We start from the raw sequence: 110786 nt of genomic DNA, 5'->3' as shown, positions 1-110786 counted from the left end.
TGATGTTTATGTCTATCTCTTTGTTCAATTAATGTCAGTGGTATTTGTAATTTACTCAAACGTAAGGCTATTTTCCTGTATTGCAAACGGTTTAATGCAGACTTTTACTTTCTACAAGAAACTCATGCTTGTTCTTCCGCTCTATCTTTTTGGGAAAATCAATGGAGTAACGATATCTGGTTATAATATGGCATATGGTTTACTATATGGTTTATATATGGTTAACTACATGATTCCATATGTGTTATTTCATAGTTTTGATGTCTTCACTATTATTCTACAATGTAGAAAATAGTAAAAATAAAGAAAAACCCTGGAATGAGTAGGTGTCACCTTTTGACTGGTGCTGTACATTTTCTCAACAGGTTATGGTCAATAATATCAAAGTCTGCACTGAAATCAAACAGTACAGCTCCCACAATCTTCTTATCAAATTCTTTCAACCAATCATCAGTCATTTGTGTCAGTGCAGTACATGTTGAGTGCCCTTCTCTATAAGCATGCTGAAAGTACATTGTTAATTTGTTTATGGAGAAGTACAGTGCTTGCAAAAGTATTCACCCCCCTTTTGGCATTTTTCCTATTTTGTTGCCTTACAACCTGGAATTAAAATAGATTTTTTGGGGGGAGGGTTGTGTCATTTGATATACATAACATGCCTACCACTTTGAAGATGCAAAATATTTTTTCTTGTGAAACAAACAAGAAATAACACAAAAAAACAGCGTGCATAACTATTCACCCCCCCAAAGTCAATACTTTGTAGAGCCACCTTTTGCAGCAATTACAGCTGCCTGTCTCTTGGGGTATGTCTCTATAAGCTTGGCACATCTAGCCACTGGGATTTTTGCCCATTCTTCAAGGCAAAACTGCTCCAGCTCCTTCAAGTTGGATGTGTTTTCCGCTGGTGTACAGCAATATTTAAGTCATACCACAGATTCTCATTTGGATTGAGGTCTGGGCTTTGACTAGGCCATTCCAAGACATTTAAATGTTTCCCCTTAAAACACTCGAGTTTTGCTTTAGCAGTATCCTTACGGTCATTGTCCTGCTGGAAAGTGAACCTCCATCCCAGTCTCAAATCTCTGGAAGACTGAAACAGGTTTCCCTCAAGAATGTCCCTGTATTTAGCACCATCCTTCAATTCTGACCAGTTTTCCAGTTCCTGTTGATGAAAAACATCCTCACAGCATGATGCTGCCACCACCATGCTTCACTGTGAGGATGGTGTTCTCGGGATGATGGGAGGTATTGGGTTTGTGCCAGACATAGTATTTTCCTTGATGGCCAAAAAGCACCATTTTCGTCTCATCTGACCAGAGTACCTTCCATATGTTCAGGGAGTCTCCCACATGCCTTTTGGTGAACACCAAACGTGTTTTCTTATTTTTTTTATTTTAGCAATAGCTTTTTTCTGGCCGCTCTTCCGTAAAGCCCAGTTCTGTGGAGTGTACGGCTTAAAGTGGTCCTATGGACAGATACTCCAATCTCCGCTGTGAAGCTTTGCAGCTCCTGTAGGGTTATCTTTGGTCTTTTTATTGCCTCTGATTAATGCCCTCCTTGCCTGGTCTGTGAGTTTTGGTGGGCGGCCCTCTCTTGGCAGGTTTGTTGTGGCGCCATATTCTTTCCGTTTTTTAATAATGGATTTAATGGTGCTCCGTGGGATGTTCAAAGTTTCTGATATGTTTTTATAACCCAATCCTGATCTGTACTTTTCCACAACTTTGTCCCTGACCTGTTTGGAGAGCTCCTTGTTCTTCATGGTGCCGCTTGCTTGGTGGTGCCGCTTGCTTAGTGGTGTTGCAGACTCTGAGGCCTTTCAGAATAGGTGTATATATACTCAGATCATGTGACACTTAGATTGCACACAGGTGGACTTTATTTAACTCATTATGTGACTTCTGAAGGTAATTGGTTGCACCAGATATTATTTAGGTGCTTCATAGCAAAGGGGGTGAATACATATGCATGCACCAATTTTCCATTTTTTATTTTTTTACATTTTTTGATACAAGTATTTTTTTTCATTTCAATTCACCAATTTGGACTATTTTGTGTATGTCCATTACATGAAATCCAAATAAAAATCCATTTAAATTACAGGTTGTAATGCAACAAAATAGGAAAAACACCAAGAGGGATGAATACTTTTGCAAGCGCAACACATTTCCTTTGCATAGAGTTGATCAGGCTTTTGATTGTGGCCTGTGGAATGTTGTCCCACTCCTCTTCAATGGCTGTGCGAAGTTGCTGGATATTGGAACACACTGTTGATCCAGAGCATCCCAAACATTCTCAATGGGAGACATGTTTGGTGAATATGGAGGCTATGGAAGAACTGGGCCATTTTCAGCTTCCAGGAATTGTATACAGATCTTTGCGACATGGGGCCATGCATTATCGCGCTGAAACGTGATGGTGGCAGATGAATCTGTGGCATTGTGTTGTGTTACAAAACTGCACATTTTAGAGTGGCCATTTATTGTCCCGAGCACAAGGTGCACTTGTGTAATGATCATGCTGTTTAATCATTTTCTTGATATTCCAGACAAGTCAGGTAGATGGATTATCTTTGCAAAGGAGAAAACCTCACTAACAGGGATGTAAACAAATTTGTGCACAAAATTGGAGAGAAAAAAGCTTTTTGTGTATATGAAAAATGTCTGGGATCTTTTATTTCAGCGCATGAAACATGGGACCTACACTTTACATGTTGCCTTTATATTTTTGTTCAGTGAAGCTAATTTCCAATTCGATTAATTTATCAAAACACTGAATAGAATAGGAATGGAGTTCTCTGTCTGGTTATAGGCAGACTATCACGTGCGATCTGTACCATAGCCCATAAAGCCCATCTATCTTATTTTAAAAGGACTGAAGACAGAAACAGATTATTTGGTTACATTTCAACATATTTATTAGTATAACCAAAGTGCAGTAACATATATAAATTAAATCAAATTGCCTAGTACACACACCAAATCAAAAGGCTATTTTACAGAAAAATATGGACAGTCAGGTGCATCACAAATTCAGAATCGCTGGACAGCAACATAAAAAACTAAAGCACTGATGATTGGGAATGAGATGAGAATTACTGCTAAGGCTTAATCCATTAATTAAATACTAAACAATCCATATTTTCAAATTAAAATGCCTGATTAACGTGACATCAATAACGCAGCCACATCCCGAGTCCCTGGTGCCGAGACATTCAGAAACGTAAAGGACAGTTTAGAATTTAGTTTAAAAGCTCTGATGAAGTCCAAGAGAACAATAAACACTTTTCAATGAGAAAACAGAAATCCACTTTGGGTAAAACAAATCCAAAGATTTTTATTCTCAAAGATGTAGCCTATACTCGTGATAAGTTTAAGGAGAACAAAAACTACTTAGCCTACATTTGAACAACACTGCAGAAGCTTCACTAATCGGCTCTTCCCAATTAAGTGGCCTAGCTGTTGTTTAGCTACTTGAAGAGACCTAGGGACTATCACTCGCAGCCCAGCTCTTCCAACGCATTGTGGAAAAGTGTGCATCGAATTCTACTAAATGAAGAGCCAAATTAGTATAACATCATGGCATTTAAACCATATTCGATTTTAGAAAATACTGAGAATGTGTCATGTGCGATTGCGTTGTTTCACAGCTATTAGTTGATTTCGGTTTCGCGTCCCCATCTAATTGATCAGCTTTTGTCAAAGCCGAAATAAGTATGACATCCGGGCATTTAAAGTATACTTGATTTTCAAATTGTTTCATAATATTAAACATTATTTTTTCACATACTCACACGGCCTACTATTAAGGGTGCAAGTATGGGTATTTGGACACAACCACCGCCTTTATCATTGGATCAGTACCACTTGAACGGTTTTTGGGGGACAATAATTTCCTCCTCCAGGCTAGATGGTCGTCATATTGTACAATTTGTGTCTCCCCTTTTCATAGGGCTAGATGAGGAGGTTGTGGTTGTGTCCAAATTTCTTCAGCTGAGTAGGCTACTAATTGGTGTCATATTAAAAATGATGTTATGTCTCCAGTCATATAAAGTGTAGTAGAATTGCATGAACTATGTTTATAGAAGGTCTCATTTTTCCTGTGCAAAGACAGAAGAAATGTCTCTGATTAAGCCTACCCTGTCACTACGCACTCAGGCATGCAGTGTTCAGAACTGTCTGTTTAGCTTTTTTAGCCTAAATTATGACTATGCAATCTATTCATCACATGAGGAAAAGTAGCCTATCTTACATTGGTCTGCAAATTTGATGATAGATGCATGCAATCCATTATTATGAAGGTGCAATTTGATGGTAGAAAAACCAAACTTGAAACTCATGGACGTCGACATTTGAAGTCGGCCTTGTTCTGACTTGATAGCGTGTTTTATGCATCTATTTCACGTTGCACTGGTATATGTGCCGTTCCACAAGTAAATGAGTCAATTTATGAGGTTGAGTAGTGGTTGACATTGTATATGCTGTTCCACAGACCTTTAAACCTAATATTCGGGTGATAATACATTTTGTTTCTTTTTGCTGTTCTCCAAACAATTTTTTTTAGTATATATATTGTGAACAAAGGCAGTAAATGAGCTTCAACTTCCAAAAAATTCCATCCCCAGTTACCTGAATGTCTTGTATGGTATTTAAATTGTATTGGCTTTTGAATAGAATTGACATGTTGATTCTTCTTATTAATGTTCATCTCAAAGTCCACTATATTGATGCATTTAGCTGTTGAAATTATAGTTTTTTTCTTCCAGTGGAGACCCCCAGAAACCCCTGCTAGGTTTCCTCCTCTGGCTTTGGGCTAAGCCCCCAATGTCATCAAATCGTTGTAACGCCCCTGCTTTTGACTGTAGGTTACAATAGGTTGACTACCCTGCCATCTAGCGGTCAGGTTCTACAATTACTATTCATCTCATTGTCTGAGCCTCCGAGGCCGACGACATTCCTGCAGTGCGCACGGCAACTGTCCTCTGAGTCCGCTCCCTCCCTCTCTGCCTGGCATCACATAAAACTCACTGCACTAACCAACAATGGTTGAAAAGTTGCATCATTGGGACATCTGCCAAGCTTCCAAGCCTTTAGAAGGCTCATAAAAGCCTGTATAAATTAAGATTATCTCATGTTATGGCTGCATATTATTCTATCCCTTGCAACTCGGACACCATTGACATTTGAGGTTTATATTAGGAATATAAATCTACATCCTTTTTTCCCCTCCAAAATAAAACCACATAGGCCCATGTTATGTCTCAAAATGGCACTAGACCTATTTCCCCTTTGATTTATTGATGATTATCATATCTGCGGCTACTTCTTGTTGAAAAAAATATTTTTGAAAGATCAAATCGATTTTGTAAAATTGGAAAGAAGTAGGCTAATAAACTGTTGTTGTTTTAATGTTCAAGCCATTCGTACATGTTCATTCTAGCGAATGGATTATTGTTATTCTACATTTATTGAATTGTAGTTATGCCATTTCCATTCTCAACGACTGTGGAACAGCTCAGACATTTTTTTGTTACCAAATGGATTGGTATTTGTGGGGATTAAGCTTGAGCCTATAGAGTCAACAGCCTAGTGGGAACCTGCTTTGAACAAACGGGTCTCTTTATAACGATTTTCAAATCTAGAACACATTGGGTTCGCCATGAAAGCATATTTCTAAAAAGCTCTACACCCAAACATTTCATAAACACCTTATCACCGCCCAGCCCCCCCCCCCCCCCCCCCCCCCAAAAAAAAAAGATGGGGGGCGGGGGGATAATTAATGTGCCGAACAATGGAGCAAAATTAAGCATCATCGAGTTATTTTATGCGGTTTCAGTCAAAAGTCGATATCACCTTGACAGTTTGGGGGAGAAAGAAATGCCATTCAACGAAAGTGGCTCGATTATTTAGGCCAATGCAATCCATATTCTAGTTCAACGATTAACAAAGTGTTGAATCCATAAGGGAATTTGCCAAACGTAGGCTAAATGTTCTTTCTCAATCAACGCTAAAGAAGATTAACATTATTAACATTATTAAACAACGTTAAAGAAAACATTGTTTTCTGTTTCTTTGCATCTGTTAATTCTGGTTTTGGATATTAGATTTTTATTGTGTTTGAAGGTGGAAGTCATATTTTTATTCTCAACGCCGACAATATCAGCTACTCTGGTTTAGAACGTAGATATAGGCGGCAGAACATGCGCAGTGGCAGTTTGTGCCATATTGGAATGAGGTCGTGAACGACTAGGCGGAAAGAGACGGCATCTAAAACCGACTTGAAAAACTATTTACTGGTAAGAATCAGATTTTGTGACCAAATACTCACATACAATATTTTGTTTATTAAGATCTTAATATGACATAATGTAATTTGGTGCTGTCTGCGTCTTTTTTCCCGTCTCTAAAAAAGATGACTCTGGCTCGGTCGAGTGCAAGCGCCCGTATTGCTTAGTATAGCCTATCGCTCAAGCCATGACGTTTCAGTAACTTGACTTGGTCACAGGCGTTTTTAGCATGTGCCGAATCAGCCGCATTCTACTGCGGTGTCGTTGGCATCTGAACTGACCTATATGGCATAAACACAGAGAAGCTATGAAATACATGTTCTTTATTGCATTCGGTGTTCTTCTCTTTAGTGCACGTTCCAGTGTGAAAGTTGGATCATCGGCGCTCGTGCGTTCAAATTAATATCCATATTGCGGTAAGTAACCTTCTATCGGAATTCCCACAAATGTTGTTAATGTACTTAATCCATTTATTTAGTTGGATATCGCTCCTATATAATAACGGTTGCACAAGCTTGATGGACGTCTGCGGATGTATTTTATTTTACAAATAGCCTAGCCATTTTTTTTATTGTAATTTTTTTAATTCAATTGTAGTTGATTGAATATGCCTAACAGATAAGGCCTAAATTATGCAAACACATTGATATTTCAACGTAGGCTACTCTAAGCACTAAACTGACAATTTCTCTCCAGGTCCAACTTCCCAGTTATGCAACTTGAGTGATCGCAGCAACATTTTTTCAATTGACCTGCGGCAATAAACTACAACATTGTGAAACATTGACGTGCATCTATAGCCTAAAATGCTACATTGTTTCTTCTGACTTGCCAATGAAATAGCAATGCGAAGTGGGGTTTTTAGCGCAAAACTTTTATATTTACTTCTGCCATTGGTTAATTAAGTTGGAGCTATTTATGGTCAGGCTCTTCTATGGCCATTTACACGAAAAATCCAGTTCAAATAACAGTTTCAACACTGCAACAACACTGGGACAACAACAACAGTGGGACAACAACACTGCCCTCTGACGTGCGAGGGGCTCACGGGCACCCCACTAACATTAGGCCCCTACTTGACATTGGCAACATGCAACCCTGAAATAATACAATCTCTCAAAGAACAAGTAGCCTATGTGAAGGCAAATTGCTGACAAAAAGCATTCATAAACAAATAGGCTAATATTATTGTAATTGTGTTACACTTGATGAAAATACTCCCAATAGTCTAACTTTATTCTTGACATAAACCCTTGTCATCAAGACTTCACTTTCATTTACATTTCTCAAACCCTTGTGTGTTCAATCAATGCATTTCTTCTGCTTGTATTTCCTGCCCATTGATCACCCAGTGACTAAGAGGACTTTATTTAATCAGTGGCATGTTAAAAATATGTTTGTTTTTGTGTATGCATTCTAGTTTCTCTTTCAGGGCGAGTCAGTGTATTTCTGCTGGTCTGTCTTTTGGTGGAGAGAGTCAGACTGGCAGGGAGCCTGGTGGTGTGTGTGGATACTGGGCAGGCCTCTTTCAAACGATAGGGGAAGTTGTTTGTCATCCTGTTCACTTTGGTGATGAACTGAGAGTTTGTTTAACCGAATTAGCTGTGATTTCCCAGAAATATCAGCATAATAAAATAATCTTTCATCAACCCCCTCATCCTTCCCCCTTCTCAGCTTCATTCTAACTTGTCTAAATCATATTAAAATAAACTTGCAGACATTTTCAATCTTTATCAACAACTTTTAGAATAGTTTTTTTGTGTGAACATCAGGTATTAGAATACACCTCATCAGTGAGGCTTGGCTCTTTGCAAATGGCTAAATGGCTCTGCTGCTCTTTTTATCCTCCCTAGTGTGAGACGTGAGTATGACCTCCAGCACAATGAGGCCCTTTACACTGTCTGTGTGTGTCAGAAAATTCAGTCGGGCTTGGTTGGATAGCTCTGTGTGTGTACTCTGAGGGCGGCAGGGTCGTGGGTGAAAGGATGGGCTGATCCTGGGTCGCGGTGTCCGTGCGGTAGTCAGAAGGACCCTGTCTGATGGCTGTCTCTACTTTAATAGAGACATCAGACTTGACAAAGACAGGCCTGACAGCCCTGCTGAATGGAGCAGCAGTGACAGAGCAGCTATCTTCTACATCCTATACACAAACCTCTCAGCTATTGTCATTTCCAATGCTCTCTCATGCCCGGTATATAAATGCCATTTCTCTTTTGTGTTAAATTCTTTAATCTGCTTTGTCACAGACTGGCTATAAGCCTACAGCTCAACTTTGGTTCAAAGTTATCGTGTCTTTAAGAGGCCTCACTCATGCTTTTAGAAACTTAGCTAGAAGGATCATTTGTATTTTCAAAACCTTTACCTAAATGTTCTCCGTTTCACTTCTCTCACACACACTAACTAAACTTTGTTTATGCTTTTATTTGGCAAGCCCCCTCAACTTTCACAAAAATAAATGTAATCACTGGACAAATTACATCTCGTTCACCAGCTGTGCCACTTTTACCAACCACCTACTATTCTTACTTGCTCTCCTGATTTTGGCTGTCAAACACAAATAATAATCCAGCTCTCCTTTCTTCCCCAGAGATTCTAGACTTGGCCTGTGGGAGGAGCTACCATGAGTCACGAGTCACTGGAGTCTGGTGAGTAATTACATGGACCTCCAGCTTTGTTATTGGTGACGAGGGCTTTCTAACATAACAAAATTAACCGAACTGGTGTATGTGTGTGTTGCAGATGAGGACTCTAGTCAGCATGTGTCTGACTTTAACTGGGATGAATATCTGGAGGAAAACGGGACAGTGTCTGTGCCCCACCATGCCTTCAAACACGTAAGTACTGAGACCGCTCACAATCCTCTCATAACCACACACAATACTCACACACTCTTGATCCCACATTCACCTTATAAGATATTTCAATATCCCCCAGGTGGACCAGGGCTTGCAGACAGGACTGACTCCAGGTATGAAGCTGGAGGTGTGTGTGCGTTCAGAGCCTGACCAACCCTACTGGGTGGCCACCATCATCACCACCTGTGGCCAGCTGCTCCTCCTGCGCTATGAGGGTTATCACGATGACCGCCGCGCTGACTTCTGGTGTGACATCATGACGGCGGACCTCCACCCACTGGGCTGGAGCCGGCAGCAGGGCAAGCCCATGAGACCCTCCGAGGGTAAGAGAACTAGGGCTGGGGAGGAAACTCAGTTGGACGGGTGTTGTTTTACAAGTGTTATTACAGTAAAATCTAAAATTTAGTTTTCTAAAAACATTTCTGAGGTTTCTTTCCGTATTCTGTAATCGTGCCTCTCCATCGCCCCCCTCAGGTGTGAGAGAGAAACAGCCAGACTGGGAGGGCGTCCTGGAGAAAGCCCTGGCTGAGAAGTGCAGTGCACCTGCCAACCTGCTGGAAGGGGTAAGGGGGTGCTCAGTTATAAACTGGAACAACTGGGAATGTATGACAGATAAGCAAGGGTTTTGAACTCCTTACGTGAGTTCTTACGTGTGTGTGTGTGTGTGTGTGTGTGTGTGTGTGTGTGTGTGTGTGTGTGTGTGTGTGTGTGTAGCCTCAGCGTCATAAGGATCCAGTGGACCTGATGTCTCCAGGCTGCAGTGTGGAGCTGCAGGACCGTGTTGACCCTGGGCTGGCGTGGGGCGCTGAGGTGGAGGAGAATGTGGGTGGCAGGCTGAGACTACGCCTAGCTGGCACAGAGGGGCTCCCTGAAACACACTCCACCCTCTGGCTCTACTACCTGCACCCCCGTCTCCACCCACCTGGCTGGGCCAAGGAGCATGGCTGCACCCTCAGGCCTCCTTCAGGTAAGCTGATCCTCTTTTCAAAAAGACCTTGGGGAAGTTCAGTTTTAACCTTTTCATGCGTGTTCCACATCTCTAACGGTCGCCCCAACGTTTCTTTTATGTGTGTGATGTCAGAATGCACTCATTGTTCCAAAATGTGATTGTTACACAACAGGACAGTCAACCTGCGCTGTCCTCAAACCAAGGCACACTGCCTGCTAATTATGTATAGGCTATGTTTTAACTTAAAACTTGTTTGAAAATAACTTGAAATTGTTATTTTCTAACAACAGTTTCAATTGAGGTGTGTTCCACCTCCTTGTTAATTCACATAAGAAGTTGCCCATTTCACTGTTGTGGACAATTTTATGTTTGAGGCTTTACTGAGCTGGACACACTTCTCTCTTCGAGGAGATCCCAAGCACTTCCCAAGTGTTTCCCCAGATCAAGTATGCAGACATTTGCAGATCTCCAGTCAGAACACAAACTTTTTTCCCCTGGCATATTATCCAGCTGGCGCCCACATTGCCTTAATTTTTGTTTTCCTTACTAATAAAAACTTTGAACATGTGTGCGTTCCTATCAAAGTAAGTGCCTTATTACGTTATCATTATAGTGTCTTTATTGTGATGTCATTTCTACTGTAGCACACCGTATATACAGTTGAAGTCGGAAGTTTACATACAGTCGTGACCAAAAGTTTTGGGAATGACACAAATATACATTTTCACAAAGTCTGCTGCCTCAGTTTGTATGATGGCAATTTGCATATACTCTAGAATGTTATGAAGAGTGATCAGATGAATTGCAATTAATTGCAAAGTCCCTCTTTGCCATGCAAATGAACTGAATCCCCCAAAAACATTTCCACTGCATTTCAGCCCTGCCACAAATGGACCAGCTGACGTCATTCTGTCGTTAACACAGGTATGAATGTTGACGAGGACCAGGCTGGAGATCACTCTGTCATGCTGATTGAGTTTGAATAACAGACTGGAAGCTTCAAAAGGAGGGTGGTGCTTGGAATCATTGTTCTTCCTCTGTCAACCATGGTTACCTGCAAGGAAACATGTGCCGTCATCATTGCTTTGCACAAAAAGGGCTTCACAGGCAAGGATATTGCTGCCAGTAAGATTGCACCTAAATCAACCATTTATTGGATCATCAAGAACTTCAAGGAGAGCGGTTCAATTTATGTGAAGAAGGCTTCAGGGCGCCCAAGAAAGTCCAGCAAGCACCAGGACCGTCTCCTAAAGTTTATTCAGCTAAGGGAACAGGGCTGCACCAGTACAGAGCTTGCTCATGAATGGCAGCAGGCAGGTGAGTGAGGTGAAGACTTTTGGAGGATGGCCTGGTGTCAAGAAGGGCAGCAAAGAAGCCAGTTCTCTCCAGGAAAAACATCTGGGACAGACTGATATTCTGCAAAAGGTACAGGGATTGGACTGCTGAGGACTGGGGTAAAGTTATTTTCTCTGATGAATCCCCTTTCCGATTGTTTGGGGCATCCGGAAAAAAAGCTTGTCCGGAGAAGACAAGGTGAGCGCTACCATCAGTCCTGTGTCATGCCAACAGTAAAGCATCCTGAGACCATTCATGTGTGGGGTTGCTTCTCAGCCAAGGGAGTGGGCTCACTCACAATTTTGCCTAAGAACACAGCCATGAATAAAGAATGGTACCAACACATCCTCTGAGAGAAACTTCTCCCAACCATCCAGGAACAGTTTGGTGATGAACAATGCCTTTTCCAGCATGATGGGGCGCCTTGCCATAAGGCAAAAGTGATAACTAAGTGGCTCGGGGAACAAAACATCGATATTTTGGGTCCATGGCCTGGAAACTCCCCAGACCTTAATCCCATTGAGAACTTGTGGTCAATCTTCAAGAGGCAGGTGGACAAACAAAACCCACAAATTCTGACAAACTCCAAGCATCGACTATGCAAGAATGGACTGCCATCAGTCAGGATGTGGCCCAGAAGTTAATTGACAGCATGCCAGGGCAAATTGCAGAGGTCTTGAAAAAGAAGGGTCAACATTGCAAATATTGACTCTTTGCATCAACTTCATGTAATTGTCAATAAAAGCCTGACACTTATGAAATGCTTGTAATTATACTTCAGTATTCCATAGTTACATCTGACAAAAATATCTAAAGACTGAAGCAGCAAACTTTGTGAAAATTAATATTTGTGTCATTCTCAAAACTTTTGGCCTCGACTGTACACCTTAGCCAAATGCATTTAAACTTAGTTTTTCACAATTCCTGACATTTAATCCTAGTAAAAATTCCCTGTCTTAGGTCCGTTAGGATCACCACTTTATTTTAAGAATGTGAAATGTCAGAATAATAGAAGAGAGAATGATTTATTTCATCACATTCCCAGTGGGTCAGAAGATTACATACACTCAATTAGTATTTGGTAGCATTGCCTTTAAATTTTGTAACTTGGGTCAAATGTTTTGGGTAGCCTTCCACAAACCACTATAAGTTGGGTGAATTATGGCCCATTCCTCCTGACCCAGCTGGTGTAACTGAGTCAGGTTTGTAGGCCTCCTTGCTCGCCCAGGCTTTTTCAGTTCTGCCCACTACTTTTCTATAGGATTGAGGTCAGGGCTTTGTGATGGCCACTCCAATACCTTGACTTTGTTGTCCTTAAGCCATTTTATCTATTTTGTGAAGTACACCAGTCCCTCCTGAAGCAAAGTACCCCCACAACATGATGCTGCCACCCCTGTGCTTCATGGTTGGGATGGTGTTCTTCAGCTTGCAAGCATCCCCCTTTTTGCTCCAAACATAATGATGGTCATAATGGCCATATTTTTGTTTCATCAGACCAGAGGACATTTCTCCAAAAAGTACGATCTTTGTCCCCATGTGCAGTTGCAAACCGTAGTCTGGCTTTTTAAGACGGTTTTGGAGCAGTGGCTTCTTCCCTTGCTGAGCATCCTTTCAGGTCATGTCGATATAGATACTTTTGTACCTGTTTCCTCCAGCATCTTCACAGGGTCCTTTGCTGTTGTTCTGGGATTGATATGCACTTTTCGCACCAAACTACGTTCATCTCTAGGAGACAGAACGCGTCTCGTTCCTGAGCGGTATGATGGCTGCGTTGTCCCATGTTGTTTGTACAGATGAACGTGGTACCTTCAGGCATTTGGAAATTGTTCCCAAGGATGAACCAGACTTGTGGAGGTCTACAATGTTTTTTCTGAGGCCTTGGCTGATTTCTTTTTGATTCAAATGTCTCAAATGATGTCAATTAGCCTATCAGAAGCTTCTAAAGCCATGACATAATATTTTGTAATTTTCCAGGCCGTTTAAAGGCACAGTCAACTTAGTGTATGTAAACTTCTGACCGACTGGAATTGTGATACAGTGAATTATAAGTTAAGTAAATCTGTCTGTTAACAATTGTCGGAAAAAGTACTTGTGTCATGCACAAAGTAGATGTCCTAACCGACTTGCCAAAACTATTGTTTGTTAACAAAAAATTTGTGGAGTGGTTGAAAAACAAGTTTTATTGACTCCATCCTATGTGTATGTAAACTTCTGACTTCAACTTTATATATGGAGCATAATATATTTACTGTTTTATTCACATTTTCAGGTACTGGTGACAAATCATCCATTCCGATTCTTGCATAGATTGTAATGGACACATGCACTATATTTACAAAATCATATGGACACCCCTTCAAATAAGTGTATTTGGCTATTGCAAACACACCCGTTGCTGACAGGTGTACCAAATCGAGCATATAGCCATGCAATCTCCGTACACAAATATTGGCAGTAGAATGACCTTACTAAAAAGCTCATTGACTTTCAACATGGCACCGTCATAGGATGCCACCTTGCTAACAAATCACTTCGTCAAATTCTTGCCCCGGTCAACTGTAAGTCCTGTTATTGTGAAGTGGAAACGTCTAGGAGCAACAACGGCAGAGAAAGGGACCACCGACTGCTGAAGCGCGTAGTGTGAAAAAGTAGTCTGTCGTTCGTCGGGAGCTTCATGAAATGGGTTTCCATGGCCGAGCAGCAAGTGTTGGCTGGAGTGGTGTTAAGCTCGTAGCCATTGGCGTCTGGAGCAGTGGAAACGCATGCTCTGGAGTGATGAATCACACTTCACCATCTGTCAGTCCGATGGATGAATCTGGGTTTGGCAGATGCCAAGAACGCTACCTGCCCTAATGCATAGTGCCAACTGTAAAATTTGGTGGAGGAGGAATAATGCTCTGGGGCTGTTTTTCATGGTTTGGGCTAGGCCCCTTAGTTCCAGTGAAGGGAAATCTTAACGCTACATCATACAATGAGATTCTAGACGATTCTGTGCTTCCAACTTTGGCAATAGTTTGGGGAAGGCCCTTTCCTGTGTCAGCATGACAATGCCCCGTGCACAAAGCGAGGTCCATACAGAAATGGTTTGTTGAGATGATAGGTGTGGAAGAACTTGACTGGCTGCGCAGAGCCCTGACCTCAACCCCATCGAACACCTTTGGGATGAATTGGAACGCCGACTGCGAGCCATGCCTAATTGCCCAACATCTGTGTTCGACCTCACTAATGCTCTTGTGGCTGAATGGAAGCAAGTCCCCGCAGCAATGTTCCAACATCTATTGGAAAGCCTACCCAGAAGAGTGGAAGCTATTATAGCAGCAAAGGGGGGACCAATTCCATAATAATGCCCATGATTTTGGAATGAGATGTTTGATGAGCAGGTGTCCGCATACTTTTGGTCATGTAGTGTATGACGTGTAAAATGCTTTTTGGAAAGTTGTACTGATTATGATGAGCTAATGCCAGCTGTTTGTGGCACCATGTTTGTTGACATCATATAAACCATTCTGGTTGTCAAGTAAATATCTCAGACCAAAGATGTTATAACAAATCAAGGTAAAGGGATGGTTCACTCAACTGACTTCGATTGTAATTATCGTTACTCCAGGTTGCTAGCTCAGACCCCCCCCCTCCCTCCTTTCCAGGGGTTTTTATTTTTATTTAGCATATAAACTTCTCCTGTGTTTGCCCCCCAAATATTGATAAATCCCCAACACAGTAATATTTCCTGCATCATATCCCCCCACGATACCTTCCCCCATTTCTACCCCTTATCGACTTGAAATCCCCCACAAATTAAATTAACCCCCCCCACAAACCATCTGTTGTCGAAATTCTTACACAGGGGCACTCGATGTCAATCTTAAATGAATCATTGTTTATTTGTCAGAGTGCTGGAGAGGTTCCAACCAACTCAATGCACCATAGTAAACATGTCAATCAGGGCAGATACAGCAGTTGTCTTATATATGACTATACACAGACAAGTTATATTTACAAGATTTAGCATAATTAATTAATCATTACCGTTTTTGTTTCATTCATGTGACCAACCAATACTGTTTCATAACATGTGACAGACCAACACCTCGCAAGGCTTCTCCTCTCTAAGTTGAGACCTTAACTGAGATATCTTTCATTCGTTCTCAAAACAACATCTGGGCATACTGCCAAATTGCAGCTACTGATAAATGAGGATTTGTACAGTCAGCCACTTGCATGAACACAGAAATTGGCTTATCGAACAGCACATGAATAGAATACAGACATTAGTTATAAGAAAAGCACAAACATTAAAATTCCCATTACACATCCTAAAATGGTTTTAACTAAATCTGGCAACCCTGTTTAGCTTTCATGCTATGGCTAGGCAGGAGGCTTTTATTTGGGGTGATGATCTGTGAGTTGATAACATTTTATTTGCTATGTGATTTGTCAAACACTGTAAACGACTTGTCAAGTCATGTACTCCGGTTCTTGTATATGCTGTAACAAGTACATAGAAGATTTGTTAAATGCTGAAAAGTGGCCAAACAAAGTTCATGTTTTTTTTAGAAAATGGGCGCAGTCATCTTTGACTTTGACTTTGTTTATTTGTGTCTTATAGTGAATGGCATTCGGGGATTAGGGAGTTTTCGCTTGTCAATCATAAACAAACATGGCTGCCATCATAAAGGATTTAGCTGCTGTTATTTTAGCTGACATGCATCTCTTTTCTAAACAATATTACATTTCTCCCTTGTGCTCACCAGAGATGTGGTACATTGCAAACAAGTCTAGCTGTTAGGTTGCTAACTTATGTTAAAAAAATATATTTATATATATTTTTTTATAATTCACAGCAGAGCCTGTTATTTAGACTGGTTTATGGAACGAGTTTGGCTGTGGATGTGTTCCGTGTGATGCTTGGATGATGAAGTTTGAGTTTATCTTTTACAATAAAAGGTGAAATTGAGGAATAAAGTTGTGAATACCTTTTATTTCCCATCAGTACATAACATTGTTTTTCAGACAGAAATGCTGTTTAGACATGTTGGTTGCATCCTGCGTTCTGTTGCTACTTGCTATTTGTGATGGTACGCTGCAGGGACCACTCAACAATGATCACAAATATGTGATCTTATGCATCAATGTTAAGATGCAAAACATCATTTATGAATAAATCGGAGGTTGCAGTTTTTACTGTTTTAACGTGATAATTTGTGTGTGTGCTTGCTTGTTTCAGCCCTGGTCGCCCTGCACACAGAGGAGAAGTGGGAGGAGGTCAGACAGAGAATGATTGATCAGCCTCATGATGAAGCTCTCTCTGAGGAGTTATATAAGGTGATGGCACTACCAAGCATTATTTACTAACATTACAAGGGTCTGTGGAATACCTGTGCAATATTAATATAATAAGCCATCACTGTGTGGTGTGTGCGTGCATCAGGACCGGCCTGTCATCGCTGCCCACTGCTTCACTGAGGGGATGAAACTGGAGGCCGTTGACCCTGCATCCCCATTCTGCATCAGTCCTGCCACCGTTACCAAGGTAACAACCTCTTTACTGTCCCCCTCTCACCTCAGGCTCCTGGATTTGTCTGAATGTGTCCTTCCCAGGCCAAAATTAATGACTAGGTTGGATGATGGCAGTACAGTAATGAAGGTACTCCACCCAACAGTTTCCACCATATTGTTGCTGCATATTCAGTCTACTCAGATCAGTGTTCACCTCAGGGCTAGGAGAGTAGAGATGAATCCTGACATAGTACCCATGTTAACTCTGGGAGTCTATCCACTCCATGTGGAAGTGGGTAGTCAGTGAGATACAGTATGGTAGTGTATGAGGCTAGCTTTGGGTGTGATATGGTCATGGAGGAAGGATAGGGTAACTACTGCATGGAGCCAACATGAGTATGATGTAATACCCTACCTCTTCTCTTCAGGTGTTCAGTGACCAGTACTTCCTGGTAGAGATGGACAATCTCTGTGGTGATGATTTGGTGTCAGAAGGCAGTGGGAAGTCCTTCCTGTGTCACAGGGACAGTCCTGGGATCTTTCCCGCCCAGTGGAGCCTGAAGAACGGTCTCCCGCTCAGCCCCCCTCCAGGTGGGGAAACACTAGTAACATTTACAGAACTACTTTTAAAACTGTGCTCAACTTTTTTTTAAAACATTAAGCTAATTGTATTGTGGTCTCTTTCTCTCTCTCCGGTTGTGTAGGGTACCAGGGGCAGGATTTTGACTGGGCAGACTACCTGAAACAGTGTGATGCCGAGGCAGCACCCCAAAATTGCTTCCCCACAGTGAGTCAAGCGCTGTCTGACAAATGGCCTCATAGAACAATGCATGTTATCACATGAGTGTATAGCATGGGTGAACAGGGGCAATGAATAATCTCTCTCCTGATGTCTCTCTGTCTGTCTCAGGAACAGTCTGATCACAGCTTTAAAGAGGCCATGAAGCTGGAAGCGGTCAACCCACTCTCACCTGAGCACATTCACGTGGCATCAGTAATCAAGGTTAAAGGGCAACATATCTGGCTTGGCCTGGAAGGTGAGAACCTGTAGCTACGCCTCATATCTGGGCCCTGCATTTTTAAAGCTTAGTTTGAGACCATTTAAGTGTGAGCTTGTTCATAATGATGGTATTGATATTAGATCATTAATAAGTTGTGTGATTAAATAATTTGTCTCCCTGTGTGTCCAGGGCTGAAACAGGCTATGCCAGACCTTATAACTCATGTGGACTCATTGGACATCTTTCCTGTCAGCTGGTGTGAGACCAATGGTTACCCTTTGCTGTACCCCATCAAGCCCGAAGGTGGGCGTCCCAAAATAGGATCCCTCTGTGTTCCTCTCTCTAATCTGAAGGGGTGCCATGCCACAATATGCATGGAATTGTTAATATTGCAGTCACAATATTTGACAGTACTGTGTATAGTTTCAGTAGTTTCATGGTGATTATACATTGTCTTACAGTTGAGAAGCAGAGGAGGATTGCTGTGGTGCAGCCTGAGAAACAGTAAGTAGGCCTATGGGAAAGGAAGGACTCTATCATTGGTTGTTCATTGGCTGTTTGTCCACTTTTGATTGGTTAATATTCCATTCCCGTGCACTTTGACCACTAACCTGTATCTTTGTCCCTAAAGCCGAGCTCCACCCAAATCCTCAACACCCGACGCACTCAAGCAGCAGATGACCAGCCAATCAGAGACTGGTGAGTGTTCTCTGTCTCATCTAGACATCCCAGACAAATACATTAGGATTGTTTCTGAGGTGAGGCACAGCTATTACATTATGTGTGTGATGTTTTTTGTACAGGACAGGGGAATGGGAAGTACTGCTGTCCCAAGATCTACTTCAACCACCGCTGCTTCTCTGGCCCCTACCTGAACAAGGGCCGCATCGCTGAGCTGCCCCAGTGTGTCGGCCCTGGCAACTGTGTCCTGGTGCTCAAAGAGGTGAGGAGCACCCGAGTGGGATTGGAAAACCATACTACACGATATTATAACTATATTACAATATACTCAAAAGTAAAGTACACTACTCAATTCTTCTAAAAGCGGTTAGTAATAGGGCAAAATTGTACTATCCCTAAAGATCACTTTCCACTTTGAATAGTATCCATGCTAATCCCTTCATGTCTATCTCCGTCTCCCTGTGTCCTGTCCAGGTGTTGACTCTGCTGATCAACTCTGCCTATAAGCCCAGCCGGGTGCTCAGGGAGCTGCAGCTGGACCAGGAGGGCCGCTGGCACGGCCATGGAGAGACGCTCAAAGCCAAGTGAGGAACACATTCTCTGTCATTACGTCATTAACATCACCCCTTTGTAACTTTTTTCTGCTCATATTTGTGCTTGAGTTGATTCATTAAAGTGTGTACTGGGCCTGGCTAATCAGTCCTAGCGTTGCTAACCTGAGGATCTATGTTTGGCCGGCAGGTACAAGGGAAAGAGTTACCGGGCTACGGTGGAGATAGTGCGTACAGCAGACTGCGTGGCTGAGTTTTGTAGGAAGACCTGCATGAAGCTGGAGTGTTGCCCAAACCTGTTTGGACCTCGCATGGTTCTGGAGCGCTGCTCAGAGAACTGTTCTGTGCTCACCAAGACCAAATACAGTATGTGTCACCGGTGCTTGACTTGAACTGAAATAGGTGCCGGTACTCATTTTGGGTGCTTTTACTGTTTATATTTAGGAGCAGGCGCTCCACAATACTTTTGAGTTAATATTCTATGAGGGGCAGGAGCTCAAGCAGTAGAACATTTGACGTGCCATACTCAGCTCTGGTGAGCCCCTGCCCTAATCAATCAATCTAGATCTAATGCATATCTGTGAAAACTGGTATTAAAATATCTGGTGTTATTGAGATCATGCTGATATGCAGGGGGGAAAAATCTAAGTGAACCAGTGTCTGTTTTTATGTGTACTTTGTTTATTCATCTATGTCGATGGTAAAGTATTGGATGCCTAATCCTCAGGAGGACAAAGATTGTAATATTGATTTTATTCCCCCCTACAGCTTATTACTATGGTAAGAAGAAGAGTAGGAGAGTGGGCCGCCCACCAGGGGGGCACTCTAACCTGGAAGGGGGGGTGAAGAGGAGAGGTAGGAGGAGGAAGAGGAGGAAGCAACTCTTCGTCCATAAGAAGAGACGCTCCTCAGCCTCACTGGACAACACACCTGCCGGTTCACCACAGGTAACACATACACACACACACATATATCTCTATCTATCCAGACATCTTTAAACTGAACCATCCCTTTCTCTAACACAGGGGAGTGGAGAGGAGGAGGATCTGGATGATGAGAACTCTCTGAGTGACGATACTGGCTCTGAACTCCAGGACGATCAGGACGATTCAGAATATTCCATTGGGAAGTCACAACCACCAACCCCATCCCCTTCTCCTCCCGCAACGCCCCGGCCAACCCGAAAGCGCAGGAAACCTCGCTCCCCATCCTACTCTGATGAGAACCACCCACCTTCACCAAAGGTAAACTACTGTGCCTTGACTTTTTGTTTTTTCACTTTTAATACAGTGGCTTGCGAAAAGTATTCACCCCCCAAGGCATTTTTCCTATTTTATTGCCTCACAACCTGGAATTAAAATAAATTTTTGGGGGGTTTGTATCATTTGATTTACACAACATGCCTACCACTTTGAAGATGTTAAATAATTATTTTTGTGAAACAAACAAGAAATTATTTTTAAAAACTGAACTTGAGCGTGCATAAATATTCACCCCCTCAAAGTTAACTTTGTAGAGACACCTTTTGCAGCAATTACAGCTGCAAGTATCTTGGGATATGTCTCTATAGGCTTGGCACATCTAGCCTCTGGGATTTTTGCCCATTCTTCAAGGCAAAACTGCTCCAGCTCCTTCAAGTTGGATGGGTTCCGCTGGTGTACAGGAATCTTTGTCAAAACACAAATTCTCAATTGGATTGAGGTCTGGGCTTTGACTAGACCATTCCAAGACATTTAAATGTTTCCCCTTAAACCACTTGAGTGTTGCTTTAGCAGTATGCTTAGGGTCATTGTCCTGCTGGAAGGTGAACCTCCATCCCAGTCTCAAATCTATGGAAGACTGAAACAGGTTTCCCTCAAGAATTTCCCTGTATTTAGCGCCATCCATCATTCCTTCAATTCTTACAAGTTTCCCAGTCCCTGCCAATGGAAAAACATCCCCACAGCATGATGCTGCCACCACCATCACTGTGGGGATGGTGTTCTCGGGGTGATGAGAGGTGTTGGGTTTGTGCCAGACAGTGTTTTCCTTGATGGCCACAAAGCACAATGTTAGTCTCATCTGACCAGAGTACTTTCTTCTATATGTTTGGGGAGTCTCCCACTTGCCTTTTGGCAAACACGTTTGCTTATTTTTTTCTTTAAGCAATGGCTTTTTTCTGGCCACTCATCCGTAAAGCCCAGCTCTGTGGAGCGTACGGCTTAGTGGTCCTATGGACAGATACTCCAATCTCCGCTGTGGAGCTTTGCAGCTCCTAGGGGTTATTTTTGGTATTTTCTTTGCCTCTCTGATTAATGCCCTCCTTGCCTGGTCTGTGAGTTTTGGTGGGCGGCCCCCTCTTGGCAGGTTTGTTGTGGTGCCATATTCTTTCAGTTTTTTAATGATGGATTTAATGGTGCTCCGTGGGATGTTCAAAGTTTCTGATATTTATTTGTAACCCAACCCTGATCTGTACTTCTCCACAACTTTGTCCCTGACCTGTTTGGCGAGCTCCTTGGTCTTCATGGTGCCGCTTGCTTGGTGGTACCCCTTGCTTAGTGGTGTTGCAGACTTTGAGGCCTTTCAGAACAGGTGTATATATACTCAGATCATGTGACACTTAGATTGCACACAGGTGGACTTTATTTAACCAATTATGTGACTTCTGAAGGTAATTGATTGTACCAGATCTTATTTAGGGGCTTCGTAGCAAAGGGGGTGAATAAATATACGTGCACCACTTTTACATTTTTATTTTTTTTTTGAGAATTTTTTGAAACAAGTAATTTTTTTCACTTCACCAATGTGGACTATTTTGTGTGTCCATTACATGAAATCCAAATAAAAATCCATTTAAATTACAGGTTTTAATGCAACAAAGTAGGAAAAACGCCAAGGGGGATGAACACTTTTGCAAGGCACTGTATATACAGTACGTTGTATTGTCTAGACTTTATTGTCCCTGTTCAAGTTAAAAACCATAATTAACTGCATCTTTGTCTTGCATTTTGTTTTGCAGCGCTCAAGAGGTGAGACTCCCCAGAAGCTGTGTTTGGACACCAGTCCCCTAGAGTGGAGTGTGACTGATGTGGTGCGTTTCATCAGGACCACCGACTGTGCTCCCCTGGCTCGCATTTTCCTGGATCAGGTAATAATTACACACACACAGACACACACACGATAATTATCTTTACTGTATAACTGTGTGTACACTGTGGCCTACATCCATGACCATTGTTGTCTTACCCCATAACCGTGCTTGTGTTTTCAGGAGATTGATGGACAGGCTCTGCTCCTTCTCAACCTGCCCACGGTGCAGGAGTGTATGGACCTGAAACTGGGACCAGCCATAAAGCTGTGTCACCATATAGAAAGGGTCAAACTGGCATTCTACCAGCAATTTGCTACGTAGCTGAGGGTTCTAAAATAAGAGAATCTTTACATAGTCAGTAACCTGAAATGATTCCATAACTGATTTACCACTGGACATCCTTTGGACCCTGCACCCAGGCCCAGCATAACAGCAGCAGTCAGGCATGGACATCAGATGAGTCAAGACTTGCATTGTTTCTTTGCTATTTCTACTGTATGGTCAGAGAGGGGTTTACCCCACTTTATTCTAGGTAAAGACACCTCACATGGATATTCATATTCAGGTTTGTCGCCCACGGTCTCAAAATGACTCCTGGTTTCATTTGATCAACTTGCAAGCATGGACAATGCAAGGTTCTAAGCACAAAGACAAATAAACCACTGTACTATATTGTGGTATGCAAAGTGTATCTAACAGGGTGTATTTGTGTATAGTGTACATATTTAAAACATATTCTAGTATAACAGGGTGATTCATGGTTATAGCTTGATTTTCTACAAAACATATTTGCTTTGAAAGTATTTGTGAAGGCCTTCATTCAAAACAGCCTTTTTGTTTTCTCTGAAAATGATTTGAACTTAATAATCATATTGAAGACATTAGGGCCTGTGTTAAAAGCATTAGGATTGAGGTGTTTTTGGAGCAGAAATCAGATACATTTTATAGTTTTACCTTTTTCCAACAACCCTCGGTAGATTACTGGATATTGTGTGGTATTTTATTTTCGTTAGCCAACTAACTCTTTGCTGTGTTTTTAGTTTCCCTCATTTACCCGTCTCTGCCACTGAGATCAAATATATTTTACATGAGATAAAATTGATTAATTTGACTATCTATGTTTGTGGAATATGATATTTAAGAGAATATGGAATAAAAGCCTGAATCTCTTCCCCATGAGATACACGATCTTTCCTACACTTCCCATGATGCTGTTAATTGTGTCACGTCGAGCACATGAACCTTTACGTCTTGTCAACATGAGTGGGCAGTCTGAACAGACTCAGAAGGGATGTAGCTTGAAATTCTAGTGGTAAATTAGCTAGCTATGCAACGAATGGACTGGATACTCAGGTCATTATTCATAGATTTTATGCTAAACAGCTTTTTTCAAATACAATAACATCTGGAGTCGTGAAAAGATCAATATCATGCATGTCATACATGCAGGAGGGATCAATTGCAAGTAACGTTACTTGGACTGAACCAGGCTATGTAGCTAATTTAGCTAGCCTAGCTAAATTACCGGCGTTAGCAACTACCTGCTTCACCCTGGTAACGTTAGGCTAGCTAAAATGATAACTGGTGGTTTGTACCTGACGCGATATTAGCGCAACACATTTGTATTTACTCAAGGAGCTTGATAGCATAGCTAGCTAACGTAAAGTGGTACAGAAATAGCCGAAATCAGCTAGCTTCATTTGCTAGCTAACGTTAACCCTCTCGCGCACTGCTAAAATCACATGAAGAACATGCCTTGGGATGGCTCATCTTTTACCCGACTGATGTTAAATGCAACTTTGTTGCTAATGTTTCCTTTAGTTAAACATTGAGTAGCTGCATGCATGTAAGTGTGCTATTTCCGTGAAGTATCCTTGTCCATGCTTGCCTGTGTATCTAGCTAAGCTAAAGCTAGTTAACGTTAGGTAGGGACCCAAGATGGGTTTTAATTTGTCGTAAAAGAAGATGCTGACGCATGGTATGTATCTCGTCCTTTTGTGGCTATTCGGGATTAATATTATCAACAATGGCATTTGTTTGCTGACACTGGCTACATAGGAAACGGAAAGATATGGATCCGCAGTTAAAAGGGAGAAGATTCCATTACTAGTGGCTAGTTATCGTTCTCTGTTTTGCCGATATTGTCTGCATAGCTAACTAGTCGATTGCTAGCTGGATGACGAAGACACCTATTCTATGTGGATGAGACATTTCAATTAAAGTTATTGCTTGGCTATCTACCTATATGCCATCGCCCCAACAACTCATTTTTTTATCTGGTCGACTATGGCGGTTAGCTGGGTGAGTCTCCTTTCCCAAGCCGGGGACGTGGCTGCACCGGCCGCTATGTCCTCTTCCAATACGTCAGTGTCCGCCAGTCCCACGCCAGATGCGGACACCCGTGGCTGCGAGAACGGTGCCTTGATGGACTCTTTCGGCATTTTCCTGCAAGGCCTGCTAGCGATGGTGGCCTTCAGTACGCTGATGTGTGAGTACAGCCAGCCAGACGCACACCCTGACTGGAAATTTGACTTGTTTGTTCAGTATAGGCTTATTGTTGTAATTGAATAACCTGCTTAGGCTACTTGTTTTTAATGGTCTGTTTTCAATTGGCAAGAATCACTGGCAGTCATAGCATTCACTGTGTCTCAAAAGACTGGATTGGACGGAGTTACTTTGGACACAACAGACATCTATGTTGGCCCATCCCCTTAGTGTGCCTTTTTGGCCATGTAGTTTGTCCTCCCCTTTGATTCAGTGTCAATGTTGCCCTGGTGAAGAGGAACTTCAGTCACATCAGCAAGAGGTGAGGAATGTTCAGCTCAGAGCAGCGATGATGCCTGATGCAGCTTTCTAAGCAGGAATTGGCTGGGCCTGAGCCTGCATCAGTCACACAGCCCACAGCTTACATGCAGGGTGTGTTAGTAGTTACATACTCAACACATAACAGAGTAGTATGAGGGAGCCTGAAGTTACAGCATAACCATATGAAAATGCCACTGTAAACATTCGTTTGGGCATCACACTAGGAAAACGAGCTCCCCTTTTGACAGGTGACATAGACACATACTTTGCACACACGCATGCACGCACACAGTAAAGTACTTAACACACACTAGGAGATTGTTGTCTAGTGGTACCATGGCTGAAACACAAATTGAGGATTACGGTATGTCCAGTAGATTAGTGACCAGTTGAGTCATAAAGCATTGAACCACTTCTCACCCAGCAATCAATCATGTGTAATGGGTGTTAGGAGAAGGGGGGGGGGGGGGGGGGGTGCATGGAAACAAGATTACTATTGTTGGGAACAGCCAGAGCTTTATTTGTCAGCCATTATGTCACGTTGAGAGAATACACACGCTCACACAGGGATTAATTAAAGTGTAGGCCTAGACTTTAAAATAACCCAGTGGCTTGTGCCTCTCGTACACATAGGGGCCTGAACCCCAGAGTAGCAGTCGGGCAGTTTCTTTCATGTAGGCTATTGTGTCTGTAGGGAACAATGTTTGAACACATTCTTCCAACCTACAGTATCTCTTCCCCATTCTTCCATAGCCAGGTTGGTAACCCAGGTGATAATGCTGAAAGATTCAGGTCACTGATATACCAGTCACGTGGTCAGGACAGTGTGATATGTAATATGACAATGCCTGGTGTAACATACTCATAGCACTTGCCGGTCCTCTTGATTACAGTGCTAAAGGCACATTTCTTTTAGCTCATAAGAAACAAACCAAGTATTTCCTCTGCTGACAGGCCAAGTGAGATTTGGCTGATAATGATAGTCACAGTAACATCAGCTTGACTACAATTTTAGTACAGTAGTGTGCCACTTCCTCTTTTACCATTCACCCTTCCTCTATAGTCTGACCTTGTGTAAACATGGCATCTCAATAGCTGACTTGTTAAGAGAATGTAGCCTAATGAACATTGGTTCAGTCTTAAGTCTATTAGTTAGTCTATGGTGCCAGGTGTAGCCTAGTTAAAAGGGAACACTGAACTGCATTTCCCATCACACTGGCCAATACTCATAGAAAAAGGCCCCTTACATGTCATGCTGATATGTTGACCATCATACTAAACTTGATGATGATAAATGTAAAGCCTAGTTAAGTTCAGACTTGAGCAGTCCTAAATTAATTTACATGAATAGGCTGATTGAATCTACTCATTGACATAATTAGGACAGAGGTACTGATTCATCCCACTGCTGTCGTGTGTGTCCGTGTGAGAAAGGGAGCAGCAGTCCTATATGTGACTCTCTGTCTGTCTCCTCTCCACAGTAAAGCGCTTCAGGGAGCCCAAGCATGAGAGAAGGCCCTGGAGGATCTGGTAAGACAGGAGCCATCTCACACCCACTCCCAACCAGTGTATTCAAGCTTATCCTCTACAATATTTCTTATGACCTAGTTACAATGTGAACACTGAATTGCAACTAAGATAAACACAAGACTGGTGCATGTTGTAATGTTATGTTCAGCTTTTGAAACAACTTGAATGCTCAAAGAATTTTAAAAATATCCTCCTGTCCTGGCCAACTCTTCCAGGTTCCTGGACACCTCCAAACAAGCCATTGGGATGCTGTTTATTCACTTTGCCAATGTCTACTTGTCTGACCTCACAGAGGAGGACCCCTGTTCACTGTGAGTCTCTGTATATTTGTATGTGTTCATCAGTCATTGTGTTTGTCTGACTGTGCGTATGACTGTATGTAGGATAGTCTCTTTATAACATTGTCTACCTCTTCTTCAAAAGTGCCTTCCTCACCATCTTAAATAAGCATGCCCCTTTCAAAAAATGGAGAACTAAGAACAGATATAGCTCTTGGTTCACTCCAGACTTGACTGCCCTTGACCAGCACAAAAACATCCTGTGGCACACTGCACTAGCTTCGAATAGTCCCCGCAATATGCAACTTTTCGGGGAAGTCAGGAACCAATATATACAGTCAGTGAGGAAAGCAAAGGCTAGCTTTTTCAAACAGATATTTGCATCCTGCAGCATTAACTCCAAAAATCTTTGGGACACTGGAAAGTCCATGGAGAATAAGAGCAGCTGCCCATTGCACTGAGGTTAGGAAACACTGTCACCACTGATAAATCCACGATAATCGAGAATTTCAATAAGCATTTCTCTACGGCTGGCCACACTTTCCACCTGGTTACCCCAACCCTGGCCAACAGCTCTGCTCTCCCTGCAGCTACTGCCCCCTTCTCCTTCACCCAAATCCAGACAGCTGATGTCCTGAAAGAGCTGCAGAATCCGGATCCCTACAAATCAGCTGGGCTAGACAATCTGGACCCTCTCTTCCTAAAATTATCTGTTGTCGCAACCCCTATTACTAGTCTGTTCAACCTCTCTTTCGTATCGTCTGAGATTCCTAAAGATTGGAAAGCGGCCGCGGTCATCCCCCTCTTCAAAGAGGGAGACGCTAGATCCAAACTGTTACAGACCTATATCCATCCTGCCCTGCCTTTCTAAAGTTTTTGAAAGCCAAATGAACAAACAGATCATCGACCATCTCGAATCCCACCGTACCTTCTCCGCTATGCAATCCGGTTTCCGAGCTGGTCACGGGTGCACCTCAACCACGCTCAAGGTCCTAAACAATATAATAACTACCATTGATAAACAAAACAGTACTGTGCAGCCGTCTTCATCGACCTGGCCAAGGCTTTCGACTCTGTCAATCACCATATTCTTATCGGCGGACTCAACAGCCTTGGTTTCTCTAATGACTGCCTCGCCTGGTTTACTAACTACTTCTCAGAGTTCAGTGTGTCAAATTGGGCCTGTTGTCCGGACCTCTGACAGTCTCTATGGGGGTGCCACATGGTTCAATCCTCGGGCCGACTCTTTTCTCTGTATATATCAATGATATATATCGCTCTTGGTGATTATTTGATCCACCTCTACGCAGACGACCCCATTCTGTGTGAATTTGGCCCTTTTTTGGACACTGTGTTAACAAACCTCCAAACAAGCTTCAATGCCATACAACACTCTTTCCGTGGCCTCAAACTGCTCTTAAACGCTAGTAAAACTAAATGTATTCTCTTCAACCGATCGCTACCCGCCCGCCCGTCTAGCATCACTACTCTGGACAGTTCTGACTTAGAATATGTGGACAACTATAAATACCTAGGTGTTTGGCTAGACTGTAAACTCTCCTTCCAGACTCACATTAAGCATCTTCAATCCAAAGTTAAATGTATAATCGGCTTCCTATTTCGCAACAAATCCTCCTTACCCTCGTAAAACTGACTATCCTGACGATTCTTGACTTCGGCGATGTCATTTACAAAATAGCCTCCAACACTCTACTCAGCAAATTGGATGCAGTCTCTCACAGTGCCATCCATTTTGTCACCAAAGCCCCATATACTACCCACCGTTGCGACATGTATGCTCACGTTGGTTGGTCCTCGCTACATATTCGTTGCCAAACCCACTGGCTTCAGGCCATCTATAAGTCTTTGCTAGGTAAAGCTCCGCCTTATCTCAGCTCACTGGTCACCATAGCAATACCCACCGGTAGCACACGCTCCAGCAAGTATATTTCACTGGTCATCCCCAAAGCCAACACCTGCTTTGGCTGCCTTTCCTTTCAGTTCTCTGCTGCCAATGACTGGAACGAATTGCAAAAATCACTGAAGTTGGAGACATATCTCCCTCACTAACTTCAAGCATCGGCTGTCAGAGCAGCTTACCGATTGCTGCAGCTGTACACAGCCCATCTGTAAATAGCCCATCCAACCAACCAACTACCTCATCCCCATATTTGATTTGTTTTTCTTTCTACTCTTTTGCACACCAGTATTTATACTTGCACATCTATCACTCCAGTGTTAATTGCTAAATTGTAATTACTTCGCCACTATGGCCTATTTACTGCCTTACCTCCTTACTTAATTTTCACACACTGTATACAGATTTTCTATTGTATTATTGACTGTACGTTTGTTTATTCCATGTGTAACTCTGTTGTTTTTGTCGCACTGCTTTATCTTGGCCAGGTCGCAGTTGTAAATGACAACTGGTCTACCTGGTTAAATAAAGGTGAAATAAAAAAATTAAATAAAAATACCTCAACCTTGAAGTAGGTAATGTCTCCTCTCTCTTCCTCAGTTACCTTATAAACTTCCTCCTGGATGCGTCTCTGGGCATGCTGCTGATCTACGCCGGGGTGAGGACTGTCAGTGCCATTGTAGAGTGGAGGCAGTGGGATGCTCTACGCTTCGGAGAATACGGTGAGGATCAGGAGAGTGTGTGTTTGTTGGTGTGGATGAGATCCTTTCACCCTGTAGTACACATGAATTCCAGAAGAGGGCAGAGGCTACCTCGTGCACTGCAGTGCTGCAATGTCATCCAGATCAAACAGTGGATCACTGTTAACTTGTTCAACTGAGGCAGAGTTTATGGATGCCACAATGAACTTTCCCTGGTTCTTTGATTTTAAAGACACAATCTGCAGTTAAAACAATTACAAAGCAGTCACCCTGCTTCTGTTTTGGTAAAAGGCTGAGATGGGCCTGGAGAAATGTAACCACTCAACAAATATTCAGAGAAGTGAGGACATTTTTGCCGGTCCTCACTTGTAAAATAGTATTATAGGCTTTGGGGTTTGGGTTAGAATTGGGTTTAGGTTTAGAGTTAGGGGTTAGGGAAAACAGTATTTGGAGTGGGATTCAATTGTTGTTCCCAAAAAAGTCCTCACAAGTATAGTAAGAGATGTGTGTGTGTGTAGGAGAGCCCGTGCAGTGCACTGCGTGGGCGGGCCAGTGTGCTCTCTACATCCTCATCATGATGTTTGAGAAGGTCCTCATCATCCTGGTCCTACTCATCCCCCAGTGGAAGAAGGTGAGTAAGGGGGCATATTGGGTAGGGTCCTGACCTATGACCATTTGTATCAGTTCATTTATATTATCCCTGTGGGAAGTGTATGAATTCTAACAGTACTGTAAAGTTTGTCTGTTGTTAACTCGGTTGTGTTAATGTTTTTATTTCCTGTCTTGTTTGTTGTGCTCATTCGAATGTCTGTGTATCACAGCTGGCTCTCCTGAACCCCATAAACAATCCTCAGTTGGAGCTGGCCATCGTCATGCTCATCGTCCCATTCTTCGTTAATGTAAGTTAAGTGTGCAGTGCCTCCGTGAGGCAGGGCTCTATGAAGAACATAGTATCATATGGAATGGTATTACTTCATAGGTTGTTGTTTGCTACAACTATGTGTATTTGATATTCTGTTTGTTGACAGATTTTAGCCAGTTAGGTTTGTGGTGTGTGTGTGTGTGATCAAACTGTCTCAGTCATGTGTGTCTGGTGTTGTACTTGCTCAATGGGCTGTGTACCATATGTTGTCCTCAGGCCCTGATGTTTTGGGTGGTAGATAACTTCCTGATGAAGAAGGGGAGGACAAAAGCCAAGCTGGAGGAGCGGGAGGTGGGGGAGGATGTGCGGGGCAACCGTAAGGTGCGCTACAGACGGGCACTCTCCCACGACGACTCGGAGTCTGAGGTAAGACCTGGACCCCGCCACTAACACAGGGCCATTTATAAAGTCATGGACAAAAAAATTGTAAAAACACAATCATACATAATTTACACACACAAGCTGGTTTTGGAAAGAGCTCCGGAAAATCCTTAGGGGGAATATCGACTAAAGTCCTTGATTTGATTCTGAGCCTTGTCCACCTCTCCTCCTTACCCCCAAAATCCCTCTCCTTGTTAACCCTGTGTGGCGTCTCGCTCTCCTCCATTGCCTCGGGCTGATGTAGCCACTGTGCTAAGCTACATCCTCCCTGAACTCCACTGGCTGTGTAGACAAACCCTGCCCAGCACCAGCAGGAGCCTCACTCTGGGCTGTAAATCATTCCACCTGGTGCCCATGATCAGTCACTTTACAGGCCTGTAATTTCCTCCACAGACCAGAGACAACCACCACACTCACAAACATTCATACATTAAGTCCTTTAACAGTCTGCCTCGAGCAGGGGGAATTCTTATGAATCAGAAACTGTAAAAACAAACTGCCCATCCATTATAAGGAGTTTTTTTTCGAGTCCAGAGTTGTTGCTTTGGTGTCAAAGGTTGAGCTGATTGTGAAACCTAGGCGATTGGTTTCTTCAGTAACAAGAGGGTAACTCATGACTCATCCATAGCACTTAGAGAATTTTTATTTAACCTTTTATTTAACTAGGCAAGGATTACCGACACCGACATTCCCTCTTATTGAGGCAAATTTGCTTACGTCTGTAATATTAGCTGATTAGGCTACACCACTTTCCTGCATATTTTTTGGTTCCAAAACAATTATTTGTTTAGAATTAATATGCATTTGCATGCTTCCTGCAATGAAAGTATCTACCCTGTCCCTGTTTTTCGTTTCCAGCTTGCACTCCCTCTCCCCCCTTTGCACACAGAGTGAAGGGAGAGATGCATCCTGATAAGCACAAGCATACGACTGTTGAGGAACAATTTTAAATGTAAATACGGGATTATTAAAAAAAATAAAAAAAATAAACACTTACTGTTAGGGTAAGTGGACCTATTAAGCCCACTTATCTTTGGATATAGGTATTTTTCTTTAACAAATTCTGCTGTTTTAACTAGAAGTCGACCGATTATGATTTTTCAACGCAGATACCGATTTATTGGAGGACCAAAAAAGCCGATGCCGATTAATCGGACGATTTTTATTTATTTATTTGTAATAATGACAATTACAACAATACTGAATGAACACTTATTTTTACTTAATATAATACATAAATAAAATCAATTTAGCCTCAAATAAATAATGAAACATGTTCAATTTGGTTTAAATAATGCAAAAACAAAGTGTTGGAGAAGAAAGTAAAAGTGCAATATGTGCCATGTAAGAAAGCTAACGTTTAAGTTCCTTGCTCAGAACATGAGAGCATATGAAAGCTGGTGGTTCCTTTTAACATGAGTCTTCAATATTCCCAGGTAAGAAGTTTTAGGTTGTAGTTATTATAGGACTATTTCTCTCTACGATTTGTATTTCATATACCTTTGACTATTGAATGTTCTTATAGGCACTTTAGTATTGCCAGTGTAACAGTATAGCTTCCATCCCTCTCCTCGCCGCTACCTGGCTTGAATCAGGAACACATCGACAACAGCCACCCTCGAAGCAGCGTTACCCATGCAGAGCAAGGGGAACAACTACTCCAAGGCTCAGAGCGAGTGACGTTAGCGCTCAGCCCGCTGACTAGCTAGCCATTTCACATCGGTTACACCAGCCTAATCTCGGGAGTTGATAGGCTTGAAGTCATAAACAGCGCAATGCTTAAAGCATTGCGAAGAGCTGCTGGCAAAACGCATGAAAGTGCTGTTTGAATGAATGCTTACGAGCCTGCTGGTGCCCACCATCGCTCAGTCAGACTGCTCTATCAAATCATAGACTTAATTATAACATAATAACACACAGAAATACGAGCCTTAGGTCATTAATATGGGCGAATCCGGAAACTATCATTTAGAAAACAAAACGTTTATTCTTTCAGTGAAATACGGAACCATTCTGTATTTTTTCTAACGGATGGCATCCCTAAGTCTAAATATTGCTCTTAAATTGCGCAACCTTCAATGTTAAGTCATAATTATGTAAAATTCTGGCAAGTTAGTTCGCAATGAGCCAGGCGGCCCAAACTGTTGCATATACCCTGACTCTGCGTCCAATGAATGCAAGAGAAGTGACACAATTTCACCTGGTTAATATTGCCTGCTAACCTGGATTTCTTTTAGCTAAATATGCAGGTTTAAAAATATATACTTCTGTGTATTGATTTTAAGAAAGGCATTGATGTTTATGGTTAGGTACACGTTGGAGCAACGACAGTCCTTTTTCGCGAATGCGCACCGCATCGATTATATGCAACGCAGGACACGCTAGATAAACTAGTAATATCATCAACAGTGTGTAGTTATAACTAGTGATTATGATTGATTGATAGTTTTTTTTATAAGATAAGTTTAATGCTAGCTAGCAACTTACCTTGACTTCTTACTGCATTCGCGTAACAGGCGGGCTCCTCGTGAGGCAGGTGGTTCGAGCGTTGGACTAGTTAACCATAAGGTTGCAAGATTGAATCCCTGAGCTGACAAGGTAAAAATCTGTCGTTCTGCCCCTGAACAAGGCAGTTAACCCACCGTTCCTAGGCCGTCATTGAAAATAAGAATGTGTTCTTAACTGACTTGCCTAGTTAAATAAAGGTGAAAACAAAAAAATCTGATTGTTATGAAAACAATCGGCCATTCCGATTAATCGGTCGACCTCTAGTTTTAACCAATTCATCTGGTTATATCCATAAGTTTTTTTTTTTTCTTCTTCCATGCCAATCAGATGTTATTGACAGTTATGTGTAAGTTCCCACTAGTAGCCAATTTCAAAGTTGCAAAAGGTGTGGACTAACATTGAATTCTTACTTACAGGCCTTTCCCAACAATACAGAGAAACAACATTTAGAAATAATAAAATAGTCAAACGTAATAATACATGTTGTCTTAGGTCTCTCTTTATGTAGTGTTGTCTCTTGTCGTGATATGTGTTTTGTCCAATATTGTTATATATATACATATACATATACTGCTCAAAAAAATAAAGGGAACACTAAAATAACACATCCTAGATCTGAATGAATGAACTATTCTTATTAAATACTTTTTTCTTTACATAGTTGAATGTGCTGACAAAAAAATCACACAAAGTATCAATGGAAATCAAATTTATCAACCCATGGAGGTCTGGATTTGGAGTCACACTCAAAATTAAAGTGGAAAACCACATTGCAGGCTGATCCAACTTTGATGTAATGTCTTCAAAACAAGTCAAAATGAGGCTCAGTAGTGTGTGTGGCCTCCACGTGCCTGTATGACCTCCCTACAACGCCTGGGCATGCTCCTGATGAGGTGGCGGATGGTCTCCTGAGGGATCTCCTCCCAGACCTGGACTAAAGCATCCGCCAACTCCTGGACAGTCTGTGGTGCAACGTGGCGTTGGTGGATGGAGCGAGACATGATGTCCCAGATGTGCTCAATTGGATTCAGGTCTGGGGAACGGGCGGGCCAGTCCATAGCATCAATGCCTTCCTCTTGCAGGAACTGCTGACACACTCCAGCCACATGAGGTCTAGCATTGTCTTGCATTAGGAGGAACCCAGGGCCAACCGCACCAGCATATGGTCTCACAAGGGGTCTGAGGATCTCATCTCGGTACCTAATGGCAGTCAGGCTACCTCTGGCGAGCCCATGGAGGGCTGTGCGGCCCCCCAAAGAAATGCCACCCCACACCATGACTGACCCACCGCCAAACCGTTCATGCTGGAGGATGTTGCAGGCAGCAGAACGTTCTCCACGGCGTCTCCAGACTGTCACGTCTGTCACGTGCTCAGTGTGAACCTGCTTTCATCTGTGAAGAGCACAGGGCGCCAGTGGCGAATTTGCCAATCTTGGTGTTCTCTGGCAAATGCCAAACGTCCTGCACGGTGTTGGGCTGTAAGCACAACCCCCACCTGTGGACGTCGGGCCCTCATACCACCCTCATGGAGTCTGTTTCTGACCTTTTGAGCAGACACATGCACATTTGTGGCCTGCTGGAGGTCATTTTGCAGGGCTCTGGCAGTGCTCCTCGTGCTCCTTCTTGCACAAAAGCGGAGGTAGTGGTTCTGCTGCTGGGTTGTTGCCCTCCTACGGCCTCCTCCACGTCTCCTGATGTACTGGCCTGTCTCCTGGTAGCGCCTCCATGCTCTGGACACTACGCTGACAGACACAGCAAACCTTCTTGCCACAGCTCGCATTGATGTGCCATCCTGGATGAGCTGCACTACCCGACCCACTTGTGTGGGTTGTAGACTCCGTCTCATACTACCACTAGAGTGGAAGCACCGCCAGCATTCAAAAGTGACCAAAACATCAGCCAGGAAGCATAGGAACTGAGAAGTGGTCTGTGGTCACCACCTACAGAACCACTCCTTTATTGGGGGTGTCTTGCTAATTGCCTATAATTTCCACCTGTTGTCTATTCCATTTGCACAACAGCATGTGAAATGTATTGTCAATCAGTGTTGCTTCCTAAGTGGACAGTTTGATTTCACAGAAGTGTGACTGACTTGGAGTTACATTGTGTTTAAGTGTTCCCTTTATTTTTTTGAACCGTGTATATTTTTTTTATCCCAGCCCCCTCAGGAGGCCTTTTGCCTTTTTGGTAGGCTGTCATTGTAAATAAGAATTTGTTCTTAACTGACTTGCCAATTTTTAAATCCAATGAACATAATTCGTACCAATTTATACAAGGGGTACCACTGCCGAGGTAATTGAGGGATATATGTACATATAACTAGGAATAAACTGACCGATTAGTAAACCGCAGCAACAGCGTATGTGATCAGTCCAAAAAAAGTTAGTCCAGGGATCTATGTGGTTAACTATTCAGTCTGGGTTCTACTAAGCTAACATATGGAATTGTTTTTAGATCGTAATACCACAGATCATTTAGCTATTTGATTTAGAATTTTAGGACCCCTTTAGGTATAAAAAAGTATACAGTACTTGTCAAGTTTGGACACACCTACTCATTCAAGGGTTTTTCTTTATTTTGACTATTTTCTACATTAGAATAATAGTGCAGACATGAAAACTATGAAATAACACATGGAATCATGTAGTAACCAAAAACGTGTTAAAGAAATCAAAATATATTTGAGATTCTTCAAAGTAGTCACCCTTTGCCTTGATGACAGCTTTGCACACTCTTGGCATTCTCTCAACCAGTTTCACCTGGAATGCTTTTCCAACAGTCTTGAAGGAGTTCCCACATATGCTGAGCACTTGTTGGCTGCTTTTCCTTCACTATGCGGTCCAACTCATCCCTAACCATCTAAATTGGGTTGAGATCTAATGATTGTGGAGGCCAGATCATCTGATGCAGCACTCCATCACTCTACTTCTTGGTCAAATAGCCCTCATACAGCTTGGAGGTGTGTTGGGTCATTGTCCTGTTGGGGGAAAAAATGATAGTCCCACTAAACGCAAACCAGATGGGATGGCGTATCGCTGCTTAATGCTGTGGTAGCCATGCTAGTTAAGTTTTCCTTGAATTCTAAAAAAATCAGACAGTGTAATCAGCATAGCACCATCACACTTCCTCCTCCATGGACAGATTTCTACTGGTCTAATGGCCATTGCTCGTGTTTCTTGGCCGAAGTAAGTCTCTTCTTATTGGTGTCCTTTAGTAGTGGTTTCTTTTCAGCAATTCGACCATGAAGGCCTGATTCACGCAGTCTCCACTGAACGGTTGAGATGTGTCTGTTACTGAAACTCTGACGCATTTATTTGGGCTGCAATCTGAGGTACAGTTAACTCTAATGAATGTATCCTCTGCAGCAGAGGTAACTCTGGGTCTTGCTTTCCTGTGGCGGCCCTCATGAGAGCCAGTTTTCATCATGATTTTTGCGACTTCCCTTAATTTCACTAAACCTTTAAAGTTTATTCATCTGCATTGACTGACTTTCATGTCTTAAAATAATGATGGACTGTTGTTTCTCTTTGATTATTTGAGCTGTTCTTGCCATAATATGGACTTGGTCTTTTACCAAATGGGGCTTTCTTCTGTACACTAACCCTACCATGTCACAATACAACTGATTGGCTCAAAAGAAGGAAAGGAATTCCACAAATTTTAACAAGGGACACCTGTTAATTTTAAATATATTCTAGATGACTACCTCATGAATGAAGCTGGTTGAGAGAATGCAAAGGTTGGCTATATGTTTTGATTTGTTTAACACATCTTGGTTACTACCTAATTCCATATGTGTTATTTCACAGTTCTGATGTCTTCACTATTCTACAATGTAGAAAATAGTAAAAATAATAAATAACCCTGGAATGAGTAGGTGCTTTTGACTGGTACTATGTATGTATATATTTATTGTTATCAAGACAAATGGGTCAATTTATATTGTTACTTTTTGTCCATATCACCCATCTCTAATAGCACTATTGACATTGTTGAGTGACTAAAGTCGCTCTGGATAATAGCATCTGCTAAATAACTTGAATGTATATAATAGCGGTGAGGGCATCGAATCCTTACTTCTAGACCACCAGGGAGCTATATCTAATCTTAGGATTGCATGTCCTATGGCATTACCGTCACACAGACTTTGTGGCACTACACACGACTGGCCGTGGCATGTGTGATGGGAGTAGTTTCTCATAGACAGCTGGATGTAGTGTAGCAGACTGCCACCACGTTGCGCACTTCCTCCAATCAGAAGAACCATCTGCAAATCACCAGTGGGGCCCAAACCCACTATTAAATTAACCTTCCTGTACAGGTGTACACAGAGCATATATAGCTTTAGTAATCTGCCTCAAGCTATATAAAAAAAATGAACAGTCTGTCTACATGGAGATTAAGAGCAGTGATCTTATAGAAGGTGGAAAATAGCAGGCTTGTTTTTTAGTGGAGTTGGACCTAGTTGTTGAAGTTACAGATGCTGACATTGGTTATGCTGTAAACAACCCCGATGGCAACCCTCTATACTACACCCAGATACTTTGACAGACTTCTCTGTCCAGTGACATTTGTTCCTTCCACTTTCACACCTCCCTGGTGGTCTAGTGGTTAGGATTCGGCGCTCTCACCGCCGCGGCCCGGGTTCGATTCCCGGTCAGGGAACAAGCTTTTTGTTGTTTCCAAGAATGCCTGTCAACGGTAGCCCAGTCATCACAACTATTCTTTTGTTTACACTCTCGAGTACTTCTCCTTTTACCTGTTCATTCAGATCTTGAAATACACGTGTATTCAGACCCCTTGACCTTTTCCATATTTTGTTACGTTACAGCCTTATTCTACAATGGATTAAATAGATGTTTCCCTCATCAATCTACACACAATGCCCTTATATAGACAAGTGTGTGCCTTTCCAAATCATGTTTGATCTATTGAATTTACCACAGGTGCACTCCAATCAAGTTGTAGAAACATCTCAAGGATGATCCATGGAAACAGGATGCACCTGAGCTCAATTTCGAGTCTCATAGCAAAGGGGCTGGATACTTAGGTAAATAAGGTATTTCGGGTTTTATTTTTAAGACATTTGCAACAATTTCTAAACCTGTTTTCACTTTCATTTTGGGGTATTGTGTGTAGTTTGACGAGGGGAAAAAAAACTATTTGAATACATTTTAGAATAAGGCTGTAATGTAACAAAGTGGAAAAAGTCAAGAGGTCTGAATGCATTCTCAATGCACCGTATGCATGTGTATTTTAAGATCTGAATGAACGGGTAAAAGCAGAGGTACTCTAGTGTAAATAAAAAATGCTTGATGGCTGGGCTATGGTTGTCGGGCCATCTTGGAAAGAATAAAACGTGTGTTCCCTGACCGGGAATCGAACCCGGGCCGCGGCGGTGAGAGCGCCGAATCCTAACCACTAGACCACCAGGGAGCTCTGTGTGGAGCCTGAATTTGTCAGATGGAATGCGTGACAAAAGGGAGGCGCCTCTCCAAAAGAGATGTAATATACCAGACTGCCACCAGGGTGAGCACTTTTTTTACCCTAAGCAATCAGCCCCTACCCCCATCTTTCCACCCCTCTGAGGCAGATGGATGAAGAATGATGTGTTTCTTCTGACATGGGAGATTTGCTGGCGGCTGTGAGCATTTAAACTCTGGGATTCAACTCATTTGACCCATATCTCAGTGTTCTTTGAATATCATCCATCCAGGCCGTGTGACTTCCTTTTGTCTCATTTCCAATCTCTCTCTCGTTCTCTCTCTCAGATCCTGTTCTCGGCTGACGATGAGATGGACGACTCGGAGGAGGAGGATGTGCGCCGGCTCACCGGCCTCAAAACGGTCAAGAAAAAGAAGCACCGTATGGGGATCCCTGTTTAACCTGGGCCTACCCAGGCTGACCTGGTCTAACCCACTCCTGTGTCCACTCGCCTCACTTCACGTCCCCACTCTCCCTCTCGAGGCCCGCTGCCCTGACTGGAGCCTCCTGGGAACATGTCGTCTAGATTCCTCTAACAGCAGGCTAGCATTGGTTTTTGTGAGTAGGGCGCCTCTGTAGGGAGGTGGGATCATGGAGGACTGCAGATCATGGAGACTATTGGACTGCCTTTACTACACATTCACATGGGACTCCTGCAGCCTCTACACTGGGAATAGAAACACTTGGGAAAGTATTTTGCTGCAGCTAACCACATCTGAGATTTCACCATAGATCTATCACTTATGGTCGTGACACTCATTGAATAAATTAATTGTTATGATTGTGGAAAACCGTTAACACGGTGTATTATAGGAACGTTTGGGTCTGGGTGAGTGGGTGACGCAGTATAATTGCTAGCACCCCTTCACTGTGGTTCCACACGAACTCTTAAGAGGCCCAGGATAATATTAACTGCTTCAGGTTAAGCTGTGAATGGTTGTAAGTGGCTCTGGATACGAGCGTCTGCTAAATGACTTAAATGTAAATGTAAATGTTACTTTTTCTGTGGTTTAACAGGTGACCCCTGTTGGATGTAGAGGGAGAGATCAGGCACCTGGGATTGCACTTGGCCGTTTCCCCTGCCTTCAAGCAAACCTCAGTCATTTTAACATTTTAATACATTTGATACTTATCTTCCGAATCTAAAAGTGATTGTATTCCTCATTTAGATTCCGTATATAAAATGTATGTCTCTTCCTCAGCTAGGCTGACTGCAATGGCTTGTTATAAGAGTTGGTGGAGGTGTGTGTCTGTCTGTGTGAACTTCCCATTCATGCATGTGCGGGAATGTGGGAAGTTTAGGATGATGCTCCTATGGAGGCTTTGCTCTGTAAACATGCAGTGTTTTATAATAACCACAACACTCACATTTCTAACTCCTCTAAGCCTATATCATGACTGCAGAGGGAGGACGGGTCAAGACAGTGCAGCTTGGCTGTGTGTGTCTCAACCATGCACCACCCAACCTTAACCTAAGGGACTGAGCCCCTATCCCAGTGACGGTACAACCAGGCTTTAGGTCTGCAGGCCTGGATGGGCCCTTCTCTCCCTGTGTGTGTGACTTAGCTAGGATCTCTTCTGTTACCTATTTATTCCTTGTCTTTGGTGTGTCCTGTTTATTTTTTTACAGTTATTTTGGGCTAAAACCATGAGACTAAACCTACACCATGTGTTCTTAATTCAGAGACAGTAGATATGGGACCTGAGGGTGTGTCCTCACAACCAATGTTCAAACTCTCTGCTCTTGCCCACATCACTGGTCTAAGGATGTTCTTTGTTTGTTTTGTGTTTTTGTATTTGTTTTGTTCATTCTTTTTTTTCGACAATGTGCCTGTGTGAATTTACCGTGTTTGTGGATGTTCGTCTTGTGCCTCAGATCTTCAGACTTGCAGTAGCATTCAGTTGGTTTGGCTCGGATGTTGAGAACTTGACAGAAACACAGACCTCTAGACTGGGAGTGACTTTTGGACCGGTGTACAGTGGAGAGAGCAGTGCGGGTATGTTTGTGTTTGTGTGTGCAGTGTTTTAGTACTCGACTGGTCTCGAGACCACATTGAGTGTTTCGTTCTTGTCTTGGTGTCGGATACATTTGTACTCTGTCTTGACTCGGTCTAGAACAGTGACGACTCGTCATTTCTTCCCGATACCAGCAGAGTAAAAAAATAAAACATAATTATCAACTTCCATTCAGTCAGTACATAAAACCACTTCGCCAGGCCAAATATACAGTGTATTCAGACCCCTTGACTTTCCACATTTTGTTACGTTACAGCCTTATTCTAAAATATATATAATTTTAAATCCTCATCAATCTACACACAATACCCCATAATGACAAAGCGGAAACAAATTTTTTTGCAAATGTATTCAGAATAAAAACTGCTACCTTATTTACGTAAGTATTCAGACCCTTTGCTATGAGATTTGAAATTGAGCTCAAGTGCATCCTGTTTCCATTGATCATCCTTGAGCTGTTTCTATGACTTGATTCGAGTCCACCTGTGGTAAATTGATTGGACATGATTTCGAAAGGCACACACCTGTCTATATAAGGTCCCACAGTTGATAGTGCATGTGAGAGCAAAACCAAGCCATGAGGTTCAAGGAATTGTCCGTAGAGTTCCGAGACGACAGGATTGTGTCGAGGCACATATCTGGGGAAGGGTACCAAAAAATGTCTGCCGCATTGAAGGTCCCAAAGAACACTGTGACCTCCATCATTCTTAAATGGAAGAAGTTTGGAACCACCAAGACTCTTCCTAGAGCTGGCCACATGGCCAAACAGCAATCGGGAGAAGGGCCTTGGTCAGGGAGGTGACCAAGAACCCGACGGTCACTCTGTGGAGATGGGAGAACATTCCAGAAGAACATCTCTGCAGCACTCCACCAATCAGGCCTTTTTGGTAGTGGCCAGACATTCCTCAGTAAAAGGCACACGACAGCCTACTTGGAGTTTGCTAAAATGCACCTAAATGACTCTGACATGATAAACAAGATTCTCTGATCTGAAACCAAGATTGAACTCTTTGGCCTGAATGCCAAGCGTCACATCTGGAGGAAACCTGGCACCATACCCAAGAAGACTCAAGGCTGTAATCGCTGCCAAAGGTGCTTCAACAAAGTACTGAGTAAAGGGTCTGAATACTTATGTAAATGATATATTATTTTTTTTAAATAAATGTGCAAATGTCTAAATCAGTTTTTGCTTAATATGGAAATAGTCAAGGGGTCTGAATAATTTCCGAATGCGCTCTATACACTCCTTTCTTAACATTATCTTAACAGCCATATTTGAGCAGTGGTGAACCTATAGGCCTTCAGTGTGTGACATGTTCGTGATTCTGAAAGGACAGCAAGCGTAATACCAGCGCACTCATGTATGAGTGCACTTTTTGTAAAACACAAAGGGCCGGTGGTGTAGTGGACAGTATACGCAGGTATAAGCCATATCCCACTTTTTTCCAGTGGGCATTGCTTATACTCAACTACTTAATCCCTACTGATGCGTATCAGTGTAGTGGAGGTATACGACTTATCAATTATGTAGTACAATAGATAAATGATGCACTAAGTAGCCTACACAATCGCAAAGCCTGTGAAATATATTCACATGCGCTCTGCACACAGCCTAGTTTCAGAGGAATATCATCTGCAGGTAGCAAGAGTGTTCAGCTCTCAACTGGTTTTGGCATGGAGCAGCTCACAGAAGAATGACATCCGTAGCCAGTAGGGTAGGAAAGACGTTTCAACTTATATCTACCAGTAAATGCTAACTAAGGCATCAATAGATATGCAAACCAGGTGTTGAGAAAAAAACTATTTGATGTGCAATTGTCATCATGAGCTGTTTGCATCAGAGGTGTAGACATGGATGGGCCTGGGTGGACAGAGGCCCACACACTGGGGAGCCAGGCCCTGACAGGCCCACCAATCAGATTGATGTCGACTTAGACCACCACTTTTTTTTGGGGGGGGGGGGGGTTGAGTTTGAAAATCAAATCTATAGGAAAACTCTTTAAAAAAATAAAATAAAAAAAACACACAAAAACAGGAAAACATTTCACACAGAGTGGGTGCTTTTCCTTCGCTGGGCGGGCTGTTTGGGAACTTTTTCACAACATTAGAGTATATCCACTACTCCAGGCACCACTACACCACTGCATAGGGATGATGGAAAGACAGCAGTCACACACAGCATGTTAAAGGATGAGCAGTCCATACACTCGGACATAATAAGCCAGTAGGTCCCAATAATAAGAATACAAAAACGCAACCATTAAGCATTTCCCAATCGAAATGTACAGCTATTACTTCACGTTTAGCACACAGAGTAAGCAGTGACTGTTGATAATTGGATATGGAGAAGGGCGAGCCGGTCAAGGATCGATTCAGACAAGGTGATAAATTGTATGACAAGCGACAGTTTAATTATGAGTAAAGATATCTGGTACAAGCGTATACGGTCTCGTTCCTTCGGCTCATAGAGAACCTCCAGAAAAAGCCCAGATAACAGAATGCATAGACATTTTATACAACACAGAAAGTAGGTTGAGTCTGGAAGTTCTGGTCCTTTGGTTGGTTCTGGACAGGTTGTTGTCTTCTCAGATTGGTCCTGATGAGCTGGGCGTCATCCTTCTGAGTCTTATAGCAAAAGTTCTTTGTTACCTAATGTTCAGCTAAACAGGAGATTTTGTGTGTGAGTAGTCAGCCCTCCGTCCTTGGGTATGTGTGTGTGTCTTATCTCGTGAAATGCAGACCCAAGCACTCTTGATCAAGGCCTTTCCTTATCAGTGTTTATGAAAGGTCTGTGCCAGCCATCTGTCTTTGGGTGTGTGAGAAACCCTGCTTAGAAAGAAGTTAGTTATAACAATGTAATAGCAATATGCTTGTTATTTTAAATGGTATTTATTACATGACCTAAAGTTTAAAGTGGAACTGACAGCATTATAACTACTTTGCAGATATAAAACAGAATCATATCAGTCAAAAATATCTAATTCCTAGTTCATGTGACAAAACCAACATTAGAGGTTTTAAAAATAGGTTATATTTGACTCAACGTTCCATGACATACACTAAGGCATTGTTGGCAGAGTAGATGGATGCAGTTCAATATAATTCACCAGTACATTTCTTGTTAGTCCAAAAAATATTGCTATCAGGTTGTAAATCACAGCTGGTCTGGTACATTGTTTGCTGCCTCCATTCGGGATGCACTGTTTCAGTTTCAAACTCTCAATATTCTGAACAAAAATGTACAAATGTAACTAAGGCTGGGAATGTCAATACAATTAAACTAGCAAGGGCAATGATCAAGTTAGTCATAACGTGGCTAATAGGCCAGCGTATCTATTTATGTATCAAGCTAAAAACACAGCCTAACGTTAACTAGATAGGATGATCTTTGGAGGAGTGGGTGAGTGACTGACTTTTTACCGTCATAACATTTATTTTGGTGGCTATACACAGCTAGAGATGCAAGGTCAGCTAGCAAGAATGACTGTTATACAGTTAGCCAGAGGGAACTTGAACGCAAGAGATATGCTATCTCTCTGATTTCAGAGCACTCTTCTCTGTGCCAGAGCGCTGAACTGGTGACTTTACAAACGCGCAACACCTGCCGAATATGTCCTTGTCAGTTAACATAGGTAAAAAAAATAAGTTAGTGAAGAACGCTCTAGATAACATGTAACCAGGTTTGCTACGGGGAGTAAAATGGTCATTGAGGTGTTCTCTCATTTGTGTCTGGAAGTAGCTAGCTAACGTTAGCAAGCAAGCCAACTTTAGCCAGTTGGGTGCTTGGTTTGGACAAGCTGCAGAAGGGCGCGGAGGCTACAGTCCCCCGTCGTTTATGGGTGCAATTTTGAAACTAACTAGCTGAAAGTTTGAGAGGATTTATCTAATGTTTCTTTGTTAGATTTGAGCTAATCTTGCTCTGGCTAGCATGAGTTGATGTGCATAACTGAGGAAGAGCCTACATTTTTTATGGTTGTTTGATCAATAGGACCGTAAAGTTCCCAAATGTAAGAGGACTCCCGTGGTGTTTACATTTTGCTGAAATCCAGTCAGGTGTATTTTTTTGGTTGAATGCGTTATAATGATTTAAAGTCGCGCTGTTGCAACTGCCTGTAAACACACAGTCCAGTTCAAAGTGAATGATGGCAGGACCGTGTTTCAAATGGCTTGTATGAAGGTCTACTGTATAGCTCTGATTAGCTACCGGTCTGTGTCGACTGGACAAGACCAATGGTTTTATTCGTTTTTTTGTACTGCAGTGTCTATTAATTGTCCAAACGCTCTGCCGCTTTCCCACTCTATATTGCTATAGAATTTTCACAAATGCCTTAGAATGTTTTGGAATTATGTATTCTAAGAATTTAGGAAACCATGAAAATGACCATATCTAATTTGTCACTTGTCAGAATAGTTTTTTAAAAGTGTTATTATTCCTGGGGTTGTATATGAACAGATTAAGATTTCATGTTGAAAAAATGCGGTCAGTTCCACTTTAAATGCAACAGTGTTCCACACAAATAAGTTATTTCCGTGCTTCTTTCTACATCTGCATTGCTTGCTGTTTGGGGTTTTAGGCTGGGTATCTGTACAGCATTTTGTGACATCGACTGATGTAAAAAGGGCTTTATAAATACATTTGATTGATTGATGGCTAACAGCAAGCACGCTGCAATAGAAAACAGTTCCACTCACCAGATGATGATCATTTCAAACTTCTTGTTGAAAGTTATTCTTGAAATGGGAGAAGCTAACAAATTAGCAACAACATCCTCTTTGATAACACCTGCTGCAGCTCCTGTAAACTGTTAACCCTTTTCATCCAACAAAAACTGATGATTAAATCAGAACAACATTTAAAATAGTATAATTTATTATTATTTTATAAATCCTTAGCCCCATTGTTCCCCAGTGTGTTTGGTTTAGTAATAACTCGTAGAGTGGCTCTATTTACACTCCGCATGCATTTTAACTTCTGAATATCTAAAGTATCCATATGTTGTTCTGAAATATGAACACAGAAATACTGGACATTTTGAACTCTTATGGTGGTGAATTGACAATAACATTCATGGTCTTGAATTGGACTCGCATTTTTCTGGTCTTGACTTTGTCTCACCCTCTTCCTCAGGTCTAGGTCTTGAATCTGTCTCGCGTTAGGTGACCTGTAACACAACACCAAGTGTCTGTCTTAATGCTTCTGTAAGTAAGGTGTGGTGATACAGTAAATGTGGTGATGATGAACTGTTTGAGTAGGATGTTGTTGGCTGAGGCAAAGGAATAACTGACTGTGGGGTTTGGTAAACGGTGGTGCAGGTTGTCCTCAGTTCAACAGAGGGATTTTATTATAAAAACTAAAATGACTGGCAAATGATGGACTTACATTACTATTAAAAATGATTTTACAATAAAGTTTCTAAAACACTGAAATAACAGATTTTGTCTCTGAACAGAGAGCGCGTTCTGTTTTGTCAATTTAGTAGGGTTGTAGCAGGGTTTTAAAAAACGTGTGTTCCCTGACCGGGAATCGAACCCGGGCCGCGGCGGTGAGAGCGCCGAATCCTAACCACTAGACCACCAGGGAGCTGCCAGAGCATAGAATGATTTGTAGTAATAAGTCTCTTGGAATGGAGCGGGTGGACAATGAGAGTTATATGACAGTCTCTGAGATCATAGGTCTTCGTAATACTCTAGACTGCCAACAGGGTACACATTTTCACAGTGACAGAGTGGGCCCTCAGTAAACAGTAACAGGTGCAGTGAGACATACAGCACTGAGTGAGGACCTATTTCTTCCCATAGAGGAGTACACTGACTCCAAGAGTAATGTCTCAGTATCCACAAATAGACTCCTCACTACAGACTTTTCAAGTATTCAAAATGACTCAAACTATTATTGACACACAAGCCTGGCTCTCAAACACTTTTTGCCTCTTGTCCTGACTCGCTTGCCATTTGACTGCACACAGACACATGTTGACAGGCAAGCGTTGGCTTTTCTCCCAAACAGAAAGGTTGACTCACTAGTCTCCCTGTGATATGTATGGTCTTGCCCCCTCTCGGGGTGAAGTCGAAATTGTATGACCAAGTGTTGTCTGCAAAATCTCTATACCTTTAGGTAATCCATTCAGAAAAGTACTTTTGACCTCAGGTTTAATGTGATGGAAGAAGAACTCTGCCTGTAGACTAGCGGTTAGAGAGTAACCGAAAGGTCGCTGGTTTGAATAGTTGAGCTGACAATGTGTGAAAAATATGCTGACGTGCCATTGAGCAAGGCACTTAACCCTAATTTGCTCCAGGGGTGCCATACTATGACTGACCCTGTAAAACACATTTTACTGCACCAGTCTGGTGTATGTGACAATAAAACTGTTTTCTTTGTATTGTGCAGTTGGGTGTAGGCCTGTTATGGGGTTAGTAGTTACTTTGTCATGTTGAATTTATCTAATGTGTTCTGCCAGTTGAGCTGAAGTGCATTCAATGAGGCCCAAAAGGACATTCCCTGCCTGGGAATCAAACCCAGGCCACAGTGGTGAGTGCTGAATCCTGACCACTAGGGACTAGCGTGGCTTCCCAGAGTTATTTCTGTTCCTTGGAATCACTCCTAGCAGAATGTTGTGGGGAAAGGGCTATTTGTTTCTTGTTCCCTCAGCTGTTCGCTGTAACCACATCGTAAACGAAGGAAGACCCGTTCCAGCTGCACGATCACTCACGTCAGACTTAATAATACACCCTGATAATGGTCATAGAGCGAGAGAGGAATAGAAAGAGGGTGGGGGTCCACTGACTCACTCACAGGGTCAATAAGAGAGAATAGCCCCCTGAGGATCTGGGGGTATAAATATAATGGACTGGACAGAGAGGAGCAGTCCAGACACACCAACGTGCGCACACAGCTCCAGTGACTAGAACTCTGGGATTAAGACACAACCCATACACCATGTCTCAGGTAAGCCAACTTCCCTGTATCCTACTGTACTGACCTACTGTATCAACTATGTGTCACTGTTTTTGATGATAGCTACATTTCCATATTATTTCCTATGTTAAGGATTCCACAATGTTTACTTTAGAATAGAAAGATTGAGACAAATCAGAGGGAGCGTTGTAGGATCAGGGAAAGGTGTGAGATTTTGCCCTGTCTTTAACCTCCATTCTTTCCTGCCCTTCATAGCCCGTTGAGGTGAAGAAGAAGAAGCGTCCTGTGATGAAGGAGGAGGACTTGAAAGGAGCCCGCAGCAAACTGGGGCTAAAGGGCGAGCCCAAGAGTAAGACCTATGAAGTCATGGTAGAGTGTGGTGAGTAGGAGCTTTACCACTCCAGTGTGTCATCGGAACAGTGTTTTACACATTGGCACTATTGTAGGTTTCCATTCTGGCTCTACAGACTCAGTACCTATAGTACTGTTGCTTGCCTAACATTTTTTTCTACTTGTGTGTCAAATATAAGTAATTAATCACTTTCACTAGTTGTAGACACTAGTGTAGGGAACATATCAGGGGGAGTAAAGTTACACAGTCAAGTGAGACGTGAGCTCGGTTATACTTTTTAGAATGTTATCTCTGAACTCTGGCATGTATTTGGCCCGAGCCCAGCTCGGATTGAGGTAGTGACAAAGTTTCCACTCCTTCTATAGAGACTGAATCTTGTATAGTCAGTCTGTAAGACCAAGGGTATATATAGTTGTTGGCAAGATAACTAGAAAGGAGGATAAAATACAACAACTACAGCACTTCTAAAGGTTATAGACACATTTCAGTATATAGATTTGTCAGTGTGTGTATATTGTGTCATGTTTCTGTGGTAGTGTGGCGTGCCAAGCACTATCTTTGCTCACAGCCTTGTCTCTGTCCATCCACAGAGCGTATGGGAAAGGTGGCTCCCTCAGTGTTCAGTGGGGTGAAGTCTGGAGGAGAGACGGTACTGGAGAAGCCTAAAGCCCCAGGAGCCAGCATCTTTGGCAAGTAGAGCCGTCCAGTGTGGAGTGTTGGCTATCATCACTGCGCTAGAGTCTAGAGGAGAGATGGGACAGACGCATCAATGGACAAATGGCAATGAAGAAGCCAAACCTTGCTGTTATTAAATGGCTTGATACCTGTTTTTCCATTTTCAGCACGGAAATAGGCCCATCTCATTTTGAGCAGGTTGTTCATAGTAGGGTTTGTTCATACTGTATGATGACTGTTTATGATTGAGAATTTCAAGGGCAATTCCAGCATTATGGATGTGATATTTGCACACACAATGGGAAACAAAATGTCTCACAGAGTTGACTTAGCACTTACATTTCTACTTGATATCATGATTGCGTTACGCAGCAATGCTGACTAGTGAGTCATTGATCATGTTATGACTTGTCCGTAGCGGTCACATTCGTTACGCTTAGAACGAGTACCTAGAGAGAGAAAGGAAACCAGTTATACATCACATAAGCCCTTGATGAAGTTAGCTTTGCACAGAAAGTTTGCATACAATCATACTCAAAACATGTCCACAATAACAACCTTTCCTCAAAAACATTACAGATGTGACACTGCCTGTCCAAATCAGCATTCTATCTTCACCAGACTGCAGAATTCTATACTAGCAATCAAAGGACAAAAATGTGTTTCATTAACCTTCCGACTTGGTCAGAAACAGAGGGACAGATGTGAGTACCAAAACAAGTTCTGTGAGCCATTGCCAAAAGCTATGAAATATGGTTGACTGAAAATACTTATTTTGAGACTTTGTAGCCTACTTGTAGTAACATTAAATTTGGCAAATATAAAGGCCAAATGTAGTCTTTACTTCAAAATACACACATTCAAATAGAATTTTATTGGTCACATATTTTGCAGATGTTATTGCGGGTGTAGTGAAAATATGGTAAATATTTTCGCTAAATATGAAAGTTTTTAATTAGGAAATAAGCTATTTTTTTCATGTTCAGGTTGACCTTACTATGAAGTTGCTCAAATTGTAAATGCTGAAATATTTGTCTTATGTTTTTATAAACAAATGAATGACTTCCATACTTCCATATCCCATTGTTTGGAGTGTTAAAAAATATTGCAATGTCACAGCATTACTACACTACAATGTTGTTACTACAAGATTAGCGTCTTAAACACGTGGACAAAGTCATGTAAAAGTAGGGGTGTCAAACATACGGGCCGGATCTGGCTTGAATCTAGACAGAGTAGTTAGTGAGCTAACTTTGGTCAGCTCTGAGTTCAACTCGGGATCTGGTGACACGAAAGTGACTCACCTTTAAGACAGGCAAATTTCTACAGGTTGACGTTTATTGTAATGAATCTTACACTGGAGGCAGAACTAAATGCTAGATGGGCTAGCTGCAAAGTCAAAATTGGCCATCATAAAAATGTATGGTTAGGCATTAAGGTTAGCTGTGTGTGAGGTTTAAAATCAGGTTTTATGACTGTGGCTGTGCCAATTAGTGACCACTCTGCAGAGCTGCCTCCAGCACAAGCTTCATGACATGCCAACCTGCTAAATGTATATGGCAACGAATCCTTCAGAACTAACCTGCCCCGGAGCAGCCTAAGTTAAGGACCAATCATATTAGGTTCCCTCTAGCAATTGCCGTAAAGAGTGCACCATCATCCCTTCATTCTCCTGAAACATATTTGGGGCAGATGACTGATTTTAAATATTTTATTAATCAAATGTGAGTTGAAAAATTATAGTATTGAAATGCAATATCACACAAAGTAATTAGTAATGACAGGATGCATTTGAAACTTGTATGACTTATTACAATTTTATCGATAGCCATATTACAACTGTGTTGTGATAATTGCATTGTTTGCTCTATAACCTGTTAATTCATATGCTTTGCGACCGTGATATATAGGCCTAAAGGCAGAGACAAGAAGATGGTAATAGAATAAAACCACACCTTTGTTTTATCACAAAACCGGATAGCAACCTCTGTCCTGTGAAGTCCACAAAGCATATTGCATGTACAGTAACAGACATGACCTACAGAGTGGTCAGCCAAGTTAATGTTTGACTTTAAACAACTATTTGACACTAAACAACAATTGATTTAGAACCACCGAGTGGTGCCGCTAGTCAAATAAAATATAGCTTGACCATGTTGTCCTTAAGCCATTTTGCCACAACTTTGGAAGTATGCTTGGGGTCATTGTCCATTTGGAAGGCCCATTTGCGACCAAGCTTTAACTTCCTGACTGATGTCTTGAGATGTTGCTTTAATATATCCACATCATTTTCCTTCCTCATGATGCCATCTATTTTATGAAGTGCACCAGTCCCTCCTGAAGCAAAGCACCCTCACAACATGATGCTGCCACACCCGTGCTTCACGGTTGGGATGGTGTTCTTCAGCTTGCAAGCATCCCCCTTTTTCCTCTAAACATGACGATGGTCATTATGGCCATATTTTTGTTTCATCAGACCAGAGGACCTTTCTCCAAAAAGTACGATCTTTGTCCCCATGTGCAGTTGCAAACCGTAGTCTGGCATTTTTATGGCGGTTTTGGAGCTGTGGCTTCTTCCTTGCTGAGCGGCCTTTCAGGTCATGTCGATATAGGACTCGTTTTTACTGTGGATATAGATACTTTTGTACATGTTTCCTCCAGCATCTTCACAAGGTCCTTTTGCTGTTGTTCTGGGATTGATTTGCACTTTTCGCACCAAACTACGTTAATCTCTAGGAGGCAGAACGCATCTCCTTCCTGAGCGGTATGACAGCTGCGTGGTCCCATGGGGTTTATACTTGCGTACTATTGTTTGTACAGATGAACGTGGTACCTTCAGGCGTTTGGAAATTGCTCTCAAGGATGAACCAGACTTGTGGAGGTCTGAAATTTCTTTTCTGAGGCCTTGGCTGATTTCTTTTGATTTTACCATGATGTCAAGCAAAGAGGCACTGAGTTTGAAGGTAGGCCTTGAAATACATCCACAGGTACACCTCCAATTGACTCATGATGTCAATTAGCCTATCAGAAGCTTCTAAAGCCATGATATCATTTTCTGGAATTTTCCAAGCTGTTTAAAGGCACAGTCAACTTCTCACCCACTGGACTTGTGATAAGTGAAATAATCTGTCTGTAAACAATTGTTGGAAAAATTACTTGTCATGCACAAAGTAGATGTCCTAACCGACTCACCAAAACTATAGTTTGTTAACAAGAAATTTGTGGAGTGGTTGAAAAACGAGTTTTAATGACTCCAACCTAAGTGTATGTAAACTTCCGACTTCAACTGTATATACAATTTACAATGGTGTGTGTAAGGGAGTGGTTGCGTGTATAGATGTGAGGAGTGTTGAAAGATGCCCAAACAAACCAAAATAAAACAGTGTGTCTGCAGGGAGAGAGTCTCATCAATGAATAGGAAAAAGGTGTATTTATCCCGGGACACAACCGGGCCCAGGTGTGTCCCATTTTGCTGACGACCCTCCCGGCTACGCCCACCGACATCCTAATAAGGAAAACAAGAGCAAAGAGAGAGAATTCGGAAGACAGAGTGGGAGGGTCGTCACACTCGTTTGGACCAGACAGCATCAGATAGATGGCCTACACGTAGAGAGACAGATGGCTGCTGTTTAGGTTGCTCGGATGCTTTCGAATTGAAGGAAAATGATGAAACACCGAGAGACAAAATATATTTTATGTTGTAATTTTTTCTTGGTCAATTTTTTTTGCGGAAGACTAGTTTCTCTTGGCACCCATGAGTACACACCACTGAGTAGTGGGGAAAAAAGGGGATTTGTGCATTGATAACCGCACCAAATTAACAATATGCGAAGAAAGACAGCACTTCTATGTGGCCATTTCACAACAAAGCCTGATGAATTTGCATGTTGACTTTTCTTTCATTTTGATTTCGGCATCAATAAAAAAAATGGGTCACTGACTCGCCCAGGAATTAAGTTTCAACATTGTCTCAATGAAGAGTTTGGCATTCGACTAGCCATATGCGACATGCACACACAGTTACAAGTGTGGCGGGTGCACGATCAATATCTACCTTCGTAACATGGATGAAGCCTGATCTGGATTGTGTAACTAACTGAAACTTGCTCAATTCAGAAAAGCTTGAGTACATCTAGCAAGATTATTAGTCTACTCCTCTGGTCTGAATGAAGCTTCAGTATCGGGCACACAGAGCCCTCCTTGATATGGTGTCCAAATATATCTCTCTCTCCAGCTCTACCCTCCATGAGTCGGCAAAATTACTAATTTTCTTAGCATTTTGCAATCAACCCTCAGTGAGGGAACATATACCTACTGTACTTGTATGTACACACTTCTCTGGTAATGAGTGAGAACAGGAACACACATACAATACTGTACCAGTGGGAGCAATGTGTGAGCCAAAGAGAAGGACAGGAATGGGTGGTGAATACAGGACTGCGGTGTGTATTGATTTTAGTTTTGCTGAATTGCAATGTATTCTGGGAATAGGCCATTGGCATGCAAAGGAATATGCACAGAGTGGAGAAAAAACGACTCTGGTCAAAGGCCACTCCACTGACCAGTTAGGATAGAGCCTTCTCAGAAACTTTGTTTGTCAACAGAACTAACAAACAATGGACAAGCAGAGGTTGAAGTAACCTGGTGTTATATTGACCGATAGAATGAAGTCCATACTTGTTGCATAACAGCTCTTACAAAAACTAACTTATTTACTTTTTGTGCTTACCAGATTCCACGCAGTCAGAATAAAAAGCAACATCAAATGTTCAGTTGCTTTTTTTCTACTACAGTAGGTAGAGAGAGTAGGCTATGTGGACAGATAGACTAACAAATATATGTAAACATGCTCACATACATCCCTAGAGGCATACAAGAACACAGACCTACACACACCTCGGGCCTCCTGCCACGCTGAGGTAAGGTCTTCTGGTCGTTGCTCCAGTATAAAAGCAGACAAACACACACACTCTGCCACTTCTCCTTTGAGCTGGGCGGTAGGAAAGAGTTGAGTTTTCTAAGCAGTGAAGTCAGTGTTCAGCTGCAGTTTGGTCATGTCTGGAGTGTGGACTGTGCTGCTGCTCTTGGGATGTGTCTTTCTCCCGCCTCTGTCGCATGGAGCTCTGGTTATCTCACAGGATGCCTCCACACCACAGGTGACTCTCCATTGTTACTATAAAAATGCAGGTTCTCAATTTGATCCCCCTGTTGCAGGAGGACTTACTGCACTGCAGGACATGTTAAACTTGTATTGAATGTGAGGTTTAAAAAGGCTTTGGAAGTTTACAATTTCCACTTTGAAATGTCAGACTTGATTTTCCCTTAAGAAAAATCAACTCCTACAAAAATGTCCATGAATTACAATCCACATAATAATTTACATTTCCTGTTTCTGCGGGATTATTTTCCTGCTGTAGCAATATGGCTCAAATTAAGATCCAACATCTGTAGTATTTACTCTACTGTTACATCTCACCCCTCCTGCTGTATTCTACTGTTACTACATCTCTCCCCTCCTGCTATTCTCTCCTGTTACTACATCTCTTACCTCCTGCTATACTCTACTGTTACTACATCTCTCCCCTCTTTCTATACTCTACTATTACTACATCTCACCACTCCTGCTGTATTCTACTGTTACTACATCTCTCCCCTCCAGCTATACTCTACTGTTACTACATCTCTCCCCTCATGCTATACTCTACTGTTACTACATCTCACCACTCCTGCTGTATTCTACTGTTACTACATCTCTCCCCTCCAGCTATACTCTACTGTTACTACATCTCTCCCCTCATGCTATACTCTACTGTTACTACATCTCTTCCCTCCTGCTATACTCTACTGTTACTACATCTCACCCCTCCTGCTATTCTCTACTGTTAATACATCTCTCCCCTGCTGTCATCTCACTCCTCCTGCTATACTCTACTGTTACTACATCTCACTCCTCCTGCTATACTCTACTGTTACTACATCTCACACCTCCTGCTATACTCTACGGTTACTACATTTCTCCCCTCCTGCTATACTCTACTGTTACTACATCTCACCCCTCCTGCTATACTCTACTGTTACTACATCTCTCCCCATCCTGCTATACTCTACTGTTACTACATCTCTCCCCATCCTGCTATACTCTACTGTTACTACATCTCTTCCCTCCTGCTATACTCTACTGTTACTGCATCTCTTACCTCCTGCTATACTCTACTGTTACTACATCTCTCCCCTCCAGCTATACTCTACTGTTACTGCATCTCTTACCTCCTGCTATACTCTACTGTTACTGCATCTCTTACCTCCTGCTATACTCTACTGTTACTACATCTCTCCCCTCCTGCTATACTCTACTGTTACTACATCTCTCCCCTCCTGCTATACTCTACTGTTACTACATCTCACCCCTCCTGCTATACTCTACTGATACTACATCTCACCCCTCCTGCTATACTCTACTGTTACTACATCTCTCCCCTCCTGCTATACTCTACTGTTACTACATCTCTTCCCTCCTGCTATACTCTACTGTTACTACATCTCTTACCTCCTGCTATACTATACTGTTACTGCATCTCTTCCCTCCTGCTATACTCTACTGTTACTGCATCTCTTACCTCCTGCTATACTCTACTGTTACTACATCTCACACCTCCTGCTATACTCTACTGTTACTACATCTCTCCCCTCCTGCTATACTCTACTGTTACTACATCTCACCCCTCCTGCTATACTCTACTGATACTACATCTCACCCCTCCTGCTATACTCTACTGTTACTACATCTCTCCCCTCCTGCTATACTCTACTGTTACTACATCTCTTCCCTCCTGCTATACTCTACTGTTACTACATCTCTTACCTCCTGCTATACTATACTGTTACTACATCTCTTACCTCCTGCTATACTCTACTGTTACTACATCTCTCCCCATCCTGCTATTATCTACTGTTACTACATCTCACCCCTCCGGCTATACTCTACTGTTACTACATCTCACACCTCCTGCTATTCTCTACTGTTACTACATCTCTCACCTCCTGCTATACTCTACTGTTACTACACCTCCTCCCTCCTGCTATACTCTACTGTTACTACATCTCTCCCCTCCTGCTATACTCTACTGTTACTACATCTCTTACCTCCTGCTATTATCTACTGTTACTACATCTCTTACCTCCTGCTATACTCTACTGTTACTACATCTCACCCCTCCTGCTATACTCTACTGTTACTACATCTCTCCCCTCTTGCTATACTCTACTGTTACTACATCTCTCCCCTCCTGCTATACTCTACTGTTACTACATCTCACCCCTCCTGCTATACTCTACTGTTACTACATCTCACCCCTCTTGCTATACTCTACTGTTACTACATCTCTCCCCTCCTGCTATACTCTACTGTTACTACATCTCACCCCTCCTGCTATACTATACTGTTACTACATCTCTCCCCATCCTGCTATTATCTACTGTTACTACATCTATCCCCTCCGGCTATACTCTACTGTTACTACATCTCACACCTCCTGCTATACTCTACTGTTACTACATCTCACACCTCCTGCTATACTCTACTGTTACTACATCTCACCCCTCCTGCTATACTCTACTGTTACTACATCTCACCCCTCCTGCTATACTCTACTGTTACTACATCTCCTCCCTCCTGCTATACTCTACTGTTACTACATCTCTTACCTCCTGCTATACTCTACTGTTACTACATCTCCTCCCTCCTGCTATACTCTACTGTTACTACATCTCTCCCCATCCTGCTATTATCTACTGTTACTACATCTCTCCCCTCCTGCTATACTCTACTGTTACTACATCTCACCCCTCCTGCTATACTCTACTGTTACTACATCTCACACCTCCTGCTATACTCTACTGTTACTACATCTCACACCTCCGGCAATACTGTCTCTGGTACTCTATTTACTTATATGTATCTGTACCGTATCTACTTTTCTGTTAACACATCTCTACTTTGATTCATACCTCGTCTACTTTTGTGTATGTGGGTGTGGGTGTCTGTGCATGCGTCTGTGTACATTAATCAATTTATATTCATGCCAATATGTATATGCTTTACAATGAATTAGACTGTGAGATGTTAAATTACATTGACATTCTGACCCTAAATTCAAACTTCTCCCTTGTGCTTTGTATCCCAGGGCTCTGATGGTGCTACACGGCTACTAAAGGTATCACGGTAGCTCAGCATCGACATAAACTGTACTGTCTGACACAAATCCAAAACAGGAATCTGTTGCAGAATCCGTCAGACTTCTACTTGAACACCCAGTGGTGCATCTGATGATACCTGATGAATCTGATGAATATATTGTTATTTGTATTTTTCCCAAAAACAGATCTTTGAGAAAGTGGTTGAGTAAATATTTGAGGAAATCCTTTGCTCTTTGCCACGGTTACCCTCCTCTCTATTTCAGTAAATACAGCAGTATCATTGGCACCTAGAAGTTTCAGCCACTTGAAAAGTAAAACATGTCTAAGTCGTACAGTGTACTCTGTAAAAAACTCATTTTATAAAAAAAGAATGTTATTCTTTTTTTACAGAAAAGAAGTACAGATAATGCGGAGGTAAGGAAATCAGAATATTTACGTTCTATTTGTGAGGATGATGATGATGCACCGCCACCACTATCTTCAACACTAGAAATCCGTGCCTTTGCTCACCCAGATGGACTCATCTAGTCGTTTTACTGGAAACACTGAGTTAATGTTTTTCACAAGAGTACAGCGGTAATCATTTGTTTTGGCAGTAATCGTGTAGTCAATGCAGCTTACTTCACACTATTCAGCTGTAACAGGAAAATACGTTTTAAGAAAGTATGTGAACGTTTTATAGGCACATTAGACAGTCATTACTCACACAAGCAAACATTTCAAAACCCTTCTGTTTCTTTCTTCTTTCTTTCACTCTCTCCCTGTCTCTCTTCCTCTCTCTCTATCTCTCTCTCTTCCTCTCTCAAATTCAAATTCAAGCTGCTTTATTGGCATGAAAAACATTGTGTCACTATTGCCAAAGCAACAATGTATACAATATACATTGTAATAAAAAATATATATTTTTAACTATAACTAACTTATAACTAAATAACGGTCATCTTCACCATTACATCAGTACTACAACTACTATCATCATTACCACCACTACCACCACCACCATCATTAAACTGCTATCATTACCATTACCACCCATACCACTACTATTTGGAATGATAAACAACAATAATAATAGTAATAACAATAACAGTAATAACAATAACAGTCATAATAAGTAAGTTACTGCTTACTATGCAGATGTTATTATTCAGTGTCCCTCAGGCTATGGCAGGCAAATACATATTTGGCTGCAAGAGGAGCCATTGCTCCTTCGCCCATGAGTATTTTTTGTTTTTCCTCTGGGTTTAATAAGTTAAAATTTGGAATAAATGTAGTCATTTCTGTGAATAATGAATCTCTTGGTGAGGAATATTTATCACAGTAAAGGAGAAAGTGCATCTCTGTTTCTACCTCCCCTGTCGTGCAGTGACCAAATACACGCTCCTCTTTGGGTAGCCATGTCTTTTTATGTCTGCCGGTTTCTATTGCCAATCGGTGGTCACTCAGCCTGTACTTGGTAAGGATCTGTCTCTGCTTCGTATCTCTGACAGAGTAGAGATATTCAGCCAGTTCATATTCTCTGTTTAGGGTCAGATAGCAATTTAGTCGGCTTTGGGATTTTGTTTCGTTTTTCCAATGTTGTATGTATGAGTCCTTTGATTGGTTCATGATCTTTCTTTTGAAGCAGTGCTGGTGTCAGCTTGGTTGGTTAGGTCCAACACCAGCTGACTGAGAGGGCTCGTTTCTGGGCTCAGCTCTTGGGTTTGAAGTGCTTTAAATTGCAGACTCGAATTTGGACTTGAATTTAGATGTAGCCAAAATTTTTATGATCTTTTCTGTATTTTCACTATTACTGGAAAGCGGCCCAATTCTGCCCTACATGCATTAGTTGGTGTATTTCTCTGGACTTGTATGATTTTCCGACAGAATTCTGCATGTAGGGCTTCAATTGGATGTTTGTCCCACATTTTAAAGTCCAGTTTATTGAGTGGCCCCCAAACCTCACTTCCATAAAGAGCTATTGGTAGGATTCCACTGTCAAATATTTTGGTCCAACTTCTAATTGGGGTGTTGATTTTGAATAATTTCATTTTTATTGCATACAATGCTCTGCGGGCTTTTTCTTTGAGTGCATTCACTGCCCTATTAAAGTTTCCCGATGCAGATATGGTCAGACCAAGGTATGTGTAATTTTTTGTGTGTTCAATGATGGTGTTGTTCAGGGTGAATTTATATTTGTGTTTCTGACATCTGTTTTGTTTTTGGAAAATCATGATTTTAGTTTTTGGGAAATTTACTGCCAGGGCCCAATTATGGCAATATTGCTCTAGAATATTAATGTTCTGTTGAAGACCTTCTTTGGTTGGTGATAGAAGTACCAAGTCATCAGCATATAGCAGGTATTTCACCTCTGTGTCAAATAGTGTGAGTCCTGGGGCTGGAGAATGGTCCAACATGTCTGCTAATTCATTGATATAAATGTTGTAAAGATTTGGACTCAAACTACAGCCTTGTCTCACACCTCGACATTGTGAAAAGAATTCTGTTCTTTGGTTTTAAATTTTTATTGCACACTTGTTTTCTGTGTATATACATTTTATTAAGTCATACACCTTACCACCAAGCCCACTTTGGAGAATTTTGTAGAATAGCCCTTCGTGCCAAATAGAATCAAATGCTTTTTTTAAAGTCAATAAAGCAAGCAAAGATTTTGCACTCTTTTTTTGGTGGACGTGTTTAGTAATTAGTGTGTGTAAGGTGTATATATGGTCAGTAGTGCGATGGTTAGGGAGAAAGCCAATTTGACATTTAGTTATTACATTTTTTTCTTGAAGAAAGGTTTGAATTCTTGAATTCAAAATGCTACAGAAAACCTTTCCCAAGTTACTGTTTACACAAATTCCCCTGTAATTATTGGGGTCTGATTTGTCTCCACTTTTGTGGATAGGGGAGATGAGCCCCTGGTTCCAGACAATTTAAGCACAGCATTTTGCAACTCAGGTGTGCTGTTTTTCAGCATTTCATTTCTGATGTTGTCTAGACCACAAGCCTTCTTTGATTTAATAGATTTGAGCTTTTCATTTAGTTCTTGTTGGGTTATTGCGTAATCTAATGGATTTTGGTTGTTTTTAATGACTGATTCAAGGATGTTCAATTTTTCTTTAATTTTTAATTGGTTCTGTTTTAAGTCTTTTTGTGGGATGTTTTTGTATAGATTATCAAAATAAGTTTTCCAAATTCCTACATCTTGTATGGCTAATTATTGTGGCTTTGTTGTGCTTAAATTGTTCCACATGTCTCAGAACTGATTTTGGTCAATTGCGTTTTCAATTTCATCAAGTGTCTTGTTGGTATAATTCAGTTTCTTGCTTTTCAGTGTATGTTTATACTGTTTCAGAGTTTCAAAGTATTCATATCGTAGCTCTGGGTTGTTTTGCTGCTTATGTTTTTTGTTTGACATTTGTCTTAGGTGTTTTCCAATTGTTTTACATTCATTATCAAACCATTTGTCAGAAACATTTTGTTTTTTGTTTCTGATGTTGCATTTCTTTGGTTTTCTCAAATTAGCTTTCGATGCTGCTTTTTGGAATATGCAGTTGATGTTTAGAGTAGCCGAATTGACACCATCTTTATTGTTTTGGTATTGTGAGTTATTGAAAAACTGTATAGAGTTCATCATTTCATTTGAGTTCAATGTTTCAATGAATCTCTCTGCACTGTTTGGAGCCCATCTGTACGATTGGTTTATGTTGTAGAGTTTATTGGGCAGTTTTTTTGAATGAATATTGCCGGTTAATTTCTTCAAAAACATGTTGATCTGACTGTGATCTGACAATGGTGTCTGTGGTCTGACAGTGAATGCACTAATGGAAGAGGGGTCAATGTCCGTGATGGCATAATCGACTACACTTGTCCCAAGAGCTGAGCAGTAAGTAAACTGACCTAAAGAGTCCCCTCTGATTCTACCATTAAGCATGTACAGGCCTAAGACTCGACAGAGATGCACTAACTCCTTCCCATTTTTGTTCAGTATTTGGTCAGGACTGTTTCTATTATTTATAATAGGGCTACTGTACAAGGAGGGGTGACCAAATATGTGGTGGTTACCTCCCGCATCAGTGTAGTCAGGCTCAGAACCTGTTCTTGCATTAAAATCTCCACAAAGAAGCACTTTACCTTCTCCCTGAAATGTAATGATTTCTGTATGGAGATTGACAAAAAACTGATCATCATAATATGATGAATCTGAAGGAGGAGCATAAGCTGCACATATGTACACGTCATTGTCACAATAGATTGTACCTTTGTTAAGTTTTAGCCAAATGTGACTGGTACCTTTTTTCATTTCATTCAGTGCCAAGTCCTGCTTATGCCAAATGATGATTCCACCTGAGTCTCGGCCCCGTTTAACATTTTTATGTTTGATTGATGGTAGTAAACTTTCTCTATAGCCTGAGGGACACTGAGTATCTATGTCTCCACGACACCATGTTTCCAGTAGGATTATGATGTCCTGTCCCTGGATGTTTTTAATAAATTCTGGATTTGTTGTTTTATAACCAAAATGTGAAGAGTAAAGGTCCTGGATATTCCAAGAGCTGATAGTTAATGATCTCATTTATAATAAGTGATATTCACTGGTTTGAGTAAAGTACATTGAAAAAAAAAGAAGAAAAAAATAATAATATATATATACATATACATACATATACATACACACACACACACACACACACACACACACACACACACACACACACACACACACACACACACACACACACACACACACACACACACACACACACACACACACACACACACACACACACACACACACACACATACATACATACATACATACATACATACATACATACATACATACACCATTATATATAATTATTATTATACCGGTGCCAATAAAATTAAGAATAGTTGTAAACAAATTAATAAGAATGGAATAAGACTGCACAAAAAATAAGTACAATGCAATCTGCAACCCTGTGTGTGTGTGTGTGTGCGCGTGCGTGTGTGTGCGTGTGTGTGCGTGCCCGTCTAGCTCAGTAGTCTGCATATTAGATGCAGTAGTTGGCGCACCTCTCCTATCTCTGACTGTTCTAGGTGTCTCTAGCCAGAGGTTACCTCAGCATATGTAGGCTGATGATCTGAATGATACGTGGTGTGGACTGCATCATGTGGTGTACTTCTCTGAAGGACATTGTTCTGTCCGACCCTGGAGTAGTGGTCAGAGCTGTGTTGTGATGGGCCAGGTCCAGTAGATCTGTGTTGTGACGGGCCAGTAGAGATGTGTTGTGATGGTCCAGTAGAGCTGTGTTGTGATGGTCCAGTAGAGCTGTGTTGTGATGGTCTAGTAGAGCTGTGTTGTGATGGGCCAGGTCCAGTAGATCTGTGTTGTGATGGGCCTGGTCTAGTAGAGCTGTGTTGTGATGGTCCAGGTCCAGTAGATCTGTGTTGTGATGGTCCAGTAGAGATGTGTTGTGATGGGCCAGGTCCAGTAGATCTGTGTTGTGATGGTCCAGTAGAGATGTGTTGTGATGGGCCTGGTCCAGTAGAGCTGTGTTGTGATGGTCCAGTAGAGCTGTGTTGTGATGGTCCAGTAGAGCTGTGTTGTGATGGTCCAGTAGATCTGTGTTGTGATGGGCCAGGTCCAGTAGATCTGTGTTGTGATGGGCCAGGTCCAGTAGATCTGTGTTGTGATGGGCCAGGTCAAGTAGATCTGTGTTGTGATGGGCCAGGTCTAGTAGATCTGTGTTGTGATGGGCCTGGTCTAGTAGAGCTGTGTTGTGATGGTCCAGTAGAGATGTGTTGTGATGGGCCTGGTCTAGTAGAGCTGTGTTGTGATGGGCCTGGTCCAGTAGAGATGTGTTGTGATGGGCCTGGTCCAGTAGAGCTGTGTTGTGATGGGCCAGGTCCAGTAGAGCTGTGTTGTGATGGGCCAGGTCCAGTAGATCTGTGTTGTGATGGTCCAGTAGAGCTGTGTTGTGATGGGCCAGGTCCAGTAGATCTGTGTTGTGATGGTCTAGTAGAGCTGTGTTGTGATGGGCCTGGTCTAGTAGAGCTGTGTTGTGATTGGCCGGGTCTAGTAGATCTGTGTTGTGATGGTCCAGTAGAGCTGTGTTGTGATGGGCCTGGTCTAGTAGAGCTGTGTTGTGATGGACCGGGCCCAGTAGAGCTGTGTTGTGATGGGCCAGGTCCAGTAGAGCTGTGTTTTGATGGGCCTGGTCTAGTAGAGCTGTGTTGTGACGGGCCAGGCCCAGTAGAGCTGTGTTGTGATGGGCCTGGTCTAGTAGAGCTGTGTTGTGACGGGCCAGGCCCAGTAGAGCTGTGTTGTGATGGGCCTGGTCTAGTAGAGCTGTGTTGTGACGGGCCAGGTCTAGTAGAGCTGTGTTGTGATGGGCCTGGTCCAGTAGAGCTGTGTTGTGATGGGCCTGGTCTAGTAGAGCTGCGTTGTGATGGGCCTGGTCTAGTAGAGCTGTGTTGTGATGGGCCAGGTCTAGTAGAGCTGCGTTGTGATGGGCCTAGTCTAGTAGAGCTGTGTTGTGATGGGCCAGGTCTAGTAGAGCTGTATTGTGATGGGCCTGGTCTAGTAGAGCTGTGTTGTGATGGGCCTGGTCCAGTAGAGCTGTGTTGTGATGGGCCTGGTCCAGCAGAGCCGTGTTGTGATGGGCCTGGTCTAGTAGAGATGTGTTGTGATGGGCCTGGTCTAGTAGAGCTGTGTTGTGATGGGCCTGGTCCAGTAGAGCTGTGTTGTGATGGGCCTGGTCTAGTAGAACTGTGTTGTGATGGGCCTGGTCTAGTAGAGCTGTGTTGTGATGGGCCTGGTCTCGTAGAGCTGTGTTGTGATGGGCCTGGTCCAGCAGAGCCGTGTTGTGATGGGCCTGGTCTAGTAGAGCTGTGTTGTGAAGGCCCTGGTCTAGTAGATATTATATTATATTATATATCTAGTAATATTCTCTCGCTCTCTTATGTTCTCTCTTACTCTCTCAGGTGGAGGTGTACAGTGTAAAGGTGGACTGTAAGGTTGCTTCTCGTTTTGCTCACACGGTCATAACCTCCAGTGCTCTGAACAAGGCCAACTCCTCTCAGGAAATGTTCTTCGAGGTGGATCTGCCCAAAACCGCCTTCATCACCAACTTCAGCATGTCAGTCAGCACCCACAGCATGTGTAGAAGCCACGTTATGTCTAGAAATGATAACACCAATCCATAGGACTGTTACTCTGTGCTGTGTTTGTATGTGTGTATATCTGCGTGTGCGTGCATATGTGTTTCTGTTTGTTTGAATGACTGTGTTTTTGCATCTCAGGGAGATAGAGGGTCAGACCTACACGGGCGAGGTGAAGGAGAAGGAGAAAGCCAAGAAGCAGTATCAGAAAGCTGTTTCCACAGGGCAGACTGCAGGACTGGTCAAGTGAGTGGACCAGGGCAATGAGGAGGGGACAAACATGATGTTTCCATTACACCAAGCACTCCTATTCTCCTTTATCACAGCCTGTGTTTTGTTTAAATTGTGATTGTCCCCCTACTGGGCCTGTGTTTGAATGTTTAAAAAGAAAATGTGATTGTCCTCCTACTGGGCCTGTGTGAGAGTGTTTTGTTTGAAATGTGATGGTCCTCCTACTGGGCCTGTGTGAGAGTGTTTTGTTTGAAATGTGATGGTCCTCCTACTGGGCCTGTGTGAGAGTGTTTTGTTTGAAATGTGATGGTCCTCCTACTGGGCCTGTGTGAGAGTGTTTTGTTTAAAATGTGATTGTCCTCCTACTGGGCCTGTGTTTGTGTACTCTAGGGCATCAGGGAGGAAGATGGAGAAGTTCACTGTGTCTGTGAACATCGCGGCCAATAGTAACGTCACCTTCATTTTGACCCATGAGGAGTTGCTTCAGCGTAAACTGGGCCAATACGAGATCATGACCCGAGTCAAACCCAAGCAGCTGGTCCAGTACTTTGAGGTCTGTAGATGTTTACACCCTATACCCCAAAACATCTTGTCATCATTTTGACTCCTCAGCTCTGGGTCTCATCAGTCCTGTTCATGTCTCTGTGACAGATTGTGGCAGATATCTATGAACCCCAGGGCATTGCTTTCCTGGAGGCCTATGGAACCTTCATCTCCAACGAGCTTCTCCCCCTGGTGGAGAAAACAGTCACCGACAAAAAGGTATATGATGCGGTTCTGTTCTATGAAACAACTGCATATGGAACATATCCTCCGAAAGAGATGAATACTATTTTGCTGTGTTGTTTTGTGTTTAATTGTATTGCCCTCCCTCACTCAGGCACACATCTCATTCTGCCCAACACTGGACCAGCAGAGGAAGTGCCCGGGTTGTGAAGGCACCCTGATTGACGGGGATTTCTTCATCAAATATGACGTGAACCGAGCTGAGACCATCGGTGACATCCAGGTCAGCTGTGTTGAACATAATATAGAATCGGTATTGGGGTCAATTCCATCAATTCAGGGTGTTCATGTCATAATGATATTCATTGTATGTATTTTTCAGATAGTGAATGGGTACTTTGTGCACTTCTTTGCGCCTCCGCACTTACTCCGAGTTCCAAAAAATGTGGTGTTTGTGATCGATAGGAGTGGGTCAATGAGCGGAATCAAAATGAAGCAGGTAAGAGAGAAACAGTGTGTCTGAGCGAATGAAAGAAAGATCAGAGAAGATGAAAGAGAGAAGGATACAGGAAACATATCACTTGGTGTTGTAATTGTAGTTCATGTTCAGATTGACCTGAGAGCCTTTGATCCCTCATAGACAAAGGAAGCTATGCTGACCATCCTGAATGACCTGGCTGAGGACGACTACTTCGGCATTGTCCTATTTGACTCTAGCATCTCAACATGGAAGGAATCTCTTACCAAGGCCACCAAGGAAAATGTGTCTGAAGCCCAAAAATTTATCCAAAGAATAACTGATTTGGGATGTGAGCCATTATGTGTTTAATGGGAACAGGGTAACATGCAGAGATGGATCATTAATGATGTTTCTGTCATTAGGACTTTAGTAGAAAAATTATGGCAGTACAACACTTGGGCAAGCAGTCTGATAAAACTGAGTGAGGTGCATTTATGTTACAAAATTCTGCCTATCAAATATTTATTTTTGATAACACCTGGATTGATTTTGGGTGTTCTCCTTTTAGCCACTAATATAAATGATGCTGTGATGAAAGCTGTGGACATGATAATGAAAGGCATACGAGACAAGAAGGTCCCGGAGAGGATTGTGTCTATGGTTATCTTAATGACAGATGGAATGCCCAACTCAGGTGCGTACAGGTTTCCTTCCCTTCTGATCTTACTTATTTGTTTGGGACTGCCATTTTAACATTGAAGTAGCCATCTGATTTATTGCTCTATATCAGATTCAGCCAGTAAGGTCATGGTACATGCCACGTGTGTTTGTGTACAGGAGAGTCTTCTGTACCACAGATTCAGGAGAATGTCCTTCTTGCTATGGGTGGGAACATGTCTCTGTTCTGTCTGGGCTTTGGGGATGACGTGGACTACTCCTTTCTGGATGTGATGTCTAGACAGAACCAGGGACTGGCCCGGAGGATCTACGAGGGCTCTGATGCCACCGTCCAGCTTCAGGTGTGGACCAGGGCTCTGTCCCAAATCTCACAATTGTCACTTTTCTGTGTCTTTCTGGTTTGACCATATCACTTATGGGGAGCGTCACAGGATAGACGAAACTATGTAGGTTGAGGTCTTATATCGATCCTACGTTTTGGCATTATTGATAATGTACTGTCAAAAATTACAATAGACAAATGACTTGGTGATGTGTGCATTTGTGTCCCAGGGTTTCTATGAGGAAGTAGCCAGCCCCCTCCTCTCCGAGGTGGACCTACGTTACCCTGACAACCTGGTGAACTCTCTGACCACCAGTCACTACAAGCAGCTGTTCAACGGCTCAGAGATTGTGGTAGCTGGCCGGCTCACTGACTATAGCCTGGATAACTTCCTGGTGGAGGTGTTTGCACAGGGGGTGAGGAACAGACAGGCACAACACACCACCCGGATACTGAGCTTAGAAAGATGGATCTTTCTTTGCACCTGAAGGGCATTGCGACTCAAGTATTGTACAATGCTCAACCCAACTAATGCTTCTCTCTCACTCCTTCTCTGTGTCTAACACCTCTTTCTCTTCTCTCTCACTCCCTCACTCTCTTTTTAGTTTGAGGAGGACTTTATTGTCAAAGGCCAGGCCAGTGCCCAGGAGTGGGACATACTGTACCCTGAGCAGGAGTATATATTTGGGGACTTCACTGAGCGTCTTTGGGCCTACCTCACCATCCAAGAACTGTTAAGCAAGAGGTCTGTGTGATCAGCTAACTGCTATTACTGATGTCTGGTGAATGAACTGAACGGTGTCTTAGCATTATCCAAATGCCTAAAACTCACTGGTGGATGAGAGCTTAGCTTTGGGATCTAATGAATGGAGCTGGCTATATTAAAGGAACTCAGTTCGTAAATATTCCATTCTTTTCTGCCCTGCGGTGTAAGTTAAACCAAACCTAACCCAAGTTAAACCGAACCTAACCTCTAATCCAAACCTAATGCAATAACACCATTCGTCCTATGTTTCTATTGTCAGAGAGACTGGTACTGCGGAGGAGAAGGGGAATGCCACTGCCCAGGCTCTGGAGATGTCCCTGCAGTACAGCTTCGTCACCCCCCTTACCTCCATGGTGGTCACCAAGCCTGAGACTGACGAGGGGCCAGAGGGCCCCCTCATCGCCGACAAGCTGACCGAAGGTATGTGACCCAGTGGGTTGGGAGAGAGGCAGGGGGAGACAACTAGTAGATCTGGCGTGTCTTATCTGACATGTTTATCTCAGTGGTTATGGAAATCCTTGCATCGATTGTCAAATGTGTGTGTCTGACTGTTTTCTCCTGCTACTGTTTGACAGATGAAAGGCAGAAAGCCCAGAGATTTGGTAAGCACCTGCCATGAATGGTCATGACTGGATCCTTCAACTAAATGGCTTTCTATGTTATTAGAGTGAATCACCTGGATTTATGACATGGAAAGCTGACACCAAATGATTTGTGGTTAGAAACTGAGGATATTGCATGGTAATATAAACCATGTTATATTCAGGGTAAATCTATCAAATGCATTTTACCACTTTGAATGTGGAAAACTTTATTTGCCATCTGACATCTTGGCGTGATTTTCAGGTAATTATGCAGGCCTGCTGATGGGCAACGCCTGGACGCACAGCAGGATCTCACCTACAAACTTTGGTGAATCCCCCTTCATTCAGAGTGACCCTCCTATCAGACATGGGTTACTTCAGGATTTTCTATGTGGTGAAACTGTCCCAAAAATGGGTTGCTTCACCGACTACAGAAATGTTATATTTATATTTAGTATTTTCAATGCCCACCATGCTGTCACGCACAAACTATAATAGAGTGATCCAAAGTTTGGATGGGCTTAGCCTCAACCAAATCAAATGTAAAAACTGGAACAATCTGTTGATGGCTCTGCAGTGGATGGAGACCCTCATTTCATGATTGAGTTGCCAGAGCAGGAGGATGCTCTCTGCTTCAACATAGACGACAAGCCTGGTACCATCTTCAACCTAGTGAGAGACCAGCTGGCAGGTGAATATGGAGAAATAGACATTATTTGAAATTGTCCAACCTTTGACAGTAATGCGTCTTTGAAGGCATGAAATCAAAACATGACACTTGTTTTATAAAATAAATAACACATATCAAATCTATATTATACCAACAGCTTGCCTCAATCCCATGCTGCCTTGCAGGTATTTTGGTCAATGGCCAGACCATTGGGGATAAGAAAGTGGCCCCTGATGGCAAAGTGAACACCTACTTCGGTCGCTTTGGCATCGTTCACCAGGGGCTGGGGGTGAGACTGGAGGTGACCACACATGACATCACTGTGTCCCAGGATGGCAAGCAGGCCAAGCTCTTCTGGTCAGACACCACCTCTCTTAAGGGAGCTAAGTAAGCACCCTTACCCATTCTGGTTTTGCCGTTCTGGCTTCCATGTTACTCCTATAACTAATAACTAAAGCTAGATACGTACAGTTGAAGTCGGAAGATAACATACACTTAGGTTGGAGTCATTAAAACTCGTTTTTCAACCACTCCACAAATTTCTTGTTAACAACTATAGTTTTGGCAAGTCTGTTAGGACATCTACTTTGCGCATAACACAAGTAATTCTTCCAACAATTGTTCACAGACAGATTATTTCACTTATAATTCACAGTATCACAATTCCAGTGGGTCATAAGTTTACATACACTAAGTTGACTGTGCCTTTAAACAGCTTGGAAAATTCCAGAAAATCATGTCATGGCTTTAGAAGCTTCTGATAGACTAATTGACATACTTTGAGTCAATTGGAGTTGTACCTGTAGATTTATTTCAAGGCCTTCCTTCAAACTCAGTGCCTCTATGCTTGACATCATGGGAAAATCAAAAGAAATCAGCCAAGGCCTCCGTACAAAATTGTAGACCTCCACAAGTCTGGTTCATCCTCGGAAGCAATTTCCAAATGCCCGAAGGTACCACATTCATCTGTACAAACAATAGTACGCAAGTATTAACACCATGGGACCATGCAGCCGTCATACTGCTCAGGAAGGAGACGCGTTCTGTCTCCTAGAGATGAACGTAGTTTGGTGTGAAAAATGCAAATCAATCCCAGAACAACAGCAAAGGACCTTGTGAAGATGCTGGAGGAAACAGGTACAAAAGTATCTATATCCACAGTAAAACGAGTCCTATATCGACATAACCTGAAAGGCCGCTCAGCAAGGAAGAGGCCACTGCTCCAAAACCACCATAAAAAAGCCAGACTATGGTTTGCAACTGCACATGGGGACAAAGATTGTACTTTTTGGAGCAATGTTCTCTGGTCTGAAAAATATAACTTTTTGGCCATGATGACCATCGTTATGTTTGGAGGAAAAAGGGGGATGCTTGCAAGCCGAAGAACACCATCCCAACCGTGAAGCACGCGGGATGGCAGCATCATGTTGTGGGGGTGCTTTGCTGCAGGAGGGACTGGTGCACTTCACAAAATAGATGACATCATGAGGTAGGAAAATTATGTGGATATATTGAAGCAACATCTCAAGACATCAGTCAGGAAGTTAAATCTTGGTCGCAAATGGGTCTTCCAAGTGGACAATGACCCCAAGCATACTTCCAAAGTTGTGGCAAAATGGCTTAAGGACAACATGGTCAAGGTATTGGAGCGGCCATCACAAAGCCCTGACCTCAATCTTATAGAAAATTTGTGGGCAGAACTGAAAAAGCCTGGGCGAGCAAGGAGGCCTACAAACCTGACTCCGTTACACCAGCTCTGTCAGGAGGAATGGGCCAAAATTCACCCAACTTACTGTGTGAAGCTTGTCGAAGGCTACCCAAAACGTTGAACCAAGTTAAACAATTTAAAGGCAAAGCTACCAAATGCTAATTGAGTGTATGTAGACTTCTGACCCACTGGGAATGTAATGAAGGAAATAGAAGCTGAAATAAATAATTCTCTCTACTATTATTCTCACATTTCACATTCTTAATATTAAGTGATGATCCTAACCTGACCTATGACAGGGAATTTTTACAAGATGTCAGGAATTATATATTTGGCTAAGGTGAATGTAAACTTCCGACTTCAACTGTGGAGACCAGAGTTTCTATCTCTAATGCAACCTCCCTACCACTTAAGGTTGAAGGGGCATCTAACGTTTTATTCTGTCCTCATGGTTAAACCACCTCTCTCTACTTTTCTCCCTTCTATAGTATGGACCTGCAGGTGACCAAAGACAGCATCTTGACCGTCACCCTCAGGGACTCGGTCCGGTTTGTGGTCATCCTACACAAGATGTGGAAGCAGCACCCATACCACCAGGACTATCTGGGCTTCTATACCCTGGACAGCCATCTCCTCTCCCCCAGTGTCCACGGCCTTCTAGGTAGGACAGCCACCTCCTCTCCCCCAGCGTCCACGGCCTTCTAGGTAGGAGAGCCACCTCCTCTCCACCATCGTCCACGTCCTTCTAGGTAGGACAGCCACCTCCTCTACCTCATCGTCCACGGCCTGCTAGGTAGGACAGCCACCTCCTCTACCTCATCGTCCATGGCCTTCTAGGTAGGACAGCCACCTCCTCTACCTCATCGTCCATGGCCTTCTAGGTAGGACAGCCACCTCCTCTCCCTCATCGTCCACGGCCTGCTAGGTAGGACAGCCACCTCCTCTACCTCATCGTCCATGGCCTTCTAGGTAGGACAGCCACCTCCTCTACCTCATCGTCCATGGCCTTCTAGGTAGGACAGCCACCTCCTCTACCTCATCGTCCACGGCCTTCTAGGTACGACAGCCACCTCCTCTACCTCATCGTCCATGGCCTTCTAGATAGGACAGCCACCTCCTCTCCCTCATCGTCCACGGCCTTCTAGGTAGGACAGCCACCTCCTCTCCCTCATCGTCCACGGCCTGCTAGGTACCACCAGGGCGCAATCTGTCATTGGCAGGGCCAGATGAAGTTGCTGGAGGTTTACTCTGCATTATATTGGACAATTGTCTGTTTAGCTGATCAATTAAAATGTATTGTCCCCATGCAGGTCAGTTTTACCATGGCGTGCAGTTTGAGGTGAAAGACATGCGTCCAGGAGAGGTGCCAGAGAAACCAGATGCCACCATGCTAGTGAAGGGACAGGAGCTTACAGTGACTAGGTAGATGTCTACACACACACACATGCAGTACATACACACACTTTTCTCATCATTGTCTCTCCTCCTTGCTGTGTTTTCACAGGGGCTGGCAGAGGGACTTCCGCTGGGATGTGAAGAATGGAGAGAACATCCCCTGCTGGTTCATCCATAGCAACGGTAACGGACTCATCGATGGAAACCACACAGACTACATCATGTCTGGACTCTTCAAGACTGCCTGAGTCTGGTACACTAGCAGTCAACCTCCTCAAACTGTACAATACATTAGTCACACATTTCACATGGATTCAACACCCTGTATGTGCTAAAGATATACCATCATGACATGAGAGTAATTATGGGTAACGTTAGATAAAATCTGACTGGAGTACGTTTAATTAAAAGATAAGTGGCAAGAAAGGGGACACAAGTGGCGGTCGAAGATTCCATTTTTTAATATATATTGATATAGATAGTGATGAGCAAAACCTGTTGAAATAAATGGTCCCACTTCCACCTAACTTGTGTGTATTTTTTCCCATGTTGAATGGCCACGGAGAGAGAAAGATATACAGGGTTATTAAAAATCAACGCCCCTGTGTGCTTGACGTAGGTTGTGTCGGTCAGACCTGACCTCAGCCTGGTTATGTGTGTGTTTCTTTCACTGCCCAGTTTAACTAGGCGTAGCTCATGCCAGTTACTTCATCCGGATATGAGGTCACTTCCCAACAGCATCACATAAGGCGTCTCTGTTAAAAGGCTTGAAGAGTGACTGAGCTAATAAACCACACAGAGTGTTTCTGTTTTAATACAGTAGGTCCTCTACAATCATTTAGAAACCACACCTTTGATTCAGTGGGACACAAGGATAGTGACAGGCCCCTTGAAGGTTGGAGAGGTGTGTGTGTGTGTGTGTGTGTGTGTGTGTGTGTGTGTGTGTGTGTGTGTGTGTGTGTGTGTGTGTGTGTGTGTGTGTGTGTGTGTGTGTGTGTGTGTGTGTGTGTGTGTGTGTGTGTGTGTGTGTGTGTGTGTGTGTGCGCACTTGTTTTCCTACATTATCAGGATCCCAATGACCTAACATTTCACTTTAATGTCCGGAAAAGGTAGGAATTTTTTTCAGGTCCTGAATTTGTTCAAATTATATTTTATTAAGCCTAATTTTTTGGGGTTAGGTTAAGAGTTAGGGCTAGGGAAAATAGGATTTTTAATGATGAAAACATTTAGCACTCCAAAAAGTTTGTGTGTGTGTGTGCGTGCATGCAGTACATCTGTGCATTAACTTTACTGTAACAGTGTGCTTTGTCTCCCTGGCTTTGATTACATGGCTGGGGTGTGTTTCCTAATGGGTACTGGGCAGGAGCGCTGACCAAAGTCATGTCGGAAGTTCAGGAGTTGAGAAGAATTTTCTTAAGGGGGTCTTTGGGGGTATGCATGCACTTGGAGGAGGGACATTAATTAACACCAGATGTGGGAGGTGTTGGGGATTGTTTGGAAGGCCTCCAGCCCACTGTACTCCGAGGGCCAAATCCAAACTTGATATACACTGAGTGTACAAACATTAAGAACACATGCTCTTTCCATGACATAGGCTGACCAGGTGAAAGCTATGATCCCTTATTGCATTTTAAGCCTTAAGACAATTGAGACATGGATTATGTATGTGTGCCATTCAGAGGGTGAATGGGAAAGACAAAAGATTGAAGTGCCTTTGAACGGAGTATTGTAGTAGGTGCCAGGTGCACCGGTTTGTGTCAAGAACTGCAATGCTGCTGGGTTTTTCACGCTCAACAGTTTCCTGTGTGTATCAAGAATGGTCCACCACCAAAAGGAAATCCAACCAACTTGACACAACTGTTGCAAGCATTGGAGTCAACATGGGCCAGCATCCCTGTGGAATGCTTTCGACACCTTGTGGAGTCCATGCCCTGACGAATTGAGGCTATTCTGAGTGCAAAAGGGGGGAGTGTTGCAACTCAATATTAGAAAGGTGTTCCTAATGTTTGGTATACTCAGTGTATGTCCGCAACTTCAACTTTCACGCATGTCTGGGTGTGATTTGTCTGAATGTCTATCTCTTTCTCTGTCCCTTGTCCTAGATGTCTGACTTTCTGTCTGTCAAAGACCAGTGGAGCAACTCCATTCTTGAGTCTTGATAATTAAGTCCTGAAATACATTTTAAAGGCTTGAAGCTATGATAGCTCAGCCCATAGCCAGAGTGTAGGTGTCCTTTTTAACCACAGGAGGGCAGCAGAGACCTGTGACAATACTGTAGTGTAGTCTCTAATCAATGGCTGTCAGGATATCAGTCATTATCCATAGAGAATGATAGAGGCCTCTAGTGGCCAAAAGGCTATAGAATTGATAGCGCCATTGAGGGCTTCCACCATTTTAATGAAATCAACTGGGTGGGACTTCCAACTTCATTGGCTGATCTCTCCTGGTGACCCAGTTGGAGTCATGTCCAACCGGGTCATTAGGAGCGATCAGCCAATCATGAAAAATAAAATGGAGATAGCTTCAATTGCACTGCCTGTGCTGTCACAGACGCTATAATGGCTGATACAAAGAAGAGTCCACTATCTACCTCTATGTCGTTATCCCATTACTGTAATGCCTCTCACTGCCAGTGATTGGCAACTTGGGCCTTGGACTGCTAAAATCAACCACTGGACACAACACACCCACTTTAAAAACATATTTTACTTTCCAAGACTTAAAATAATACTCTTGATTTTTAAACATCAGTGCTGAATCAGACTCTATGGCAAACCAACATTGGAGGGCATTACTGTCTGGACCAGAGGAGTTGGGAAACACTGGTTTATATCTCAAGCAAATAAAAATATATATATTTCGGTGCTCCTAGATTTTATGTTGTGCTACCAACAAAAAATATTAACTTAGAACCCTGACTGTCTCATTAAAGCAGTCTGATTGGGACATAAAATACAGTATATATACTTTTTACCTAGTATGAATTCAACATTACAATAAATGAATCTACATTAGCATCCTATCTTAAACTGCAGTGAAATCCATAATATGTTAAATCTCATAGAGAAGCTAGTTCATGTTACTTGTTTCTTATTCCCCTTGTCGCTGGCCTCTACCTCCCTCAATGCCCGGCTCTGCCTCACCCCCTTCCTCACCTCTCAGGACTCACCTCCCACCCACATGGCGACCTTTGTCTTTGTTAGAATTTTTCACATTGCTGTTGCCGCTGGTGCGTGATGCCGGGACTGAGCACTCTTTGTGCATACGCATGTGGGAACTGCGGTATGCAGGCCCTTGGTGTGTAGTGTGCCATGACACGCGTATGGCTGCTGTCGCCCGCCCGCCTGTCTGTCTGCCGGTGGCAGTGTTTGGACACACCTGACCGGTGCTGACAACACCCCCACACGGGCCTGGTGCCCACTGCTTATCACCCTACAGGAGACAAAAACTCCAGCCTCCTCAGTTGGTCTCCTCACAGACCCCAGCACAATGGGGCTGAAGCATTGTGACATTGCAGTGTAGTGAAGTGTTAGATGATCCAGAGTAGATCAGTGTTGTTTGGTGTAAGGGGAGACAGTAATGATTTAACAAAACAGTTGTAACACCAGCACAGCAGAAAAGCATATTGAAGAGCTGCGCAGTGCATTGTGGTGCTATTTAGACTAGTGTTGTATTGTACTGTGTGTGGTGCTGTGTAGATTAGTGTGGTATTATAATGTATGTGTTGCTGTGTATACTAGTGTGGTATTGTATGTGGTGCTGTGTAGACTAGTGTGGTATTGTAATGTACTGTATGTGGTGCTGTGTAGATTAGTGTGGTATTATAATGTACGTGTTGCTGTGTATACTAGTGTGGTATTGTATGTGGTGCTGTGTAGACTAGTGTGGTATTGTAATGTACTGTATGTGGTGCTGTGTAGATTAGTGTGGTATTATAATGTATGTGTTGCTGTGTATACTAGTGTTGTATTGTATGTGGTGCTGTGTAGACTAGTGTGGTATTGTATTGTACTGTATGTGGTGCTGTGTAGACTAGTGTGGTATTGTATTGTAATGTATGTGGTGCTGTGTAGACTAATGTTTATTGTAATGTGCTGTGTAGACTAGTGTGGTATTGTAATGTACGCTATGTTATGTGGTGGAGGTGGCGGGGTATTTAGTGTCTACGTTCAGGCTGAGGAGGTGGAAAGAGTAACCTGCTTTTGACCTCAGAGAGAGGCTTAACTCTGGAGTCATGAACAGGCCAGGGAACAAGCCAAGGGATCAGGGAGGATATTCTCAAGTCTACCTTATCCTCATGTGGAAACAATTAACATCTCTGATAACATGCTGTACATATTTCCACCTCTCTGTTATCTTATTTGTTCGTTTGTTTTCCTCATGACGAAAGTGGTCCCGTGTGGCTCAGTTGGTAGAGCATGGCGCTTGCAACGCCAGGGTTGTGGGTTCAATTCCCACGGGGGGACCAGGGTTCTATTCCCACGGGGGGACCAGGATGAATATGTATGAACTTTCCAATTTGTAAGTCGCTCTGGATAAGAGCGTCTGCTAAATGACTTAAATGTAAATGTAAATGAAAGTCTTGTGTCCTCACTATCACGCCTGTTTTAAATCACAATTCCATCTCATCTAGCTACATTTCCCTCACTAACTTTAAACATAAGCTATCTGAGCAGCTAACCGATCGCTACAGCTGTACATAGTCCATCTGTAAATTACCCACCCAATCTACTTATCTTATCCCCATATTGTTTTTATTTACTTTTCTGCTCTTATGCACACCAGTATCCCTACTTACACACCATCATCTGCTCATCATCATCTGCTCATCTATCACTCCAGTGTTAATTTTTTAAATTGTAATTACTTCGCTACTATGGCCTATTTATTGCCTACCTCCTCACGCCATTTGCGCACACTGTATATAGACTTTTTTCTTATTCTATTGTGTTATTGACTGTACGCTTGTTTATTCTATGTGTAACTCTGTGTTGTTGTTTTTGTCGCACTGCTTTGCTTTATCTTGGCCAGGTCACAGTTGTAAATGAGAACTTATTCTCAACTGGCCTACCTGGTTAAATAAAGGTGAACTAAAAAAGGGAAGGTAATGACAGGACCCATTGGGGGAAAAAATGGTTGAATCAACGTTGTTTCCACATCATTTATAAGATATGTGCAATGTAATGACTTTGAATCAATGTGGAAAACTGATTGGGTTTACAAAAAGTCATCAATGTAAGGGAATTCTGTATTTTCTTTACTCAACTTTTAACATAAATCCAATGACATGGTAAAATGTTTTGTAGATTTCATATTGAATTCACGTTAGTTGACAGCTCAACCAAAAGTAAATCAAAACTAGATGACATGAAATGACATCTGTGCCCAGTTGGGTGGAGAGAGACAGAGAGAGCGAGAGACAAATAGACAGAGAGAGAGAGAGACAGTGGGGCCTCATGTTTATCAGAATCAGGGAGTTGAATTCCAGATGGAGTGATAAGGCAGAAAACAAGCAAACAAAATGAAAAACTAGATTGAATGTAAAAGATAGGGAAGGTTGACGGACAACGTGGGTAAATACATGATGTTGGGGTTAGGCAGATAGACGGAACACTTGAGTGTGTGGTGTTAGGGGCTAGTGAATCAGTGAGCTGCTTCTATGTACCCACTGGACCTATCAGCAGAGAACAGGTCACTTCATCTGACTTATGAACGTATCTGTTCATGCCACATTGTTTATTTACTTGTTTCACTCAGTCATATATACAGTTGAAGTCAGACGTTTACATACACTTAGGTTGGAGTCATTAAAACTCATTTTTCAACCACTCCACAAATTTCTTGTTAACAAACTATAGTTTTGGCAAGTCGGTTAGGACTTCTATTTTGTGCATGACACAAGTCATTTTTCCAACTATTGTTTACAGACAGATTACTTCACTTATAATTGTATCACTCTATCACAATTCCAGTGGGTCAGAAGTTTACGTTCACTAAATTGACTGTGCCTTTAAACAGCTTGGAAAATTCCAGAAAATGACGTCATGGCTTTAGAAGCTTCTGATAGGCTAACTGACATCATTTGAGTCAATTGGAGGTGTACCCGTGGATGTATTTCAAGGCCTACCTTCAAACTCAGTGCCACTTTGCTTGACATCATGGGAAAATCAAAAGAAATCAACCAAGAACTCAGAAAAAAATTGTAAACCCCCACAAGTCTGGTTCATCCTTGGGAGCAATTTCCAAACGCCTGAAGGTACCACATTCATCTGTACAAACAATAGTACGCAAGTATAAACACCATGGGACCACGCAGCCGTCATATTGCTCAGGAAGGAGAAGTGTTCTGTCTCCTAGATATGAATGTACTTTGGTGCGAAAAGTACAAATCAATCTTGTGAAGATGCTGGAGAAAACAGGTACGAAGTATTTATATCCACAGTAAAAACGAGTCCTATATCGAGTCCTAGACCGCTCAGCAAGGAAGAAGCCATTGCTCCAAAACCGCCATAAAAAAGCCAGACTACGGTTTGCAACTGCACATGGGGTCAAAGATTGTACTTTTTGGAGCAATGTCCTCTGGTCTGCTGAAACAAAAAAACTGTTTGGCCATAATGCCCATCATTATGTTTGGAGGGAAAAGGGGGAGGCTTGCAAGCTGAAGAACACAATCCCAACGATGAAGCACGGGGGTGGCAGCATCATGTTGTGGGGGTGCTTTGCTGCAGGAGGCACTGGTGCCCTTCACAAAATAGATGACATCATGAGGTAGGAAAATGATGTGGATATATTGAAGCAACATCTCAAGACATCAGTCAGGAAGTTAAATCTTGGTCGCAAATGGGTCTTCCAAATGGACAATGACCCCAAGCATACTTCCAAAGTTGTGGCAAAATGGCTTAAGGACAACATGGTCAAGGTATTGGCGTGGCCATCACAAAGCCCTGACCTCAATCTTATAGAAAATTTGTGTGCAGAACTGAAAAAGTGTGTGCCAGCAAGGAGGCCTACAAACCTGACTCAGTTATACCAGCTCTGTCAGGAGGAAAGGGCCAAAGTTCACCCAACTTATTGCGGGAAGCTTGTGGAAGGCTACCCGAAACGTTTGAGCCAAGTTAAACAATTTAAAGGCATGGCTACCAGATATTAATTGAGTGTATGTAAACTTCTGACCCACTGGGAATGTGTTGAAAGATATATATATATACATATATATACCAATCAAAAGTTTGGACACTCCCACTAATTACAGGGTATTTCTTTGTTTTTACTATTTTCTACATTGTTGAATAATAGTGAAGACATCAAAACTATGAAATAACACATATGGAATCATGTAGTAACCGAAACATTTTTAAACAAAACAAAATGCATTTTATATTTGAGATTCTTCAAAGTAGCCACCCTTTCCCTTGATGACAGCTTTGCACACTCTTGGCATTCTCTCAACCAGCTTCATGAGGTAGTCACCTGGAATACATATAAATTAACATTTGTGCCTTGTTAAAAGTTAATTTGTGGAATTTCTTTCCTTAATGCGTTTGAGTCAATCAGCTGTGTTGTGACAAGGTAGGGGTGGTATACAGAAGATAGCCCTATTTGGTAAAATACCAAGTCCATATTATGGCAAGAACAGCTCAAATATGCAAAGAGAAATGACAATCCATCATTACTTTAACCCTATAAAGGTGTATAGTTATTCAACTTTTTTGAACTTTTTGTAAATTAACCCAAGGGCTTATATGACAGTAATAAAATACTGTAAGCCCTTTTTGGTTGGGATGTTTTAGTGTCCCTGATGATGAGTATCGTGAATAGAGTTTTGCCTGGTTAAAATACATCAGAGGACTGCTGTGTTTGTTTGTTTTGATTTGGGAGGGGTTAAGGTCTTGAGTGATCCCCTCCACCCCCACCCCATCCCGCAGCAGGATTCACCCTCAGGACACTCTGCCGACTGGAGCCCCCATGACCCCTTCCTCACCCTGGCCACATTACCCAAGGCATCCTGGGAAAAAAGAGGAGACTGCCATGGCTTACAGTCCACAACATAAAATCACAACCAGACCCTTGGTCCAGGAAGAACCACCCAGGGAGGCAGCCTCCAGCCCTCTCAGCCCCATAAGGAGCTCATCCCAGTGGGGGGACTTCCCTTTCATCTGCCTATGGGTCTCAACAGCTAAACTGGCTGTAAGAAGCGCAAGGTCTCACAACTAGACAGTGAACATGGCTCATGGCTCAGAAAGTATTCATACAATTTGACTTATTTCACATTTGTGTTACCGCCTGAATTCAAAATGGATTCAATATTTGTTTTATCTCACTCATCTTCACACAATACCCCATAAGTGAAAACTTGTTTTTAGACATTTTTGCAAATGTATTGAAAATGAAATACAGAAATATGTCATTTACATATGTTTTCACACCCCTAAGTCAATACATGTTAGAATCATCTTTGGCAGCGTTTACACCTGTGAGTCTTTCTGGGTAAGTCACTAAAAGCTTTGCATACCTGGAGTGTACAATCTTTACACATTCATCTTTATAAAATTCGTCAAGCTCTGTCAAGTTGGTTATAGATCGTTGCTACCCAGGCACTTTCAAGTCTTGCCAGAGATTTTCAAGCCGATTTAAGTCAAAACTGTAACTAGGCCACTCAGGAACATTCAATGTTGTCTTGGTGAGCAACTGAGTATACCAAACACTAGGAACACCTTCCTACTATTGAGTTGACCCCCTCCAGCCAGAGGACTTTTTTTGTATAGGGGTTGACATTTTAAAGTGTAAATTACAAACTTTAGAAGCCTTTTTTTAACTGTACATATTTCTGTGGTCTGTGATACAGATGCACTGTCCCATAAGATCTGAGGAAATGGCAAATCTATACTGAGTGTACAAAACATTAATATTAACACTAATGTTGAGTTGCACCCAACCCTTTTTCCCTCAGAACAGCCTCAATTCGTCGGGATGGATTCTTCAAGGTGACAAAAGCGTTCCACAGGGATGCTGGCCAGTGGAGGCCGGTGGGAGGAGCTATAGGAGGACGGGCTCATTGTAATGGCTAGAATGGAATAAAAGGAATGGAGTCATGCATGTGGTTTCCATGTGTTTGATACCATTCCATTTATTCCCTTCCAGCCATTCCAATGAGCCCATCCTTCTATACCTCCTCCCACCAGCCTCCTCTGATGCTCAATTGTCTCAAGGCTTAAAAATCATTCTTTAATCGGTCTTCTCCCCTTCATCTACACTGATTGAAGTGGATTTAACAAGTGACATCAATAAGGGATCATAGCTTTCACCTGGATTCACCTGGTCAGTCTATGTCAATGTTTTGTATACGCTGTATATTTGGCCTTGTGTTTTAGGTTATTGTCCTGCTGAAAGTTGAATTTGTCTCCCAGTGTCTCTTGGAAAGCGGACTGAACCAGGTTTTTCTTTAGGATTTTGACTGTGCTTAGCTCTATTCTGTTTCTTTTTATTTAAAAAAAACTCCCTAGTCCTTGCCGATGATAAGCATACCTATAACATGATTGTCACGTTCCTGACCTGTTTTCTGTTGTTTTGTATGTGTTTAGTTGGTCAGGACGTGAGCTGGGTGGGAATTCTATGTTGTGTGTCTAGTTTGTCTGTTTCTATGTCAGCCTAGTGTGGGTTCTCAATCAGAGACAGATGGTAGTCGTTGTCTCTAATTGAGACTCATATATAGGAGGCTTGTTTTGTGTTGGGATTTTGTGGGTGTTTGTTACCTGTCTCTGTGTTTGTGTTCTGCACCAGATAGGTCTGTATCGGTTTTGCACATTTGTTATTTTGTATGTTGTTTGTAGTGTTTCACTTGTTCTTGTATTAAACATGTTGAACACTAGCCGCGCTGCACTTTGGTCCTCTCCTTCACCCCTGGAAGAAAACCTTTACAATGATGCAGCCACCACTATGCTTAAAAATATGAAGAGTGGTTCCCAGTGATGTGTTGGCTTTGTATTCAGGACATAAAGTTAATTTCTTTGCCACATTTTTTGCAGTTCTACTTTAGTGTCTTGTTGCAAACAGGATGCATGCTTAGAAATAGTTTTATTCTGTACAGGCTTCGTTCTTTTCATTCTGTCATTTAGGTTAGTATTGTGGAGTAACTATGTTGTTGATCCATCCTCAGTTTTGTCCTTTCACAGCCATTCAACTCAGTTTCAGTGCAATCCTTGAGCGGTTTCCTTCCTCTCCAGCAACTGAGTTAAGAAGGACGGCTGTATCTTTGTAGTGACTGAGTGTATTGATACACCATTCAAAATGTAATTAATAACTTCACCATGCTCAAAGGGATATTCAATGTGTGCTTTTACATTTTTTACCCATCAATAGGTGCCCTTCTTTGCAACTCTGTGTTTTGAATTCACTGCTCGATTGAGGGCCCTTACAGATAATTGCTGCGACCGCACCACCTAAACCTATAGGGGAGGGTCTGGGTGGGCATTTGTCCGTGGCGGCGGCTCTGGCGCTGGACGTGGACCCCACTTCACCCTTGTCTTTGTCCGCTTCTGTGGCCTCCTCAAGGTGGCGACCCTCGCCACCGACCTTGGACTGGGGACCCTAGACATGGGTCCCGCTGGACTGAGGGGCAGCCCCGGACTGAGGGACCGCTCCGGACTGGCTGGCTCTGGCGGATCCTGGCTGGCTGGCTCTGGCGGATCCTGGCTGGCTGGCTCTGGCGGCTCTGGCTGGTCATGGCTGGCGGACGGCTCTGGCTGGTCATGGCTGGCTGACGGCTCTGGCTGGTCATAGCTGGCGGACGGCTCTGGCTGGTCATGGCTGGCGGACGGCTCTGGCTGCTCCTGTCTGGCGGACGACTCTGGCTGCTCCAGGCTGGCGGACGACTCTGGCTGCTCCAGGCTGGCGGACGACTCTGGCTGCTCCAGGCTGGCGGACGACTCTGGCTGCTCCTGTCTGGCGGACGGCTCTGGCTGCTCCTGTCTGGCGGACGGCTCTGGCTGCTCCTCTCTGGTGGACGGCTCTGGCTGCTCCTGTCTGGCGGACGGCTCTGGCTGCTCCTGTCTGGCGGACGGCTCTTGCTGCTCCTGTCTGGCGGACGGCTCTGGCTGCTCCTGTCTGGCGGACGGCTCTGGCGGCTCGGGACAGACGGGCGGCTCTGACGGCTCGGGACAGACGGGCGGCTCTGACGGCTCGGGACAGACGGGCGGCTCTGACGGCTCGGGACAGACGGGCAGCTCTGACGGCTCGGGACAGACGGGCAGCTCTGACGGCTCGGGACAGACGGGCAGCTCTGACGGCTCGGGACAGACGGGCAGCTCTGACGGCTCGGGACAGACGGGCAGCTCTGACGGCTCGGGACAGACGGGCAGCTCATACAGCACTGGGCAGGCTGGCAGTTCTGGGCAGACTGGCAGTGCAGGCGGCTCTGGGCAGACGGGCACACCTGTAGGGAGGAGACGGAGAGACAGCCTGGTGCGTGGGGCTGCCACAGGACCCACCAGGCTGGAGAGACCTACAGGAGGCTTGATGTTAAGAAGAGGCACCTGGGCCTCCCGGGTGGCGCAGTGGTCTAGGGCACTGCATCGCAGTGCTAACTGCGCCACCAGAGTCTCTGGGTTCGCGCCCAGGCTCTGTCGCAGCCGGCCGCAACCGGGAGATCCGTGGGGCGACGCACAATTGGCATAGCGTCGTCCGGGGTAGGGAGGGTTTGGCCGGTAGGGATATCCTTGTCTCATCGCACTCCAGCGACTCCTGTGGCGGGCCGGGCGCAGTGCGCGCCAACCAAGGGGGCCAGGTACACGGTGTTTCCTCCGACACATTGGTGAGGCTGGCTTCCGGGTTGGAGGCGCGCTGTGTTAAGAAGCAGTACGGCTGGTTGGGTTGTGCTTCGGAGGACGCATGGCTTTCGACCTTCGTCTCTCCCGAGCCCGTACGGGAGTTGTAGCGATGAGACAAGGTAGTAATTACTAGCGATTGGATACCACGAAAATTGGGGAGAAAATGGGTTAAAAAAAAAGAAAGAAAAAAAAAAAAAGAAGAGGCACCTGAAGGACCGGGCTGTGGGGGAGCACTGGAGCTCTGGTGCGCAGCCTTGGCACCACTCCCCCAGGCTGGAATACTACTCCAGCCCGTACCCTCCAGAGTGCAGGCACAGGTTTAACCGGGCTGTGGATGAGCACTGGAGATCTAGTGCCTACTACGCGCACCTCTCCCTTAGGCTCCACTCCCACATTTACCCGGTACGAGCGAAGCGTAGGCATAGGACGCACTGCACCCTCCCAACGCCCCGGAGACACAGCACGCAGAGCCGGCGCAGGTTACCCTGGACCGAAACTGCGTACCGGAGACCAGACGTGCTGAGCAGGCACAATACGCCCCGGCTGAATGCCCACACTCACATGACACTTTCGGGGGGCTGCCCTATATGGGCACGCACTGGCGACACCGTGCGCTTAACCGCATAACACGGTGCCTGACCAGTAAAGCGTTGCTTATGATAAGCACGAGGAGTGCGCTCAGGTCTGCTACCTGGCTTAGCCACACTCCTCTCTAGCCCCCCCCCCCCCCCCCCCCCCCCAAGCCCTTCGTACCTGTCGCGCTGCCGTGCTGCCTCCTCATATCGCCGCCGCTCAGCTTTCGCTTCCTCCAGCTCAGCTTTGGGGCGGCGATACTCCCCAGCCTGTGCCCAGGGTCCTTCTCCATTCAAAATCTCCTCCCATGTCCAGGAGTCCTGGGATTTCTGCTGCTGCTGTCGCTGCCCTTTTCCACTCCGCTTGGTCCTTTGGTGGTGGGTGATTCTGTTACAGTAGATTTCCTTCATCAGAAGAGGAGGTGTAGGGATCGGACCAAAACGCAGAGTGGAAAGTGTCCATGTTTTATTAACAATTAAACTGAACACTAAACGAAACAAAATAGCAAAAGAGAATCTAACCGACAAACAGTCCCGTGTGGCACAACTACATACACGGAAGACAATCACCCACAAAAACCCAACACCAAACAGGCTACCTTAATCTGGTTCTCAATCAGGGACAACGATTGACAGCTGCCTCTGATTGAGAACCATATCAGGTCAAACACAGAAATAGACAAAACAGACACAAAACATAGAATGCCCACCCAACTCACGTCCTGACCCACTAAAACAAACAATTAACACAATAACTAGGGTCAGAACGTGACAGTTATGGCTTTTAGTTCTGTCATTCTTTGATTATTTTGCTCTTTGGTTTTTTTCGTGGAGAAAATGCTGATGGCATGATCAAGGTCAGGTGGAGGTCTGGTTGACCCACTGTGCCCAATGCTTTCTATCCCTCTGTCTTGCCATCCCTCCATCCCTCCATCCTTCCATCGCCCTCCTTCCCCTGTCCCCACCTCCTTCACTGACCTCTGCTTCGTCTCCCACGGCCCCTGTGGCTGAGCAGCCTGGCACCAGACAGTTATTCAAACCCTCAGGCACCCTAACAAACTACAGGTCAGAGAGAGAGAGAAGTAGAGGGTATCTGTGGAGATTTGTCATTAGATGCTATTGTTATTTGTTAAAGTCAGTCACTCATTACAGGATGCACAGTACATCATGCAAGTAGCCTGCAGTGTCTCAATTCACTAACAAGTTCAGATGTACGCTACAGTGGAGTCCACAATTATTGACACCCTTGATAAAGATGAGCAATAATGACTGTAAAAGAATAAATAATTGAAATACTGAGCTATATTGTATGCGCCAAAAAAATGGGAAATTATTATCTTATGCAAATACAATTGCTCAGATAAAGAGATTTTGTAATGTTTCTTTTTCTCAAAAATATAGGGGTCAAATTTATATTCCTAGCATGCAATGACTACAATAATCCTGAATTAATCAGGAATAGTGATGAGTGAGAAAGTTACAGAGGACCAAAGATCATACCCCCAAGACATGCTAACCTCTCACCATTACCAATAACAGGGTAGGTTAGAATATCTTGAGGGTATGATCTTTGACCTTCTGACAAAATACTAAATCTTTGACTACTTTATTTCTAAGAATCTTTAGGGTTGTCAATAATTTTAACTCCTACCTTTTTGTGAAAAAAAAATATTACTTGTTAAACAAAATCAATTATATTATTGCTCATCTTTATCAAGGGTGTCAATAATTTTGAGCCCCTGTATCTTCTTGGGATAGGTAGAGTGTTTGTAATTGGTTTTGGAACCACATTGCAATATTGAGCTTGGATGCTTGTTATAATGTTTTTGTTTTGTTTGGTGGATTTGCATAATCAACTGTAATAAAATAAAATACATATTTTGTAAAGTCCACAGAAAGTAATTCTCTGTTCTAAAGTTACTTAAAATAATTTATTTGTATATGTGTTCTTTCTTTTAACCAATCCCTTCGCTTTAAAATGTAGAAAAATATTTAAGGATGAATTAATTTGTTTTTATTACGTTTCATTTAAGCACATGAAAAGAGAATTAAAAGCAGAGATTGGATTAAAAGTGGTCTTTGTAAACATGGTGACCCGAGTCTTTGACGCTCCCCCTTTCCTCCGTTTACAGGAAGCCTCTTCCTGACAGGAGCTCAGAGAGATGAAGGCCTCTTTTAAAGAGGACATGAGTTGGGGAAGCAGGCTTTGGAGTCTTTGTGTGGGATTGTGTTATTTAGTCTGTTTTGTTCTTCTAAATCCTGCTTGGCTTGTGCTTGCCTTAAGGCTCTGCTTTTAACCATTAAGGAATAGAGGTTGAACCATCATGTGAATATGTTATTTTAGCTCTGTAGAGAAGGTTAGTGTGTTCCTCCTGAATATCAATCAATTACATGAATGCGTTATTACAGTGTGTACCGGTGTGATTGCTGTATGTTGGTTCACTCACAATAAAGCCAAATTGATGGACTCTGGGGGGGGGGGGGTTGGGGGGGGGGGGATTAATGGAAATCTGAGTGAGTGAGTGAGTGTGAGGGAGAGAGAAAAAGGTTGACGGCCTTTTTAGCCCTTTCTGGCTGAGATACTATTCAATTAAACCGAGCAGAGAAGGAAAAATAATGCCTCACTCTTTCTCTCCCTCCCATTTCCCCTTTTCTTAAATTTCTCCTCTCTCCAGGTTGGTCCCCCTAATTAATTTATTCTCTGTCTTCTGTCCATCACTTTCTACACTTAGAAAAAAAGGTGCTTTCTAGAACCAATAAGGGTTCTTGCTTTCTAGAACCAATAAAGGTTCTTCAGCTGTCCCCATAGGAGAACTCTTTGAAGAACCCTTTTGGGTACCATACAGAACCCTTTCCACAGAGGGTTCTACTGTACATGGAACCCAAAAGAGTTCTACCTGGAACCAAAAAGGGTTCTCATATGGGGACAGCCGAAGAAACCCTTTTTGGAACCCTTTTTTCTAAGAGTGTGCTAACTACTCGCTAAACCCTCGTAATAACTGTTGTTACTCCTCTCAATATCTCACGTTAATGTTGTAATGTCTTGTATACTGTACGCCCAGTAGTATCTACAGTATTTCAACACAAGTTGCCTTACAATAGTGACATCTGCTCTTCTGTCCAGTCTGTAAGCACTTTGGTTCTAAAGCTTGGTAGGAGAGATTGTATGTATGCAGACTCAAAATCCATGCAATTGACAGCACAACATCCAAACTGTTCCAATATTGTTTCCCCCCAGTCTACAGCGTGACAGCTTTTTTTAGGAGGGGTGTAATGCTTCCTTTTACCAGAACTTCCATTTTCATTTGTTTGTATGTGCCAGTCTCTGCACATTTGGATGTTCTGCATGTCACAGTGATATGTTAGTGTACCCCCGTGCCAACAACATGCAGCCGTCCATGTGTGTATTTGTGTATGGTATGACACTCAAATGATTAGATATCAAAGGGAGGCAGGCAGGGTGTGGTGAGCTGTGCGGGCCTCTCCGATGGTAAAGCACTTATTAATGAGATAGGCCTTATCTGCCCTCCTCCTAGGAATTCTGCCTTTGATCGGCCCCGACTCTGGACTTAATACATTTTTGATTGATAGGCTGAGATGACAGAGAGAGGCGGCGTACAGGGTGCGGACTGAGGGGAGGGGGCGTAGAGGTGGGGGCAGCTGGTATGGAGACTCTGCAGCTGGAACGATGCCCTTCATGTGATCAAAAAACTCTAGACAATAACACCTTAGAAGATGACACCTCCATACATGGACGTGCAGACACTCACAAAGTCACACATACTGCAGTGTGCATACAACACACACACACGATGCACACACACGTAAATACACTCTCACACACACACCCCTACACATACCAGCACATATAAGGATTCATTCCTACTCACATATAATCCACATACACCTACACACATACATTCCCAGAGAAATGCCAGACACCCCTATTTATTCAGCTCTAACTCACACACACCCGGGCACAAAGACATGTCTTCCCTGAGACAGAGCGAGTAGGAGGAACAGGAGGAACAGGAGGAACAGGAGGAACACGAGGAACACGAGGAACAGGAGGAACAGGAGGAACAGGAGGAACAGGAGGAACACGAGGAACAGGAGAGACAGGAGAGACAGGAGAGACAGGAGAGACAGGAGAGACAGGAGAGACAGGAGGAACAGGAGGAACAGGAGGAACAGGAGGAACAGGAGGAACAGGAGGAACACGAGGAACACGAGGAACAGGAGGAACACAAGGAACAGGAGAGACAACTCATTTTCATACAAATTTTTTGGCTTGAGAAATACTGCACCAAATATCTTAGATGTAAAATTGCTAAGACCTAGAAGAAAAAAAGGTTACAGGTAGGGCCTCCTGAGTGGCGCAGTGGTCGATCCCAGGCTGTGTCACCGCCGACCGGGAGACCCATACAATTGGTCGTTAGGGGAGGGTTTGACCGGCTGCGATTTCCTTGTCCTTTCGCGCTCTAGCAATGGGCAGGCAGTGTGTCAAGAAGCAGTGGGCTTGTCAGAGTCATGTTTCAGAGGACCTTCGCCTCTCCCGAAGCTGTAGGGGAGTTGCAGCGATGGGACAAGACTCTAACTCCCAATGGGGAGAAAAAGAAGTTAAAGTACAATTTTTTTTATTATTGTTACAGATTCATGAGGAAGTGGCTACGGTGTCTCAAGGGACAAACAGTACTATTCAAGCAAAGGTCTTTTAAGGGAGTATGCAAGGCACAGACGTTCGTCTAGCCGAGTTCTACTAGGAGAAAACCCAACCTAGCAGACGCCTTAACACTCCCCCACTAGGCCCAGAGGGACAGAGATAACACCCAGCCTCTCAATAACACGGGGAGGAGAGGAAACATCCTCTTTCTCCATCCTGCCTCACCCCCCAGCCCTCCGACATGGGGTGACTGAACGTAAGCGTTACAGTGACGTGTCACCTTGTTATGAGTCTCTGTCAGCGCGGTGCGCAGGGTAAATTAAAGAAGCCATAACTGCAGCTCTGTCAGCGCCCGTTATCCGCCATTCATCACGGTGGCAGCGGGCGCGGGGATAAACCCCCAATCAGGTGGGCAGATCGATCAATGTGACAGGCACATTTCAGGGGTCCAAATCAATCACGCTAACAAAGAGAGAGGAGTCTGGTGCTAGATCTGTTTTTGGATGAGTCAGGAGAAAATGCCTGTATGTGTGCAACCTCTGTTGTCCTGCATCAATGAGAGAACTTACTTTATTTGATTTGTGGTATAGTACAATGTAGTGTATAAGGATCAACCAACCAAGTTAATGATCACAATTACAGTGTCCTTTAGGCCCATGGAATAGTTTTTCACGAAACCATTTGTGAACAGGTATTGCTGTTGCTTAAACAAATCTTTACTGGTATTGTCACAGAGCTGTTGTACGTACAGTGTAAACAGTTCAGATATCTTTGAAGTATATTTTAAGTATTGTAGTAGGACTACATTCATGACCATAGATCACACGAACTCACTGTACTGACCCAGGCCAGGGATAAAGATCAGATATGCGAGTGGCTTTTCACACACAGTACAGACTGAATACCACAGTACAGACTGAATACCACAGTACAGACTGAATACCACAGTACAGACTGAATACCACAGTACAGACTGAATACCACAATACATACTGAGAACATCACACTACAACCAGAACATGATGAAATAAAGCAAATGTAAAACTGAGGGCTTGGAAATAGTGAGGGATGGGAGAGGGTGGTTAGATGATAAGAGCGGGAAGAACTGATAGAGGAGAAGAGGAAACAGCAGAGAAATTATTCAAAAGAGGCATCACCAGCTGGAGACTGATAAACCAACGGCTCATTCATTAGAAGTGTACAGCACATTGAGGGTTATGCTCACAAATTATTCTCTCCTTCCATCTTCCTCTCTCCTTTCCATCTTCCTCTCTTCTTTCCATCTTCTTCTCTCCTTTCCATCTTCCTCTCTCCTTTCCATCTTCCTCTCTCCTTTCCATCTTCCTCTCTCCTTTCCATCTTCCTCCGTCCTTTCCATCTTCCTCTCTCCTTTCCATCTTCCTCTCTCCTTTCCATCTTCCTCTCTCCTTTCCATCTTCCTCTCTTCTTTCCATCTTCCTCTCTCCTTTCCATCTTCCTCTCTCCTTTCCATCTTCCTCTCTCCTTTCCATCTTCCTCTCTTCTTTCCATCTTCCTCTCTCCTTTCCATCTTCCTCTCTCCTTTCCATCTTCCTCCGTCCTTTCCATCTTCCTCTCTCCTTTCCATCTTCCTCTCTCCTTTCCATTTTCCACTCTCTCTATCTCTCTCTCTTCTTCCATCTATGGACTGAAATGTCTTTAAGATTCTGATTCCATTTAAATACAGAAAAAAGGCCTACACATCTGTATATTATTAGAACAGTTAAGTACTGATGCTTGTGCTGTCCCACCGACTCGAGAACTACCGTTAGAACACATATCAAATATAATTTATTAGAAGTGTGGTTTAGAGAGAAGAAATACTAAATGAATGACCGTTAGAGAGACAAAGAGGCAGAGAGGTAGTATGTCGCCATATTTAAGAGATCCAGGAGCAGTCTTAGGGCTGTGAAGTGGGCCGTGCCCCATAAACAAAGAGCTGACAGCTCACCCATCACACAGACAGGCCTGCCTTCTGCTGCCCAGATAAAGCAGGGCGCCCGCTCCTGTATCAACACCATCCATCATCCATCTCCGCCCGTTTTCAGGCACTCCCAGCTCTCCGGCTCCTCATCCACTCCCTACACCTGCCCATTTAAACACCCACTGTCCCATCAGACCCTACTCTCTCTCTACACCTACACCCATGTAGGGGTGGCAGGTGGCCTAGTGGTTAAAGCGTTGGGCCAGTAACCAAAAGGTTGCTAGATTGAATCCCCGAGCTGACAAGGTAAAAATCTGTTGTTATGCCCCTGAGCACGGCAGTTAACCCACTGTTTCCAGTACGCCGAAGACGCGGATGTTGATTATGGCTACCCCCCGCACCTCTCTGATTCAGAGGGGTTGGGTTAAATGCTCAAGACACATTTCAGTTGAAGGCATTCAGTTGTACAACTGACTAGGTATCCCCCTTTCCCATTTCCACCCACACGACTGCCTTCCCATGAGCCTGGCCATGTGGTTTTAAATCATTCTCTGTGCCCTTATCTTATCCTTACCTCTGGCATTTGGACATACAACAAAGAGAGGTATTGTTCAGGGCCGGCTCCGGGCATAAGCGACATAAGCAGTCGCTTAGGACCCCAGGCCGCTAAGGAGCCACCCCCCAAAAAAACAGTCAGGGTCTCAACTTACTGTTGAGAGAATAGTAGAATACACACGGTGTAAGTTTGAAATTTAGTTTGGCATCAGCAATTTTTCTCTTATGTCAGTCACTGACAGTCACTCAATTAGCCATCTCAACTAACAGTTTTTAGATTGGTAAATTAGTCTAGCCAGCTATCTAAACTTGTAGTAATCATGGCTGAATACTGACTGGTCATGTTCCCAGGGGCCACCATTTATTTGATTTGTCACTCTCACTCAGATATAATTAACATGGCATAAGTCAAGGCAAAATGTGTAGAATTGCAGGAAATTTGCTTTAAAACTGAAAAAAAATTATCTCCACCCCATGGCAAAATCGGTAGAATTGCAGGAATTTAACTGTAAAATTGCAAATATTTAGTCTCTGCCCCATGGCAAAATGTGTAGAATTGCAGGAAATTCACTTTAAAAAGTATGTTTTTCTGCACCTTCAAGAGGGGGGTCACAAAAATGTTTTGCCCACGGGATGGGGAGGGGCTACCAACCATATCTCACTTAAGGCCCCCAAAGGCTAGAGCCGGCCCTGGTATTCTTTCTTATGAAACCTGCTAACCACAGTATAGTTGGCTTGTCAAAGCAGTTATCGAAGGGGTTTACCACTCAAGAGCTGTGCCAAATTATTTCTGGAACTTGGCCTGCCCCATATTAAACAGTGATTTGGGGAAATGTAGCTCCCCAAATGACCCTTCAGGACCATCATTGTTCCCTCATCACTTGTGGTTTTGTTTGCGTATCTCTCCCCTTCCTCACTTCTCTTTGTTGCTCATGGGGAATGAAATTATGCAAATTAAGAATGGCACCCAATGTTGACACTTCCATCCTCGCTGCCCCTTAAATATGTACAGAGACACTCACTCTCTTTGGCCCAGCTTCTTGGTCCTGTCTGTCTCTCTCACACACATTCTCCTAATGCTCTCAACCCCATCACACCTCTCATGCTAAGTCTGTCGCCCCTGAGTCAGACTGGATAGCCATGGAGACAGGAAGACTGAGTAATCGACAGCCATTATGGTTGACGATATTACACCTTACTTGGCATTTGAGAGTAGGAACGGGGAGAAAGGAAAATGCACACGTGTATGGAAAGAGGGACACCGACTTTCATGCGCTTTATTCAAACTGTCTTCTCCACTCCAAACTTGGCGCACGTGCATGTACGTGCACACACCTTTATTTTATTCCTCTCTCCGTATGGAATGGAGCATCCCCATATTCTGTCAGGCAGAGGTTATGGAGGTTTCAGTGGGCCTCCAATCACAGCTCTGACAGTAGAGGAGAAGAGTGTTGATGTGTTGAGTGAGGCTTGACGTGTGTTTGTGCTCCCCTGCACTGATTTGGAATCAGGGCCTCTTCTTCACTGGTGTACTGATGGAATGTCGACCAGTATTGCAGCAATACAGAACTTTGGAGTGTGGATATACCCTATCTGCATAGAGGCAGGGGAACGAAGGATGGATCGGTGAGAGGTGTGGCAGGGTGATGCAAATGAAACACTGCAAACTGTAATACTCTTTCTAATGGAGAGGAGCTCCACCACTCCACCAACAATGAGAGACGGATTGAGAGATACAGAGCAGAGGGAGAGCAGGGGGCTGAAATAGAGGATGAATTAAAGAGAATAAAGGGAAAGAAATGGGAAAAGGATATCGCTGTAGCAGGGTAATGAGCTGAGCAGTGACATCAAAGCGTCTCTCAGTGAGGGGGGCCACAGGGTATACGTTCTCACACTCCTACAAATGAGAGTGAGGAGACCAGAAGAGTACTATGTAATGATTGTGCATTAGTCTAAAGTCCCTAAACTCTCCTTCCTGTCCTGTGGTAGTTTGAGAAGTGATGGCAGTGAGATACTCTAACTGTGGGAACCCTCGGGTGACCTTTTCACCACTGAGTTGGGCCTAATGGGTCCAGACACAACACTGTGTCTCTGTGTGTTCACCAGCTGCTGGTGAATTCAGCGACATATATGCCTTTACATGTGCTTTCGTCTGCTTATGCTCTTGTAATTACGCTATAACAACATTGTAACAGATTTCACTGTGCTAATGTGCTGTTGGGCCTCCAGAGTGGAGCAGCGGTCTAAGGCACTGCATCGCAGTGCTTGAGGCGTCACTACAGACCGGTTTCAATCCCAGGCTGTGTCACAGCCGTCCGTGATCGGGAGACCCATGAGGCGGCGCACAATTGGCCCAGCGTTGTCCGTGTCAGGGGAGGGTTTGGCCGGCAGGGATGTCCTTGTCTCATCGCACACTAGCGACTCCTGTGCGTGCCGGGCGCAGTGCACGCTGACACGGTTGCCAGGTGCACGGTGTTTCCTCCGACAAATTGGTGCGGCTGGCTTCCGGGTTAAGTGGACATTGTGTCAAGAAGCAGTGCGGCTTGGTTGGGTCATGTTTCGGGGGACGCATGGCTCTTGACCTTCGCCTCTCCCGAGTCCGTACGGGAGTTGCAGCGACTGTAACTACCAATTGGATGTCATGAAATTGGGGAGAAAAAGGGGTAAAAGTACATACAAATTATAATTATAATAATGTGCTTTTACATGTTACATAGCAATTGGTTTGTATGGACATAGTTTGTAAATGCTTTGGTATAATACATTGTAGTAGTTCCAGTGATCACTGAAAATAAACCTTTCCCCATGGATACAGCATGACAAATGGCTTCTGTCTTGAAACCACAGTGAACCCATAACCGGGTCGTTTTGAAGTGTTGGTGATTTTCTCCCAGCTAGTTGTGTTGCTGATGAGTGTTAGTCACGCGTGGCCTGAGAAGGGATGTGTTGTTTTCCAAACTCCTGCACCACCCGTAATCATCACTGACCCCATGACTCAGCTAGTGACACAGCTCTCTCTAATGCTCTGACTGAGATCAAACAGCCACGCCATTACGTGATGGGCCCAATGTGTGTCATTAAGCTGACATGACAGGATGTGACATCACTGAGGTTGGGATGGGATGTGTTTGAGGGTAGCTGGGGTATGTGAGACTTACATATGAATAAGGAATGTGAGACAGTGAACAGGGGTTGGGATAGCGATTTCTGGAACGGGATGTGTCTGGGGTCATACACCCCTGGCACTCCGAATAACCTAACTAATGTCTACTACTGTGTGGCGCGGAAGTGCTGATGTCGAGTGTCAGGGTGAAAGGGTTGTCTCTGTTGGCAACTTCCTCCCGTAGCTGTATACAGTATACCGCCCCAGTCCACTGGGAATCTACCCCCAGGCTCATGACGGGTACACAGGCAATGGCATGTATACATTTTGACATTGTCTAGAATAGTGAGTGTTAAGTGGAGGAAAAACATCCCCATGTTTAGCTTTTTGCTGGGTTTGATAAATCAAAACCACTTCTCACCATATCTGCCATATCAATCCCAGTCCTTTATGATCTTAAACCTTTGCCTAACCAGGCTTGGTGTCCCCCACATGAACTACAAGTGATCAGTGTTGGGGGGGGGCTTTAAGTCGCAGAGTTCGGGTTCCATGTTAAACAAACAGACGTGCCTTTTGAATGACGAGCACCAGAGGTTTGAGTAAGTTAAGTAAATTAGTGTAAATTTGCAGAAGTAACCTAATTTTGAGAGAAAACAAATGCCGGAATTGTAATTGGGCACACTAGTCTGTGGTGGGACTGAGGGAAATGAGGCGAGACCGATGGAAAGACTAATGGTTTGTGTAGGCCGCTGCCACAGCTATTATCACTCCTCTACGTCTAGGAAGACGGAAGAGAGGACGAGAGGCAAGAGGGGAGGATGGAGTGACAGAGAAGTCGGGAAAAAAGGTGACAGGAGAGAGAGCATAGGAGGATGGAGTGAATTGGTGGGATAGATAGAGGCAGGCAGGGAAGGGGGCTGAGCGGTACGCCTTTTTTCAGTTGTTTGCTTGGAAATAACTGCCTTTCTAAATATCCTTTGAAGTTTAACTTAGCTGGATAATTATTTGAACATGTTCAGCATATTGTCAAAATCAGACAACCAGAGTATTGCAGTTAAGGATCGAGGCAAGAGAATTATGAACCGTATCAGTAGGATTTATTTGTGCCGTTGATTTGACTTACTTTCATTTATAGTACCAAGTACACCCTGGACTACAATCTGTGATGCTGTGTGAAAGTATGTGTGTCTGTGTCTCTGTGTGTGTATGTGACTGTGTTTATAAATCGTCTATAAAAAGGGAGAGGCCTTGTTTAAACAAACCCGCAGCGTGTCCGTCGCCAGGCTTTTTAGCGGGCTCATATCAACACAGCTTTTGTGTGTGTGTGTGTGTGTGCGTGTGTGTGTGTGTGTGTGTGTGTTGGGCAAGGTTAGTTTGAATGTACATATGCAACCCCTTAAAAACAGTGTTTTATGAAAACAGTGGCAGGGCTCCCATCAGATAAGGCCACAGAATGGGAGTGAGACTGCCTCGTGAGGAGAAAATGAGGGGGGGGATTAGAGGAGGAGAGAGGGGAAGAAGGCCAGAGAAAGAAGGGGTGAGGGGAAGCAAAGAAGGGGGAGGGTAATGTAAGAAACTAGCCAGAAATAATACCACCAATCAACTTATTACATTGGGAATTTTTTTGTCAAATAAATACTAACAAATGTATCTAAAAATAATATAGACACTTGTTTTTGTTGATACTATATTTAACCTACCTCTGCAATTTGTACCCTTCATACTATAGGTCAGGCTTCCCCAATAGGCTGCCCGTGGTTTGCCCCTCCCCCCAAGTGTTCTTTATTTACAAATAAAATTTAAATAAATGAAATCGTAATTTTTGTTATTGGACATAAAACTGCATTTGCAGTGTACTAAATTACTTCGAATTATGTTCCGGCCCCCCTACCATCCACTCAAGAAAAAAGTGGCCCACGGCTGAAGTGTTGGATGCCACATATTGTTCTCTGTATTGGGCGGTTTAGGTCTAATCTGCTGTTTTTGTGTTATGTATTAGATTGCCAGCCACAGTGTAGTCTGGGTCACTTTGTCATTGCTAATGTCATCACGTCCGCCCCTGCAACCATCTAGGCACACAACACTGAAAGAGCTGGGACCGATAGAGAATTACAACACAGAACACACCTCCAAGTCCTGCTCTCCCATCTCTCAGGGAAAGAGAGAAATACATCTACTGTTCCTCTGAGTTTTATGTGCTTCCTACCAGCTCGTTCCTTTTTAACTTCTCAGCATTTCTTCTCTGTATTATGATTTCTCTCTGTTTTTGAAGATTGAGGAAGCACCACAGTGTTGACTCGACTACTGCTCTGTCCTAGATCAGCTACATCTCTCATTTTGAACACCCCCCCCCAATTTCTGTCACTCCGGGTGACAAATGTGCATCACCGAGATGGTTCCCCCCTCTCCCTCTGCCCACTGGCTGCCTGAAACTCAGTTCCTCTGCCTTTGAAGTGGTGCGTGCAGAATGGAGATTCTTTGCATGGTAAATTCACCCCGTTGCCCGCAGCGTATCCATTACACAAGTTTAAAGAATGCTGGGGAGTCGTTTGGAAGGTCCCTTTTTTCTCACTTCACAACCAATTTCTCTGTGTTTTGAACTTGGGCAGTCATGAGCCATGTAATCTCTAAATTGGGCCCTTTCTTCAGAGTTCGTGCTCCACCAGCGCACAACGTTTTGATGTGCAATTATTTAGCTCATTACAAGTTCATTTATTGTTATAGTTTGCAAATGTTTCTCCGGGTCACGATGTTAAAAGTTCTGAAGAAGTAAGAAAAAGGCAGTGCAGTTAAAAATGTAATTTTTCAGTTTTTTTTATGCTAATTCCACACTATGAGGTCGAAATAACACCCTGAAAGTGTGAACATTATTATGATGCCCTTTTTGTGTAAGAGCTGTTTGAAAAAAAAGCCTGGAATTTTAGCCTGTTCAGGTGGGAAAGGAACTTTTGGCCCACATCATGACGTCACAATGTGATCTGATTATAATAGACCATTGACTGTTCATCTGGGTGGACTATAGACCACCCTATCAGCCAATCAGGACTGTGTATGTAAATGTCTTCAAATTTGTTGCGTAACACCCACATGATCAGACTGAGCATTTCAAAGGCCAAAGGAGGCTCAGGGAAATAAAAGACAACATATATTTTGGAGTTATTTTCATTAAAAAAACACATTCAGTGATGATTTAAAAATAAAATTACAAAGACTGCAGGGAGGCTTTAATCTGATTCAGTTACCCAAATATAATATCATATTTCTGCTATAACTGTTCAATAAATTCTAATATATAAACAATGGTTTTACTCCTCTGGTACTGTATGTATATCTTTCAAATGTCATCTAGAATATGCATGTTTTTCATTATTGTCTGTTATTGTTTCACTTCATTGGTTAGAGAAAATGCATTCAGCCTGGCTTTGTTTTTGACCTTCGATTCGATCCAGTTGCTCTGTGCTGGCCGTTCTTCTTTATTACCCTATAGCAGAACCATACACACACACACATACAAACACACCAGCCCCAATGCTTTTTGGACCTTTCCTTTTCATCTGAGGCAGAGATAGGCTTTGTTTCATACCCGCTTCTCTTCTCGCTTTTCATTTGATTCCTCTCGTGGTTATGGAAGACATTAAACGTTGTTGACAATAATAGCTTCTGGTGAAGCACCCACATGAACAAAAGGCAAGACAACAGGTTCAAAGGCAATGCACCACCCCGCTTTTTACTCCTCATTATTCATCCCTCTGTCTTTACCGCTCATCCCTCTGTCTTCTCCTCTGCCACTCGCCTGCGTCATTTCTCTGAAGCTCTTTGTCTGTTAAACTGCGACATGGTTGGGATACAGAGACGTATTAGCTGCTCAGTTTAATTAAAAAGGCCATTCATATGAAAATGGGAGGCTGATAACGATGCTGTCCCTAGCAGCTTCTTCCTGCTGCTTTAATTAGAAGCACACTTGATTGACATCAAGCCTGCTGGCTGGCTGGCTGGCTGGCTGACTGGCTGGCTGGCTGACTGGCTGGCTGGCTGGCTGACTGGCTGGCTGGCTGGCTGACTGGCTGGCTGGATGACTGGCTGGCTGGCTGGCTGGCTGACTGGCTGGCTGGCTGGCTGACTGGCTGGCTGGCTGGCTGACTGGCTGGCTGGCTGGCTGGCTGGCTGACTGGCTGGCTGGCTGGCTGACTGGCTGGCTGGCTGGCTGACTGGCTGGCTGACTGGCTGGCTGGCTGGCTGGCTGACTGGCTGGCTGGCTGGCTGGCTGGCTGACTGGCTGGCTGGCTGGCTGACTGGCTGGCTGGCTGGCTGACTGGCTGGCTGACTGGCTGGCTGGCTGGCTGATTGGCTGGCTGGCTGGTCAGCCTGGCTGGCTGACTGACTTTACATGAGGGAGACGCACAAACCAGCCAGCCAGCCAATGGCTGACACGCGCACATACACACACACACAGGCACGAGCACAAAGGTCATCAAGGCATAAACTGTACATCAAAGTTGTAGGCCTCATTTTGTCATCATGAGGTGATTATACAACAGAGAGGGCTGGCCAGGCTGACTGCCTTGTATGTCATGTACTGAGCCTGGTTCGACAATGAACAACAACCAAGTGATCATGAACAATCTCTACAATACACCTGTCTTTAGTCAGACCGAGACAATCTACTCCACTTATATGAGAGTTAGTGATTGTAATGCTCTATCCCTCACTCAGTCTATTCCCCCTTTTTTCCTCTCTCTCTGTCTCTGTCTCTGTCTCTGTCTCTGTCTCTGTCTCTGTCTCTGTCTCGGTCTCGGTCTCGGTCTCGGTCTCGGTCTCTGTGTCTCTGTGTCTCTGTGTCTCTGTGTCTCTGTGTCTCTGTGTCTCTGTGTCTCTGTGTCTCTGTGTTTCTGTCTGTCTGTCTGTCTGTCTGTCTGTCTCTCTCTCTCTCTCTCTCGGTCTCGGTCTCGGTCTCGGTCTCGGTCTCTGTCTCTGTCTCTGTCTCTGTCTCTGTCTCTGTCTCTGTCTCTGTCTCTGTCTCTGTCTCTGTCTCGGTCTCGGTCTCGGTCTCTGTGTCTCTGTGTCTCTGTGTCTCTGTGTCTCTGTGTCTCTGTGTCTCTGTGTCTCTGTGTCTCTGTGTGTCTCTGTGTCTCTGTGTCTCTGTGTCTCTGTGTGTCTCTGTGTCTCTGTGTCTCTGTGTCTCTGTGTCTCTCTCTCGGTCTCGGTCTCGGTCTCGGTCTCGGTCTCGGTCTCGGTCTCGGTCTCTGTCTCTGTCTCTGTCTCTGTCTCTGTCTCTGTCTCTGTCTCTGTCTCTGTCTCTGTCTCGGTCTCGGTCTCGGTCTCGGTCTCGGTCTCTCTCTCTCTCTCTGCTCCCTCTATCAGGGGAGAGCTCTTCATCTGTTTTCACCACACGCTCCTGCTTTCTCCACCTTATTATTATACTGTCAGCCGCACGTGCCTGGCTGATAGATTTACCCCTCGGCTGTTTACTACAAGCAGATGATTTACTTAAGGGTTTCAGTTCAACTTGACCTCTCTTCTCTTTTTCTTCCTCTTTGCTGCGATGACTTCATCTGTTGTTTACGACTTCATTTTATGGGAGCAGACAGAGGGATGAGCCAGATAGGGGCTTGATGGGGTTTGTGTGTGTGTCTGTGTGTGTTTGTGCGTCTCCCTCATGTAAACCACAGTATACCATCAACAGTAGTTTAAATCCCTGCATGTTGTGGTCCAGGCTGTTTCTATGAATTCACTCTGAAACACAACAACCATTAGATGAGAAGGAAATTCAGCCCCTGAGTGCACCCTGTTCTTCTGCACAGGGTTAGAATGAGTGTTAGCCTGCAGTACAATATCATCCTCCATGCTACAGGGGGACTATGGCCCACCACGATGCAGACTCCAGTTGGCTGGCCTGGCAGAAATGGCCCATCAGAAGTCAGTGCTGTGTAAAGTTTTGCCGTTTTCCATGTTTTGTTTTCATTAGCGGGATGTTTGGGAATGATTTTGGAGACAGGCCATCCTAACGGGGGCAGGGATGTCGGAACGAGGCGGGGAAATGTTGTTCCAATTACCGCCTTCAATACAGGTCTGTCGTCCGACTGCCGTTTAAGCGTACCTCGCCCTGTATAATGGTATGGTATGAGAGCCGTGTTGCTGTTTTACATGTAGTCTGATTTCCTCTGGAAGCAGCCTAATGTATGACAGAGAAGCTGGAATACCATCCAGTAGGAGGCAGACGTCTCATCCCCTCAGACTGAACTGGCTTCTGGGGGGAATAATGGCAGATTTTATGCTCTTCTCTTTTCTTAGCATAAACCACATAATAACATCTGCTTTCTGTCATTTTCTTTGCTTCATCAATATGATTATTGTATTACGTCTCCCAATCCCTCATTAGAACAAACTGTTCTGTCTCTCATCTTTAGACTGCATTCTAATCTGCATCCACCATAAACGACAGTATTGTACTGTGCTGCGTATGTTCACTGAGGGGTTTACATAAATCTAATTTCTGTCTCACTAGCGCTCTTACACAATCCTTCTTTCTCTCCCTCAAATCACTAATGTTACTCAAAACTGCCTGGGGCAATAACTGGAAAGCAGAATGGGAAAGACACAATAGAGGGTAGAGCCAGAGAGAGAGAGAAAGAGCGAGAGAGAGAGAGAGAGGGGGGGGGGGGGTGATATAATGCATATATCTGCAGAGGGTACAGAGTTCACCTCAGGGCCCATGCAGGCAGGCAGCTGCTTCCTCAGGTGAGTTACCTACCTGGCCTGCCTTACTTTGCCTTACCTGGGCTGGCCCCTCCAAAGCCCCAGGATACAGTGTCCTGGACAGGCGGTGTCCTCTCCTCCTCTCCTGTCCACAGCACTTAACAGTGATTAACCCTGGGCTTAGGCCTCCCACCAGCCCACCTGCCATCTGAAAACCATTAGAGTGCTTCTAATCTTCTCCTCCATCTGTCTACAATAGGGTCTGGGCTTGGCCGGACAGGGGGAGCTGTTTAATAATAAATCATTAGCTAAATACTTTTGTCCATTTGTGTCATGTTACATGTACTTCAATTTTCAGCTCTGCTCTGTTCCTGTCGCCATTCAGCCGATTCACTGTCGCTTCTCAATCTCGATCTGTCTCTCTCGTACGCTCGCCCACCTCCCTCTCCCTCTCCCTCTCCCTCTCCCTCTCCCTCTCCCTCTCCCTCTCCCTCTCCCTCTCCCTCTCTCCCTCTCCCTCTCTCCCTCTCTCCCTCTCTCCCTCTCTCCCTCTCTCCCTCTCTCCCTCTCTCCCTCTCTCTCTCTCTCTCTCTCTCTCTCTCTCTCTCTCTCTCTCTCTCTCTCTCTCTCTCTCTCTCTCTCTCTCTCTCTCTCTCTCTCTCTCTCTCTCTCTCTCTCTCTCTCTTTCTCTTTCTCTTTCTGCCTCAGTTTCTCTCTCTCTGTTTCTCTGTCTGGCAGAGAAAGAAATCAGAGCCGTAAAAATAATGTTTGCGTTAGTTATGCAACTAGTTTTTTATATTGTACCCCCTATTATGTGTCTTATCAGAAATACTACTCTGCCAAGGTTCACACTTGAAGTTCAATAGATGACATTTGTTATGACACTTGTTTGGTGGCAATAGTAGTCACTTCCTCTGCCAGAACGTATATAGAGAACAAAGACGGTTGAATCCTTGTCATCTCACTGGAACACACATGGAAACCTTCCACACCAATCAGTTAGCGTTTACAGAGCCTTGTTCAGCTACCTCTGACGCTACTGTAACTCATCAATGCGGATGTTACAGTTACAGTGGGCTTTTCATGGGTCGCCAGGATACAGAGGTAAGGTCAGTAGGGGATTAGTAAAGGTTATATAATACGCATAACACATAACACACACAGACACATAACACATAACACACACATAACACATAACACAGTCAACTTACCAGGTGAAAATAAAGGTTAAATTAAAATGTACATAACACTGACACACGAGCACACACACACAAAATCACTGAGGCTGGACAGCAAACTATAGATACGTCTTTCTGTTGGGGCAGCCAGTATAAATTAATTATGGCCAATCGCAGCCCTCCATATTTAGACTGCTTGACGCCCCATCCTTAGCTCGGTCGTCCCCCAGTCCAACTCTTCTAATAACATTTTCCGCTGACAGAGGCTGGAGATCTCTAGGTCACTGTGCCCCCCCCCCCCACCCCCCCCCCCCCCCCCCCCCACCCCAACCCTCACGCTCTAACTAGGAAGACGCCATGTCGGAGACAGGCCACATTAGACCTGTCTACCACTCCGCTACGGAACGGCCATGCCACCTTGCCACCAGCCAGAGAGGAGGAGAAAGAGAAGGAAGTAAAGAAAGAGAGGGGGTTGGGGAACCAAACTTGTGTTACTTGTCATGGTGTTACCATTGTTCAGCAGTTTTCATTCAATAATAAGTCATTACTTATAAATAAGTAGATTGCTAAGTAGTTTAGTTATTACTAAATAATTATTCAGTGACAACAACATAATTATAATGTCATGTAAATGAAAATAAGAGATGGGTAGATAATACAAGAGGATATAGTGCTCCCGAGTGGCGCAGCTGTATAAGGCACTGCATCTCAGTTCTAGAGGCGTCACTACAGACCATGGTTCGATTTCAGGCTGTATCACAAACGGCCGTGATTGGGAGTCCCATAGGGTGGCGCACAATTGGCCCAGCGTTGTCCGGGTTAGGGTTTGGCCGGGGTAGGCCGTCATTATAAATAAGAATTAGTTCTTAACTGACTTGCCTAGTTATATAAAGGTTAAATAAAACATTGAATGAATAAAAATAACAGAGCAACCTGGACTCAGGGGTAGACGTAACATAGTAAACAAAAATCCGGGACACTCAAATTAATATGACATGTTACGTTTGGTATGGTATATATTAATTTGTGGCTGACCATAATACATTTTGTATGATATATTACGAATTGCAATTCGTATAATACACCGTGTCACAAATTTGCAATACGTATGATATATTTACGAATCCAATTTGTTGTGGCTACCGGTAGTTAGGTGCTAGGTGGCTAATGTTAACGTTAGCTAGGTGATGATGTTAGCTAGGCTAGGAGTTAGGGGTTAAGGTTAAGGTTAGGGTTAAGGTTAGGGTTACGAGTTAGGTTAAAGAGTTAGGGTTAGGGAAAGGGTTAGCTAACATGCTAAAATAACCTTCCATCTTATGTAACCATACCAAACGTAGCATATCATACTAATTTGAGTGTCCCGGATTTTCGTCTACTTGGCTATGTTACATCTCTGAGACCAATGAGAACAGAGGGATGAAAAGAGAGACGATAATAATAATATAAATACCATTCAGCAGACACTTTCATCCAAAGCGACTTACAGTCATGAATACATACATTTGGAATGGGTGGCCCCAGTGGGAAGCACACCCACGATCCTTGGTATTGCAGGCGCCATACTCTACCAACTGAGCCACATGACAGCAGTAGCAGTGGGGGCTGTGTGTATACTGTATATAAAGAGAGATGTCATCTTTATGTCAAGGAGCTGTGAGAACAGTGGCCACACCTGGAGAAGGCACAACCCCTGTTGACCTCCAATATGACCTCCGCTACCTGATCACTCAGCAGCTCAGCACAGATCACTCCGCCTGTCACCACATGTATATACATACATGACCCCATTGATACTACTACAATCAGAGACATGGCACACACTACATGTCAAATTGTATCACTCAGAGTGCCTCTACACTTGTCTAACTCACTTAGTGCTATTTACATATTTGAGATTCACACACTTTATGTAAAGAATGTGAATCATTCATCTCAAGTATTTGACCATAAGATTATAGTAATTCTGTGAGTGTACTACAGAGATGATTATGTACAGTATAGTGGTTTGGTTTTCATATATTATAGTTTTTAGTTTGGCATATTATGTTTTTTGTTGCCACTAACAGTCAGTGAATTTGGTTTCACATTGTGAACCTTCTTTCGCTTCCTCCCCTCTCTCTCTCTCTCTCTCTCTCTCTCTCTCTCTCTCTCTCTCTCTCTCTCTCTCTCTCTCTCTCTCTCTCTCTCTCTCTCTCTGTCTAGATCTCCCTCTACCTATATTTCCCTCTCTCTGTCTCTCTCTCTCTCTCTCTCTCTCTCTCTCTCTCTCTCTCTATCTCTGTCTCTCTCTCTCTCTCTCTCTCTGTCTCTCTCTCTCTCTCTCTCTCTCTGTCTAGATCTCCCTCTACCTATATTTCCCTCTCTCTGTCTCTCTCTCTCTCTCTCTCTCTCTCTTTCTCTCTCTCTCTCTCTCTCTCTCTCCCTCTCTCTCTCTCTCTCTCTCTCTCTCTGTCTCTCTCTCTCTCTCTGTCTAGATCTCCCTCTACCTATATTTCCATCTCTCTGTCTCTCTCTCTCTCTCTCTCTCTCTCTCTCTGTCTAGATCTCCCTCTATCTATATTTCCCTCTCTCTGTCTCTCTGTCTCTGTCTCCCTCTCCTCCAGGCCGTAGGTAGCTAGGTGCTGATAGGCATCTCTCCTGGAGTCTGCTGCAGTCTGCCCCTGCTTCTGCAGACAAAGAACCTCCATGAGGCCAGTGGAGCTCCCTGGGAATGTACCCCAGACCCCCTGGCCCCACCAGCACCTCATCCACCACTGTGTGTGTGTGTGCGATGGCGGGGGACTTGACCGAGTGCTGAGTGGAAGCTTTGTCTTTGACTCACTTTGTGTGTAAATGTTTTTTTGTAAACTCAGACGTGGAATGCGCATGTGCAGCATGCATTCATCTGGAAATAGCATACTGTTGTAGCATTCATTATATGCAGTATGCTTGTATTCATGGTGTTGTGTGGCGGTGCATGGGAAGCATTCATATCAAGATCTACTCTTTCTCAGACACACACATACACAGTCCCACTCCCAATCCAAATCTGTCCGTGGCATCGGAGAACACTCAAAAGTATGCTTGGCTATTTTACTTTCATCATAACTAAAAAGAGAAGGAGCAAATGGACAAAAACTGAAAACCAAAGGAGGAAATAAGAAAGGAGTGCTTTTATCAGGGGCCCAGAGCTTAAAGCCTACAACATACACACACAGCCCCTTCCTGTACCTGACCCCTGGGTGACCTCCAGAACCTTCCAACATTTAAACATAGTCAAGGAGGCCTTTCTCCTGCCGGGACCCTGGTGTGTGTGTGTGTGAGTGTGTGTGTGTGTGTGTGTGTGTGTGTGAGTGTGTATGTGTGTGTGTGTACATTCTTCTCAGGCTATCACCACCATCACTTGACAAGAATTATATAATTGCAGTCTGTGATCTCGTTTTCCCTCCAAGAGTATTTAAAAGTTTCCTTTTCTCTTTTTCCCTTTTTAGTTTCCTCTCCTGCTCTTTTTAATGTTCAAATTACACACATTAAATTACCCTTTCCCCCTCTCCCCTCCTCAAGTTCTCTTCCACTTGGTCCTTGTCTTTCCTTCTTCCGTTCTCCTAAAACTGTTTGTGAGACGTTTATCACTTAATTGTGTGCATGTGTTTGTGAGTGAACATTCATACATGCATATACTTTATGTGGACAGCACATATACGGTCAGTCAGACATGTTGTCTGGGTAGGGTTGGGAATGTATTATTATTTCAGCTATGTCTGTGTTCCTTACTATTGTTTTTGTTTTGAGTGGCAGCCCACGGGTAAATGTTTAAATAAACTGAATATATTCATTGAAATGGATATTGTACCTGTAACCCCCCATATGTGATATATGTATATATAGAAAATATCAACAGCTTACAGAGTCCAGTATTTCATTATGGGAAATCAATATCGATGCACAGTTTTTTATCAGTATGATGAGTTATTGTAAATGTTACGGTTTGTAATGTTTGTAAACATCGCAGAGTTGTTTCTCCAACACAAAATCTGCCTCTTCTTACAGCTTCACTCCCCCAGCTGCAATTCTTGGCCTGGCCATTAGACGGCAGTAGGGATCTGCAAAGAACAGACATGCCATTGGGAAATGTGTGTGTGTGTGTGTGTGTGTGTGTGTGTAACGGATGTGAAATGGCTAGCTAGTTAGCGGGTACGCGCTAGTAGCGTTTCAATCAGTTACGTCACTTGCTCTGAAATCTAGATGTAGTGTTGCCCCTTGCTCTGCAAGGGCCGCGGCTTTTGTGGAGCGATGGGTAACGATGCTTCGTGGGTGACTGTTGTTGATGTGTGCAGAAGGTCCCTGGTTCGCGCCCGGGTCGGGGCGAGGGGACGGTTTAAAGTTATACTGTTACGTGTGTGTGTGTGTGTGTGTGTTTGTGCATACGTGTGTTTGCATAGAGACTGCTTGCACTGAATGGTACATTTATTTATTGTATAGAGACAACGGCTACTTTTATTATGTACCCTCCTCTCCTGTTCTGGGGACGAAAACATTTACTTTCAGACCACCGTCTGCTTAGTGTCGAGCTGAACACGACATCTTTCATTCCCCTTTCCCTGCGGTTTAATGGAAAGAGAAGAAGCCTTTCTGCTTTTATATAACTCTACTGTATCTTTCAAGTGCTCCTTTCTTGCCAGTAAAAGGCTGGCTGTATCCCCCGAGGTTTGGTCCGCTTTGTTGTCACTGAGCCTTATCTCAGATTGACACCTCTGAAAATGTCCCATGAGAGAGACAGATTTGCTCCAGGATTAAACTCATTTACCAGATGATTGGATCTGATTCCAAAGACACTCTATTGGAAATAATACAAGCGGTAGACAAATTCAGACTGCTCGGCCAATCATGATACATTTTGCATAGGATACTTTGGAGGCCTGTAGTTTTCAGTTAAAAGTAGCACAGCCATTGGACGTTTCACGTATCCTATAAACTATGTCTTGTATTTTGGGTCATTGTTGACAAAGATGAACACTGTGCTGGGGCTTTCTGGTTTTCTTTTAAAGCATGAAAGCAAATTGTTGTGATGTTTTATGGTTTCTGTAGAATCCTGATATTGTTCTCTACCAAGAAGGGGGTAGGCTAGAATTTGTTATTTTATAAGAAACCCAACACCCACCATCACCATCTCTGAAGCTGCAGCATTAGGAGCAGACATGATTCATCATGGAAAAACATATAGCGCAGATGTATTCAATACAGTATAATTGGGTTTTAATACTGTCAGAGAAGAGAGTGGGGGAAACAGTCATCCACAGAAAGACAAACAGCATTTAAAAATGAATACAGCATGCACACTAATATTTTTAGCATGTTCTAAAAGGTTTTACAGATATGGGGAGCCACAGGGAACATTTCCTGATGGAATTTCTTGAAGAGAATACAGTTACAGTTTTATTCTCAGTGGTGAACAAAATGTTCAACTACTTACTATGCAAGGCAGACACACTCACACACACACTCACACACACACACGCACGCACGCACGCACGCATGCATGCATACACACACACACACACGCACCTGCACACACACGCACGCACGCACGCACACACACACACGCGCGCGCGCACTCAGAGCAGACCCGCAAAGATTTCACAGACAGCAGAAAACAGACACAGACAAAAGGGAATTAAAGGAAACGAATAGGAGGGAAATTTGCTTGAATTTAGCTGTAATACTTCAAGATTTATTACATAGGCACTGATAACAATCTCAGCTGGAATAATACTTTGCACATGCTGCCCTTTTAATTAAGCAGTAATATCTGCAGCGAGAGGGAAAACAAAGTGTTGCTCACTGTTCAATCGCAGCTCCTCATCTTCACCCCCTGCCTCTCGCTCTCTCCTAATAATCTCTCATGAAAGGGATGGGCAGAGGTGCGGAATGGGGGAGGGACGGGGGAAGGACAGGGGACACTTCTCTCTGATGTGTCTTCTTTAAGGCGTTACACGTGTTTCTCCTTCTCTATGTCTGTCTGTGCACCCTGCCGCTGGCCCTCGGGCCTTCACTTTGAGGTGTGTGTGTGTGTGTGTGTGTGTGTGTGTGTGTGTGTGTGTGTGCGTGCGTGCGTGCGTGCGTGTGTGTGTGCCGGTGCGTGCCGGTGCGTGTGTGTGTGTACGTTTTATATGCATAAAGACATTCTACGATACATTAATAAGATGCCCATGCGGTTTTGTGGTAGTCAAGTATTGAGCCCTCAGGCTGCAGGAGAAGGAGCCATCCTCCTGTGTGATGCCTCATGTCTGGGATTGAAACCACTTGTACAAACAGGGCCAGCAAGCTTGCAGTGGTCCTATGAGGGTGAATATTTGACTCTCACCATGAGAAGGCTGCCATTGAAGTTGCTAGCCAGCAGATATGAAAACTGTTTTATCACAGTGTTATTATGTCATTATGCAGTCATGGTGTTTTTTCTTTATTTCTTTAGATTTGCAAGTCTGATCATTCAGTTTGGATAGATAAATATAATTTATTATCTTTTAATTACAGATGATTATTTTTTTTTAAATGTAGTTCCTAAAGTAAGATATGACGTCTGGTGGTTCTCTGACGTGTGTGTATCCACTGTCAATTCCAGGTCATGTTTCCCATAATGCATTTATTCAAATAGGTGTTAAACATCCGCCTCCATACAAGCGCAAATCAAGTTAACAGTTGCTGTATGCTTGTGCCTACACATCCCCGTTGTCATGTCATTACTCTCTGAATAGACACAGGGAGCTCCAGCACATACACACGTACTCGCTCTATTACACACACACACGCGCACGCACGCACTCACACACACACACACACACACACTCAGTAGCAGCGAAAGGCCACATGTTAATCAGCTGAGAGTTAAACTTGCAGTGGGGAAAAGACAACAGATCAGCTCAATTAATAGAAAAAAGAAAGGACACACACACGGCCTGAGCCCCTGCACCTGCAGCTGAAGGGGCATTGTTCCAGCAGCTCCCTCCCTTTCTCTCTGGAGGACGGCTTTGTGGCCGCTCTTTTCTCTTCTCTCCAGGCCTTGGCCTTTCTGCCTAGCACCTCTTCTCTCTCCCCTCCCGCTTCTCTCTCTCTGCTCTCGCTCTCAATTCTTTTGGAGGCGCAGGGAGCCCCTCGCCTGCCTCAGCGCAAACACAGCTGACAGAGGGCCGCTCACGTGCCGCTCCACAGGGCCCCACAATTCCTTTGAGTGTGTGTCTGTGTGCGTGTGTCTTGACAGTTTGAGTCTGTGTCTATTTTTCTTTGCATTTAAACTTTATAGTTAAATAATAATTTTGTTGGGTTAGAAATGTGAACTGTTTTAAATTGTTGAGACCAATGTTATTATAGTTTTGTTATTTAATATTAGTTTTTATTTCTATTAGTTTTTAGATTTTTCTTTAAAATTCAGATTAGTTTCAGTTAGTTTTCAGACTTGATTTAGCAGTTTTTGTTTAGTTTCAGTTTGATAAACATGTATATTTCTATTTTATATTATTTAGTGTTAGTTTTAGTTTTAGTGTTAGTGTAGTGTTAGTTTTAGTGTAGTGTTAGTTTTAGTGTAGTGTTAGTGTTAGTGTAGTGTTAGTGTTAGTGTTAGTGTTAGTGTAGTGTTAGTTTTAGTGTAGTGTTAGTTTTAGTGTTAGTGTTAGTGTTAGTGTAGTGTTAGTTTTAGTGTTAGTTTAAGTGTTAGTGTTAGTGTTAGTGTTTGTTTTAGTGTTAGTGTAGTGTTAATGTTAGTGTTAGTTTTAGTGTTAGTGTTAGTGTTAATGTTAATGTAAGTGTTAGTGTTAGTTTAAAAGTTAGTGTTAGTGTAGTGTTAGTGTAGTGTTAGTTTAAGTGTTAGTTTAAGTGTTAGTTTTAGTGTTAGTTTTAGTGTTAGCGTAGTGTAGTGTTAGTGTTAGTTTTAGTGTTAGTGTTAGTTTTAGTGCTAGTTTTAGTGTTAGTGTTAGTTTAAGTGTTAGTGTTAGTGTTAGTTTTAGTGCTAGTTTTAGTGTTAGTGTTAGTTTAAGTGTTAGTTTTAGTGTTAGTTTTAGTGTTAGTGTAGTGTAGTGTTAGTGTAGTGTTAGTTTAAGTGTTAGTGTTAATGTTAGTTTAAGTGTTAGTTTTATTGTTTGTGTTAGTTTTAGTGTTAGTTTAAGTGTTAGTTTTTGTGTTAGTTTTAGTGTTAGTTTAAGTGCTAGTGTTAGTGTTAGTTTAAGTGTTAGTGTTAGTTTTAGTGTTAGTGTTAGTTTTAGTGTTAGTGTTAGTTTTAGTTTAGTGTTAGTTTTAGTGTTAGTGTAGTGTTAGTTTTAGTGTAGTGTAGTGTTAGTGTAATGTTAGTTTAAGTGTTAGTGTTAGTTTTAGTGTTAGTGTTAGTGTTAGTGTTAGTTTTAGTGTTAGTGTTAGTTTTAGTGTTAGTGTTAGTTTTAGTTTAGTGTTAGTTTTAGTGTAGTGTAGTGTTAGTTTTAGTGTTAGTGTAGTGTTAGTTTTAGTGTTAGTGTAGTGTTAGTGTAGTGTCGTGTTAGTGTAGTGTTAGTTTTAGTTTTAGTGTTAGTGTAGTGTAGTGTTAGTGTTAATGTTAGTTTAAGTGTTAGTTTAAGTGTTAGTTTAAGTGTTAGTGTAGTGTTAGTGTTAGTATAGTGTAGTGTTAGTGGAGTGTTAGTTTAAGTGTTAGTTTTAGTGTTAGTTTTAGTGTTAGT

General features: G+C 43.3%; 4 protein-coding genes, 1 long non-coding RNA gene and 3 other non-coding genes across 11 annotated transcripts; 5 read left to right on the top strand and 3 right to left on the bottom strand.

Moving 5' to 3' along the window:
• The first annotated feature begins 6189 nt into the window (after positions 1 to 6189).
• Positions 6190 to 23403, top strand: LOC129815092 (scm-like with four MBT domains protein 1). Its single transcript, XM_055868450.1, has 22 exons — positions 6190 to 6295; positions 6638 to 6702; positions 8874 to 8931; positions 9026 to 9120; positions 9221 to 9464; positions 9616 to 9704; positions 9856 to 10108; positions 16650 to 16747; positions 16854 to 16955; positions 17350 to 17512; positions 17626 to 17708; positions 17832 to 17958; positions 18112 to 18225; positions 18384 to 18426; positions 18554 to 18621; positions 18726 to 18865; positions 19078 to 19187; positions 19345 to 19520; positions 19923 to 20101; positions 20180 to 20398; positions 22153 to 22281; positions 22405 to 23403. Exons 3-22 carry the CDS (start codon positions 8907 to 8909, stop codon positions 22543 to 22545), a joined length of 2598 nt encoding a protein of 865 aa, XP_055724425.1. The 5' UTR covers positions 6190 to 6295; positions 6638 to 6702; positions 8874 to 8906; the 3' UTR covers positions 22546 to 23403.
• Positions 23404 to 23470: 67 nt separating this feature from the next.
• Positions 23471 to 46199, top strand: LOC129815093 (store-operated calcium entry regulator STIMATE-like). Of its 3 annotated transcripts, none has more exons than XM_055868451.1 (9): positions 23471 to 23577; positions 24522 to 24712; positions 26511 to 26559; positions 26775 to 26870; positions 29356 to 29477; positions 29975 to 30087; positions 30278 to 30355; positions 30595 to 30744; positions 39039 to 46199. In XM_055868451.1, exons 1-9 carry the CDS (start codon positions 23552 to 23554, stop codon positions 39150 to 39152), a joined length of 939 nt encoding a protein of 312 aa, XP_055724426.1. In that variant the 5' UTR covers positions 23471 to 23551; the 3' UTR covers positions 39153 to 46199. The 3 variants fall into 3 exon arrangements, with proteins under 3 accessions (XP_055724426.1, XP_055724428.1, XP_055724427.1); XM_055868453.1 differs by having other exon boundaries at positions 23473 to 24202; XM_055868452.1 differs by having other exon boundaries at positions 23473 to 24712.
• On the top strand, positions 37861 to 37932 carry trnae-cuc (transfer RNA glutamic acid (anticodon CUC)). Its single transcript has one exon. It is a non-coding gene; the product is annotated as a tRNA-Glu (tRNA).
• Positions 38632 to 38703, bottom strand: trnae-cuc (transfer RNA glutamic acid (anticodon CUC)). The gene has a single exon. It is a non-coding gene; the product is annotated as a tRNA-Glu (tRNA).
• Positions 45841 to 58271, bottom strand: LOC129815095 (uncharacterized). Its single transcript, XR_008753389.1, has 3 exons — positions 57343 to 58271; positions 48602 to 48776; positions 45841 to 45929 (listed from the first exon to the last, which is right to left on the bottom strand). It is a non-coding gene; the product is annotated as an uncharacterized LOC129815095 (long non-coding RNA).
• On the bottom strand, positions 46277 to 46348 carry trnae-cuc (transfer RNA glutamic acid (anticodon CUC)). Its single transcript has one exon. It is a non-coding gene; the product is annotated as a tRNA-Glu (tRNA).
• LOC129815094 (musculoskeletal embryonic nuclear protein 1-like) lies at positions 46326 to 49783 on the top strand. The gene is made up of 3 exons (XM_055868455.1): positions 46326 to 47713; positions 47939 to 48062; positions 48626 to 49783. Exons 1-3 carry the CDS (start codon positions 47705 to 47707, stop codon positions 48730 to 48732), a joined length of 240 nt encoding a protein of 79 aa, XP_055724430.1. The 5' UTR covers positions 46326 to 47704; the 3' UTR covers positions 48733 to 49783.
• On the top strand, positions 53470 to 72101 carry LOC129815091 (inter-alpha-trypsin inhibitor heavy chain H3-like). 2 transcript variants are annotated; one of them, XM_055868449.1, is made up of 22 exons: positions 53474 to 53866; positions 56894 to 56923; positions 57297 to 57320; positions 63858 to 64012; positions 64176 to 64280; positions 64656 to 64818; positions 64917 to 65027; positions 65146 to 65274; positions 65374 to 65490; positions 65632 to 65800; positions 66020 to 66145; positions 66289 to 66470; positions 66682 to 66867; positions 67057 to 67196; positions 67477 to 67637; positions 67793 to 67819; positions 68064 to 68129; positions 68379 to 68492; positions 68657 to 68858; positions 70668 to 70840; positions 71490 to 71601; positions 71684 to 72101. In XM_055868449.1, the coding sequence occupies exons 1-22, from the start codon at positions 53765 to 53767 to the stop codon at positions 71820 to 71822; spliced, it is 2733 nt and encodes a 910-aa protein (XP_055724424.1). In that variant the 5' UTR covers positions 53474 to 53764; the 3' UTR covers positions 71823 to 72101. The 2 variants fall into 2 exon arrangements, 1 of the variants encoding a protein (XP_055724424.1); XR_008753388.1 differs by lacking the exon at positions 71684 to 72101 and having other exon boundaries at positions 53470 to 53866; positions 70668 to 71324; positions 71490 to 71579.
• Positions 72102 to 110786: the final 38685 nt, after the last annotated feature.

This window comes from Salvelinus fontinalis, chromosome 18 (assembly GCF_029448725.1).
Source record: "Salvelinus fontinalis isolate EN_2023a chromosome 18, ASM2944872v1, whole genome shotgun sequence".
NCBI lineage: Eukaryota > Metazoa > Chordata > Actinopteri > Salmoniformes > Salmonidae > Salvelinus > Salvelinus fontinalis.
The sequence above is the reverse complement of the archived record's forward strand: the minus strand, read 5'-3'. Positions and strand labels throughout refer to the sequence as shown.

What these genes read in the sequence shown, in the direction of transcription:
- LOC129815094 (XM_055868455.1), top strand. An exon ending in TGAAGTCATGGTAGAGTGTG is followed by an intron (nt 48,063 to 48,625) that starts GTGAGTAGGAGC and finishes GTCCATCCACAG; the next exon opens with AGCGTATGGGAAAGGTGGCT.
- LOC129815093 (XM_055868451.1), top strand. Translation starts at nt 23,552, where the DNA reads ATGCAACGAATGGACTGGATACTCAG. An exon ending in GGCCTTCAGTACGCTGATGT is followed by an intron (nt 24,713 to 26,510) that starts GTGAGTACAGCC and finishes TCCTCTCCACAG; the next exon opens with TAAAGCGCTTCAGGGAGCCC. An exon ending in ACGACGACTCGGAGTCTGAG is followed by an intron (nt 30,745 to 39,038) that starts GTAAGACCTGGA and finishes TCTCTCTCTCAG; the next exon opens with ATCCTGTTCTCGGCTGACGA.
- LOC129815091 (XM_055868449.1), top strand. Translation starts at nt 53,765, where the DNA reads ATGTCTGGAGTGTGGACTGTGCTGCTGCTCTTGGGATGTGTCTTTCTC. An exon ending in AGCTGGTCCAGTACTTTGAG is followed by an intron (nt 64,819 to 64,916) that starts GTCTGTAGATGT and finishes TCTCTGTGACAG; the next exon opens with ATTGTGGCAGATATCTATGA. An exon ending in GCGGAATCAAAATGAAGCAG is followed by an intron (nt 65,491 to 65,631) that starts GTAAGAGAGAAA and finishes GATCCCTCATAG; the next exon opens with ACAAAGGAAGCTATGCTGAC.
- LOC129815092 (XM_055868450.1), top strand. Translation starts at nt 8,907, where the DNA reads ATGAGTCACGAGTCACTGGAGTCTG. An exon ending in TCTCTGAGGAGTTATATAAG is followed by an intron (nt 16,748 to 16,853) that starts GTGATGGCACTA and finishes TGCGTGCATCAG; the next exon opens with GACCGGCCTGTCATCGCTGC. An exon ending in GACCAGCCAATCAGAGACTG is followed by an intron (nt 18,622 to 18,725) that starts GTGAGTGTTCTC and finishes TTTTTTGTACAG; the next exon opens with GACAGGGGAATGGGAAGTAC.